This window comes from Orcinus orca, chromosome X, assembly GCF_937001465.1.
Source record: "Orcinus orca chromosome X, mOrcOrc1.1, whole genome shotgun sequence".
NCBI lineage: Eukaryota > Metazoa > Chordata > Mammalia > Artiodactyla > Delphinidae > Orcinus > Orcinus orca.
The window spans coordinates 107182824-107294364 of NC_064580.1; the positions used below are offsets into that span (position 1 = coordinate 107182824).

Sequence of the window (111541 nt, forward strand, 5' to 3'; positions counted from 1 at the left end):
TTCCCCACATTTGAAGGGGAAAACCAGAGCACTCATCGCCTTAGGCTATCAATTCTTGAATCTGGGATCTGGTTTGTATTTCAATGAATTTGCCTCAGATATCTGATCTTCTCTTCATATGGACTTGGTGAGGTGGTAATGATGATAGTTGAAGAATCAATTCTATATTTTAGTGTGTGCTGGAGGGGGTGCCTGACAGGTCCTTGGACCACCCTTTACAAAGTGGAGGTATATGTTGCCTATTGTCCTCAGCTTTGAGCTTTAGGCAAATTTCCAAAACATGGAAATTCTGATTCAAATTTTATACATGCATTATATATGTACACAGATATATTTATATATAATGTTGTTTACAAAAATGAAATCATGCTGTTTGTTTTACTTCCACAATTGCTTTTTAAAAACCTTACAATACATAGAATGTTCAACACTAAGAGTGAACCCAAAGCTATGGGCTTTGGGTGATAATGATGTGTCAGTGTAGGTTCATCAATTGTAACAAATATATCACTGTGGTATAGGATGTCAATCATGGAGGAGGTCGAGCTTCAGTGGGGAGGGGACAAGGGATATATGGGAATGCTCTGTGCTTTCTGCTCAGTTTTGCTGTGAATCTAAAACTGCTCTAAAAAATAAAATCTATTAATTTTTAAAAGGTAAACAACTTTACAATGGTGAGTTTCCTAATTATCTTAATAGTTATGTAGAATTCTAGTGCATGGATTACTATGACTTACTTATTTAACCAGCCCCCTATACTTAGGGTTTTTTCATCAATTTTTCATCTTCACAAATAATTCTACAATGATCATTACTATATAACCACCTGTAAGTATTTCTACATGATAGGTTCACCAAATTGCAGTTGCTAGGTCAAAGAGTCTGCAACTTTAAAAAAACTTATAAATATATAGTGCTTATAGATATACAAAATGCCCACCAATAATATTGACCCAATATATGATCCCACCACAGTGTTAAAAGAGCGGCTCTTTCTCCACACCCTTGCCAACTCTGAGAATTGTCAATATTTTAAATCTTTACCAATCTGGTAGGTCAAATGAAATATTTGATTTGGATTTCTTTGGTTATTAATGAAGCTGAGTATCTTGCATATGTTTATTAACCATTTCTTTATTTTCATACCCTTTTCCCATTCTTCTAATGTGTTGTTGGTCTTAGTGATTTGTAAGAATTCTTTTTCTGGTATTAAATAAATAAAGTCTTGTCCATCACATGCGTTGCAAATATTTCTCTCAATTTGTTTTTTATCTTTATTTATGGTGCTTATGCTTTTCAGGTTTTGTGGCATGCTTACAAAAGCCTCACCCACTTTTTTCTTATACTACTTTTATGGTTCTATTATATCTTGGATCCATTTTAATGTATTTTGGAATAAGGAATGAGGTAGTACATCATCTTTATTTTTCCAGCTGGCTAGCTAGTTTTCCAGACACCTTTATTGGACAATGTTAGCTTTTCTCTAGTGATATCAAAATGCTACCTTTACCAAAATCTAAATTGTCATATGCACTTAGTTTATTTCCAAACCTTCTATTGTTTCTTACTATTTTAATTACCATATTATGCTTTTTAAATTATTGTCACCTTAGAATTCTTTTAATTTATTTATTTTAATTTTTTTATTTTTGGCTGCGTTGGGTCTTCGTTGCTGTGTGCGGGCTTTTTCTAGTTGCGGCGAGCCGGGGCTACACTTTGTTGCGGAGCACAGGCTTTAGGCACACGGGCTTCAGTAGTTGTAGCACATGGGCTCAGTAGTTGTGGCTTGCGGGCTCTAGAGCGCAGGCTCAGTAGTTGTGGCACAGGGGCTTAGTTGCTCCGTGGCCTGTGGGATCTTCCCGGACCAGGGATCGAACCTGGGTCCCCTGCCCTGGCAGGCAGATTCTTAACCACTGCGCCACCAGGGAAGCCCCTGTCACCTTACAATTTTTTAATATCTAGTAGATCTAGACTTCTCTCTGTTAAATTTTTTATACACTTCCTAAATAGTCTTACATGTTTTTACTTACATGAAACTTTAAGATCTTTTTTTTAACTATCCAAAAAGTACTGTGGGATTTAAAAATCAGAATTGCTATAAATTCTCAAATCAACTTAGGAGTAATTATTACCTTTGCAAAATTCAGTCCTTTGATGTCTCTCTGGAAACAATTCAGTTTCCTTTATATAGGTTTTACACAATATCTTCATTAACATAGTATTTATTGGGCACCTATAATGTGCAAGACATTGTCTAAGATGTTGGACATAAAAAATAAATTTAAAAAGTCCCAGGACTTCCCTGGCGGTCAGGTGGTTAAGACTCTGTGCTTCCAGTGCAGGGGGCATGGGTTCAATCCCTGGTCAGGGAACTAAGATCCCGCATGCCACATGGGGCAGCCAAAAAATTAAAAAAAAAAAAGTTCCTGTTTTCATGGAGCTTACAATCTAGTGGGAGAAGAAAACAATGTTTTAAAAAACAAATAAACATATAACAAGTGCTAAAAGAAAATAAAGCTGGATAGGAAGATAGAGACTGAAGGGAGAGGAAAGCTATTTTATATGGAGTGGTCAGGGAGGGCCTTTCTGATAGATGAAACTTGAGCAGAACCGTAAAGAAGGTGAATGGACCAGCCATGTGAATATCAAGGTAAAGAGCTTTACAGGCAGTAAGTACAAAGCCCTAAGGCTCAAGCATGATTGGCTTGCTTAAGGAGCAGCAAGGAAGCTAGTGTGACTGAAGTGCAGGAGATAAGATCTGAGTGGTAACCAGGGGCCAGATTATGTAAATCCTTGTAGGTCATGGGAAGGACTTTGAATTTTATTCTGAGTGGGCTTCAAAGCCACTGGGAAGTTTTAAATAAAGAAGTGTCATGTCTGATTTATTTCTTTAAAGGATCACTGTCATTTCTCTGAGGGGACAAAAATGGAAGCAGGGAGACCAGTTAAGTATAGATGGACGATGGTTGGATGATGGTAGCTTGCGTCCGAGGTGGGGAGGTAGTGGTGAGGGTATTGTGTGGTCAGAACACAAGAAGTGAACCGGGGCCTCTTCTATTCATAGGCATTTGCCAATGTAGTAGAGGTGTGTTTTTGCTTTTTTTTTTGGTCGTGCGGCTTATGGGATCTTAGTTCCCCAACCAGGGATCGAACCCAGGCCCTCAGCGGTGAAAGCTCAGAGTCCTAACCACTGGACCACCAGGGAATTCCCGTAGAGGTGTTCCTTAAGTGAGGGGGCAGATGAGACAATGAGTTAGTGACCTGAAGCCACCAGGAAGATAGACCCCAGACTCTGGATAACTGCCCCCACACACACTTCTCTCTCACACACACACATACCACACCACTAGGATCCCACTGTAGTCTTTCCTCCAGGGCTCATTTGCCCAACCCAGGAAACACTTGATAGATAAACAATGCTTATGGGTGGACACTGGGAACTGAAGACTTGGAGCTCTGTTGAAGCTGAATTGGAGCTGAGTACCAGCCGAAGGGGGACTCCTAGTGCAACATACACCCTGTTCTGGAGCAGGAACTCAGAGGACTGCACGCTGGAAAGGGGAAAACAAAAAGTCCTCAAGCTTTGGTTCCAGACTGCTAATGCCTTCAGGTGAGCCATGACTGAGGTGAGATTTGAGAGAGGCAAGAAACCCAGAGAGGTTAGCAAAGCACACAGGGATGCTTTTATCTGAAGGGTGTTTGCCTATTCCAAAGAGGTACCTGAGGAGCTGAGTTGCTCTTTTGGCAGTCTCATGGAGCTAGGGGTACAAAAGTTGGAATCTGAGGTAAACTATTCCTTGCTTTGGGCTTGGAAACTAGAGGACTATATTCTAGGTATAAGGATGAACCAGAAGTAAATCAGTCTTCATGAAGTCTACATTTTGACTTTGTCATTTGAATGGCTCAGAAAACATCAAGGTTTAGGGACTTCCCTGGTGGTCCAGTGGCTAAGACTCCATGCTCCCAATGCAGGGGACCCAGGTTCAATACCTGGTCAGGGAACTAGATCCCACATGCCGCAACTAAGAGTTTGCATGCCACAACTAAAGATCCCGTGCAACCAAGTAAATAAATATTTTTTTTAATTTTAAAAAAAGAAAACATCAAGGTTTAAACTTGGATTAAGGTAATCTCATATTCTTAGTGCCCCCAGGCACCTGGAAAGGAACAAACAAGTCTCTTCTGGGAAAAAATAATATTATTCCAGACCTCAAATTATTTCTATAAATAATTCTTCAAATATTAAAACACAATTAAAAATAACCAGGTACACAGCGAGGAACAACACAGAATGAGCACGAATCATCAGAAGCAACAGGCAATAGAAACAGACTACAAGGTGCCAGATACTGATAAAAGCCTTATTTAAACGTTTCTGAAGGAGCTAGAAATTATAAAAGTGATAGTACAGATCTGAAAACAAACCAACTAGAAATTATAGAAGTGAAAAATATAACCAAAATTAAGATCTCCATAGGTAGGTTTCAGAACAGATTAAACATAGCTAAAGACAGAATCAATTAACCAGAAAAGAAACCAAAAGAAAATTGTTCAAATAAATCTTTTTTCTCGACTGCAGACAAAGGAGCCAGAAGATAATAGAAAGAGATCCAAAAGCTACAAAAAAAGTAATTCCCAACTAAGTTACGCCAATTCTATACAGGTGAAAACATCTTTCAAAACTGAATCAAAATATGAGAAACACAGAAAAAGAGAATGGAAGCTTTATTCCTAATTGTTAAAATTTGGAAGCAATAAAGATATTCTTCAAGAAGTGAATAGATAAATAAACTGTGGCACACCCAGACAATGGAATATTATTTAGTGCTAAAAAGAAATGAGCTATCAAGCCATAAAAAAAAGACCTGACCTGGGGGGCTTCCCTGGTGGTGCAGTGGTTGAGAGTCCACCTGCCGATGCAGGGGACACGGGTTCGTGCCCCAGTCCGGGAAGATCCCACATGCTGCAGAGTGGCTAGGCCCGTGAGCCATGGCCGCTGAGCCTGTGCAACAGGAGAGGCCACAACGGTGAGAGGCCTGCGTACCGCAAAAAAAAAAAAAAAAAAAAAAAAAGACATGGGGAAATCTTAAATGCATATTACTAAGTGAAGAAACCAATCTGAAAAGACTATGTACTGTATGAATCCAACTAAAAGACTAAAGCTATGGGGACAATAAAAAGATCAGTAGTTTCCAGGGATTTGGGGGAGGGCGGGATCAATAGGTGAAGTACAGAGGATTTTTAGGGCAGTGAACTATTCTGTATGAAACTATAATGGTGCCTATAGGGACTTCCCTGCAGGTCCAGTGGTTAAGGCTCTGTGCTTCCACTGCAGGGGACATGGGTTCTATCCCTGGTCGGGGAGCTAAGATACTGCATTCTGCGTGGCATGGCCAAAAAAAAGTTTAAATAAATGAAAAAAAACTTTTTAATTAAAAAAACATATTGGTAAAATAAAACAAATACAATTTTTTTAAACAGTGGATACATTTGTCAAAACCCATCAAATGCACAACGCAAAGAGTGATCCCTAACATAAATTATGGACTTTGGATGATAAATGATGTGTCAGTGTAGGTTCATCGTCTGTAACAAATGTACCCCTCTGGTGTGGGATGTTGATAGTGGGGGAGGCTGTGTGTGTGTTGGGGGAAGGGGTATATGGGAACTTAATGTGTTTTCTGCTTGATTTTGCTGTGCATCTAAAACTGCTCTAAAAAATAGAGTCTATTAAAAAAAAAGAGTGAGATACATACAGGATTTTGTGAGAAGGGCTAATACACACTTAATGGGAATTCAGAAGGAAAACAGAAAAAGAAAGGGTGAGGGAATATTTGAAGAGATAAAGACTGAGAATTTCTCAGAACTGATTAAAGAAATCAATCTACTAATTTAAAAAGGTGAATGAGGTTCATGCAGGAAAAATAAAAAGAAATTCATGCCTGACATATTAGAGGAAAACTTCAAAAAGTCAAAAGCAAAGAGAAAAGTCTTAAAAGTAGCTAGAAAAGCAAGATCTTTTACCCTAAAAGAAACAATAATTAGAATGATACCTGAATTCTCACACGCAACTTTGGAGCTAGTAGACAGTGAAAAGATATCTACAAGATGCTAAAAGGAAGTAACCGTCAACTTAGAATTCTAGAATTCTATATCAGTAAAAATGTATTTCAATAAAGAAAGTAAAATGAAGACATTTTCAGACCAACAAAACCTGAGAGAGTATACTATCAGCACACACCTACTAAAGGAAATTTTAAACACTGTTCTTCAGGCAAAAAGAAAGTGATCCCAGATAGAACCTCAGAAATGTAGCAAGGAATGAAGAACCAAAAAAAGCAGTAAATTATGGGTACTAAATAAACAGTGGATAAGATAACAATAATAAAGTCTCATGAAATTTATACATGTATAGTACTAAAATAAATGACAACATAGAGTTTCAATTTTGTAAGAGAAAAAGTTCTAGAGATCTGTTGCACAACAATGTAAATATAATTAACACTACTGAACTGTACACTTAAAAATGGTAAAGTAATGTTATGTGTTTAAATGTTAAATGTTATGTACACTTAAGATGGTAAAGTAATGTTATGGGTTTTTTTACCACAATAAAAAAATTAATCACAATGATACCACATAAGTTGGGAGGGAGTTAAATGGATTTAACTGTCCTAAGGTATTTGCATTGTCTGGGAGAAGGAGAAAGGTAAAGATTAATATTAGACTTTGATAGGTCAAGGTGCATGTTACAATTTCTAAGGTAACCACCAAAAGAATATTTTTTTAATGGTGTAACTTCGAAAATAGTGGGAGTGACAAGTAAATGATTTTTTAATGTAACTAATCCAAAAGAGGAAAAACAATATAAAGGAACACAGAAGAAGTGGTATTAAGAGACAGTACATTAAAAAGATTAATGCATGCACATTAAATTACATTAAATGCAAATTGACTAAATACTTCAGTTAAAAATGAAGATTGTTAGACTGAATTCACACACACACATACATACACTACATGCTTAAACAACAGACACATCTATTAGAAAAGGATACAGAAAGGTTGAAAGTTTAAAAATATGGGGAAAGATGCCATTCAAGCACTATCCAAAAGAAAGCTAATATAAGCTACATTAATATCAGACAAAATAGACTTTACATTTAAAAAATATTAAAGATGTAGTCACCCCATTCACCAGGAAGATGTAACATTTCTAAATATTTGTGCACTCAGTAATATGAACTCAAAATATATAAAGAAAAAATTGACAGAACTACAAGGAGAAATAGACTAATTATACAGGACAATTTTAACATACCTCTCTCAGTAACTGATTAAACAAGTAGACAAAAACAATTTAGTAAGGATATAAAACACTTGAACAACACAGTTAAGAAACTTGACCTATTAAGCATGTATACAACACTGTACCAGACAACTGCAGAATATATTTTTTTCTAGCATTCATGGAACATTTACAAATATCATAAACAAATCTCAACAAATTTCAAAGGATTGAAATTGTATAGATTATATTCTACAGATCATGTTCTCAGATCTCAGTGAAATTGTGCTAGAAATCAATAACAAAAATATTGCTAGGAAATGTCCATAAATTTAGAAACATTCTTCTACAAAGCTATGGGACAAAGAAGAAATCGTAATGGAAATTAGAAAATGTTTCAAACTGACTGATATCAAAAGCACTGAATATCAACACTTGTGGGATACAATAATTACAGGAAATTTTGTGGGTTTTTAATATTTATTTATTTTGGCTGCATCAGGTCTTAGTTGTGGTGCATGGGCTCTTCATTGCAGCGTGTGGGCTTCTCTCTAGTTGTGGCTTGCTGGTTTTCTCTTCTCTAGTTGTGGCGCATGGGCTCCAGGGCACATGGGCTCTGTAGTTGTAGCGCGCAGGCTCCAGAGCATGTGGGCTCTGTAGTTGTGGCACGTGGGCTTCTCTCTAGTTGTGGCTTGCGTGCTCAGTAGTTGCGGCGTGCGGGCTTAGCTACCCTGTGGCATGTGGGATCTTAGTTCCCCGACCAGGGATCCAACTGTGTCCCTGCACTGGAAGGTGGATTCTTAACTACTGGACCACCAAGGAAGTCCTGGAAATTTTGTTTTAAGTGTATATATTAGAAGGGAACAGAGGCTGAAATTTATTGAGGTAAGTATCCATGTCATGAAATTTTAAGAAGAACAGGAAAACATACCCAGATAGAGTAAAATGAGAGTCATAAAGTTAAAAGTAGAAATTAATGAAGTAGAAAACAAATATACATAGAGAAAATCAACAAAGCCAACGCCAAAAGTTAGGTTTTTAAAATTTTATTTATCAATATTTATTTATTGGCCACACTGCGCAGTATGTGGGACCTTAGTTCCCCAGCCAGGGATCGAACCTGTGCCCCCTGCAGTGGAAGCATGCAGTCTTAACCAGTGGACCACCAGGGAATTCCCAAGTTGGTTTTTTTTGAAATACTAATAAACATATGAAAATCTCACTCTTGGTGAGATTGATCTTAAAAAAAAGGACAAAAAGCCCAAGTGACTAATATTAAGAATGTAAGAGAAGACATAACTATGGGTGTGCACATATTAAAAAGATAAGAAAATATTATGAGGAACTTTTTACCAATGACTTCGAAGTTTTGCATGAAATTGATAATTTCCTAGAAAAAATAACTTGCCAAAACTAATTCAAGAAATAAATAGATAGGGCTTCTCTGGTGGCGCAGTGGTTGAGAATCTGCCTGCCAATGCAGTGGACACGGGTTCGAGCCCTGGTCTGGGAAGATCCCACATACTGCGGAGCAACTAAGCCCGTGAGCCACAACTACTGAGCCTGCGCGTCTGGAGCCTGTGCTCCGCAACAAGAGAGGCTGCGATAGTGAGAGGTCTGCGCACCGCGATGAAGAGTGGCCCCCGCTCGCCGCAACTAGAGAAAGCCCTCGCACAGAAACGAAGACCCAACACAGCCAAAATAAATAAATAAATAAATAGCGTTCCCTTAAAAAAAAAAAAAAAGAAAAGAAAAAAATAGATAAGTAAGTGGACCTATAAGTATGAAAGAAATAAAATCAGTAATTTAAAAAAAGCTTCTTGTAAATTTCAGGCCCAGATGGCATCATAAGTAATTTCTACCACGCATTCAATGAAGAAAACATTGCAATTTATGCAAAGTCTTCCAGAGAGTAGTTAACAGAGGGAGGGTGCCTTCTCCATTTAATTTTGATTCTAGCTAACCTTGATACCAAATCCAAAAAAAGACAGTTTAAGAAAGACAAGGTTCAGGTTAATTTGTATCATGAGCACTGTAGCAAAATCCTGGACAAAATATTAGCAAATTGAATCCTGTAATATAAAAAAGGAGTAATGAGTATATTGGGTTTATCCCAAGAATGTAAGCTTGATTTAACATTAAAAATCAGTCAGTGTAATCTGCCACACTATCTGATGAAAGAATAATTATATGATCATATCAGTAGATGCAGAAAAAGCATTTGACAAAATGATAAAGAAAAACTGTAAGCAAATAGTAATAGAATGGAACTTTAATCTTATGAGTAATAGAATGGAACTTCCTTAATCTTAAAAAAAATACCTACATGGACTTCCCTGGGGGTCCAGTGGTTAAGACCAGGCTTCCAATGCAGGGGGCACAGGTTCTCTATCGCTGGTGGTTGGGGAACTAAGATTCTGCATGCCATGCAGTGTGGCCAAAAAAACACCCCAAAACCCCAAGAAAACCCCTACAACAAGCATCGAACTTAAAAGAGAAATATTGAAAGCTTTCTCTTTATATATCAGGAATAAGACAATGATATCCATTATCACTATTTCTATTCAACATTATGCTGGGCAGAAAGCAACAATAAGAAATAAAAGACTGGAATAAAAAAATTAAAATTTTCATTATTTTCAAATGATATGTTCATGTACATAGAAGATCAAAAGGAAAATACAGTAAATTATTATAATTAGCAAGGTTGCTGGATACAAAATGAGTATTCAAAAACAAATTATAGAAGTATTATAAGAGTAAGTCTTTGTGACCTTGAGTTAGGCCATGGTTTCATAGATATCACATCAAAAGCACAAATGACAGAAAAAATAGATAAGTTGGACTTCATCAAAATTTTAAAATTTTGTACAACATAAGTCACCACCAAGAAAGTGAAAAGGCAACCTACAGAATGGGTGAAAATATTTGTAAATCATATATCTAACGAGGGACTTATATCCAGAATACATAAAGAATCTTAAAGCTCAACAATAAAGCAAAGGGCCTGAATACACATTTCTGCAAAGAAGATATACAAATGGCCAATAAGGACATGAAAAGATTCTCAACATCACTCATCATTAGGGAAATGCAAACTACAACCATGATGAGATATCACTTTACATCCACTAGGATGACCATAATAAAAAAAAAGACAGACAATAACAAGCTTTAGCAAGGATGTGCAGAAATGGAAACTCTCATACATTGCTGTTGGGAACGTAAAATAGTACAGCAATGGAAAACAATTTGACCATTTCTCAAAATGCTAAACAGAGTTCCCATAAGCTCCAGTAATTTCACTCCTAGGTATATATCCAAGAGGAATGAAATCATGTTCACACAAAAACTTGTACATGAGGGACTTCCCTCGTGGCGCAGTGGTTAAGAATCTGCCTGCCAGTGCAGGGGACATGGTTTCAATCTCAGGAAGATCCAGGGAGATCCAGGTTCAATCCAGGAAGATCCCACATGCCATGGAGCAACTAAGCCAGTGTGCCACAACTACTGAGCCCACATGCCACAACTACTGAAGCCCACGCGCCTAGAGCCTGTGCTCCACAATAAGAGAAGCCACTGCAATGAGAAGCCCATGCACTGCAACAAAGAGTAGCCCCCACTCGCCGCAACTAGAGAAAGCCTGCATGCAGCAACGAAGACCCAATGCAGCCAAAACTAACTAACTAACTAAATAAATAAATAAATAAATAAATTTATTAAAAAGAAAAAAACAAACTTGTACATGAATGTTCATAGCAACATTATTCATGATAGCCAAAAAGTAGAAACAACTCACATGTCCATCAACTGAATAATGGAAAAACGAATTACGGTATATCCATAAAATGGAATATTATTCACTGTGAAAAGCAATTAATTACTGATACCTGCTACAACATGGATGAAACTTGAAGACGTTCTGCCAAGTGAGAAAAGTCAGTCACAAAGGACCACATATTATATTATTCCATTAATATGAAATGTCAGGCACTTACATGAATTGTGAGGAAGAGAGAGGGCTGCTGCAGGGTACCAGCAGTGGTAAAACATGATTAACATCACTTAGAGTTCACATTCTGGAGAAAGTCCCACCCTAAGTAAATACTAAGAACAGGTTTGAGACCTGGTGATCAGAACACTAAGAGTCAAAAGGAAGGGGCCTGAAAATTGCACAGGACAAAAGGCTTGAGAAGGAAGAAGGCAGTAACTGAGAATGGAGAAGTATCCACTAGAGGAAGAGCATTACAGAATCGGAAATTCAAATGCTCCCCCACAGCACCATTTATTAAAGAAATTGTACTTTCCTGTATCAACAGAAGAGGGTGCTCTTGAACCAATAAATCAAATAAGGTATCCAAACGCTTTTTTCCATATAGCATCCGCTGTTATTGCTGAACCAGGAGCTGCCAGTACAGTTTATAATGATTAGCAAAAGGAACCCAACATCTGCACAAAGCTACTCTAAAAATAAAAGTGAGAATCAAAATTTTCAGCTGAAGGAATTCCCTGGCAGTCCAGTGGTTATGACCTTGCCCTTTCACTGCCATGGCCCGGGTTCAATCCCTGGTCAGGGAACTAAGATCTCATAAGCCGGTGGCATGGCTGAAAAAAAAAAACAAAAAACTTTTCAGCTGATAAAAATAATCACTCCCCAATAAAAACAATGGTAAAGCAGAGAAAACATGAATTAAATACATTAAACAAGCAATTACTGATATGAAAGAATATTATGAATCAGAAATTTTAAAACTCAGAAACAAACAAACAAGAAAATGTGGAGTGCTGACTGAACTCAGGAAAGAAGTTGAGGAAAAAGACAGAATCATCTCAGAAGACTAAATAACAAAATATCCAAGGGAGAATAGATATGATTGGAAAATACAATAAAGGAAAGAAAGAATGAGAATGAAAAAGAGTCATATGAACCAAAACAAAATAAAGAGATAAAGATGAAACTGATAGATATATCTGGAATCTCTTAAAAAGAAAAATCAAATAATAGAGCAGAACAAATATTTAACATGATAATCTTAAAACTTTATGGAAATAAAAGAACACCTGATTCTACATATTTCTAGAGCCCACTGTGTAACTGAGAAAACTGACCATCAACTCTGAGACATAGTCTAGTAAAACAGACATTAATGATAAAGAAAAAAAATCCTTCGTGTCTACAGGCAAAACAAAAAAATGAGTGACCTACAAAAAAAGAAAATCACATGGCAGCAAACTGCTTGCCAGGATTATAGAAAGGAAGTCAAGAGTAAAGAAACATTTTAAAGAAATTCAGGTAAACAAAGTGTGAGCCAAGGATCAGCTTTTTTTTATATTTATTTATTTATTTGGTTGCACTGGGTCTTAGTTGCAGCAGGCAGGCTCCTTAGTTGAGGCTTGTGGACTCCTTAGTTGTGGCATGTGAACTCTTAGTTGTGGCATGCATGTGGGATCTAGTTCCCTGACCAGGGATCGAACCCGGGCCCCCTGCATTGGGAGCATGGAGTCTTAACCACTGCACCACTAGGGAAGTCCCAAGGATCAGTTTTAAACTTTTAAGAACTCAAGAAAATTTTTATGCAGGAACTCTTTCTGAGGATTCTACTAGGGGTCATGTTCCATCCAAGAGATGATTGGAAAAGTTTGGCAGAAGAACAAATAAGGAGAATTGGATAGGTTTAATCATAAATCTAAGACAAATATGAGGATAAGAATTGAAGAACGTTCTCTGACAAAGTAGAAATACAACTCAAAATGTGAGCAAAGGAGAAATGTAGAATAAGCTCAATGATTGCTACATAGGTCATAGGTGGGAGTCAAAGAATATCATTGAAACTAGCAAACCCTATTAATATTAGAAACCCAGGCAGTAAGAAAAATGGTGACTAAGAGCTGAGATCCTTAGCCATTCCAGTATAGCTTCCTCATGCTCTGACTCTTGTGGTATCTTTTCAATATTTCAAGTATTAGATAGGCTCTTGTGCTCACCTCTCTCTCCCTCTCTCTCTCTCTCTCTCTCTCTCTCTCTCACACACACACACACACACACACGCACGCACGCACGCACACACACACACACGCACGCACTGCCACCAGCCCAGCCCATTCATTAAATAACACTTCTCTATTCTATGTTTTGTAATCTTATGGTGACGCTCTCTCTCACATTCTCAGCCCACACAAAAAGGAACACTTTACCTTCCTGCTCTGCCCGCTGCCCCACTTCTAGCCAGGGAATCCAGGTCCAATTCAGCCTGCCAAAGAGCTTCCAGGGCAGCTTTATTTACACGGTTTTACACAACACATTTGTCTGTAGCGGCCTCATTCCTGCCTCCCAGTCGGAGCCAGATATTGAAAGGTTATTCCCTATTCCAGGAGGTTGTTGAAATTTAAAGGCTTTTTAATTCTAAGCTGTAACAGTTTGCTTTAGGGCTTACTCAGTTGCTTGCTACTAAAACCATAAAAGAGCAGACAGGAGGTAGTTCAGAAAAAAAAATATGAAAGCTGATGTTGGCTCTTAGTTTGAGGTCAAAACATTTTTTATCATGTTAAGGCAATATCCATCTATTCCTGTTTCACTGAGTTTTTACCAAATATTACCATAAAGAAACACTGAATTCTCTCAGGTGCCTTTTTGGGCATATATCAAGAGGATCATATGTTTTCTACCTTTCACCTCTTAATAAAATAAATGTTATAACATTAATATATTTCATCATACTGAAGCATCTTCACATTTCTAGAATGAATTTCACTGGGTCGTGATTAATGCATGATGGTGTTCTCTTTGCTAGTATCCTATTAGAGTTTTTGCAGCAATATTTTTAAGTGATATTGCATCACATTTATTTTGAACAATCCCTTTTTCTTGACTGATTTTTTTCCTAACAAATCATCTCTTTCTATCAAGAGCAGAGCATATATGCATACCACAACCCAGCAACCATGCATGGTCCCTGCTCAGTCCAGGATTCCTTTATATACCGTGTCTGAACCCAACACAAAGGAGCCCTCATACAGCTCACATTCCTAACCACAATAGCCAGTGACCTGGGGGATGGCCCTCTGTCTAGTTCAGGACCCTTATGCAGATCTCCACTCCCAAAATCATTGAGCAGAAAATCTTCCAACACATACCAGATCAGTAGGATTTCTCCTGTCCAGATTAAGTTCTATATCCATACCATGATTCATCAAAGGATAGACCCTACACATAACAGGGCTCAAAATATACAAGTCTAAATGTACGCCATGATTCCCACCAGACTACAGTCATTCCAAAACCACAGTTAAGCACACTAGAACTCAAGTCTAAACTAAACCATGACCACACCACCATTTGTCAAACCAAGGTACAGAACAGGCCAGGAACAGGGTTCGTATAAGTATACAGCACTTCACTCAATCATTCACTCATTCTTTCATTCATTAAATCAATATTTATTGAACATCCACCATGTGTCAGGCACAGCGCTATAGTAACCACCACAGCACTCAGAGAGGTTATTGCCCCTAACAATACTGGTAACCAGATCTACCAACTCAAGAGTCAGCCCCATTTTGGACAAAGCCCATAGCCATACAACCTCTCAACATACTTTAAGTGCCTATAAGTACCTTCTCAGCAAACAGCCTAAATCCACCCTATGATTGCATGAGAGGAGGCAGCTTTCACCAAGGATGGGGGAGGGTCCATACCCATATACATATCAGGGCTTAGCACACCAGCCCTAGGCCAAAGCAAAGCCTAAATCTTTACCACTATTCAGCCTAAGTACTTGGCTTATAAGTATGTCAATACAAAACACAGCTTAGCCACATACCACCATTAAGCACAGTTGGAAAGACCTCTCAGACCGTGGCCGTAACTTTATCTCTGCCCCTGTAAGCCATGATACAAATCTCACTCATATAAGTGCCCAAGCAAGAACCAACAACTCAACTCTCCACACCATTTTTGCTTATATCTATAGTTTATTCATTTTTATTGATATATAGTATTCCGCTGGATGAATATGGTATGTTTTGTTTAACTATTCTACTCTTGAGGGACAGCTTCTATACACACACACACACACACACACACACACACACACACCCTGGGGTACATAAGAATGTATTTATGCTGGATATATACCTGTGTGGAACTGCTCAATCATAAAAATATGTATATCTTCAAATTCAGTAAATAGTAACATTCAATTTTCTAAAGTGGTTGCAATGATTTAAAAGACCCACTATTGCTCCATGTTCTTGTCAGCCATTATTAGTGTTAGGCTTTTAATTTTCACCAACTGAGTGAGTATGTAATAGTATTGCATTGTGGGTTTAATTTGCATTTCCTAATTACTAATTACTAACTACTAATGAGGTTAAACAGCTTTCATATGTTTTTTATCTATTTGGATGTACAATTTTGTGGAGTAACTATTCAAGTTTCTAGCCTTTTCTATTGCATTTTCTATCTTTTTTCTTATTGATTTGTAGAAGTTATTTATTCATTTTGGAAAATAGCCCTTTTTCTAGTAAATTTATTGCAGATATCTACTCCCACTCTGTGACTTATCTTTTCATCTTATGGTATTTTCTGATGAAGAGAATTTCTTAATTTTAAAGCATTCAAACTCATCAATACTTTATTTTATGGTTAGAGCTTCACGTGTCTTTTTTAAAATTAATTAATTCATTTTATTTTTGGTTGCATTGAGTCTTTGTTGCTGCACGCGGGCTTTCTCTAGTTGCAAAGAGTGGGGGCTACTCTTCGTTGCGGTGCGCATGCTTCTTATCGCGGTGGCTTCTCTTGTTGCGGAGCACAGGCTCTAGGCGTGTGGGCTTCAGTAGTTGTGGTGCCCAGGCTCAGTAGTTGTGGCTCGCAGGCTCTAGAATGCAGGCTCAGTAGTTGTGGTGCACGAGTTTAGCTGCACCGCAGCATGTGGGATCTTTCGGGATCAGGACTCGAACCCTTGTCCCCTGCATTGGCAAGCGGATTCCTAACGACTGCGCCACCAGGGAAGCCCCCCTCAAGCAGTTCTTGACTTTAGGTTTCAGGTGCATGTTTCATAACTCAGTCAGGCTAGTGGGCAAATCAGGAGTGGTGCCTTGGACACTCTGTATTTCCTAATTTGGTGCTTCCCAATCTTTTTCTTTTCATGGTACTCATAGAAACTGATATTTAGGGCACACTGTCATAAATGGATAGGCGGTTCACGGCCAAAGACAATCTGTCTCGAGGCTCTGCTGCACTAGTCTTTGCGTGGCCGTCCTGAGGGTTAAGGAGGGCAATACTTCAGGACCCATAGAACCCAGAAGGGGCACGCCTGTGTGCAGTGGCACATAATTTAGGAAACTGTTTCCTAACTCTTCCCTTCTTTTCCCTCCCTAGCTCGTAGCTCTCCCCTTTTAAGCTATTCCCCATTTGGGAGTCATTCCCGCAAACCTACCCCAACCCCTGTCCTTGGGATGTATGTCCTCTCCCCACAGGAAAATGGAGTCCCCACTCCCCCAGTTGCTTGAATCCTGCAAAACCAGCCATTCTGGCTTCCACTGATTATCAATGAATATCTCCTGGTTTCTCTTGGCAATGCAGGCTGGGAGGGGTGAGTTTTGTCCCACTGATGAACATAGGAAAAAACATTGTGTGCTTCTACCTGGTTTTAAAGCTGTTTCTTTTTTCCTTAAAAGTACCTAAAATCGGGAATTCCCTGGCGGTCCAGTGGTTAGGACTCCGTGCTTTCACTGACGAGGGCGCAGGTTCAATCCCTGGTCGGGGAACTAAGATCCCACAAGCCGCGTGGTGCAGCCAAAGGAAAAAAAAAAACAACTAAAATCACAGGCAACTCTCTCCTGCTTCACAGTGAGCCTTGGAGCAGAGCAGCCTTCAGCACGCTAAGAGAGGATCTCTCAAATGAGGGTTTATATCTATAAGCAGATATATTTATAGTAGCAAACTCCTATGCAGCTTCTGCCTATAATAGGATTCACGCACATATATACATCAGCCTGTGAGCCAGGAGACAGACCACACTCACACCTGAGCCCATGCCCACCGAATGGCTCAGAACACAAGGAGACACCACATGACCAGGCCAACTCCTATCCTTATCCCATGGCTCAGCAAACAGGAGGGAGCCATAGTCCACATGGTCTGCATCAGGGCCAACACAGGCACCACCAGAAGACAGTCTCTCACTAAGACTCGGCCTGTGCCTTCTATATGTATATGCCAAGCGTGCCATGGGAAAGCCAGGCCTGAGGCCCAAACACTCACCCTTGCTGTAACATGACAAACAACATGGTGGCCACTGCTGAGAACAGAGCCCATGCACGTCCACTGCGCAGCACATGCAAACCAAGCTGCTATTCTACAGAAGAACCATTCACAGGCCAAGAATCAGAACAGAATGTGATACCCCCAGGCAGACAGAATCATCATATCATGATTGATCATGCAACAAGGAATCCGCACGCATATCAGGGTTTCTGTAGTGTCCACTATTCAGCAGCAAAGGTTGCTTTTCCAGTCCTCACCTATTGTACCTGGTTGGGGGATTGGGCACTGCGTCCCAGCTTCCTCCGTGAAACTCTCTCTTCCCTCAGGTCCCTGGATTCTGCTCCTGCCTCTCCCCACTTCTCTGCACACCCCTTGTGCCATCCCATGCCCCCATGGATGCTGTCCTCTGGGCCCCTGAGGACCTCCCCCCTTCTTTGCACAACCCTCAGGTGTCCCTCCGCAAGAAGCTCTGGCAGATCCAGCCCGCAGCCCCTGGACTCGCCTCTCCAGCACAGTGTGACCAGCATTCAGGGCGAACATCTCTCCCCCTCTAGATCTTAGGTCCTCGCAGGCAGGAGCACCCTGTTTCTCACCTCTGGGTCCTCACCACAGGGCTTGGCGCCTGGCTCTGAGCCAGGGCTTGATAAAACCGGGCAGCTCTGGAGCTGGAGGCCTGTGTGTTTGGAAGCACGGGCAGTAGCGGGGGCCCTGCGCAGGATCCCTGGGCTCCCCGGAGCGGAGCCGGGGAGGGGAGGCGCCGCCAGCGAGTGGCAGCAAGGGCCGCCTCTAATAACCCCGGTAAGGGCTCAGTAATGTTTGCTGAATCAGCTGACAGGCGTCGGTGCAGACTTAGCCGTCATGAGAGGCCTGAAGGGCCCTTGAATTTCCGCTGTTAGTAGAGACAATTTGGCAGGCAGAAGAGCCAAGGCTGCATCAGCGGCTTGGAGGTAGGAGCGCCCAACTGCAGTGGAATGAGCAGGAGTGGCCCTACAGTCTCAGGTCAAGTGCAGGGCTCCAGTGACTGCTGGCCACTGAGGGGAGCCGGGCCCCTCCCTGCAGGCAGAGCCCGGGCCCTCTCCACAGGAGCGGGCGGTCCACATTCCATCACGGGGGTGAGGGGCGGCCTCCCAGCCTTTCCCGCCACTGGGGGTTTCCCCAGAAGCCAGACTTTCCATTTTCAAAGCGGGACAGAGCCCTGGGCAAACCGGGACAGGTGGTCACCCTCGGTGGCATTGGAAGGAGTGTCAGTCTCAAGCAGGGCTCCCTTCCCTTCTGCTGTTGGGAGTAGAGGACATTAAGGGGGCCTTGGTCAGAGTCGCAGCCCCACCAGGACGTGCCCAGTGGGACTGTGCATCTGCATCTGGCCTGCAGGGGCGGTGGTGAGGGCTGCCTGGAGGTGGCACGGGTTGGGCCCTCTTCTGGTGGGCTTATCCTAGAGGAGTTGGGTCTCAGCGCTGGTTTGGGGTCCCTGTGCTTGGTATACGTATTCAAAGGGGCCTGGAACTGAGTTGGGTCTGATCTCTGTTTTGGGGACCTTGTGTCCAGCAAGTGAACACATAAAGTCCTGGGAGTAAGCTGAGACCATTCTGCATGGTCTTGAGCTGGGGTCTGTGTATCTGGGTATGGCCCGAGTCTGTCTTGGATAATTCCTAATCTTGCACTATGGACTGGGTTAGGCAAGGGTGTGCTGAGTGGGGAGGTGTCTATATCTTGGTCTCAGCAAGGCCAGCCCCCTCAGGGGTATCTGATCATGTATCTGAGAGGCAGCTGTCTCACAGTATGTCTAGATGACAGTTGGCCATAAACCCTGGTCTGGGCACAAACCAGTTTGGGAAGTGCTGCCTGTGGGTATGTAAGCGGGTCCTGTCCTTGACAGTGATGTTGTGCCATATGTCATCCTGACTGATGATGTTTCCTGGAGTATGTGCTAGAGATAATGGTATGGACTATGGCTGTCCCCTGGCACACTGGGAAGTGGTAGTTTTCAAACTGGCCCTTTTTTAGACAGTGTCCTCCTTAGTGTGTGTCTGGTCCCTATGTAACTAATGGCTGACTCATGCTGTTATTTATGATAGAATTCTTGTGGACTGTGCACCCTGAACTCTGGGCAGGTTTTAAGTGTCCTAGTCAGAGATTTTCCATATTTCCTCAGTAAGGATGGAGAATTTTCTCAAGTAGCAATGGTGTGGCTGAAGTGAGACTGCTTTAAGCTTCTTGGTAGGGAGCAAGTCCTGAGTCTTGGGGTAATTAAACTGGAGGGTCACAGGCAGACTCTACTTTGGAAGGTGGAGATGTGGTCCCAACTTGTGTTAAGGAAACATACTTTTTCCTTTTTTGAAGGGAGGCACAGTACAGGTTTCGCAAGGGTCCAACCAGGGCATAGGAATGTGTGCCACTCTTCCCAAATAGCCTAGGGCATCCATCATTTTGAGAGATAAGTGGAGCATCCAAGCATTTAAAACATGCTACAGACATGGAAGAAACCTAAATGTCTATCAACAGAGGAATGGATAAAGAAGATGTGGTATATATATATATATATATATATATATATATATATATATATACAATGTAATACTACTCAGCCATAAAAAAGAATGAAATTTTGCCATCTGCAGCAACATGGATGTACTTGGAGGGCTTTATGCTAAGTGAAATAAGTCAGACAGAGAAAGAAAAATACTGTATGATCTCACTTGTATGTGGAATCTAAAAAATACAACAAGCTAGTAAACATAACAAAAAGGAAACAGACTCACAGATATAGAGAACAAACTAGTGGTTGCCAAGGGGGAAGAGGGGTGGGGGAAGGATGGATTGGGAGTTTGGGATTAGCAGATACGAACTAGTATATATAGGATGGATAAACAACAAGCTCTTACTGTATAGCACAGGGAACTATAGTCAGTATCCTGTAATAAACAATAATGGAAAAGAATACTAAAAAATAAAATAAAATATGCTACAGAAAGAGTTGACATACTACAGCTCATGAACCTACTGCATGTTTTTGTTTTGTTTTGCTTTGTTTTTCCACTGCCTGTTTTATGAGTAAAGTTTTATTGGAACACAGCCACACCCATTTGTTTATATATTGTCCATGGCTGCTTTCTCACTACAACACCAGAGTTGAGTAATTGGGACAGAGAGCAGATGGCCCATGAAGGCTCAAATGTTTACTATCTGGCCTTTTACAGAAAGAGTGTGCCAATCCTTGTGCTAGAGGATTGTTCCCATTAGTTCAGCTTGTCTGGGAGAATAATAGCATAAAAATAGCATAAAATTCAGTCTGTGGCCATACTCCTCTCAACAACCTCTTGACATGGGTTGACATTCTCATCACGTTTTACGGGTGAGGAAACAAATACAGAGGGGTAAAGTGACACAGCCAGGAAGTGCCCAAACCAAGATTTGAACCCCGGCAGGCTGGCTTTATCAGACTGGCCCCTAACTACTACACGGAACTACCTCCTTTGTAGAGCAGAGCTAGGTACAAAAACTTCATCAGGTCTACAAACTACTAGTGTCACCATGATTCCAGAGCCCCCATGAAGCCTCTGCCTGTAAGGCCAACTGGCCCGAGGCAGGGGAACGCAATCAGACTCACAGGTTGAAACTGACCTGGAGACTTTCCCGACCACCCAGTTCCAGAAACTGACCTGGGGACTTTCCACCCGGCCCAGCCTTCCCGCCTTTCGAGGGGCGGGACTAACGGTCCCCCACGATACCAGAAAAGACCACCAAATAAGGAATACCCTGCGCCCTCCCGGATTCACCACACCCCTTTCCCTTCTTCCCCTATAAATTCTGCCCAAACCCTCGCCCGGGCACGACTTCTCTGGCCCCCTTCTCTCGGACCAGTGAACCTCGCCCGGGAGCGTTCCCAAGTAAAGCTTGTTTAAGCTCTCCTCCGTTTTTGGTGCCGTTCCTTACACTGCCTGTGGCTGCACTGAAGTAACATACTCTCCGAGTACCACTGGGACCCTAGGAGACAGATAACTGCACTGTTCTTTCCATCCTGTCTGCTTTCCTTGGTCATGTCTGGGGTGCAGCCACCCCCATTCTCCTACTCAACTGTAATCTCCACATAGAGAAAAGTACAAAGAATTTCATAATTAGCACCCCACCATTCACTATGAAATTCTAGCATTTTCTTATACATGCTTCAGAATTTCAGTTATTAAGAAATAAAATATAGCCCCAGTTGGAGCTCCCTCTGCACTTCTGGATCTCTTTGCCTTCCCGCTCCAAAAGTAGCCACGACATGGAAATTGGAGTTTATTTTTCCCAGGCATGCCAGAACTCTTTACTAGCCTGCCTTTTTAAAAAATTTCATCATCCAACATGGACAAGAAATACCAGTTCTTCAAGTTCATATAGTCTCCCTAGTCACTCCTCATCTCACCTCTAATGAGGTATCTTTGAACTCCTTTGTTTGGAGTCCTAATCTACTAATCCACTCAGAGGTGTGGCTGCCAGGCAAGAGAGGGGGATGGAGGTAAACAGAACTGGAGTGATGACTGAGTTATTAGGCTGACACAAATAAGTGCTTCCCATCTCAGCTGTCACATCCAGTCACCACTCACAGGGCTGAAGCAAATATATCAGGGGCACTTGCTCTGAGGGCCTTTGTTCAAATAGTGTTCCAGAATGAACTGGGCAAGTTTACCCAGAGCAGAGGAAAACATCTTGGTCAAAGGGATGAGGGAGGAAGGGAAGCCAGAAATCACAAGTACGAAGCACTGACAGGGACTTCCCTGGTGGTGCAGTGGTTAAGAATCCGCCTGCCAATGCAGGGGGCACAAGTTCGATCCCTGGTCCAGGAAGATCCCACATGCCACGGAGCAACTAAGTCCGTGTGCCACAGCTACTGAGCCTGTGCTCGAGATCCTGTGCTCTGCAACAAGAGAAGCCACTGCAGTGAGAGGCCCAGGCACTGCAACGAAGAGTAGCCCCCGTTTGCCTCAACTAGAGAAAGCCCGCGTGCAGCAACGAAGACCCAACACAGCCAAAAATAAATAATTATTTTTTTAAAAAAAAGGAAGCAGTGACAAGCCTCAGCTTCCAAAGATGATCTTCAGTTTTACATAAGAAAAGGGGGTTATGAGATGGTAAGGTCAGAAACCCGTCAGAAAATAAAATGTAATGTAGATTGAGGCAAACAGTTCAAGGCCTGGGCTGTGATGAGAAAAGAGTAATAGGGACCTGTGCTGCATTCCCTTTAATGATTTGCTCCTCTAGATGAGCTCTCCGCTCTGCTCTGCACCGACCCATATATGTACGTCGGTAAGCTCCATTACCTCTAGCTTCCAGTTGGGCTTGGCCAATGGGAAGGACTGGCAAGAAATGGCAAGGATGGAGAAGAATGAAGTTGGGATATTATTTCTATGACTTTTTCCCTGAGAGGTTTCTGGAGGCGGGCTGGCTGTTTCCCTCACCTGAAAGTTGTAGCTTTTCCTGTCAGGTAACCCTAGCCACCTAGCTCTTGCTCTCCCCGCACCCAAGTTCAAGAAACCACTCCTTCCCTTTGCTGCTTCAGGTTTAAGAGTGTTAACAGCCTTACTAGCCTTGGGTTCTGGAATATCATTTGTGGATTCTCTATACCCTACCTAAATTTAGTAAATAGTTGCTTTATTAAATGATTCTTTCAAAAAATTTAAGTGTGCCATCTATTCCCACTGACACAGGCTCATTCATATACTACTGAGAAAATTCCTCAATAATTAATTCCATTACTTCTATTAATTGATAAGTTAACAGCACTAATTTTCAATTCAAGAAAGAGATATATAGACTCTCTAACTGATAATTTTGTGAAACCACTAAATGTATACACTCAAACTTCTAAAGAAATAATTTCCAGGAACATTGAGCCTTATGCCCAGGAATGTATTATATATTTTTTGAAATGTTGAGTTTTACAAGGGTAATCTCTGATGTGCTTACTTGCCTAATGTCTGTCTTCCCTACCGGATTGTAAAGTCCATGACACCAGGACACTCTTTTGTTCACTGCTATATCCTCAGTGACCAGGACAATACCCCTCAAATAGTAGATACTCAACAAATTTTTTTTTATTTAATGAATGGTTGAGTTATGGTTCCTTGACAGTCAAAAGCAGTACTAAAAACAATTAACCATCATGGAATACTGATGAGTCATTCTTTTAATTAGAGGCAGATGTAATGGAGCAGGCATTGGACAGTTACCTCTGTGAATGATGTGGCCTCTTCGGGGCTTACAATCATACCTTTTTGTGAAGATGGTATGGGAATGTTCACATATTTTTCAGGGTGTCTGATCAATTATAGAAATAACAGGAAATGGTAAATTTCAACACAGCCTGCACAACATTGTTTGGGCTTTACTTTAGGAAAGGCTTAAGTATTCAGAACTGAGGAATCCATATGTATCCTTTGCAGAAGTATGCCTGTAATATCAAGCCAACCCCTGAAGGCAAGAGGCGATAACATCAAGAAACCTATAAATGCTTTTGATATGAGCACCAGAAGAGATTTCTTAACTTGCTTGAACCTCTATGGAACACATCACCCAGGAGATAACCCTCATCAGTACACCATTTGCGGGGCATTCATTTGCTAACGCTTATGGTCAATCAACAAACATGCATAGCATACCTACTATTTGTCCTCCCTGGCAATGATGAATCATAGTTCATATCTGTGATTGCTCACAGACTAGTGGAGCCACAATCACAATATAATACTGTAAGTACTCTGATAAAGGTATTATTGTTTTTTTTTAACTTTTTATTTGGAGATAATTTCAAACTTACAGCAAGAGTGCTAGAATAAGAATAGTGTAAAGAACACTTATAAACCCTTTTGTTGATTCGAAACCTCAGGAGTTCCCCAGATGAAATCTGAAACCGGCCCCCTGTACTCAGAGGGCAAGGAGAGACCAAAGAAGAGGCAGACCACCCCAGACTGGTTGGTGGAAGTTTAATAAGCAAGGGAACTTACATAGGAGGCTTGTCTTGGGTGGTCGCAAGACAAGTCCATCTCCGCACCCGCTTGCCAGCATCTTCAAAGTTTACATAGAGGCCTAAATTGGGTTCAGTCACTTATTCAGTCCAGGTAGTCTCAACACCTAGCTCTCTCAGGGCTCTGGCCTTGAATCACCTCTGGCTATGGGAGTGGTGGGCGGAATGTACATTCCAAGCAAGGACAGGGGAGGGGTGAGGAGCCTCCCATTGCTGGGTCCAGCCCTAAGATCAACTGGCAGTCACATCCTCTTGATGACCTCCTCCAACACCTTTACCCCAGATTCACTTATTGTTAACTTTTAACCCCATGTGCTTTATCATGTGCATGTTCCACCTATCTATCTGTCTATCTATTTTTTCTCCTGAACTATTTGAGAGAATTATATATCATTGGCCTTCACCCCTAAATACTTCAGTGCATATTTCTGAAGAATATGGTAATATTCTCTTACTTTAACCATAATCCAGTTATGAACTTCAGAAATTTACATTGATACAATACTTGATTATTGTTATCATTATTTTTGGCTACTCCGTGCGGGTTGCGGGATTTTAGCTCCCTGACCAGCCAGGGATCGAACCTGTGCCCCCTGCCCTGGAAGCACGGAGTCCTAACCACTGGACCTCCAGGGAAGTCCCATGATAAAATACTTTAATCTATCATCCCATATTCCAATTTTAGCAGTTGACCTAATAATGTCTTTTACAGTATTCCCCCCCATCCCCACCCCACAAGTACAGGATCCTGTCTAGGGTCAGATATTGCCTTTAGTTGTCACATGGTGGAGGAGGTCATCAAGAAGATGTGACTGCCAGTTGACAGGCAAGCTGATCACGGGCTACCAGCATCAGGATTAAGGCATCTATGGTACAAAATTTAAGGAAACACTGAGTTCCACCTGGAGGAGTTTGACAAGTGAATAGGAATATACCTAGCAGAGAAGAGAGATGAGGTCATTTAGGACAAAGGAAACAGCGAGCACAAAGGCAAGGAAGCATGAAGAGCATGGTGAGAAGTGCAGTGTAATCACAGTATAGGGTATTTGTTAGAGATGGCCTGGAGATGAGGCTGATAAAGTAGGTTGAGACTAGGATACAAATTGCCTTAGCGCTAAGAGCCTGATCTGGACTTTACCCCATAGGCAGTAAAAAATGTTGAAGATTTTTTTCACACCCTGGATTGTTTAACTCACTCGGTCATCAAGTTGCATCAACTCTGCTTCTACACTGCTTCCCTTTAAGGGTTTTAATCACAGGAGTAACATGATTATAATTTTTTTTTAATGAGACAAACCTCGCAACATTGTATAAACTAGACTGGCAGGATGAGTGATAAGAAGGGTGGAACCTGAGTCAGGTGAGGAGGCTCGTCAAGCGAGAGAACTGAATTGAGAAAACAGTAACAGGAAGATAGAAGAGGAAGCGGAAAATGTTTATGAGATAGAATTAGCTAGGACTTGGGTACTGTGAAAGGATTTCAACATAAAATGGAACCGGAGGATAGGAAATGGAGAATCTCGCATGCGCCCTCAGAAGAACGAAATTTAACCAAGAGACTGATTTCCCATAAATGCCTGACTTACAGAAGACCGAGACTTATCTCCTGACCAATGAATATCTAGCCCCATCCTCAAGCCAGTGAACTTGCTGCTTGGTCTCTGTCTAGACCTCCCCCCCTTTGCACTCCTTGCTCATGAATGCAGCCCACCCCAAACCCTCAAGGGACTCACCTGTAGCTTGCTACAGTTTGCGTTTCTTGAATTGCGATTACTCTGTTATTCCCGAATAAACTCAATATCTGGTAATTCAATCTTGCCTCAGTTTACCTCTTTATTTAGGTTGGCCATACTGATTATATGTAGAATCTGGAGAAGCCCAGGATGACTTTTCAGTTTCTGGCTTGAAGGACTGGGTGAGCAGAGGTGCCATTCAAGAGGTAGGGAAAATGGTAGAAGTAAGTTTCAGAGGAAAAATAAGTTCAGTTTTAGACCTGTTGAGTTCGAGTTGGCAAAAAGATATCCAATTAGAAGTTTTCATGAAAAGGTTTTGAAATAACAGCACAGTGGAACTTGGGCAGCTTCCCTCTTCTGATTTCCTTTTGCCGTCACAATTAAGACAAAACCAGGAAATTTAGGTCAAATATTTGTTTCACCAAGTCATGTCTGGGAGTTCCCAAGAGGTATTTCTAACGTTCTCGTGAACCTATCCTTCAGCGCTATAGTTACTCTATGGCACCTGCCGTTCTCCTCATTTGCCTCAGCCCTCTCATTGATATCCACTGCTCAATTAAACACATAAAGAGTGTCTCACTTTTGTCATAGCTACCAGTGTCCACTGGCAAAGTAGAAAGTTAAAAATATGACTTGTACAAAATATAAAATAAGCCCCTATAAATATTTTATTTAACTCACTAATGAAACAGCAGTATGGTAAGTTGGTTCAAAGGAGAATTTGAAAGAAAGTGCATATAGGCACTCAAAGAAATAATTCTAAAATAAGACTACTAAGTTAGATTTAGATACAGTACTGGTTAATGTTCTATAGGGAAATACAACTGTTACCTTTGAGGCCATCTTTTCTACTTGACAGAAGCATTTGCATCTTTACAAACAGACCTCTGCAAGTTAACAGAGACTTCACAGAGACTTGGCTATAATCAATAGTAAATAGTAAGTCAAACAAAACACATTTCTGTAGAGAATTAAATAATCTTTAGGCAGGCCTCTTAGACAATGCTCCAATGTGACATGGAAAGAACATCCTTCTGCCTTATTTCCAAGTTTTGCATAATTTTTCACCACATAAGAACATCTGTGTCAAGAGTATAGGCTCTTTATATCGCTGAAATTGCAAATGATTGAAGTGTCAGGGGACTGCTCCCCTCCCATGCTATTACACCTCTGCTGGCAACCAGATCCATCAGCTTATGCCGTTAGCCTCTCTATAGGGCTCAAACATGTGTCTCTGAGGCTGGGCAGGGGAATCAGGACCTAAGCAAAACAAGGTACCATCTTCTTTATTTTCACGTCTCCCCAGGTGCCCATGCAAACCTCCTTTACACAGGTGCCCTGTGCAATTTGATACTGATGCAAAAAATATCTTTGTATTGCTTGCCCCTCCAGGTTATGAGACATGCTTAGACATGGTTGAATTCTGGGCATGGGAACAATTAACACAGGCCAGGAGACCCACAATAGTCATCTTCTTAAATGATTACTGTCATTCCAGGAGGTCATGAAGGATGCCATATAGCTGTCTTGGGAACAATGCAGGCAAAGGAAACACCCAGTAATCACCCTGCCCTACTAAGGACTAAAATGACATTTTTTTTTTTTTTTTTTTTTTGCAGTACGCGGGCCTCTCACTGTTGTGGCCTCTCCCGTTGCGGAGCACAGGCTCCGGACGCGCAGGCTTAGCGGCCATGGCTCACGGACCCAGCCGCTCCGCGGCATGTGGGATCTTCCTGGAACAGGGCACGAACCCACATCCCCTGCATCGGCAGGCGGACTCTCAACCACTGCGCCACCAGGGAAGCCCCTAAAATGACATCTTGATTCATCACTCTCTCTGATTCAGATATGATTGGTTATTGCCATGAAGACTGTGTTTGAGAGCACCAGAGCACCCCCCACCCTGGAGACAAGCCAGTGTGTCAGGGTAAGCAGGAGTAGATAGTGATTCTGTACCATCCTCTTTGTTTAGGGCCTGGTAGTCCTAGTAAAGCCTGGCCTTCTTACCTCACTTTTTCACAAAAATCCCTTGTAAGAAAGAATAAATGTCTTTTGCACCCCTACTTCAGATGTGTATTTGCCTATTTTTCTAGGACCCAAACCCATGGCTCTGACAAGTACTGTCACTTGATGGGGAGGAGAACCCCAGGCTCAATGTAAATGGCACTGTCCTGGCCCCAGTTCAAGGCAGCACCTTGCCCTGCAAGGAATTTCTTATCCTGGCAAAAGAACAGATGGCACACTCAAAGAATTTATCTGAGGTGAATTGAATGAAAATGTGGGCAAGAATAAGGGAAGCAATAAGGGATGCTAATGTGTTCATGGAGAAGCAACAGAGGGAAGTCATTATCACCCCTCGACCAGAAGAGGCAAGGAGAGGGAAGTAATACTAGAACCTGGTGAGAAATGGAGTGGGGCAAGAGGGCTGCCTAGTAGCAGTTGTGGCCAGTGAGGAATGCTTCCCTTCCAGCGCTGGGCAGGAAGGGGACAGAGAGAAGGGGGCCAATCCAAAGCTGAACCCAAGGAGCTGTGCGAACAAAGAAGAGAAAGGGAAATCTCTCCCAGTAGCCTCAGGAGCAGCGGATTAAATCTCCACAGTCAACTTGATGTACCCTGCATCTGTGGAATACCTGAATAGACAACAAATCATCCCAAAATTGAGGTGGCAGACTTTGGGAGCAACTATAGACTTGGGGTTAGCTTTTTGGGAGCAACTATAGACTTGGGGTTTGCTTTCTGCATCTAATTTGTTTCTAGTTTTATGTTTATCTTAGTTTAGTATTTAGACCTTATTATCATTGGTAGCTTTGTTAACTGATTTGGTTGCTCTCTTCTTTATTTTTTATATATATATATATTTTTTCCTTTTTCTCTTTTTGTGAGTGTGTATGTGCATGCTTCTTTGTGTGATTTTGTCTGTAGAGCTTTGCTTTTGCCATTTGTCCTAGGGTTCTGACTGCCTTTTTTTTTAGTATACTTTTTAGCGCTTATTATCATTGGTGCATTTGTTTCTTGGTTTGGTTGCTCTCCTCTTTCTTTCTCTCTTCCTTTTTTTTATTACTTTTTTGAATTTTTAATAATATTTTTCTATTTTAATAACTTTATTTTATTTTTCTTTCCTTCTTTCCTTTTTTTCCTCCCTTTTCTTCTGAGCCATGTGGCTGACAGGGTTTTGGTGCTCCGGCCAGGTGTCAGGCCTGAGCCTCTGAGGTGCGAGAGACAACTTCAGGACATTAGTCCACCAGAGACCTCCTGGCCCCACGTAATATCAAATGGCGTAAGCTCTCCCAGAGATCTTCATCTCAATGCTAAGACCCAACTCACTCAACGACCAGAAAGCTACAGTGCTGGACACCCTATGCCAAACAACTAGCAAGACAGGAACACAAACTCACCCATTAGCAGAGAGGCTGCCTAAAATCATAATAAGTTCACAGACACCCCAAAACACACGACCGGACGTGGTCCTGCCCACCAGAAAGACAAGATCAAGCCTCATCCACCAGAACACAGGCACTAGTCCCCTCTACCAGGAAGCCTACACAACTCACTGAACCCATGTTCCACAACTACTGAAGCCCGCACGCCTAGAGCCTGTGCTCCACAGCAAAGAGAAGCCACTACAATGAGAAGCCTGTGCACTACAAGGAAGAGTAGCCCCCGCTCGCCACAAGTAGAGAAAGCCCACGTGCAGCAATGAAGACGCAACACAGCCAAAAATAAGTAAGTAAATAAATAAATTTATTTAAAAAAATTCCTAGGGAAGTGTCTTGTATCAATCCTGCTTGCTCTGTTTTTCATCTTTTTAATTTTAATAGTATAGTTTTAATCCATTTTCTATGAATACATTCACTTCATATTTTAAAGAGTTACTGTGTTCTCATTTAGAATTAAATTTCTAGCAATTATTTACTTGGGTTCTAGGTACTATATTTGATGGAGAGAAAACAGATATATAACTTTTTTTCTATCTCCTTCCCTTCTTTTTTGTAGTTTTTCTGTTTCCTACAAAACACTGTCCCTCTTTTTGCTTCATCCCACTATGAAACACTCCAACAATATGCCTTCTGCTACCCTAAATTGCCCCATTCACATTTCCTTTTGCCAGTCCCCTGCCCTGTCCCAATTTCTCTACTCCTTCTTCCTACCTACTAAGTGTTATTAAAGAAACTCTCTAAATCATACTCTCTGGATTCTGTACAAAGTCAGGCTCTCAAGACACCCTAAGGGGTCATAATGAATGGGCTTTGAAATTCAACCCAGGAAAGGTATAACCTTTGGGTCTAAGGCGGCCCCCTGCCTAGCAAATGGTTTGCCAGGATCCGTGCTTCACTTAAAACTCACTGCTTAAGGTTATACAATGTGATGAATCCTCAGTTTATTCCTTGAGCTTTAGTAGCTTGCTGGTCTCTCCTTATTTGGATCCCAGCTCCTATCTGTTCACTAATCCATTGCTGAGTGCTGAACTTTGCCCAACACTCATCAATTGCTTTGACTACTGCCATTCCCAGCCAGGACTTTGACTTCTCAACAGGGAGCTTTTTAAAACTCCAGTTTATTGAGCTACACACTCTGCTAGATGCCTCACATCCACTATCTTGTTTAATGCTCACAACAACCGAATGAGGTATGAATTACCCCCCTCACCTTCAGCCAACAACCATGCCTTCCATTGTACAGAAAAGAATGAGGACTTCAACATAACCTTCCTCAATTTCCTTCTTCTTCACCTCAGAGTCTCTCTGGATCTTCAACTGCTCCTGTTCCTTTACTTTCATGATGAAAACATGCCAAATGGGCAGAGACAGAAACAGAGGGGCATTTGAGAGATAGACATGGTCGATCCATGGTCTCAAGGGGCACAGACCTTAATGGAGTCCATGAGGATCAACAAGAGATGTCTAAAAGGAAGGACCAAGAGCCTGCCAAGAAAGTTTAGAAAGCTGTCATCTAAGTAGATGCTGAAAACAGAAGACAAGGAAGGAGCCCAATAAGGTTTGGGGGGTTAAGAGCATAGCATTTCTTGTGGGGCACCTACTGATTTCTGAAAATACCCTTCTTATTCACTTGGGGTCAGCCAATGTGTAGAGCTTTCACTCTTCAGCCTTTTCAAGGCAATACGCACTTTCCTATCACTGCCTTTTCTACTTGCCAACTTAATCACTCAGATGGTTTTGCTTTTATCTCTGCAACCACCACTTCTACCTTGATAGATCCAGACCCCTCCCTGATAAGTTTCACAATAATGACTCCAAATGTCCCAGTTCCCCACCATAGCCAAGGGCCTCAGCCTGCTTTAGCTTTGAGGAAAGTTAATACCACCCTTCTTTACATCCTATCATATTTTGCCACCATCCAAGATGAAGCCCCTTGATCATCTCTTCCTTTCATTTCCACCCTGTTCTGTGCTTCCTCACCTACACAAATTCCCACTTTACCTCTCCCTCCCAGACCTTTCCACTTGGCCCTAGGGAATTCCCATTCAAAGATAGACTGGGGCTTCCCTGGTGGTCCAGGGGGTAAGACTCTGCACTCCCAATGCAGGGGGCCCGGGTTCGATCCCCGGTTGGGGAACTAGATCCTGCACGCATGCTGCAACTAAGAGTCCACATGCCACAACTAAAAGATCCCACATGCCTCAACTAAGACCCAGCACGGCCTAAATAAATAAATAAATATTAAAAAAAAAAAAAGATAGACTCTCTTCCATGGAAACTCTCTCACTTTCTGACCTTAAATGAAACATGGTTCTCTCCTCAAGATACCACTCCCCCTGCATCTCCCTCCAGAGAAGGCTGCTCGTTCATTCTCCACATATTACAGTTGGCATTCTCCTCCTACGTCATCACTACTTCTAAGCCATAACTCTTTCAATATTGCTTCCTTGAAGTTATTCCATCTATTTTCTCTTCTTCATTGTGATTGTCTAATAGCCTCCTGGCCAATCTCTCTCTCTTTCTCTCTCTCTCATTGGTTGAATATGTTGTCACTTGACTCACAGTCTTCCTCTCTAATACATTGGCCACTATCCTGGGCAACTTCAGTGTTCTTATCAGCAAGCATCCATCCTGGGCACCTAATGTTTCGCGGGGATTCTAAGAATGCAGCATTTGAACAGCCTCAGCTGACTAAACCTTGTGGTTTCTTAGTGGTTTCTCAACTTGAAATGTCTACATTTGGACAGAGACCCAGTCTCGTGGTGTCCAGGACAGAGGGTGTAGGATGATTGTAGTTGAGTAGAGTTTCAATAGATTTGAATATTTCTCGCAGCAGACTTGGTCTCCAAGTATCTGAGGTGGTGAGATTTCTGGGGAAAGGTATTTAAGCAAGAGTTGTAGCAGACTGAGACTAGGCTTATCTGGTGGGTGGCACAATATTCAAATCAACTCTATTACAAAGAGACTGCCCTCTGAATTAATGTTTCATGATGTTGATAAGTAAAAAATATTATTTCAATAAATATTTCCTGAGAATCTACTATGAGCCAGGTACTGTCCCAGGAGCTAAGAAAAGAAAAATGGAAAAAAACCCCTGACCCCATTGCTTAAATCAGTTCATAAATGCTTAGATAAATCATTCATGTGTCAAGCTGAAATCATGATACTCACTTCACAGGGTTGTTGTGAGTTTTAAATGAGATAATTCATATAAAGCAAATAGCTCAATAAATGGTAAGTAAATAGTAAAGGCGTGGGGCTATTATGAACTCTTCGGCACCTCCCACGTGTGACCACCAGGTGTCAGCCTCCCCTAGCTAAACCCTACCAGGCCAAAGGTGACCAGTCGTCTAACCTCTCCAACAGAAGAGGAAGGAGCAAAGGACTTCGCAACTATTTACTCCTCACCTATTCCTGATCAGAGCTACTTAGGTGCAGAAATTTCTTAGCACCGATTTCAGGTGAGAACTTGTGTGCCTACAGGGTAAGCCCAGTTGGAAGTGTTTTGCAGTCTCCCTAGGCACCACAATGTGGAAATGACCAAGATCTGGTCAAGGAGAAACAGAAAAAGGACATTAAAGGCAAAGAGGGGCAGGTGGGAATGTAAACTGGTACAGCCACTATGGAGAACAGTATGGAGGTTCCTTAAAAAACTACAAATAGAACTACCATAGGACCCAGCAATCCCACTACTGGGCATATACCCTGAGAAAACCATAATTCAAAAAGACACATGCAAAAAAAAAAAAAAAAAAAAAAAGACACATGCACCCCAATGTTCATTGCAGCACTATTTACAATAGCCAGGTCATGGAAGCAACCTAAGTGTCCATTAACAGATGAATGGATAAAGAAGATGTGGTACCTATATACAATGGAATATTACTCAGCCATAAAAAGGAACGAAATTGGGTCATTTGTAGAGACGTGTATGGACCTAGAGACTGTCATACAGAGTGAAGTAAGTCAGAAAGAGAAAAACAAATATCATATATTAAGGCATATATGTGGAACCTAGAAAAATGGTACAGATAAACCGGTTTGCAGGGCAGAAATTGAGACACAGATGTAGAGAACAAACGTATGGACACCAAGGGGGGAAAGTGGCAAGGGGAGTGGTGGTAGTGGTGGGATGGATTGGGAGATTGTGATTGACATGTATACAGTGATGTGTATAAAATGGATAATAAGAACCTGCTGTATAAAAAATAAATTTAATTTAATTTAAAAAAAAAGCAAAGAGGGGCAAAGCAAAGCCAATTCTGGAAAAGGCTAGGGAGAGAATGAAATAGGAGGAGGAAAGGAGAGACTGAGAGAGAGGGAAAGGTAAAACTTTTCTTACTCAACCACCTCGCCAGGGCCTCACCCAAAGCCCTCTCATTTAAGCCACCAGCAACCTGAAACCTCCACCTCCCAGGCTCCTACCACACATCAAATCCCTTTTAAATCCTTGTAATCCCACTGATTCTCTAGCTGGCTTTCTCCTGGATGTATTTCAGAGAAGAGCTTTAGAGTCCCTGGCAAAGAACCCGCCATTCTTCTTGAGGCCATGTAATTTGTACTTTGTATCTGAGCTGCCATATTTTCTAGACTTCCTGGTTCTCCTCATTAGAAACTATATTTCCATTTTTTGAAAGACGCCTTTTTCCCCCTTACAATAGCCTCTTTGACTTTGCCAGTTAACCAAGTTGCATATTTCATTTCCCAGGTGCCTAGTATTTTTGACCATTGGCATACATTTTCTCAGGCTTCCAATAAGGTATTTTTTAAATAGTCCACAGGCTTCCTGCAGCTTATTGACTTTTTGAATGTTAGTCTTAATTTTCCTAATGTCCTGTAACATGTGGCATACCCAGACAGGAATAGGCCTTGTTCAGACACCATCCTGAAGAACTGTTGACTTAGTGTGCTCTCTGTGGACAGAAACTGGCCTGCAACTGTTTTTCAGGCTCAACCACCAGTTAAGAGCTTTTTCCTTCACACAAAAAGAGATCTTTGCTCAGGAATTTCTAAAAAAAAAAAAAAAAAAAAACACCTAAAGAATGAATTGAGAAAAAGGAACCTACACTCTGTGTAAAGAAGAAAGAAAGAACAGTACAATAAAATGCAAAGCATATTGCAATTAATATAAAGGCTAAACTTGTGAACTGCCACTAATTCTTTCTCTCCCTTAGCCAAGTATTGGCAAAGGGAAGTGATTCATATTCTAGGGCAACACAAGGATTCTAGGAACTAACATATCCAGTTACCTGAAAAATCTGAACTTGGATTTCCTCCAAATCATGATCAATCCAGGTCAATGCCAGATCACTCAAAAGAGGCCTGAGGGCTTCCCTGGTGGCGCAGTGGTTGAGAGTCCGCCTGCCGATGCAGGGGACACGGGTTCGTGCCCCAGTCCAGAGGATCCTGCATGCCGCGGAGCGGCTGGGCCCGTGAGCCATGGCCGCTGGGCCAGCGCATCCGGAGCCTGTGCTCTGCGACGGAGGAGGCCACAACAGTGAGAGGCCCGCGTACTGAAAAAAAAAAAAAAAAAAAAAGAGGCCTGAGCCCTTCCACTCATCCAGCTGCTACTGTTTCAATCCATTGTCAATAGAGAAATAGCCTTATTAGGGAGATGGTTCTGCCATGGCAACATTGCACATAACCACAGAGGCAAAGGCTTGGACTATCTGAGTTTTGGCAGAATGCCTTTTGATCCTCCTGGAACACGCAAGGACAGGAGGCCCATAGGGAGCTATTATGAGGCCATCTCCCACTGGCCTCCGTACCCACACTGGGAGGCTGTCATGAGATAGTTTTGCATCCCCTCCCTGGTTCTGATTAGGTGTGGAGCTTTCCAACGTACTCCTTCAGAGCAGAGCTGCAGAACATAAAACCTGTAGTGGCAGCTCAGCTCCTCAGGACAACTTGTTTCGATGTTATCCTTTTAGTGTGTGGGACAAGGATCACAGGGGCTGGCACCTTTAGGCTTATTTTTCTTTTTGCTGTCTACTTAAGTAGTAAAATGTCTAAATCTAGAAGTGACTCACTCTATCTTACTGGCCAAATCAGTCAGGCCTTGGCCTTGTCTTGTCTCATGTGTGAGCTTGACAAGCCTTGAGCCATTTGACACAACTAAGATGTGATTGCATCCAAAGCATGATGGGTTGAGGCCACAGCTGATTCCACTGACAAGGCCTAAGTCCTCCTACAGGCTGGAGGCTCTTGCTGTTTCTAACACTAAGTGAGGGGCCTAGAAACTGATTTGTTCCCCTTCTGTACATCTCAGCATTTCTATATTGCAATATATAAACGTATCAAATGACACATTGTACACCTTAAACTTACATAATATTATATGACAACTATATCTCAATTTTTAAAAAAGCTCCCAATTGCCCCTTTCCAGTCAATTACTACCACTATCCCCCAAGGGACAACCACTGTTCTGATTTCCATTTATAAATGCTTCATATATTGGAGTAATGATAATAAAAGCATTTAATAATAAATAAATAAATACTTCATATAAATGGACTCATAATGTATGAACTCTTCTGTATGGTTCCTTTTGCTCAACTTTATGTTTCTGAGATTCTTACAGGTTGTTGTATATATCAGTGGTTTCTTTTTTTTTAATTGCTGAGTAGTATTTCATTGAATGGATATACCACAGTTTGTTTATCCATTCACCTGATGATGGACAGTTGAGTTGTTTATAGTTTATTAATAAAACTGCTATGAACATTTGCATATAATTCAACATTGTTTTGAATCCTGAAGAAATGCCTGTATGCAAGCATCTTCTTTTCCTTTTATTATAGAATACTTCAAACATACAAACAAGTATAGAGAATAATAAAATAATAATAAAATACCTGTATAACCCGCCATTCATTTTTTTCCCTTTTATATAGACTTTATTTTTTAGAGCAGTTGCAGGTTCCCAACAAAACTAAGCAGAAAGTACAGAGTTCTCATATACCCCTTGCCCCACGGATACATAGCCTCCCCTATTATCAACATCTCTCACCAGCATTGTACATCTGTTACAACTGATGAATCTACACTGACATAGCATAATCACCCAAAGTCCATAGTTTACGTTAGGGTTCACTCCTGGTGTTATACATTGTATAGGTTTGAACAAATGTATAATGACATATATCTACCACTGTAGTATACAGAGTAATTTTGCTGCCCTAAAAATCCTTTGTTCTCTGCTGTTGGAGGTCATTGAGGGGATGTGACTGCCAGTTGACCCCACAAGCTGGACCTGGGCAATCAGATGCTCCTCACCCCTCCCCTTTCCTTGGAATGTACATTCTGCCCACCATTCCCACAGTGGGAGCCATTTTCAAGGACATACCCTTGAGAGAGTAATGTGTTGCTGAGACCATGTGGACAGTATACATGACTGAACCCAGTTAAAACCTCTATGTAAACTTGTAACGTTCTGGCCAGTGGGTGCAGAGATCTACTCATCTTGTAGCCATCCAAGACAAGCCTCATGTTTAAGCTCCCTTGCTTATTAAAACCACCACCTACCAATCTGGGGTGGTCTGCCTCTTTCTTTGGTCTCTCCTTGCTCTCCATGTACAAGGGCCAATTTTCAAACCAACATCTGCCTATTCATCCCTCTCTCCCAACTCCTGAACCACTGACCTTTTTTATTGTCTCCATAGTTTTGCCTTCCTGTCATATAGTTGGAATCACACAGTATGCAGCCTTTTCAGATTGGCTTCTTTTGCTTAACTATATGCCTTTAAGATTCATCCATACTGTTGTGTGGATTGATAGTATATTCCTTTTTATTGCAAAAGAAGATTCCATTGTAGGCATGTACCACAGTTTATCTATTCACCTATTGAAGGGTATCTTCGCTGCTTCCAGCTTTGGGCTATTATTTGTCAAAACCCCTAGGATCTTAGAGTACAAAGAGTGAAACGGTGTATGCAAATTAAGAAAAAATCATTTAGGAGATCAGGGGAATCCCAGAATGGGGTGCAGACTATGACAAAAAATATATATAGCTGTATTTCAAATGTATGACATAACCTCGCTAAAGAGGATGAAGGAAAGGTGCTAACCTAAGTGCCTTTGGAAATGAATGAAGTCTGTAAGACTAAAGGCAAAATGAACTGTTCATAAGCACAGAACTCTGGTTGGAAAAGTTGTTTCCCATGGGGATATGGATTAACAATTCTGAAACCACTGTACATGTATACTGGGATTGAACAATAAGTAAATGGAAAGTGGATAGTAGGAGACATGTTTCTTGCTGTTGGAGTGAGAGATTACAGATAAGCAAGAGGAAGAGGCTAGAATGATCCATGTGGTGATGGATTAGAGTTGGAGACATCAGTATGAACTTATCTTTAGCTTAATACAGATACTGATGGTTATATATAGAAATATTTATAAATATGTGCATACACATGGGTTAGTATACATACATATAGCTACTTGACCTGTCAGTTGAGAGAGTCTAGGAGCAATGACAATCCAGTAGCAACAAGCACACCTAGCACCCAGATCTTGGTTTCTAATACCAATAAAAGGAATGAGGGTTCCTTGGAGAAATGGCTAATTCTAGGAATGGGCCAAGAAATATACACGATGAACCTGGACTATCTTGTATTGCCAGAAAGTAAGGAAGTGCTAAAAAACAAAGAAACAAAAAACCAATGCAGTGATGATGGAGGTATATCAAAGGGACACAGGAGGCAGCTGAATGAACTCCCTTTAGCCAAATCTAGAACAATTTGAGCAACCAAATAAAGAAGTATTTATCCATTAGTCTATACTGATATAAATAAATGATTGAATAAATAAATGGAAGAGAAGGGATAAATATCCCATGCAGAAGAATTCCAAATAATTTATGTGTATATTCCACCCTCATGGAGGTAGAGCATGACTACCCACTCCTTAGTGTGGGCTAAGCATAGTGACAGCCTTCCAAACAGTATAGTATGGAAAGGGTCACAAACAAGTAACTTTACAGTGGAGAAATCTGAAAAATACTACCTAAGCCAGGTGATCAAGATCAACATCAACATGGTAAGTCATGTTGCTAACATGTACCTTTCATATGGTGTGATGAGAATGAGATTTTACCTCTATGTCCTTCCTCCCTAAAACACATAACCCCGGTTTAATCATGAGAAAAAAATATCAGACAAATCTCAGTTGAGGAACATTCTACAAAATACCTGACCAGTACTCCTCAAAACAGTACTGTACCAGTACTCCTCAAAAGTAAGGAAAGTTCAGGAAAATATCACAGCCAAGAAGAGTGTAAGGAGACATGACAACTAAATGTAATGTGGTAACCTGGATGGGTTCCTGGAATAGTAAAAGGACGTTAGGTAAAAACTAAGGAAATCTGAACGAGATATGTACTTTAGTTAATAATAATGTGCCAGTATTGATTCATTAATTGTGACAAATGTACCATCCTACTTACAAGAACTTAATAAAAGGGAAAACTGTGTATGTTACCTCTCTGTATTAAGCTTGCAATTTTTCTTTAAATCTAAAATAATTCTAAAATAAAATGTTTACTCTTTAAAAATGTTGCAAATCCAAATGTAGGAATATTCTTCAAAAACAATTTGCCTATTGTACAGCACAGGGAATATAGCCAATATTTTATAGTAACTTTAAATGGAGTATAATCTATAAAAATATTGAATCACTATGCTGTACACCTGAAACTAATATTGTAAATCAACTATACTTCAATACAAATAAATAGATAAATAAATAAATGAAATCTCTAAAATCTAAAAACAAACAGACAAACCCCAATTTGCCTAGACTCTTCAAAAAAGTCAATGTCATGGGGCTTCCCTGGTGGCGCAGTGGTTGAGAATCTGCCTGCTAATGCAGGGGACACGGATTCGAGCCCTGGTCTGGGAGGATCCCACATGCCGCAGAGCAACTAGGCCCGTGAGCCACAAGTACTGAGCCTGCGCGTCTGGAGCCTGTGGTCCCCAACAAGAGAGGCCGCGATAGTGAGAGGCCCGCACACTGCGATGAAGAGTAGCCCCCACTTGCCACAACTAGAGGAAGCCCTCGCACAGAAACGAAGACCCAACACAGCAAAAACAAATAAATAAATAAATAATAATTTTTTAAAAAAAGAATAAGGTCTTAAAAAAAAAAAGTCAATGTCATGAAAGGCACAAAAAAGGCAGTGGAACTTTACTAGATTACAGACTAAATGAAATGACAACTAAATACAATGTGTGATGTTTGAGTGGATTCTAGATGGCGTTTAAAACAACACTAAAGCAGATTACTACAATAATTGGAGAAATGTGAATATGGATTGTAAATTAGGTAATAGTAAAACAATAAACATTAAAATGCTCTGAATGTGATCAATGTATTGTGGTTATGTAGAAGAATGCCTTTGCTTTAGGAAATACATGCTGAAGTATTTAGGAATTAAGTGCAATTTGCTCTCAAATGATTCAGGGAAAAAAATGTATATTTACACATAGATAAAGCAAATGTGACAACATGCTTACAATTGATAAGGGGTGTGCTGATATCCATTGCCCTGTTCTTGCAACTTAGTTTTTTTTGTTTTTTTTGTTTTTTTTTTTGCGGTACACGCGCCTCTCACAGTTGTGGCCTCTCCCGTTGCAGAGCACAGGCTCTGGACGCGCAGGCTCAGCGGCCATGGCTCACGGGCCCAGCCTCTCCGCGGCATGTGGGATCTTCCTGGACCGGGGCACGAACCCGTGTCCCCTGCATCGGCAGGCGGACTTTCAACCACTGCGCCACCAGGGAAGCCCCACAACTTAGTATTTTAAATGTTTCAAAACATGATAATCATGTTGCAAAGAACATTTTTGCACATATCTTCTTGGGCACATGAAACTCTAGGTTATATACTCAGAAGTAGGATTTCTGAGTCATAAAGATGAGCATCTGTAGCTTTACTAAATTTTGCTAAATTACTCTCTGAAGTGGTTGTATCAGTTTATACTTCCACTACATTTCACCACATCTTCACACAACACTGTCAGTTGTCATTTATGCCAATCTGATGGGTGTAAGTGTCACATTATTGCTTTTTCCCCCACATTTTATTATGAAAAAAATTTAAACACATAGTAAAGTTTTTTTAAGTATGTAGTGAATTCAGGTGGTGGCTATATGAGCATTTTGTCCTATTTGCTTTATCATATATCTATCCATCCCTCTAGCCATAATTCAATCCATAATATTTTGTAATGTATTTAAAAGTAAATTGAATCCATCAGTATACTTTACTCCTAAACACTTCAGCACGCATATTATTAATGAGTTTGACATTTGCTTACAGATTTTTAAGGTAAAATTTATTTACAGTGGAATGTTCAAACCATAATTATATACTCACTGAGTTCTAACAAATGCATATACACCTGTGTAACCCAAACCTCCATCAAATATAGAACATTACCATTGCCCGTAGAAAGTTCCCTAATCCCCCTCCAAGTCAATCCCTGGTCCCACTCCCATCAGGTAACACTATTCTGTTTTGGTTTTTGCTTTCATGACAGATTAGTTTTTATCTGTTCTAGATATAATATGTACTCTTTTGTGGAAAATCTCCTTCACTCAGCATGTTTGTCAGATTCACCCAGGTTGCTGCATCTATCACTGGTTTGTTTCTTTTTATTGCTGAGTAGAATTCCATTGTATGCCACAGCTTGTTTACCCATTTTTCTGGTGATGGACACTGTGTCTTTTCTGTATTTGGCTTTATAAATGAGGCTGCTAAGAACATTCTTGCCAAGTCTTTTGTAGACATATCTTTTCATCCCTCTTGGGTTCTTATTGTTTAATCTGCATGTCTCTGATTACTAATGAAATTGAACATATTTTCATATTAACCATATTTCATTTTATATATTGTCTACTTGTATCTTTTGTTCATTTTTCTGTTGAGCTATTTGTCTTTAATTTTTTTAAAATAAATTTATTTATTTATTTTGGCTGCATTGGCTCTTCGTTGTTGCTCGCGGGCTATCTCTAGTTGCGGCGAGCGGGGGCTTCTCTTGTTGCGGAGCACAGGCCCTAGGTGCGCAGCCTTCGGTACTTGTGGCACACAGGCTCAGTAGCTGTGGCTTGTGGGCTCTAGAGTGCAAGATCAGTAGTTGCGGCGTAAGGGCTTAGTTGCCCCGCGGCATGTGGAATCTTCCCGGACCAGGGCTTGAACCTGTGTCCCCTGCACTGGGAGGAGGCTTCTTAACCACTGCGCCACGAGGGAAGTCCCTGTCTTTACTTTTCTTAAGAAGCTCTTTATCTGGATGCTAATCATGTATCTCTTACAAGTTGCAAATATCTTGTCTTTCCATTTTGTTTATGGGATGTATTCTTACGCAGAAGTTTTAAATTTTAATACAGTCAAATTTAATCATTTTTCCTTCACATTCTTTTCACATCTTTATTGGCGTATAACTGCTTTGCAATGTTGTGTTAGTTTCTGCTGTACAACAGAGGGAATCAAGCAATATGTATACATATACCCCCATATCCCCTCCCTCTTGAGCCTCCCTCCTACACTCCCTATCCCACCCCTCTAGGTCGTCACAAAGCATCGAGTTGATCTCCCTGTGCTATGCAGCAGCTTCCCACTAGCCATCCATTTTACATTTGGTTGTGTATATATGTCAATGCTACTCTCTCACTTCGTCCCAGCTTCCCCTTCCCCTCGTGCCCTCAAGTCTGTTCTCTACGTCTGCATCTTTATTCCTGCCTTGCCCCTAGGTTCATCTGTACTGTTTTTTTTAGATTCCATATATATGCGTTAGCATACGGTATTTGTTTTACTCTTTCTGACTTACTTCACTCTGTATGACAGTCTCTAGATCCATCCACCTCACTACAAATAACTCAATTTCGTTTCTTTTTATGGCTGAATAATATTCCATTGCATATATGTGCCACATCTTCTTTATCCATTCATCTGTGATGGACGTTTAGGTTGCTTCCATGTCCTGGCTATTGTAAATAGTGATGCAATGAACATTGTGGTACATGACTCTTTTTGAATTATGGTTTTCTCAGGGTATATGCCCAGTAGTGGGATTGCTGGGTTGTATGGTAGTTCTATTTTTAGTTTTTTAAGGAACCTCCATACTGTTCTCCATAGTGGCTGTATCAATTCACATTCCCACCAACAGTGCAAGAGGGTTCCCTTTTCTCCACACCCTCTCCAGCATTTAGTGTTTGTAGATTTTTTGATGATGGCCATTCTGACTGGTGTGAGGTGATATCTCATTGTGGTTTTGATTTGCATTTCTCTAATGATTAGTGATGTTAAGCATCTTTTCATGTGTTTGTTGGCCATCTGTATATCTTCTTCGGAGAAATGTCTATTTAGGTCTTCTGCCCATTTTTGGATTGGGTTGTTTGTTTTTTGATATTGAGCTGCATGAGCTGTTTGTATATTTTGGAGATTAATCCTTTGTCAGTTGCTTCGTTTGCAAATATTTTCTCCCATTCTGAGGGTTGTCTTTTCATCTTGTTTATGGTTTCCTTTGCTGTGCAAAAGCTTTTAAGTTTCATTAAGTCCCATTTGTTTATTTTTGTTTTTATTTCCATTTCTCTAGGAGGTGGGTCAAAAAGGATCTTGCTGTGATTTATGACATGGAGTGTTCTGCCTATGGTTTCCTCTAAGAGTTTGATAGTGTCTGGCCTTACATTTAGGTTTTTAATCCATTTTGAGTTTATTTTTGTGTATGGTGTTAGAGAGTGTTCTAATTTCATTCTTTTACATGTAGCTGTCCAGTTTTCCCAGCACCACTTATTGAAGAGGCTGTCTTTTCTCCATTATGTATTCTTGCCTCCTTTGGTAAAGATAAGGTGACCATATGTGCATGGGTTTGTCTCTGGATTTTCTATCCTGTTCCATTGATCTATATTTCTGTTTTTGTACCAGTACCATACTGTCTTGATTACTGTAACTTTGTGGTATTTTCTGAAGTCAGGGAGCCTGATTCCTCCAGCTCCGTTTTTCTTTCTCAAGCTTGCTTTGGCTATTCGGGGTTTCCATACAAATTGTAAAATTTTTTGTTCTAGTTCTGTGAAAAATGCCATTGGTAATTTGATAGTGATTGCATTGAACCTGTAGATTGCTTTGGGTAGTATACTCATTTTCACAATATTGACTCTTCCAATCCAAGAACATGCTATGTCTCTCCATGTGTTTGTATCATCTTTGATTTCTTTCATCAGTGTCTTATAGTTTTCTGCATACAGGTCTTTTGTCTCCTTAGGTAGGTTTATTCCTAGGTATTTTATTCTTTTTGTTGCAGTGATAAATGGGAGTGTTTCCTTAATTTCTCTTTCTGACTTTTTGTTGTTAGTGTATAGGAATGCAAGAGATTTCTGTGCATTAATTTTGTATCCTTCCTTTACATTTTGTACTTTATCCATCTTGTCTATTGTAGCGATCTTTGGTCTAAGGTACACATTCCCTAGGGGTATGTGAAAACTTTTTAAGGTGTTTAAGAGTATGGATGGCTTTGAAGGAATCGATTTTTATTTGTTTTTGTTTCTTTGCGGTACACGGGCCTCTCACTGTTGTGGCCTCTCCCGCTGTGGAGCACAGGCTCCGGACGCGCAGGCTCAGCAGCCATGGCTCACGGGCCCAGCCACTCCGCGGCATGTGGGATCTTCCCAGACCGGGGCACGAACCCTTGTCCCCTGCATCGGCAGAAGGACTGTCAACCACTGCGCCACCAGGGAAGCCCGGAATCGATTTTTAGATCCTCATCTTCCGTAGCTATTCTTTCTTAAAATGAAGTATTTCAGAATGCCTCAGAATGAGGTGTGGTGGCCTCATTCTGGGTCTCTTTTTCCATCTTTCTTTTCACAAATGCCTGTATCCTTTTTCCCCAACCTGAATCTTAGTATTGTTCATTGTCCCAAGTATACAACCTCTGGTGAGCCAAACAAAGGGGCAAATCAAAATATTGATGTTAAAAGTGTACATTCTGTTTATATACGAAATTATAGAACAGGGAAGATGAATTCACAGTAAAAATCAGAACAGTGGTTGCTTCTGGGGTGGGAATGAAGATTGACTGCCTCAAACAAACAAACAAAAAAAACCCACAAGAGCAAATAATATGCATGTTGAAGTATTTAGGAGTGAAGTGTAATAATGCCTGAAACTTACTTTGAAATGCATTAAAAACATAAAATGGGTTAATGGATGGATAGAAGGCTTGGTAGATGGAAAGACAGGTAATAAAGTAAACATAGCAACATGCTAATTACAGAATCTGGGTGCCGAGGATATGGACATTTGTGTACAATTCTATCAACTTCTCTATTTGTTTTTAAATTTCCATAATAACATGTTAGGGGAAAGGAATAACATGTAGAAAACTACTGATGCTGAGGAAGTCTCCTCTAATCAAACTCTTGTGTCTTTCTCTGCTCCTGAGAGGTCCATGAGAACAAAGCAATAAGAGCCTGGGTAAGAAAGAAATACTGAAGATGGCAATGCCTTATTTCATCTAGGAAACATCTATCTTAGAATTCAGAAATGAGATAACTTGTTACAAGGAATGCATCAACACATTTTTTTTTTTTTTTTTTTTTTTTGCGATACGCGGGCCTCTCACTGTTGTGGCCTCTCCTGTTGCAGAGCACAGGCTCCGGACGCACAGGCTCAGAGGCCATGGCTCACGGGCCCAGCTGCTCAGTGGCATGTGGGATCTTCCTGGACTGGGGCACGAACTCGTGTCCCCTGCATTGGCAGGTGGACTCTCAACCACTGCGCCACCAGGGAAGCCCCCATCAACACATTTTTATTTGAGTTTCAAACTCAGACTTTTTAAAACGAAGTAAGTCTAATTTGACTTTTTTTTTATGAATAGAACTGACACTGCCAATTAGAATATATGGTGGGCATTTTACATAAACTGACTAAACTTAAATCAGCAGCTCCCCAAAGTTTTGAAGATAATATATTTAAAACACAAGATAAAACGGAAGCATTTTATTTTAAAATACTGTATTGGCAAAAATTCATTCAAATTAACAGTATTTTTATTTTTCCAACCCTTTCTGAACATATTGGGTTAAATAAGTTACCTCTAAGAGAAAAAGTAAATAGGTATAGTTACTAGTCACCTAAAAAGCCTTTTTGGTATAGTTCCTAGAGACTGAGAAAAAGTAAATGACTCTAGAGAAAGAGTAACAAATCTTTTTGCAATTCAGGTGGTTGCCAATCCTTTGCTTTCAACAAATTTGAAGGAAAATCTAATCAGGTAGTCAGACAAAAGATCACAAAAAGACATTTCTTTTTTTTTTAGCCGTGCCACGCAGCATGCAGGATCTTAGTTCCCTCACCAGGGATCCAACCTGTGCCCCGTGCAGTGGAAGCTCGGAGTCTTAACCACTGGACCACCAGGGAAGTCCCTAAAAAGACATTTCTGATAGATCACTATGTGATTTTGGCAAACAACTCAGAAAGTGTTCAAATAATCAAATTACATGGCTATTACACTACTACTTATACTCCTATATTCTTATATGTTTGAACAAGTTTCTCAGTGTGTATATCTATAAAAATAAAAACAGAAATAGAATTGAAACTGAGTTCTCATTCTAGCAACAAGTAGTATTCATCCATAGCCATATGGGAGGAAAAAAAATCCAGCTCATTCAAGAGTGCATTTCCAATAAAATTGGACTATTTATGCTTTCAATTCATTTATCAAAATGTATAAAAAATTTATGTTTTGAGCAATTTTATACCAATAATAATTGTTACAATAACTCAATCCAGAGAAAAAAAATTTTTTGGCCACACCACGTGGCTTGCAGCATTTTAGTTCCATGACCAGGGATTGACCCCAGTGGCCCCTGCAGTGGAAGCGCAGAGTCCTAGCCACTGGACCGCCAGGGAAGTCCCTCAGAGAAATTTTTAATAGCTGAAAACTTCTATTTACAGGACATTTGCTAAAATTTTATTTTATATTCACATTTTTGCTGCAAAGAACTATGAAAAGGTGATAAATAAAAGACTTTTAAGAATAAAATATATCATGGGGCTTCCCTGGTGGTGCAATGGTTAAGAATCCACCTGCCAATGCAGGGGACACGGGTTCAAGCCCTGGTCCAGGAAGATCCCACATGCTGCAGAGCAACTGAGCCTGTGTGCCACAACTACTGAGCCTGTGCCCTAGAGCCTGCAAGCCACAACTACTGAGCCTGCGTGCCACAACTACTGAGGCCCATGTGCCTAGAGCCCGTGCTGTGCAACAAGAGAAGCCATTGCAATGAGAAGCCCATGCACCACAACGAAGAGTAGCCTCTGCTCACTCCAACTAGAGAAAGCCCACACGCAGCAGTGAAGACCCAACGCAGCCAAAAATAAAATAAAAATTAATTAATTAGGGCTTCCCTGGTGGCGCAGTGGTTGAGAATCTGCCTGCCAATGCAGGGGACAAGGGTTTGGGCCCTGGTCCAGGAAGATCCCACATGCCACGGAGCAACTAAGTCCGTGCACCACAACTACTGAGCCTGCGCGTCTGGAGCTTGTGCTCCACAACAAGAGAGGCCGCGACAGTGAGAGGCCCGTACACCGCGATGAGGAGTGGCCCCCACTCGCTGCAACTAGAGAAAGCCCTTGCACAGAAACGAAGACCCAGCACAGCCAAAAATTAATTATTTTTTTAAAAAAGATCTAGGTTTTCCTTTCAAAAAATTAATTAATTTTTAAAAAAGCAATAAAATATATCACATTAAGATAAAATTCTATGAGGGAAGTGGAATGGAAAAAAGAAGTAAAGACAAAAATAGATATAAATATTCTGGCTGTTATAGAAGAGCTTATTGTTTTAAATTTCAAATGGATGACATGAGTATCAAATCACTATAGTATTTTGATTTCATTTGAAATAACCATGGAGGGCTTCCCTGGTGGCGCAGTGGTTAAGAATCCACCTGCCAATGCAGGGGACACAGGTTCAAGTCCTGGTCTGGGAAGATCCCACATGCCGCGGAGCAACTAAGCCTGTGCACCACAACTACTGAGCCTGAGCTCTAGAACCTGTGAGCCACAACTACTGACGCCCATGTGCCTAGAGCCTGTGCTCTGCAACAAGAGAAGCCACCGCAATGAGAAGCCCGTGCACCACCAAGAAGAGTAGCCCCTGCTCAGTGCAACTAGAGAAAGCCCGCGTGCAGCAACGAAGACCCAACGCAGCCAAAAATAAATAAATAAAATAAAATAATTTTTTAAAATATATAAATTAAATAACCATGGATTTGGTTTTTATGTCAACATTTACAATACATTGGAAATTATATCCTTTGTAATTATTTTAATGTATAATGAAAACATTTTTATGTCATATTAAACACGTGAAAGAGGATGCACAATTTTTCAAAATTCTTTTAGAGATATGAGAGCAAAAAACATGAAAACTACTAGCCTAAGAAATCTTTTTCTACCCTATGATGAAATTATATTCTCTTAAATTTTCTTTAAAAATATAAAAGTTTTGCTTCTTACATTTATATCTCTAATCAACCTGGAATTGATTTTGTTTTATAGAATGTGAAGTAGAGAAATATATTTTCCCCCAAAACATAGCCCAGAAACCACAGCATCATTTCTTTTTTTTTTTCTTTTTTTAATTTATTTGGCTGCGCGGAGTCTTAGTTGCAGCACATGGGATCTTCATTGCCACATGCAGGATCTTCTTTGTGGCGTGTGGCATCTTTAGTTGCGGCATGTGGGGTTTTTAGTTGCAGTACGTGATCTCTTGGTTGTGGCATGTGGGATCTAGTTCTCCTACCAGGGATCAAACCCGGACTCGCTGCATTGGGAGTGCAGAGTCTTAGCCACAGGAAAGTAACTGACACAGCATCATTTCTTTTTTCGTAAATTTATTTATTTTATTTACATTTATTTTTGGCTGCATTGGGTCTTCGTTGCTGCGCGTGGGCTTCCTCTAGTTGCGGCGAGTGGGGACTGCTCTTCGTTGCGGTGCACGGGCTTCTCATTGCGGTGGCTTCTCTTGGTGCCGAGCACGGGCTCTAGGCACACGGCCTTCCATAGTTGCGGCTCGCGGGCTCTAGAGCACAGGCTCTGTAGTTGTGGCGCACGGGCTTAGCTGCTCTGCAGCATGTGGGATCTTCCCGGACCAGGGCTCGAACCCGTGTCCCCTGCATTGGCAGGTGGATTCTTAACCACTGCGCCACCAGGGAAGCCCAGCATCATTTCTTGACTGGCCCATCCATTCTTTCCTCACCGATTTGTAATGCCACCTCGGTCATACATCGAGTTTCCATATGGAAACGTGTGGGTCTATTTTGGGCATTCCTCTCTATTTAATTGGCCTCCTTGCCTCTGTATGGACCATCACATTGTCTAAATCACTATAGCCTTTACAATAAGTCTTGATATCTAGAAGGGCAAGTCCCCACACCTTGTTCCTCTTCCTCAAAATTGTCTTGGCTATTCTTGCTTGTTTGATCTTCCATATGAATTTCAGAATTAGTTTGCCATATTCCATTAAAATTTCTGTTGGGATTTTTATTGGAAATGCACAGGATCTAAAGTTAGATTCACTTGGGGAAAATAATTTTATGATACTGAGTTTTCCAATCCATGAATATTGTGGAGGCAAAGACAGCTAGTTGTCTACTCAGTATTCACTCTCTTTTCCTTCCTAACAGAACCCTGATTTATTTTGGGTGGAAATGTACCCAGATAAAAGAATACACTGTTTGCTCTCCCTTGCAGCTAGGAATAGTCAACGAGGTGTAAGTGCAAGCTCCATAAGGCTTCTGTGAAGGGTCTTTAAAGGAACCTGTCTTAGATGGGAAGACATGACTCATACTCAGCTTCCCCCTTCTTCCTCTCACAAATATCCCCTTTTCACAGCTCTTGAAATCATGCCTTTACACTCCGTTCATACTGCCACTGCCTCTGCTGGGACCTTCCTCATTTCCTGGTTACTGCACTCACTTGTCTCCTAAGTCATCTCACCACCACTTCCCTCCAATCCATTCTCTACATTACTACACCAGGGTGATTTTTCTAAAACCCAACTCTCATCATTTCACTACCCTACTTAAAACCTTCTGATGGTTCTGTTGCTTCCAGAAGTGGTTCTCAAACCGGGCTGGAAAGCAGGTTTGGAAAGCACCAAAATCAACTGGAAAGCATGGGGAAGCTTTACATCTTCCCCAAACATAGCCCACATTCACTGACTCTGAATCACAGGAAGAGGGAGTGTCCCCAAATCAGTAGGTTCCAAAAGCTCTTCAGGTGATTCCAATTCATCACCCCATTTGGGAACCACTGACTTATATGATAGAAGCCAAATTATTTAATGTGCCATGCAAGGTGTTACGGACTGAATTCTATTCCTCCAAAATTCATATGCTGAAGTCCTAACCCCCAGTACCTCAGAATGTGACTGTATTTGGAGACAGGGCCTTTGAAGAGGTAATTAAGTTAAAATGAGGTGGTCAGGGTGGGCCCTAATCAAATATGACTGACATCTGTATAAGAGGAGATTAGGATACAGACAGACCAAGAGAGAAGACCATGTAGAGATACAGGGAGAAGACGGCCATCTGCAAGCCAAGAGGAGAGACCTCAGAAGAAAGTGAACCTGCCAACAACTTGATCTCAGACTTCCAGCCTCCAGAACTGTGAGAAAATGCAGTTCTAGTGTGTAAGCCACCCAGTCTGTGGTATTTTGTTATGGCAGCCCAAGCAACCAAATACACAAGGATTGAATCCAGGCCCTGGCTACCTCTCTGGAGCCTCAGTTCTATCAGGCTCCAGCCATCCCCCCATAATCACCCACCCACACCTCCACCACTTAATAGTTTTGAGACCTTGAGCAACCTAACCTCTCTGTACCCAGTTTTCTTATCTGTAAAATGATCATCTCTGTAATGCATATAACACAGTGTGAACGTATAAAACATTCAATAAATGTTAGCAGCTACACTCCAGCCAAAAGGCATTAACTGTCATTCTCTAAATGCATGCTGTCTGGTTTCACTTGCGTGACTTAGCACATGCTGATATGTTTGCTTAGAATGCCTTTCTCTCACTGCTTCACCTAGCTATCTCTTGGTTGTCCTTCAAGACTGAATTCCTGGTGCAGCCTGCTCTTCCCCCAGTCCAGAGCCCCACCCTGGGCTCCCACAGCACCCTGTGCTTGCCTCTACCAAGTGAGAAGCCATTGCAGGGTTTTAGGTGGAGGACCGACCTGATCTGGCTTAAGTACCCTTTATATGCCAAGCACCATTCTAGGGTCTGAGTCAAAATGAGAATAAAAAAAACCACTTAGCTCATAGGGTTACTGAGAGTATTACGAGAGATAAAGTGTGCCAAGCACTTAAGACAGTGCCTGGCATACGGCAAACTCTCAGCAAATGCTATTATTATCTGTCTATATTCAGTACACTACCTCACATCCACTGACGTCTTTGGCCTCTTGCTCAGTCTTCCACTCTAAACACAAATCCCACAACCGCTCTGGGTGATGACCCCTCCAACATGCTAGCCTCTCTCCTGGATCTCAACTCTGGTAGCTTTCACTTCTACCCCACTCCAGACACACTGTGACAACATCCTGACCTTGACTTTGTTGTTGGATTGTTGGATTTCTGCAGACTGAATAGACAAACATACGAATAGATTCATAAATAGAAAGCCCAGGTGGAATTTTCCATTAGCTTGAGACAAGACTGTGCTCTTCTGTCCTCACCCCAGACAAGCAACAGGTCTCTTCTCTATGACTGGGTCCCTGGCAGATAAAGGCAGAGAAGGGAAAGGGAAGACTGGTTGGAGATGCTAATTTTGCTGGAACAAGATAAGACTGCTCAAAGAGAGGAAATTACAGTCACAGTCTTAGTGGAAACAAGGAGGGAACGAGAGGTTAGCAATCAAGACACCCGAGCAAAAGTCAGGAGACTGAGGGGCAGGTGCTGCCAATAGGTGCTGTTCAACATGAATGACCTTCACAAAAGCTGTTTCCTGAGGATGAGTCAAGAGTAATCCTATGCAGATGTACCCCTTCCTGCCAGAAGAAGGTACATAAAACTGATGGCTCCAAGGGTAAGGCCTGGAAGTCAGGGCTCACTCCACCTCCCTTCACTCAAGGCAATTCTCTTCTACATTTATTTATTTGGACTTTCACTTATAACTTCTTTTGCAAAAAGTGTTACAGTGCTAAACCTTTGCTGTTTCCCTCAGCAGATAACTACATATTTTACTTCCCATAGAAGCCAGCCACCATTGAGGTGTGGTAACCACTCAACATTCCTCTCTCCTTACCTACATCTCATGCCCTTGAGCCTCTGAGTATGAGTCCTTTATCCTGTTCAAGGCTAATGCCACTACTCATGCTTGATCCCATCTCTTTCTCATTTCCTCTGAGTCTTTATGCCATCAAATTTCCTTTCTCCTACTAGGTTGAACCATATTAAATTGCTGTTTGGGACATTTAGCAATGGTGGAACATTGGCAGTTTCATATGGTTCAGACTAATATAGCTTTGTTCTTTCCCTCTTTAAATTTTCCTTCTCCTCAACCAACAACAATTACAAAAAAAGTCCTTCGACAGGTTAGAGTAACCTCTCCATAGATTGTGTTTTTTCTAACCTCAGAGCTCTATGTGTCCCTAAATATAAAATCTAGACACCATACCTCAGATATATCTGCATTTGGTGTTCATATCTCCCAAATGACAATTCACCGAACAAGTATCTACCAAGGGTCTGGCATGTTTATGAAATTTTTGTTCACTCATTCAACAAATATCTCTGAGTACCTACACTGTGCCAGACACTGTTCTAAGCACTTGGAATATCAGTGAACAAAACAAAGATCTCTGTCCTCTTGGAGCCTATACTCTAGCAGGGGTGGGAGGAAGGAGACATACAATAAACATAATAAATAAGATAACCATATAGCATGTTAGAAAGTGAAAGATACCATGGGAAAAATACAAAGTAGAGCAGGGAAGGGAGGCAGGGAGTGGTAAGAGGAGAAGTTGTAATTTAATTTAATTTAATTTATTAAAGTATAGTTGATTTATAATATTGTGTTAGTTTCAGGTGTACGGCATAGTGATTCATTGTTTTGTTTTTTGCAGATTATATCCCATTATGGGTTATTACAAGATATTGGGTCAAAAATTCCCTGTGCTATATAGTAAATCCTTGTTGCTTATCTATTTTATGTATAGTAGTTTGTATCTGTTAATCCCTTGCCCCTAACTTGTTCCTCCTCCCCTTCCTCTCCCCTTTGGTAACCATAAGTTTGTGAGTCTGTTTCTGTTTTGTATATAGATTCATTTGTATTATTGTTTAGATTCCACATGTAAGTCCTATCACATAGTATTTGTCTTTCTCTTACTTATTTCACTGAGCAGAATATTTTCTAGGTCCATCCGTGTTGCTGCAAATGGCAATATTTCAATCTCTTTTATGGCTGAGTAATATTCCATTGTATGTATACCACATCTTCTTAATCCAATTACCTGTTGATGGGCATTTGGGTTGCTTCCAAGTCCTGGCTACTGTATTGGGATGGCCAAAAAGTGCCTTCAGTTTTTTTTTTAATTTATTTTATTTATTTATTTATTTATTATTATTATTTTTTTCATCGAGGTAATCTTGGTTGTAGGTTTTTCCCTTTAATCACTTTAAATATATCCTGCCACTCCCTTCTGGCTTGCAGAGTTTCTGCTGAAAGATCAGCTGTTAACCTTATGGGGATTCCCTTGTATGTTATTTGTTGTTTTTCCCTTGCTGCTTTTAATATGCTTTCTTTGTATTTAATTTTTGATAGTTTGATTAGTATGTGTCTTGGCGTGTTTCTCCTTAGATTTATCCTGTAATGGACTCTCTGCGCTTCCTGGACTTGACTATTTCCTTTCCCATATTAGAGAAGTTTTCAACTATAATCTCTTCAAATATTTTCTCAGTCCCTTTCTTTTTCCCTTCTTCTTCTGGGACCCCTATAATTCGAATGTTGGTGCATTTAACGTTGTCCCAGAGGTCTCTGAGACTGTCCTCAATTCTTTTCATTCTTTTTTCTTTATTCTGCTCTGCAGTAATTATTTCCACTATTTTATCTTCCAGGTCACTTATCTGTTCTTCTGCCTCAGTTATCCTGCCATTGATTCCTTCCAGAGAATTTTTAATTTCATTTATTGTGTTGTTCATCATTGTTTGTTTGCTCTTTAGTTCTTCTAAGTCCTTGTTAAATGTTTCTTGTATTTTCTCCATTCTATTTCCAAGATTTTGGATCATCTTTACTGTCATTACTCTGCATTATTTTTTCAGGTAGACTGCCTATTTCCTCTTCATTTGTTTGGTCTGGTGGGTTTTTACCTTGCTCCTTCATCTGCTGTGTATTTCTCTGTCTTCTCATTTTGCTTAACTTACTGTGTTTCGGGTCTCCTTTCCACAGGCTGCAGGTTCGTAGTTCCCGTTGTTTTTGGTGTCTGCCCCCAGTGGCTAAGGTTGGTTCAGTGGGTTGTGTAGGCTTCCTGGTGGAGGGGACTAGTGCCTGTGTTGTGGTGGATGAGGCTGGATCTTGTCTTTCTGGGGGGCAGGACCACATCCAGTGCTGTGTTTTTGGGTGTCTGTGACCTTATTATGATTTTAGGTAGCCTCTCTGCTAATGGTTGGGGTTGTGTTCCTGTCTTGCTAGTTGTTTGGCATAGGGTGTCCAGCACTGGAGCTTGCTGGTCGTTGAGTGGACTGGGTCTTAGCGTTGAGATGGAGATCTCTGGGAGAGCTTTCGCCATTTGATATTACGTGGGGCCGGGAGGCCTCTGGTGGACCAATGTCCTGAACTCAGCTCTCCCACCTCAGAGGCACAGGCCTGATATCCGGCCAGAGCACCAAGACCGTGTCAGCCACAGGGCGTTTGGGAGGTCTGAGGTCTTCTGCCAGTGTTCAGTAGGTGTTCTGTAGGAGTTGTTCCATTTGTAAATGTATTTCTGATGTATTTGTGGGGAGGAAGGCAATCTCCATGTCTCACTCCTCCACCATCCTGAAGCTCCTCCTCTATTTCACCTTAGAGATCACGTTATCTAGGTCTCCAGCATTCTTGCGCTCTGCATTCTCTAAGTAATGTAATTTCCCAGTCCAGCAGAGGTTCATAGCCTTTCTACTGTGGAAACACTAAAGATCTGCTAGTGTTGGAGGGTCTCCTGCAGAGGCAGGGGTGGCTGTGGCTCACCGTGGGGACAAGGACACTGGCAGCAGAAGTTCTGGGAAGTACTCCTTGGCATGAGCCCTCCAGGAATCCGCCATTAGTCCCAGCAAAGAGCCTCTATTTTATTTATTTATTTTTGGCTGCATTGGGTCTTCGTTGCTGCATGCGGGCTTTCTCTAGTTGCAGCGAGTGGGGGCTACTCTTTGTTGCAGTGCGCAGGCTTCTCATTGCGGTGGCTTCTCTTCTTGTGGAGCATGGGCTTTAGGTGTGCGGGCTTCAGTAGTTGTGGCACGTGGGCTTCAGTAGTTGCGGCAAACGGGCTTAGTTGCAGAATGTGGGATCTTTCCAGACCAGGGTTCAAACCTGTGTCCCCTGCATTGGCAGGTGGATTCTTAACCATTGCGCCACCAGGGAAGTCCCACCTTTGGTTTTTAAGTAAAAACACATTTTTCATTTTCACCAAGAACTTTATTGGACAACATATTCACCCTTTTGTTCCACTACCTTCTGCCATTTTGGGGGGAACTTCATAATTCCATCTTCCCAAAACTTTTTATTTTTTTGAGCAAAGAACTGTTCCAGGTGCCTTTTACAGTCTTCCAGGGAATTGAAATTTTTTCCTTTAAGAGAATTTTGTAAAGACCTAAATAAATGGAAATCCAAAGGTGCAATGTCTGGTGAATACGGTGGATGAATCAGAACTTCCCAGACAAGCTGTAACTGTTTTTTGCCTGGTCATCAAAGAAACATGTGGTCTTGCATTATCCTGATGGCAGATTATGTGTTTTCTGTTGACTAATTCTGGACACTTTTCGTCGAGTGCCACTTTCAGTTGGTCTACTTGGGAGCAGTACTTGTTGGAATTAATCGTTTGGTTTTTCAGAAGGAGATCATATAGAGGACTCCCTTCCAATCCCTCCATATACACAACATCATCTTCTTTGGATGAAGACTGGCCTTTGGTGTGGTTGGTGGTGGTTCATTTCTCTTGCCCCATGATCTCTTCTGTTCCACATTATTGTACAGTACCCACTTTTCATCACCCGTCACAATTTGTTTTAAAAATGGAACATTTCCATTAGGTTTAAGTAGAGAATCACATGCGGAAATACAGTCAGGAAGGTTTTTCTCAATTAACTTATGTGGAACCTGAACATCAAAGCTATGAACATAACCAAGCTGGTCCAAATGATTTACAACGCTTGATTTGGATATTTTGAGCATGTCGGCTATCTCCCGCATGGTATAACGTTGATTGTTCTCAGTTAATGTCTCGATTTGGCCGCTATCAACTTCATCTGGTCTACCTGACCGTGGAGCATTGTCCAGAAATAAATCTCCAGTACGATACTTTGCAAACCACTTTTGACATGTTCGATCAATCACAGCACCTTCTCCATACACTGCACAAATCTTTTTTTGCATTTCAGTTGTGTTTTTACCTTTCTTGAAACAATAGAGCATAATATGCCAAAAATGTTGCTTTTTTCTTCCATCTTCAATATTAAAATGCCTACACAAAAATTCACCAATTTTGATGTCTTTTTTAAAATGTACGCTGATATGACAGCTGTCACAATCTAACAAAATTGTTTCCAATGAAGTTAAAAACAACTAAGTGCTACTGGAGCCATCTTACGGGAAAAAAGAACAAACCTTTTGGCCAATCCAATAAATAATACTGCTATAAACACAGGGGTGCATGTATCTTTTCAAATTAGTGGTTTTGTTTCTTCTGGATATATCTCCAGGAGTGGAATTGCTGGATTATATGGTAGTTGTGTTTTTCAGGTTTTTATTTTCTTTGTTTTTCTGGGGGGGGTTGTTTTTTTTTGGGGGGGCGGGTTTGGCCACACCTGCAGCTTGCAGGATATTAGTTCCCTTACCAGGAAGTGAACCCAGGCCACCACAGTGAAAGTGCTGAGTCCTAACCACTGGACTGCCAGGGAGTTCCTTATTTTTAGTTTTTTAAGGAGACTCCATACTATTTTCCATAGTGGCTGCACCAGTATACATTCTCAACAACAGTGTACAAGGGTTCCCTTTTCTCTACATCCTCTCCAAAATTTGTTATTTGTAGATTTTTTGATCATAATCATTCTGACCAGTGTGAGGTGATAACTCATTGTGGTTTTGATTTGTGTTTCTCTAATAATTAGCAATGCTGAGTATCTTTTCAGGTGCCTGTTAGCCATCTGTATGTCAAGAAATTGTAAATTAAAAAAAAATTTTTAATAAATGAATTTATTTATTTATTTATGGCTGAGTTGGGTCTTCATTGCTGTGCGTGGGCTTTCTCTAGTTGCGGCAAGTGGAGGCTACTATTCATTATGGTGTGCGGGCTTCTCATTGTGGTGGCTTCTCTTTGTTGCGGAGCACAGGCTCTAGGCGTGTGGGCTTCAGTTGTGGCACGTGGGCTCTAGAGCACAGGCTCACTAGTTGTGGCACACAGGCTTAATTGCTCCACAGCATGTGGGAATCTTCCCGGACCAGGGCACGAACCTGTGTCCTCTGCATTGGCAGGCAGATTCTTTTTTTTTTTTTTTTTTGCGGTACGCAGGCCTCTCACCTTTGTGGCCTCTCCCACTGTGGAGCACAGGCTCTGGATGCGCAGGCCCAGCGGCCATGGCTCACGGGCCCAGCGGCTCCGCGGCATACGGGATCCTCCCAGACCGGGGCACGAACCCATGTCCCCTGCATTGGCAGGCGGACTCTCAACCACTGCGCTACCAGGGAAGCCCTGGCAGGCAGATTCTTAACCACTGCACCACCAGGGAAGTCCCTTAAAAAATTTTTTAATATTTATTTATTTATTTTATTCTTGGCTGCGTTGGTCTTCATTGCAGCATGCAGGATCTTCATTGCGGTGTGTGGGCTCCAGAGTGCGTGGGTTCTGTAGTTGTGGCAGTCTCTCTAGTTGTGGTTTGCATGCTCAGTAGTTGTGGCACGTGGGCTTAGTTGCCCTGCAACATGTGGGATCCTTGGTTCCCTGACCAAGGATTGAACCCACGTCCCCTGCAATGGAAGGCAGATTCTTAAACACTGGACCACCAGGGAGGTCCTGAGAAATTGTAATTTTAAATGTGGTGGTTATGATAGGTCTTACTGAGAAAGTGACAACTAAACAAAGACTTGAAGGGGGTGAAGGACAGCCATGGAGATATCTGGGGGAAGTGTTTCAGGCAGAATAAAGAGCAAGTACAAAGACCCTGAGGCAGGAAAGCTAAAAGGACAAGGGAATAGAGCAGTAGGAATATGAGGACATAAAGGTAAGAAGGATCCTGATTGCATAGGGCTTTTGTATTTGTTATCTACTGTCTGATAACAAATTGCCCTAAAATTTAGCTTTTTAAAACAATACACAGGGGCTTCCCTCCTGCCGTTGTGGTTAAGAATCCACCTGCCAATGCAGGGGACATGGGTTTGAGCCCTGGTCTGGGAAGATCCCACATGCCACGGAGCAACTAAGCCCATGCGCCACAACTACAGAGCCTGCATTCTAGAGCCCACATGCCACAACTACTGAAGCCCATGTGCCTAGAGCCCATGCTCCGCAACAAGAAGCCTGCACACCGCAACGAAGAGTAGCCCCCGCTCGCTGCAACTAGAGAAAGCCCGCACGCAGCAACGAAGACCCAACGCAGCCAAAAATAAATAAATATATATATTAAATAAATAATAAAACAATACACAGGAATTCAAGTGGCTTGGCTGGGAGGCTGTGGCTCTGAAGTCTTATCCTGAAGAATCCTCTTACAAGGTGGCTCACTCACATTGTTGGCAAGTTGGTGTTTGTTTTGGGTGGGGGAGGAGGAGATGAGAAGAAAGGGAGGACTCAGTCTTTTGCCACGTGCTCTCCAAATGCTGTTTGAGTATCCTTATGACATGACAGCTGGCTTCCTCCAGAGCAACCAGTCCAAGAGACAGCAAGGCAGAAACCACAATGCCTTTTATGACCTAGCCTTCATGACACACTGTCACTCCCACCATATTTTCTTGGTTAAACAGATCAGCCCTGGTTCATTGTATAAGAGAAGTACCCAAGGGTGTGAAGAGCAAGAGATAAGGATTGTTGGAAATCATCTTGGTGGCTGGCTACCACAGCCTTTGTAAGCCATTATAAGTCTGTGGCTTTTACTTTGAGGGGATTTGAGCAGAGAAATGGCAATGATCTGACTTATCAGGATAATAATTTCATGAAGGTCAGCATCATTTGAGGATCCAGGTGATACTTGATCTTCCCCTCGACCTGAAACATTTTCATTCAGAACCTCTCAATTCACTACACTAGCCTGTAAGGGAGCCCAAGTTTCTGAAACACAATTCATCTGTCAGTCTGATTCATCTGTCGGTTCCTACAGCATATTTGAAATAAATCCAGGATATGATCAGCATTTTATGTACACAGATTTCCTTTGTTTTCCTTCCTTCTGCTTTCTTTCTTCCCTATTCATTTTCCCTTCATCTCCCAATCCCTTTCCCGCTCCCACTGACTGTCTTCCTTTTTCCTTTCACCTTCCCTCCTTGGATACAGGTCATATTCTAATCTCAGTTCTCTCGTTTATTAGCTGCGTGCTATTGGGGCAGTTAGCCTCTCTGGGCCTCAAATTTCCTCTGTTAAAATGGGTTTCATATGAGAGTGCCTACCTTAGAGGGTTGTCAAAATTACAACAAAGAACACGCCGACCACAGTGCCTGGTCTCTAGCAAGAACTCAACATGTTCGCTCTCTTCTCTGTCTTTTCATCCTTTTACTTCTATTCCCCGACTCCTCCACCACGGAGCTCAGCAGGTAAAAACCGTGGGAAAAATCACCTCAAGGCTGAAAGAGGAAACGTTTGAGCTGGGGTCGGGGACTGCGAGGTGCCCACTGCGCATGCGCACCCGCTCCGTCAGGTTCTGGTTTCCAGCTAGGGGGGTGGGGTGCAGGGGCAAACAGGGCTTCGTTTGTCCCGGTTACCCGTTTCCGGCCCGGGGAAGTGGCCGGACCTCGGCGGAGTCCCGGGCGGGCTCAGCGCTAAGCGAGGGCTGGAGGGGTAAGTTCGAAAATGGCGGGGGGGGAAGAAGGAGGGGCTTTACTGGGCGGGAGGCTGGCCTAGCGGCCGGGCGGAGGCCAGGAGGCCGTGAGGGGCCCAGCGGCGCGGCGGGGGCCGGAGACAGACGGGCCGCCCAGCGTGCCTTGTCTCTTCGAGGCCTTGGCGTGGACGCACTTCGGATTCCCCAACTCGGGGTTCCTCCGGGGAGTGGGCGGGCTGGTGGGTGCGAGTGAGGGAGACGAAGGGACTTCCGTTTCCTTCCAGGCTGGGGCCTGGCCGCCGAGAGGAGTTGGCATTTCCATATTGGGGCTCGGGCCGCCCCTCCTCCAGGACCCTCCCCTCAGCACTGCTCCGGGCGCCGCGGGCGATCCAGGCCGGCTCTCCAGGCGAGGTGGGTACTGCCCGTACGGGCTTCCTCCTCCTCCCCTTTCCTTCTCTCCTCTCCCCTGCCTCCCCTCGGGCCCCGCGCTGCGGGGGAGGGCGGGAAGGCAGCCCCTACCCTGCGCAGGTGGCCGGCCCGGGTTCCGGGGCCCAGATTCCCGGGACTGCGGAGGAAAGGCATGGGTGGCTTCAGGCCGCCCGGGTGCCTCCGTAAACCCCGTGACGCCTAAGGTAAATCGAGTCAAAGAACTTTTTTTTTTTTTTAAATGATCAAAGGGGACTTCCCCCCCCCCCCATTCTGACGCCTGTGGCAGGTACGGAGCTGGGTGGAGTGTGTCTGGCGAGGGCGTGTGAACCGAAAGAATAGGAGCCAAAGACCTTCCGGAAGAGGAAATTAGCTAGTAATTTTTTCCAACCTTTGCTGCCCTTGTCACCTCCCCAGCATATTCTGTGAGTACAACAAAATTCATTCTAACTTTCAGTTTCATTATTTTAACTCCATAATACCCTTGTTTTCTAATCGGGAGGAGGGGGAGTGGTTATTGCTGACACTAAGCAACAGCCCTCTCCACCTCCAAAAAAAGAAAAACGTCAAATCAAAACTTCATAAAAACGTATCAGATTTTCATAATCTACTACTTTGCTTTCAAATATAACTACGTCACTACTTATGTCACAGATGTACTACCTTGATAGTTAATGACACATAGAAATTTACTCTTGTAAGATTGGAGGTTGCTATTAGTGTTTCTTTCTTCTCCTTTTTTACTTAACATTTGTTATATCCAGTTCAAGAGAACACTGTTACAGACGGCCATCTTAGAATTACAGCATTTTAGAGTTGGAAGGGATCTTAGTCCAAACATGATATTTTACAAAAGCAGAAACCAAGGCACAGGAATATTTCATGGCTTGCCTAAGGCTACTCCATTACTTAGATTAGAACCCAGGTTGCCTGGCTCCTTGCTCACTGCTCTTTCTGCACAACTGCTCCACGTAGCCTCCAAGCAAGAAAATTAAATGTATTCAGTGCACATTTGTGAAGCATGTACAGCTTTGTGCCATACAACTGTTCTTCCTTCTTTCAGTATATTTAACATGCTTATGAAGCCAGAAGAAAGTGGCAGTAGTTTAGGTTAAAAAGATTTATACGTGCACACACATCTACTTGTATATGCTCAGATAACTTCTTGAAGGATGCACAAAAAAAATGTTAACAGTGGTTATTTATGGAGGGTGGGGGGGCGTGGGAAGCTTTTTACTTTGCACCTCAGATGTGACCTAATGTACTGTTTGAATTTCTTACCGTAAACAAAGTATTGATTTTATAACTAAAAACAAGTGTTAAAGTTTGCACACATATGTATATCAGTATAAGCAAGTATCAGTGGTATGTGTATATATATTTATATACACATATGTATTTATGTATCAGTGATTTGTACTGTAAAATCCAGAGTGGTTCACGTCAGCCCAACTGGCAAAGCAGGCCTGATTATTGGATGCTCATATTTCCTCTGTGGTTTGCTCCTATTGCCCCTAATGTGAGAAGGTAACAATATTATATTAGTCTTTATATATGTTTAGAAAATGTGCTAAGCTTTTAATTATTGAATTATGTAGCAGATTATAACATTCAGGATATCAAATTTGGCACAATGAAAAAATTCTGAATGTAGAATCTTTGTGGGTAAGAATCATTAAAAATAAATTTAAGATCGTAAAGGTCCCTGGTGATTAGTAGTTCAGCTCTTTTGTTTTTATGAACAGGTTAAGACACAAAAAGTGAATTGCCCAAGGTTATATATCTGATTATTAACAGAGCTTGGACTAGAGTCTAGGTCCTAGTCCGGTGCCCATTGTACTACACCTGTCATTTTATTGCTTTCTGGTGCATTCGATGACTCCAACGAGGGGGACAAAGTAATGCTGACTAAAGGTTAGTTAGGCCCATTTCAATAGATAAGAATTATTGTAATTAATGTCTCAGTTAACTTGTATAGTGCTTGAAATATTTTAGTAACGTAAATGTTCTCCTTATATTTGGTTGTAAGCATTAACTTGTTTAGTAAATCGTTTGTTTATATTATAAAGTCTTAGAGACTCCAAATATGAACTAATGATATTTCACTGTTTTTGTTTGGCCTCATATTTAAGTCTGGTAGCTGATGCTTACAGACAAAAAAAAAAAGTGCTATGATTTATTTAAAAAATAAGAAACTACTTACTGAGCACCTACTATATCTGCCAGGTATTGTACTATGTGGTAGAATTCAAAAGATGAATAAGGCAAAATAGATGCCCTTGTTTTTTTGAGGATGGGAGATTATCATGAGCTGTCAGTTCTCAAGGTTTGTCTCTGTGGTCTAATCTGGTAATAGTATTACATATTACAGAATGTAATCTGTAGCACTGTTTAAGGTCATTGTGTGAGTAGATCTGAGGAGATAAACACAGTAGTGGTAAAATAAGTTGACATTGAATTGAATAAATATTATTTTCATGTCTTAGAGGTCATGTGGTACAGTGGAAAGAACACTAGGTTGAAAGCCTGAGTTCTTGTGTTGGCTTTGTTTCCGATTAGCTGTGGGATTGTGAGCAAATCACTCAACCTCGTTGCCTCCATGTTTCTTTTTTCTTTTTCATAAATTTTTAAGTATATTTATTCCACTTAATTCAAAACATGAAAAGAGCATTTGGAATATTATATATTATAAATGTATCTACCATAAGAATTTGAGGCCAAACTTAAGAGTTATATGTTTTATCTACTTTGTGTATACTTAATAGGTTGTCCTTTGTGTGATAAAAGCATATTTATGTCCATTTTGTATGACTTGGTGTGGACTTTTATTATTTTTAATTATGGTATAGTTGTAGTTCTGCTATTTAATACGTTTTGAGATTTGATTTGGTGTGATTGGTACCCAGTCTTTGTTATGGATACATGTGATTCACTATTACGATCTGCTTCTATAATGTATTTTCAAGGATATGGGTTGTGGTGAAAAGTGAGGTTTACCTGCGTAGACTGGGAGTAGCTTGAACTCAGATGGTCAGACAGAAGTTGAACTGAGTAAGTTAAGGCTGATTTCTTAAACTGGGCAAAGGTGGTGCCGTTGTGTATTCCCTGGCATATCTATAAATACTTATATATGGTTTGAACTTTTATGCTTATTCCTGTAATAATTTTGTTGACCTCAAAACACAGGCTTCTCAGCATATATTGCTATGTGATATACTTTTGTATGGCTCCACCTAATTTTTTAAGCCTTGAAAGGGCACAGAGCCTAACATTTTCTACCTCACTGGACTACCCTTTCTGCCGGTAATAATTTCCTATACTTATATTGGTCAGAATCACGGGGTTTGCTTTTTTTACTGTCATTTACAGGCCACATGATCTTCGATGAGTAACAACCAGTCAGAAAACCAGTTTCCTCATATTTCAAATAGGGGTATGATGTGTTGTGTAGGTTGAATTAGCTACCATATATGAAAAAATTCTAAATTGTGAAGCACATTACATATTTTAGTTATTATCAGAGGTAACATGGTAAAAGAGGATGGGCTGTGGAATCACACAAGCTCATGTTTAAATTTTGACCTTGTTAAAACAAATAGGATTAGAAACTTAGTTTCAATTCAGCATGTTTTAGTAGATTAGAGAAAATACATGTAGCTAAAATGATGGGGTGAAAGGAAATGAAAATTAGTTTATAGATAGTGTTTAGAACACGTGAGCATTCATTAAATATGTTGTACTGTTTTAATTTGCCTTATAGTCACTTGTGGCAGTTTCCTTTACTTTGTTGTCATTTTTTAACTTAAGCCCAATGGAAGACAAACCTACTAAATGTTTGCTTATAGACAACAGAGTGTCTTTTAGATAGGACAAAATATTTTTACTGGGGAAAAAGAAAAGATGTTGGCTTTTATCAAGCACTTGTTTCAGCACTTGCTTGAGATCCCAACATGATCATGGAAGAGAATACTTAATTCTGAGAAAGATCTACAGTAGGTAGTACCCATTCACCAAATCATCCATCAAAAGAACCTCAGAATAGCACTTGTGGAACCATCTGATTTTTTTCAGTACTGCATCCTAATCACTCTGTCAGAATAAGTTATCTGGATGAGTATCAAACAGAATAAGTTCCAGATTCTATGGCCTTAGTCAATTCATTTAACTTCCTTATGCTTTAGTTTTCTTATCTTTAAATGAAAGAGTGATTTCTATTATCCTGTTCATTACAAATATAAGTAAATTATGTTGAACAAGTTTTGCTTGTGTATGTCTACAAAATATAATGATTTTACTTTTCTGTGTACTTGATTCTGAGCTGCCCTTTTGTAAAACTTATTTTAGGGAAATTTTTTTTGGCCAAGGATAAGGGGAGACTCCTTTCTTACCAGTCCCCCAGATTAATTTATTATTATTATTATTTTATAAATTTATTTATTTATTTTTGGCTGCGTTGGGTCTTCATTGCTATGCGCGGGCATTCTCTAGTTGTGGCTAGAGGGGGCTACTCCTCATTGTGGTGTGTGACCTTCTCATTGCAGTGGCTTCTCTTGTTGCGGAGCACAGGCTCTAGGCACATGGGCTTCAGTAGTTGTGACACGCGGGCTCTAGAGCACAGGCTCAGTAGTTGTGCACGGGCTTAGTTGCTCTGCGGCATGTGGGATCTTCCTGGAACAGGGATTGAACCCATGTCACCTGCATTGGCAAGCGGATTCTTAACTACTGCGCCACCAGGGAAGTCCAGTTTATTTATTTATTTATTTATTTATTTATTTATTTATTTATTTTGCGGTACGCGGGCCTCTCACTGTTGTGGCCTCTCCCGTTGCAGAGCACAGGCTCCGGACGCGCAGGCTCAGTGGCCATGGCTCACCGGCGCAGCCGCTCTGGGGCATGTGGGATCCTCCCGGACCGGGGCACGAACCCGTGTCCCCTGCATCGGTAGGCGGACTCTCAACCACTGTGCCACCAGGGAAGCCCCTATTTTTTTTTAAGGCATTGAGTGAACAAGTTTAGAACTCTAGCGATAGGCATCGCTCAGAACATTTTTCAATGAAATCTTTTATTTTCAACTCAAGTTAACAATAAGCAGTCAGGTATTATTATTACCTGTGTTTCTCAGCCCTCTCTGCTAATGATTTACTGCCACCCAGGCAGTGAACCAGAAGACATGTGTTCATGGCCAACCACTGTGGACATGACCTGGTTACTGCTTTTATCTCTGGGAGTTGACCTGTATCCTCTTTTTTTTTTTTTTTTTTCTTTTTTTGCGGTATGTGGGCCTCTCACTGTCGTGGCCTCTCCCGTTGTGGAGCACAGGCTCCGGACACGCAGGCTCAACGGCCATGGCTCACGGGCCTAGCCGCTCCGCAGCATGTGGGATCCTCCCAGACCGGGGCACGAATCCGTGTCCCCTGCATCGGCAGGCGGACTCTCAACCACTGCACCACCAGGGAAGCCCTCTTTTTTTTATTTTTAACCTGATGTTTGACAGTAATATGACAAAGTATCAAGTTGGCATAAATTCTCAGGATAGGCAAAAAGATAAGGACCTAAGAGTATATTCTTCCCTCTCCTTGTAATAAGTTATAAAAATTATCTTCTGTGAAGGAAGAGCAAAAACCTTGCAATAGCAGGCCCCACTATTGATAGCTTACTGGGCCAGTTTATTCACAGATGAAGGAAGCATTGTCACATGGCAAATAGCCAAATAACACCCCCAGCCTGCTGGGCAGAATTATATAAGACACCTTGACTAATCAAGAGTCCAACTGCTTTTTTCTTTTGATTAGAATCTAATATATTTGCTGGATAAAATTTAGAAAATTAAGAAAACCACAACAAAGAAAATGAAAACCAATAATCCCAGTGCACAGAGATAATAACCACAGTAGAATTTTGATGTGTAATTTAGCCTAAGTCTTTCTGTATCGGTATTTTTTATAATTGGCATCATACTGACCAATACTGGTTTATAACCAGCTCATTTCACCTAATACAACATCATGAACACGTATCTGTGTTCTTTAGTATTCTTCTACAACCTGTAGTATACACATTACCAAAGTGGTGTTCTCTTTTGTTAGAATTGAGTTTTGTTTTATAAATAGCACTGTATTGAACATCCTTATATATACTGATCATTTCCTTAGTGTTAATGCTTAGTACTAGAATGGCTGGTTCAGAAACTAATCATATATTTTAAGACTTTTAGAATATGTTGTCAGATTGCTTTCTAGAAAAGGTGTACCACTTTTTAGTTCCACCAGCAAGAGTGCCTATTGTCCCATACCTTCACTGCTGGATTTTTATTGTTGGTAGTGATGGCAGTCTCTGCCAAACAGGACAAAAATGGTATCTTTTAAAGTGTTTATTTCTTTGATTACTAATGATATTTAACATTTTTGCATACGTTTGTTGGCCATTAGTATTTGCCATTTGTAAATTTGTCTATTTTCTATAGAGATGTTCATCATAGATTAATAAGTGCTTTCAAGCTTTTTCTTAAAACTATTCTCAGTCAGAAACAAGATAGATTAAAAATAGATGGTGACAGGATACACTCCTGTTTGAGACCACTTAATATTGATGTTAAAAGCAAATAAACAGAAGGATATTCATTCCAACATTCTTTATAATAGCAAAAAATTGTTAGCTTTATAAATGTCCAGCAATGAAGGTGCATAACTGTATATATATATAGAATATGTTAACATTTGTGGGGTTTTTAAAATTTGTTTTATTTTTCGCTGCATTCGGTCTTCGTTGCTGCACACGGACTTTCTCTAGTTGCAGCGAGCGGGTGGCTTCTCTTGTTGCAGAGCACGGACTCTAGGCACGCGGGCTTCAGTAGTTGTGGCTCGCAGGCTCTACAGCACAGGCTCAGTAGTTGTGGCGCACGGGCTTAGTTGCTCCGTGGCATGCGGGATCTTCCTGGGCCAGGGCTAGAACCCATGTTCCCTGCATTGGCAGGCTGATTCTTAACCACTGTACCACCAGGGAAGTCCAACATTTGTGTTTTTTAAAACCTATCTCTGGAGGAATGCAGAGGAAACTGGTAAGAGTGACTGTTTCTAGGAAGGGAACCAGAGGTTTAAGGGGTGGAATGGATGCAGCTTTTGTACCTCTTGAATTATTTGATCATGTGTGTATTTTCTCTTTTTAAAAATATACATCTGCTTCCCTGGTGGCACAGTGGTTAAGAATCTGCCTGCCAATGCAGGGGACACGGGTTCGATCCTTGGTGCGGGAAGATCCCACATGCCGCGGAGCAACTAAGCCCGTGTGCCACAACTTCTGAGCCTGTGCTCTAGAGCTCATGAGCCACAGCTACTGAGCCCACGTGCCACAACTACTGAAGCCCGCACGCCTAGAGCCCGTGCTCCACAACAAGAGAAGCCACTGCAATGAGAAGGCCACACACCACAACGAAGCGTAGCCCCCACTCACCACAACCAGAGAACAGCCCGTGTGCAGTGAAGGCCCAACACAGCCAAAAATAAAATAAAATAATGTAAATAAATTTATAAAAATATACATCTAAAATTAATGTTCAGCAATATGGAATTGGTGAGGTTACGATAAATACATTCATACAGTCAGGTACTAGTGATCCATTTAAAGTAATGTTCTAATCTAGATAAAAATTGATGTGGAGAGATGCTTATGATATATTATTAAATAGAAAAAAGCAAATTATAAAAATACCATATACTATAAATCCCCTTTAGAAATATTTATAACGTGCATGTGTTACATGCACACAGAAAAGGTTCTTAAAGGATAAACATATTAAAGTATTCACAGCCTGGATAGTAGGATTCTTTTTTCCTCTCTCTTTTAAAAAGGAAAACAGTTGTTTGTATTAAATATTGGGTTGATATCCATCATGAGATTTTGTTTTTCTGCCTGTTCTGATTTTAGCAAAGGTTTTAATCTAGACTCTGAATAGGCATAAATAGTATTAATCTGTGTTATGGATCTACAGTTTGGGTTATATAGATGGTTTGTTTTTAAATCAAAGACTTGATTAACGAGCACTGTAAATTGTCTTTAAGTTCTGAACAGTTTTCAGTAAAATAGAGGAGGGGATACTAGTGATCTTGAGCCTTTTTATTATCTTGAGTGAATTCTTGAGCCCAAACCCGTGTATTCTTCATGCAAAACATTCTTTTGGGGAACACATTCCCGCAATTTGTGGAAAAAGATGAGAGAAAAAAAAAAACGAAGAAAAAGATGAGGGAATACCTTACTGTAGGTCCATTCTGAGAGAACTGTACCTGTGGAGTTAATTATTATAAATAATTTGGCAGATATTGGAGGTCTGGGCTCAAATTTAAGTGTTACTATGACTTTCTAATTTAAGTATAGAACATGTAATTGATACTCCCTTTGTGGATTCTCAGTATGGCCTTTCAGGTGTTTACAGAAGTAGGCTTCATGATCAAGCATATATTGTAGGCAGCAGTATTAATAAGTTGATGTTATTGACTGAGCTTATGGGCTAAGTGCTCATTAATGCCATTCAGTTATTTGAATGGCTCTAGTGCTTAATTTTAGGGAGAGAACTTTTGATTTGATTGAATGTAATTAACCTCAAAAATGTTTTATTGACCATTTAACTTAAGGTTAAATGAAAATATGCTTCATAGTTTGAAGAACCTAGTAGTATAAATGAACAATTTGACTAAAAGTTGAATTTTTAATTTTATTTATTTATTTATTTAGGCTGCATTGGGTCTTTGTTGCTGTGCACGGGCTTCTTATTGCGGTGGCTTCTCTTGTTGCGGAGCACAGGCTCTAGGCGCAATTGCTTCAGTAGTTGTGGCTCGTGGGCTCTAGAGCTCAGGCTCAGGAGTTGTGGCACACGGGCTTAGTTGCTCCGCTGCATGTGGGATCTTCCCGGACCAGGGATCGAACCCGTGTCCCCTGCATTGGCAGGCGGATTCTTAACCACTGCACCACCAGGGAAGTCCTAAAAGTTGAATTTTTATGTAAATATATCATAGTATAAAAGCTGAATTTAAAAAATCATATATATACACATATATATGTATATACCCTTTTTGTTTAGGGCATGTCTTTTTTTTTTTTTTGCAGTACGCGGGCCTCTCACTGTTGTGGCCTCTCCCGTTCTCAGTGGCCATGGCTCATGGGCCCAGCCGCTCCACGGCATGTGGGATCTTCCCGGACCGGGGCACAAACCCATGTCCCCTGCATCGGCAGCCAGACTCTCAACCACTGCGCCACCAGGGAAGCCCAAGGGCATGTCATTTTTAAAATACAGCTTTTTTATACTATGTCACATCTACGTAGATACATTTCTTAGATACTACAGCTTTGTAAATCAAAATGCTATTTCTAAGCAGGGAGCTAACACTTTAAGATCATTAAAAGAGGGATTGAGGGACTACCCTGGTGGTCCAGTGATAAAGAATCTGCCCTCCAATGCATGGGACGTGGGTTTGATCCCTAGTCAGGTAGCTAAGATCCCACATGCCACAGAGCAACTAAGCTCGCCACGCCACAACTACTGAGCTCGTGCATCTCAACTAAGAGAGCCTGCGTGCCACAAGCTACAGAGCCCATGCGCTCTGGAACCCCCACGCTACAACTACAGAGCCCACGCGCCCTGGAGCCTGTGTGCCACAACTAGTGAAAAGAAAACCCGCACGCCACAACTAGAGAAAGCCATGCACCGCAACAAAGAGCCCATGCACCGCAATGAAAGATCCCACGTGCCACAACTAAGACCCAACACAGCCAAAAATAAATTTAAAAAATAATAAGTAAATTTTTTTTTTAAAAAAAAAAGAGGGATTGACCTCCACTGCACTGGGTCAAGGAGAATGTTGCTTGTTTGACAAGATCTCTATGCTGGATCCTCTATAGGGGAAAAAAGCAACTGATGAGAAAAATCTTACAATATTTCTACGTATAATGAGCAAAGAGAGAATATTAAGATGAATTTTAAATTATGATGGTGTTTTGGGTTAGCACATATAAGATTTTTATGATGTTACTATGAAAAGTTTTACAAATCTTATATTTTTGAAATGTGATTTTAGTATAGGTTTTTATCACTGAGTTGTACTGTTTGCTTGGTATGCATATATTTCTAGTTCGGTCACATTTTCTGGGCACAATGGCATATTACCAATTTTTAGTCCTCACAGTGATCTCAAGAGTCCAGTAGAGGTGGTGGGTGGGATGTGGGATAGTGACAGCAGTGACCTAATAGAGGTGCTCCAACATTCATTCTTTTGCCCAATGTTGATGAAGCACTACTGTGTGTCACGCATTGCTTTAGGCATTGGGAATACAAATGTGATAAGACAGAGCCCTTGCTATAAAGGACCTTCCTTCAAACAATGTACATATAGGTATACCTACAAACATACACACATGCAGAAATTATTCAGTCTTGTTCTAGTACAGCTTGGCTCCTCAGCTATTTTTCTTCATTTCTTTCTTCCTTTCTTTCTTTCTTCCTTTTTCTCTCTCTCTTTCTTTCTTTCTTTCTCTTTCTTTCTTTCTTTCTTTCTCTCTTCCTTTCCCTCTTCCTTTCTTTTACCCTCTCTCTCTTTCTCTTTCCGCGCTGTGCAGCATGCGGGATCTTAGTTCCCCGACCAGGGATTGAACCCGTGCCCCCTGCAGTGGAAGCATGGAGTCTTAACCACTGGACCACCAGGGAAGCCCCCTCAGCAGATTATTTAGAGGATATAGTGAGGGCACAAAGAGTAGTCATTCTACTAGGGTTTTGAATGGACGAATCAGGAAAGACGTCATAGATGAGATTCTAAAAACATGTTTTCTGAGTTTTCAACAGATGCCCTTATTTAATTACATAATGTGTTTCAGTTAGCATGGTAGTACTGCAGTGGGAGCTAATAGGGTTATATTGTTTGCTTAATTTTTGTCATATTTCTAACATCGTTGTATTGGGTTGGCCAAAAAGTTCTTTCAGGTTTTTCCGTATGCTGTTACGGAAAAACCCAAATGAACTTTTTGGCCAACCCAATATTAGTTTCTTAGGGCTGCCATAATAAAGTACCGCAAACTGAGTGACTTAAAACAACAGAAATTCAGGGACTTCCCTGGTGGTCCAGTGGTTAAAACCATGCTTCCACTGCAGGAGGCCTGGGTTTGATGCCTGGTCAGGGAACTAAGATCCCACATGCCACACGGCACAGCCAAAAAAAGAAAAAAAATAAGAAATTAATTTTCTCACAGTTCTGGTAGCTAGACATCCAAAATCAAGGTGTTGGCAGGGCCATGCTGTCTCTGAAGATGCTGGGGAGAACCTGTTCCATGGCTTTCTCTTAGCTTCTGGTGTTGCCATTGATCCTTGGTGTTCCTTGGTTCATCAATACATCATCACTGCAGTCCCTGCCTCTGTCTTCACATGGCCATCTTCCCTGTGTTTCTTCTCCTTTTCCTACAAGAATATCAGTCATATTGGATTAGGGCATTCTAATGACCTTGTCTGAACTTGATTATATCTGCAAGGACCCTATATCCAAATAAGGTCACATTCCTAACCAGTGTTGGACTTCAACATAGTTTTGAGGGGGCACAGTTCAACCCATAACAATCATTTAATTCCCTTTTAATGTGCCACGTCAATATAGTTACTTAAGAAATGCTTTTTCATGATGAGAAATTAGCAAAGCCCTTGGTTGCAGGGATGAAAAGTATTTTTAGTTCATTAAATGAGTCTATAGTGACTGAATGAATTTCTTCCAGAGACCATAAGGGTGAAACACAGACAGGTTGTAGAGATCTATGAGCTCAATAGAAAAAGACTAGAGGTTTCGCTGCTTATTTGTTAAGAACAGTGATTTGTTATTCAGGTGCTACTTTGACTTAAAAAGATTTAATAAGTATTTGTAATTGTTAACTTTCAGTCATCAGAGATAGTTCCCTAGTATACCATCTTAAATAATTAAATTTATATTAATCTTCAAAATTACTTTCTTCAGTGTCTTGTACACATGTAAAACTGCTTGCTTACTTTGTTCTAAGGTGCTGTGATAACTGAAACTTATGATATTATGGGATAGATTGGTTTTTTAAATTACTTACACTGTAATAGTTGACTACCAAATAGTAGTCACTTTAAGAAATTACTGTTAATTTTCATTTCAAGTAAGATTTTTATTAGAAAGCTTAATACTTAAATACATTTCTGAGTAGTGTTCTGATATTAAATCTCACAAAAATATTTCCCTGCATGGGATTTTTTTTTTCTATTGCTTTAACATTAGAGGTTTTTTTTCAATTAATCCAGAATTTATTTCTTCATATTTTTTTAACCATTTAGAGAAGCTATCCTTTAAAAGGGAATCATTTGATCCTTCATTGTTTTAATAGCACACAACTGTTACAAAGGCATCCATACTAGCCCTATTATAAGATGATTTTAATAATTTTGGGGGGAATTATCTATAAACCACAGGGAACTTCATAATATTCTTAATTTCTATGTACATGCATACTGTAGTGCTTATGCACATTGTACAATGATAAATGCCAAAGAAATCAGGTAAAGAATGAAAGTTCGCAGCCTCACACTTACTTGTTCTAAGTGGATGTGTGGGAAATAAATAGCCTAATGAAAATAATATAGATAAACTTTACTTGTCAGTGGTAAATACCACAGCTTTCTCTTAAAGTGTAGGCAGTGTTCCCAGAATAATCCCACTGAAGAAAATCCAGAATCTTTGCACAAAAAAGTGCACAGGTTTGTCCTGTGTGTAAAAACCTTTTAATCTAAGTGCATTTTATATCCAAAACAATTTGCACTACTTGAATACAGATCTTCCTCAACTTACTATGAGGTTACATCCCAATAAAACCATCCTAAGTTGAAAGTATCATAAGCTGAAGATTCATTTAATACACCTAACCTACCAAACATCATAGCTTAGCCTAGCCTACTTTAAATGTGCTCAGAACACTTACATTAGCTTACGGTTGGGCAAAATCATGTAACGCAAAGCCTATTTTATAATAAAGTGTGGAATGTCTCATGTAATTTATCAAATACTGTACTGAAAGTGAAAATGGAATGGTTGTAGGGTACAGAAAAGTTATGAGTATATCAGTTATTGACCCTCGTGATCTGAGCTGACTGGGAGCTGTGGCTCGACATGCTGCCCAGCATCACTACAGAGTATCAAATTGTGCTAGCCCAGGAAAAGATCAAAATTCGAAGTAAGGTTTCTACTGAATGCGTATCACTTTCGCACCATTATAAACTGGAAAAATCATAAGTCAAACCACTGTAAGTTGGGGACCATATGTACATTAAAAAAGTTCAAAAGCCTACCAATATAATATGTAGATATACACACCCAAAACAAAAGGAATGCTTTCCAATGAGATTAGGAATGAGGATAAGAATTAAAGGAGAGTGTCTTCTATATTACCAGAGTCAATGAAATTAACTGCATTTTAAAACATAAATTATACCTATTTGGAATTATTTTATAAATATATAATCTATAGGCTGGACAAACATCAATGTGAAAAACTGTCACAGAATTTCATAATTTAGGAACATAGCTTCAGTGCTTCATAATGTGGAAAGAAACTCCTAAGAACAGCCAATTGGTTTGATTTCTTAGAAGTTAGAAAATAATGCATTTCAGAAAATGATTTGTAACAATTAGTGACAAAAGAACAACATTAAGAAATAAAATACTGGGTACACAAGAACTGAGGTCCTCAGAGTACCAAAAGAGAATCAGACTTCACATTAAAATTTAAAGAATGTGGTTAAAGGAAAAACTAACTGGAATCTTTGTAACAGGTTAAATATTTAACCACTTCAAACAAATAATTTAGTCCTCTCACATAGTTCTGAAAATGTACTGTAGCATCTAGTTTTCCATATCAAAAGCATATAATTTGATTAGCAGAGCTCCCTTTGTTTTAGACTTAAAATCACCTCTGATCCACCAAAATTTGTACTAACAATTACCAAACTACTATTTGAAAAGCATTTAAACAGCTTTATTGAGATATAATTCACATACCATAAAATTAATTTTAAGGTGTACAGTTCAGTGATTTTAGTATATTCAGAGTTGTACAACCACCATTACAATCCAATTTAGAATATTTTCATTACTCCAAAAAGAAACCCAGTCAGTAACCATTTGCAGTTATTCCCCATTCCCCTCCTCTCCCAGCTGTAAGCAACCACTAATCTATTTTCTGTTTCTATTTATTTTAAGAACATTTTAAACTTACAACATTATTGTTCTCATGCCTATTCCAGGTCATTGGCTCGGAGGTTTGAAAGATCTTAAACTACCCAAATTTGCAAGTCCTGTGACATCCTCACTCAGAAAACATTCAAACAATGGTTTCATGATTGTTCAGTCTTCTAAGAGTTTTTGATCTGGAACATGTGTTTCAAATTCTGTTTGTACCATTTGCTAGGGGTGCTAAACTCATTTAATTAGACGGAATAAAACTATTCTTTCCAGACTCAAAACTGAGCTTGTTCTATTTGGGTTAACCATTTCCAGTCTTTTGATAGTAGGAACAGCTTTAGGAATCTAGTGTGGCACACCGCTGTCTTCAGTAATAATGTCATCTTCATCCTTTGGCTCAATGTTTGGTTCAATCTGCTGTGGATAGCCAAGAAAGCTGTTATCAGTAGATTGGCTAGAGCTGCCAGAAGTCCTACTGTTCCTAACGTTATTCTCCTGTTTACTTGCCTTCTATTATGATGAGGTTGTAGCTGTTTGCAGTCATCCTATTACTTGATCAAAACTTCCCTGAAACTTCTATACCATTAACATCTAAAACGTCATCATTAACAGCCAATATAGTCCTGTGCTGCGAGCCAGACCTCCTGGAATAAGCCAGGATATAAAGCTCCCTGGCGGGGGGTGGGTGGGGGGAGGAAGGGACTTCCTTGGCGGTCCAGCGGTTAAGACTCTGTGCTTCCAATGCAGGTTCAATCCCTGGTCAGGGAACTATGATCCCACATGCCACACAGCATGGCCAAAAATTAAAAAAACAAAAATAGCACACACACACACACACACACACACACACACCATCCCTGGGACCTTCTCTGAGCCATGTAGTGTCTCCGTTAGAATGAAACCATCCCAGCTATAGAGTCCCTAGGGAATGTTCAGTGTTGTGTTTGTAAAGATGAACTAATCCTATGGTGTGTTTCTGGGGGAGTGTCAACATCTGTAATAGAAGACACACATCTGAAGTCTTGGTGCATACCAATTACTAGATCTGGCATTTTTCTGTGGTTGACATTGAACATTGGTTAAAACATTTTCCTTCTTCATTAGCATGTCTGTACCAAAGGCACTGTTTGTTTCTTCCTTTTTTTCTGTGTAAAAATCTTAAGCAGCAGGTTGGTTGTTGAAGCAGTTATGTGATAATTATCATCTTTATTTATAGATAGTAAGTATCCCTGGATGTCTGTATAGCCTAATAAAATGTCATCATTAGGTATCTTATGAACATGTTGCAGTAATCCATAAAACTCCTCAAAAATGTCCAAGTTTTGCTCTTTCTATCAAAAACTGATGAAATTCAGTGCCAAACCTGCTCTTCTCCAGGATGCCCTGGCAGCCGCAGTCACGCTGAGTGCAGGGGCTGCAGCCCAGGAGCCTGCAACTCACCAAACGCACCTGCAGAGGTGGCTTGGGTCTCAATGCTGAGCTCCACAGGGTGGCTGGGCAGCCTGTCTGTGGTGCAAGTGGAGACACAACTCCATCCTGTCTCCCTCTGCTTTGGTGACTGCAGAACCCTGGTGGAGGAGGATAAGGGGGCAACTAGCCCATCCACCTCTTTGCTCTTGGCTGCCTTCCCCATGACCAGGCTCCTGACCCAGGCCAGTGGTGCTAACCGCAGAGACTTTAAGTAAAAATATTATTAAAGACATTTTGGAGAAAAAGGTCACCTATAATCCTGTCCCCTTAACTAACATATTTTACCCATATATTAAAAATTACCTCCAGGTTTGTCCATGAGTATATATTTTCACACAGTTGCAGTCAGATGTACATCCTACTTTATATCCTTTTCCTATTTAAAATAACCTTTGTTCTATATATTTGACAACTTTAATAATAAAAACCTGAAGGAAACAGAAACTTTTGTATTGTGTGCAGATACCAGGTAAGTGGGTTTTCTGTGTGTTTTTTTCTCCCCTCCAACTCCCCATATTCCCGCATTATTGCTAGAGAAGCAGTCAGTCTCCTCTCCTTGGCACATGCCCATGGCTATCTTTACCCAGCTGACTAGGCTAAATAAATACACACACACACACGTATACTGTGTGTATGTATATGTACAGGTATATGTATGTTTTATTTTTTTCATTGAAGCTTATTAAGCCTTCTTTTATTTTTTTTAACATTTTTGAAAAATTTATTTTATTTTTGGCTGCATTGGGTCTTCATTGCTGCGTGTGGGCTTTCTCTAGTTGTGGCAAGGAGGGGCTACACTTCGTTGCGATGCATGGGATTCTCATTGCGGTGGCTTCTCTTGTTGTGGAGCACGGGCTCTAGGCGCGCGGGCTTCAGTAGTTGTGGCTCACAGGCTCTAGAGCACAGGCTCAGTAGTTGTGGTGCACGGGCTTAGTTGCTCCGCAGCATGTGGGATCTTCCCGGACCAGGGCTCGAACCCATGTCCCCTGCCTTGGCAGGCAGATTCTTAACCACTGCGCCACCAGGGAAGCCCCTCCCCAGGAATTTTTAAATCTTTCCCTCTTAGAATAAAAGGTTTTCTGTGCTTTAAAACAGTCATAAATTTTAAAATTAACTTGTTATGCTATAAAAGTTAATTTCAGTCCTATTTTAAATAGGTACTACTTGGCTAACATGCACTGGTAATATATTAGCAATCCCAGTTGCTTGACAGATGTAGATGTTAGATGAAAGCCAGTTGGTTAAATTATACTCACTTGTCCAAAGAGGAACGTTAACTAGAGAAATTAAAAGAAATCCTCGGGCTTCCCCGGGGGCGCAATTGTTGAGAGTCCGCCTGCCGATGCAGGGGACGCGGGTTCGTGCCCCGGTCCATGAAGATCCCACATGCCGCAGAGCGGCTGGGCCCGTGAGCCATGGCCGCTGAGCCTGCGCATCCAGAGCCTGCGCCTCTGGAGCCTGTGCTCCGCAACGGGAGAGGCCACAACAGTGAGAGCCCTGTATACCGCAAAAAAAAAAAAAAAAAAAAAAGAAATCCTCAACATTTAGGCAGTGTCTAACCAAAAAGAAATAGAAACAACGTGAGTTAGTTTCCTATAGCTGCTGTAACTGTTTTGCTTTTCTTTTTAACATCTTTATTGGAGTATAATTGCTTTACAATGTTGTATTAGTTTCTGTTGTATAACAAAGTGAATCAGTTATATGTGTATATATATCCCCATATCCCCTCCCTCTTGCATCTCCCTCCCACCCTCCCTATCCCACCCCTCTAGGTGGTCACAAAGCACAAGCTGATCTCCCTGTACTGTGCAGCTGCTTCCCACTAGCTATCTGTTTTACATTTGGTAGTGTATATATGTCAGTGCTACTCTTTCACTTCGTCCCAGCTTACCCTTCCCCCTCCCCGTGTCCTCAGGTCCAATCTCTACCTCGGGGTCTTTATTCCTGTCCTGCCCCTAGGTTCGTTAAAACCATTTTTTTTTTTAGATTCTGTATGTATGTGTTAGCATACGGTATTTGTTTTACTCTTTCTGACTTCACTCTGTATGACAGACTCTAGCTACATCCACCTCACTACAAATAACTCAATTTCGTTTCTTTTTATGGCTGAGTAATATTCCATTGTATATACGTGCCACATCTTCTTTATCCATTCATCTGTCGATGGACACTTAGGTTGTTTCCATGTCCTGGCTATTGTAAATAGTGCTGCAATGAACGTTCTGGTACATGACTCTTTTTGAATTACAGTTTTCTTAGGATATATGCCCAGTAGTGGGATTGCTGGGTCATGTGGCAGTTCTGTTTTTAGCTTTTTAAGGAACCTCCATACTGTTCTTCATAGTGGCTGTATCACTTTACATTCCCACCAACAGTGCAAGAGGGTTCCCTTTTCTCCACACCCTTTCCATGATTTGTTTGTGGATTGTTTGATGATGGCCATTCTGACCGGTGTGAGGTGGTACCTCTTTGTGGTTTTGATTTGCATTTCTCTAATGATTAGTGATGTTGAGCATCCTTTAATGTGTTTCTTGGCAATCTGTATATCTTCTTTGGAGAAATGTCTATTTAGGTCTTCCGCCCATTTTTGGATTGGGTTGTTTGTGTTTTTGATATTGAGTCGCATGAGCTGTTTGTATATTTTGGAGATTAATCCTTTGTCAGTTGCTTCGTTTGCAAATATTTTCTCCCATTCTGAGGGTTGTCTTTTCATCTTGTTTATGGTTTCCTTTGCCGTGCAAAAGCTTTTAAGTTTCATTAGGTCCCATTTGATTATTTATTTATTTATTAAAACAAATTTATTTATTTTTTAATTTTTGGCTGTGTTGGGGCTTCGTTGCTGCATGCGGGCTTTCTCTAGTTGCAGTGAGTGGGGGCTACTCTTCATTGTGGTGCACGGACTTCTCATTGCAATGGCTTCTCTTGTGGCAGAGCACGGGCTCTAGGCACACGGGCTTCAGTAGTTGTGGCACGTGGGCTCCAGTAGTTGTGGCTCACGGGCTCTAGAGCGCAGGCTCAGTAGTTGTGGTGCACGGGCTTAGTTGCTCCGCGGCATGTGGGATCTTCATGGACCAGGGATCGAACCCATGTCACCTGCATTGGCAGGCGGATTCTTAATCACTGCACCACCAGGGAAGCCCCCATTTGTTTATTTTTTGTTTTTATTTCCATTGCTCTAGGAAGTGGGTCAAAAAGGATGTTGCTGTGATTTATGTCACAGAGTGTTCTGCCTATGGTTTCCTCTAAGAGTTTTATAGTGTCTGGCCTTACATTTCGGTCTTTAATCCATTTTGAGTTTATTTTTGTGTATGGTGTTAGAAAGTGTTCTAGTTTCATTCTTTTACATGTAGCTGTCCAGTTTTCCCAGCACCACTTATTGAAGATGCTGTCTCTTCGCCATTGTATATTCTTGCCTCCGTTGTCAAAGAAAAGGTGGCCATGTGTGCGTGGGTTTGTCTCTGGGCTTTCTATCCTGTTACAGTGATCTATATTTCTGTTTTTGTGCCAGTACCATACTGTTTTGATTACTGTAGCTTTGTGGTATTGTCTGAAGTCAGGGAGCCTGATTCCTCCAGCTCTGTTTTTCTTTCTCAAGATTGCTTTGGCTATTCGGGGTCTTTTGTGTTTCCATACAAATTTTGAAATTTTTGTTCTAGTTCTGTGAAAAATGCCATTGGTAGTTTGATAGGGATTGCATTGAATCTGTAGATTGCTTTGCGTAGTATAGTCATTTTCACAGTGTTGATTCTTCCAATCCAAGAACATGGTATATCCCTCCATCTGTTTGTATCATCTTTAATTTCTTTCATCAGTGTCTTATTTTCTCTTTCAGATTTTTTGTTAGTGTATAGGAATGCAAGAGATTTCTCTGCATTTTGTATCCTGCTACTTTACCAAATTCATTGATTAGCTCTAGTAGTTTTCTGGTAGCATCTTTAGGATTCTCTATGTATAGTGTCATGTCATCTGCAAACAGTGACAGTTTTACTTCTTCTTTTCTGATTTGGATTCCTTTTATTTCTTTTTCTTCTCTGATTGCTGTGGCTAAAACTTCCAAAACTATGTTGGATAGTAGCGGTGAGAGTGGGCAACCTTGTCTTGTTCCTGATCTTAGAGGGAATGCTTTCAGTTTTTCACCATTGAGAACGATGTTGGCTGTGGGTTTGTCATATATGGCCTTTATTATGTTGAGGAAAGTTCCCTCTGTGCCTACTTTCTGGAGGGTTTTAATCATAAATGGGTGTTGAACTTTGTCAAAAGCTTTTTCTGCATCTATTGAGATTATCATACGGTTTTTATCCTTCAGCTTGTTAATATGGTGTATCACATTGATTGATTTGCATATATTGACGAATCCTTGCATTCCTGGGATAAACCCCACTTGATCATGGTGTATGATCCTTTTAATGTGCTGTTGGATTCTGTTTGCTAGTATTTTGTTGAGGATTTTTGCATCTGTGTTCATCAGTGATATTGGCCTTAGTTTTCTTTTTTGTGGCATCTTTTTCTGGTTTTGGTATCAGGGTGATGGTGGCCTCATAGAATGAGTTTGGGAGTGTTCCTCCTTCTGCTATATTTTGGAAGAGTTTGAGAAGGATAAGTGTTAGCTCTTCTGTAAATATTTGATAGAATTCGCCTGTGAAGCCATCTGCTTCTGGGCTTTTGTTTGTTGGAATATTTTTAACCACAGTTTCAATTTCAGTGCTTGTGATTGGTGTGTTCATATTTTCTATTTCTTCCTGGTTCAGTCTTGGAAGGTTGTACTTTTCTAAGAATTTGTCCATTTCTTCCAGGTTGTCCATTTTATTGGCATAGAGTCGCTTGTCGTAGTCTCTCATGATCCTTTGTATTTCTGCAGTGTCAGTTGTTACTTCTCCTTTTTCATTTCTAATTCTGTTGATTTGAGTCTTCTCCCCTTTTTCTTGATGAGTCTGGCTAATGGTTTATCAATTTTGTTTATCTTCTCAAAGAACCAGCTTTTAGTTTTTATTGATCTTTGCTATTATTTCCTTCATTTCTTTTTCATTTATTTGTGATTTGATCTTTATGGTTTCTTTCCTTCTGCTACCTTTGGGATTTTTTGTTCTTCTTTCTCTAATTGCTTTAGGTGTAAGGTTAGGTTGTTTATTTGAGATGTTTCTTGTTTCTTGAGGTAGGACTGTATTGTTATAAACTTCCCTCTTAGAACTGCTTTTGCTGCATCCCATAGGTTTTGGGTCATCATTATATGTATATTTTAAACACAACATCTCAGCATCTTGAAATCTTCCATACCCCTCGTATAAACATGTACCACCGCTTGCTGATTCTTTTTATACCAGTGTTGGCTTTCAGAGTGCCATTTTTCCCAACCACTGTTCCCTCACGATTTCTGACTGCCTGGCCCCTTTATGTCAAAGCTTTCTTGGACATCTTTCTCTCTGTGTGCCTTCTTGCCTTTCTCCTTACCCGGTACAAAGCCTGAATGTGCTTTCACAAAGAGGCCTTAAGTTACCTCAGCATACTTTATTCCACTCTGACTTGTTCACATCCAAAACCTTCTCCAGTATTCATACCTCATTTTCTTCTGTATTCCTGTGCCCCACATATACTTATTTTCTAAATATCATCTTCCCCACCTGCATTTCACTTAAATACTTTTTTTTTTTAATCATCTCCCATCCCTTTCTTTTGGTGCTTCCCTCCAGTCCTAAGGTTTCTGTCTTTTGTCAATCGGTTTTCTCTCTTTTAGTCTTAACCTTTCTGGTAGTTCTGTTTTCTCACCCTTCTCCAAAAGCTCACACTCTGATAATATATATGTAGTTTTCAGTTGAATGCTTCTGAATAAATATCTGCTTTTCAAAACAGTGAAATCTAAACTATTCGTATGGAAATAACCCCTGGGAAGATGAGGTCTCCGCCTGAAAGTTTCAAATAGAGATTCTCCTGCTAGTGTTGAATGATGGAGCTTTATCTTATATTATCTGAAATGGGATGACTACTTGAACCATGCAAAATATTCACTATTATGAAATGAGAATAGATCATTGATTTTACACTTTTATTTTGATTGACCTGAGAAACAAAACTTAGCCATCTCAGAGAAGGTAACTTTCATATGTTTTAGATTATATTCAGCGTTTATTCTTCAGGATAATTATAGACTTAGAAATGTTTAATACTGTCTCCTAGTCCATGCCAAAGTCCCTTCCAGTAATGAGAGGAATTCATAAGCTACAAGACAACCCAGTCCATTTTATACTGATATTGATTGTTGTAGCTGTTCATCCCTGTATTGGGTTAAAATCTACTGGCTTTAATTATATTCATTAATTCTGCCCTCAAGCTAAACAGAATTTGGATCCCTTTTCTACATGACTGCCTTTTAGATAGTTATTCTATCCTCTACACCCCTCTCCCTACAATTTTCTTTTCCCTTTGAGATAAATACTTGACTCTTCCAACTCTTCTTCATAGAATACCATTTTCATTATCCTGATTGCTCTCTATGGAAGTTACACTTTGTTAATGTCCCTTCTAAAATGTGTTCAGAATTAAAAATAATATTCAGTATGTAGCAGAATTGAATCTGGATGTTGCACACCTGTACGTTAATGCGGACTGAAGTTACTTCAAGTATTTTAGCTGCCATGTAATGTTGGCTTATGATGAGTTTGTAATTAACTCAAATCCCACGATTTTAATCTGGAGGTTTCCCTTCACATGACTTCTTTCCAAACCAAGATTCTATCTTCCTTTAGTTGTACCACAGATTTTTAAAGTCAGAATATAAGACTTTACACATATCCCTATTTTATCTCATTAGCCTATCAGCCAGCCTTGGTTTCTTTGAATCTTGGTTTTTGTCATCTACCTTATGCTGATTCAACAAAGAGTCTTGAAGCTAGTGCTAGAACTTTTTCAGACATCTGGGAAACAATAATCAAAAATCATGGAGACTGTCTTCCAAAAATTGTTGTATGCAGATATAACTCAGCTCTTGAGGTGTATATGAATTAATACCATTGTAAATTGGGCCCAGGAAAGACTGAAGTCCATTGCCAGCCTGCAAGACAGAAGCCTTTTGTTGAACATTAACTCCAAGAGAGATGATGTTCCAAGACATATTGTGCCAACATAATGCCAAAAGAGCTGCTAATTCTTCCCAAGAAATCAGTTACTATACGTATGAAGTAGAGACAGAGTCATTGTGACCGTTCTTTTATTTTGCATTTGGCAAGCATGTACTGAGCACAGTGTCAGGAACAGTGTGAGGTTCTAAAGAACCAGGTTTGCCTGGGGCAACCCTTATTTGTGCCTCTTGTCCCAATGAAATTATTAGTAGCATCATTTTTCAGTTTCAAAAGAGTTCAGGTTTGGAGGATAAATTATCTTGGCCACTCTTCTCATAATCCAGCCAGTTCCTTTTAGTGTTTTATCTTGGTTAAATATTACACAGCTGTAATTTGGCAGCTCTAATGAGGCTGCAATAGTACTTCTCTTCCATTTGAACAGTTTGTTTCTTGACCGTGGGCAGTTGATAGCAAAAGTAACTGCAGTTAAGGTCTACAAGTACTTAGTATTTTTCCTGAGCCACCCTCTAGAGGGCAGTATTATATACATTTGAAATGATCCAATTCTAACAAAAATGGACTCTGTTTATACGTGAAAATCATAAACATTTGATGCTCTTAAAGAATACATTGGAACCAACATTGTGAATAAAACTTATCTTTTGCTAATCAATAAAGAAATATTAAAAATTCATTAACATTCTGAACATTCTTTTAATTGTAAAAACTAAACTTAGATGCCTTGAATATACAATGATCCATTATAACAATTATGCATAGACTTCAAGAATCTGCATATTTTATGCTTCTTTCGTGCTTTTCCTAATTAATGATTTTACATGGTTAATAATTTTAATATATTCTGCATCACATAGTTTTCATATTTATGTAAAATAGGCACTTAAAAATGAATAGTTCTGATCTACCTGCTTAAATATTACTTTCCTCTGAAAGAGAAAACAAAAATGCTAGTTTTTACTTTATAACCTGAATCATGTGGTAATGTAGGATTCTAGTATTTAGAATTAGAATGTTTCTTTAAAATTGTGTCATCAGTGGGTAATTTGTTAACTCCTAATATCAAAAGTATATTGCTTGTGTTTGACATTTTTGGATTTCCTAATGTAATGTTCTCTTTTTAGAAAAGGTGGACCAGTCCTATTTTCAAGAGGAGATGACTTTTAACAGTTTTGAAGGATCTAAAACTTGTGTACCTGCAGACATCAGTAAGGATGAAGAATTTGTAGAAGAGTTTAATAGATTAAAAACTTTTGCTAATTTTCCAAGTAGTAGTCCTGTTTCAGCATCAACACTAGCACGAGCTGGTTTTCTATACACTGGTGAAGGAGACACCGTGCGGTGCTTTAGTTGTCATGCAGCAGTAGATAGATGGCAGTATGGAGACTCAGCAGTTGGAAGACACAGGAAAGTATCCCCAAATTGCAGATTTATCAATGGCTTTTATTTCGAAAGTAATGCTGCACAGCCTACAAATCCTGGTGTCCAAAATGGTCAGTACAAAGCTGAAAACTGTCTGGGAAACAGAAATCATTTTGTTTTAGAAAGGCCATCTGAGACTCATGCAGACTATCTTTTGAGAACTGGACAGGTTGTAGATTTATCAGACACCATATACCCAAGGAACCCTGCCATGTGTAGTGAAGAAGCTAGATTAAAGTCATTTCAAAACTGGCCAGACTATGCCCACTTAACCCCAAGAGAGTTAGCTAGTGCTGGACTCTACTACACGGGCATTGATGATCAAGTACAATGCTTTTGTTGTGGCGGGAAACTGAAAAATTGGGAACCTTGTGATCGTGCATGGTCAGAACACAGGCGACACTTTCCTAATTGCTTCTTTGTATTGGGCCGGAATTTTAATATTCAAAGTGAATCTGATGTCGTGAGTTCTGATAGGAATTTCCCAAATTCAACAAATCCTCCAAGAAATCCAGCCATGGCAGATTACGAAGCACGGATCATTACATTTGGGACGTGGATATACTCAGTTAACAAGGAGCAGCTTGCAAGAGCTGGATTTTATGCTTTAGGTAAACTTTATTATAAAAGTAGGCTAATAAATAACTTTCCAACTATCCCAGGGCTCCTAAAAAGTAAATAGATGCCATTTGCCCCCGGAACTGGTAAATATTTAGGTGTAGGCCGACATCATTATTTATATTAGTATTATTCTGTGAACCCTTATGTTGAATCTGTAATATAACCACTGAATTTACGTGGAAAAGATTACCATATTATGAGTCATATTTATCTTTATGTAATTGTGTTTTGGAGAAGAATGACATGCAAAAGATGATAGATATCCCTGATAGAAGAATAGGTCTGATAGTAATACTAACTATAATTTATTACACACCTACTATATGTGCTCAATACGTATATTACATGCATTTTCTCTATGCTTCACAACAACCCTATAAGAAGAGTTAACATTAGGGAGTTTACTTTGGCTGATGTTAAAATTGATACCTGCCTTTTGTACATAGACTGTATATTTGAAAGCTGCCCTGTATATTCAAAAGATACCTTATTGCTTAAAATGAGCACTTTTCAAATGGACTGCTGTAGACATGTCAGTAGGGAAGGAAGGGCCATTAGTGTGATGGCTTCCAGGAATATTCAGAAAAATTATACCGTTATATATCTGACCCAGTTACTTTAAGATTGAATAGTGCCAAAATACAAAATATAAGTTATTTCAATATTTTATTTACTTAGTATCATATAGCAATCTTGAAAGTTTGTTTAGTGTCATATAGCTATAACCTTAGAGAAACTTATATATATGCTGAACTTTATTGTTAAAGTTTCACAGTTTGAAAAAGTAAATGTAGCATTGATGGCCCCAAATGACATATGTTAAAACAATTGTGATTTTTCACATAAAAATTGGGAAATTTTATTTGTGTCTTCTGTAAAATACCTCAAATTGAATCAGTGAATTTAGTGTGTATTTCCTCCTCAAATGATCTTATCTGTTACTTAGATGTGAATTCAGATATCTTCTTTTAAGCTATGAGACTTTCATGTAATTTAGAAATGCTTAATTTTATAGTATTTAAAAGGATATTTTGGGGTAAGCTTGTAATTGCACAAATACATGTATTTTTACTTGTGTGTTTCTTAGGTGAAGGTGATAAAGTAAAGTGCTTTCACTGTGGAGGAGGGCTAACTGATTGGAAGCCCAGTGAAGACCCTTGGGAACAACATGCTATGTGGTATCCAGGGTAAGGTATTTAAATGTTCCTTCAGTGACAGGCAAGTTGGACAGCACACAAGCAGTGGGAAGACTTGAATAACTTTTCACGTCAGCTATTTTTGCCTTCACCAATTGAAATTTGAAATTCACACCAGGTTTATAAAAATGGGGTCACCTACTATATATACATTTGAACAAAACACCTAAGCCAGGCTTCCCTGGTGGCGCAGTGGTTGAGAGTCCGCCTGCCGATGCAGGGGACACGGGTTCGTGCCCCGGTCCAGGAAGATCCCACATGCCGCGGAGCGGCTGGGCCCGTGAGCCGTGGCCGTTGAGCCTGCGCGTCCGGAGCCTGTGCTCCGCAACGGGAGAGGCCACAACGGTGAGAGGCCCGCGTACCGCAAAAAAAAAAAAAAACAAAAAAAAAACACCTAAGCCTTCTCCAGTGACCAAACCATTCATTACTTACGTATCACATCTATGACGTTCAGATGATTCTATTTCTAAACACCAAATTAGGAACGTATGGGACTTCCCTGGTGGCGCAGTGGTTAAGAATCCGCCTGCCAAAGCAGGGGACACAGGTTTGAGCCCTGGTCCAGAAAGATCCCACGTGCCACAGAGCAACTAAGCCCATGCGCCACAACTACTGAGCCTGCGCTCTGGAGCCCGCCAGCCACAACTACTGAGCCTGTGAGCCACAACTACTGAGCCCGTGTGCCACAACTACTGAAGCCCATGCACCTAGAGCCCATGCTCCACAACAAGAGAAGCCACCGCAATGAGAAGCCCGCGCACCGCAATGAAGAGTAGCACCCGCTCGCTGCAACTAGAGAAAGCCCCCGTGCAGTAACGATGACCCAACGCAGCCAAATTAATTAATTACTTTTTTAAAAAAAAAAGGAATGTATGCTTTTGTTGTTGTTTGGAAGTAGGCTCTTTATTTTTTTTATTTTTAAAATTAAAAAAAAAATTTTTGTCCTTGTTGGTCTTTGTTGCTGTGCGGCTTTCTCTAGTTGTGGTGAGCGGGGGCTACTCTTCATTGTGGTGCATGGGCTTCTCATCGTGGTAGTTGCAGCACGCGGGCTCAGTTGTGGCGCATGGGCTTAGTTGCTCTGCAGCATGTGGGATCTTCCTGGACCAGCGGTCGAACCCGTGTCCCCTGCATTGGCAGGCAGATTCTTATCCACTGTGGGAAGTAGGCTCTTTAATGATGGGCATGAGAGCCCATGTTGCCAAGGAGATTCCTTAAGAATCCATCATGCCCTCTAACAAATACTACTGAATCTCGCGGATTCTAAGGCACACAGTTGGTCACATTTTCAGATCTCTGAAACCAGGACACATCTGGTGGTGGGTCATAATTTAATTGGCAGTGGTAGTACATAATATAATCATGCTGCTTACACTCAGTGGCATCTTAGAAAGATGACATATTCTAAACATCTCTTTGCCGTCTTGCCTCTTTAAAATAAAGTACACAGATGTGTACAGTGTACAGTGATGTGGATTTTTGGCCTACAAAATAGTACAACTTAAAACTTCAGAATGATCATTTGAAAATAAATTTTAACCTTAAACAGCCTTAAAAGGAAAAGCTGAAAGCCTAAAGAATTCCTTTAAAATGTACAATTGGTTAATCTCTAAATAAAACTCGTTAAGATTACTTAAAACTTGTTTTTAAATGTCAAGGTGCTAATTTAATAATTTGTGTAAAAGCTGAAAGTTCTCAAGTTGATATTTTTGTTGTACTGACATTAGCATATTAGGATAACAAAGAGAACATTTTTTTAACCTTAAAATGATAGTTTAATAAGGAATTGAGTAACATTTTATTTTGTGGCTCCTTAGAAATATCGAAAAGCAAGTTAATGGAATTAAGATGATGGAGGTTATATCTTTAATTATACTTTACTAATTTATGAGCTACTAAAGTTTAACGTTTTATTTGTTTAGGTGTAGATTTCTGTTAGAAGAGAAGGGACAAGAATACATAAACAATATTCATTTAACCCATTCAATTGAGGAGTCTCTGGTAAGTCACATATTGTAGAATATATATTTTCAGATATTACATAATTTGTTTTGCAATGATTTCTTAGTATAAAATTCATAGTATAGTATTTTAGATTAATAATGTATGGTGATAGAATGTAAAACAAGGGTGAACCCTAATGTAAACTATAGACTTTGGGTGATTATGACATATCAGTGTAGGTTCACTGATTTTAACAAGTGTGCCACTCTGGGAAGGATGTTGATAATGAGGGAGGGAACGCATGTGTTGGGGCAAGGGGTACATGGGAAATCTCTGTATCTTCCCCTCAATTTTACTGTGTACCTAAACAGTCTTTAAAAAGTAGTTGTCAAAAAATATTAACTCTGCTACATTGCTAAACAAAATATAATGGTTCAGAAGAGAGTTATGCAAAATCACCTAAAGAAACAGAATCGCTCCCAGGGCAGAAGGCTTGATGGAGGTGTTAAGACACCAAAAGAAGGTATGTGTGACCAAAAGGAAGTCAGTGAGCAAAAATGATACAAATGAACTTATTTAACAAAACAGAAACAGACTCACAGAAAACAAACTTATGGTTACCAAAGGGAAAAGGTGGGGAGGGGGATAAATTAGGAGTTTGGGTTTAACATACACAAACTACTATATTTAAAATAGATAACCGGGACTTCCCTGGTGGCGCAGTGGTTAAGAATCCGCCTGCCAATGCAGGGGACATGGGTTCGAGCCCTGGTCTGGGAAGATCCCACATGCCGCGGAGCAACTAAGCCCGTGCGCCACAACTACTGAGCCTGTGCTCTAGAGCCCGTGCCACAACTACTGAGCCTGCGTGCCACAACTACTGAGCCCTTGTACCACAACTACTGAGCCCTTGTACCACAACTACTGAGCCCTTGTGCCATAACTACTGAAGCCCGCGCCCCTAGAGCCTGTGCTCCACAACAAAGAGAAGCCACTGCAATGAGAAGTCCACGCACCCCAGTGAAGAGTAGCCCCAGCTCGCCACCAACTAGAGCAAGCCTGTGTGCAGCAATGAAGACCCAACACAGCCAAAAATAAATAAATTTATTAAAATAAATAAATAAAATAAAATAGATAACCAACAAGGACCCTACTGTATAGCACAGGGAACTCTGCTCAATATTCTGTAATAAGCTAAATGGGAAAAGAATTTGAAAAAGAATAGATATATGTATAACTGAATCACCTTGCTGTACACATGAAACTAACACAACATTGTAAATCAACTATACTCCAATATAAAATAAAAATTTTAAAAGTAAAACAGTAATGTATGGTGAGCTTAAAGGGGAGATCTTGAAGAGTGCTCGTTTTTCCTAAGCTAAAGCAAATTTGTGAAAAGGGAATCAGGATGAACTGATTTAAGTATCACTGTAGGCGAAAATGGGCTTGAAGAACTAAAACACTTAAATCCCTTAGCCTTCTGAACTTAGACTTGTATAATGTGTTTTGTACTACTAGTCTTTAACTTTTCACAGACAATATTTAAAATCTCAAAAAGGTATCTATATTGATAGTGTGGCCTGGGGTGGCCAAGGCATCAGTACTTTGTGGAAAGAGCCCTGGACTAGAATGAGACAGAAGAGTTGCCATTATGGCCCTGCCATGAACTGTATTGCCTCAATCAAGTTGTTTAATCTCCCTGAGCCTCAGCTTCTTGTCTGTAAAGTGAATGGATTGGGTTAGATGATCTTTTAACTTCTAGCTTCATCAGGCTATATGCCTCTTGTGAATATTCATATGTTGAACTGGAATAAAGCTAATTTATAAACTCATGATTAACATAACTTCTCAAATTGAAGTAATTGTCTTCTACCAAAAGGAATTCTAACTTATAATTCATATTTCTATTTTAGACGAGAACTGCTGAAAAAACACCATCATTAACTAAAAGAATTGGTAAATATTCTTATTAAAATAAATACTTTAATTTCATTGCCAGTTTATTATACTTGTTATTTATAAGGTGGAAAGGTAAACTGATTCTTTCAAGGTATATATCTTTGAGATGAGATTGCTGTAGACTTAAGAATTAATGAAGTGCCTATAAATTTAAGTTGGATATTTATATACTGGGAACATTAGTTCAGAGGTTGGACAGTTTTTCCAAGTTCCAGAGGAACAGCTGTAGGCTCTCCATTGTTATTTCTGTTAAAATCACAAAAAGCGTTAAGTGTATTTTTTTTTCGTTAAGTGTATTTTTGTCAATGGGGTTTCTTTAGTTAGCCAGGATTGTGAATCTAGTGCTCTACTAATGTGCCATCACCATGATCAGCCCTAACCTTCCTGCTTCCTTATTCCATGCCATCTTTTTGCCTTCCCCAGCTTCTTCACAAAGGGGTATGGTTTGGTTTGTTTACCTCCTATTACCTTTTAGAGAGGTAGAGGATTTTTATCACAAAGATTATTTACTCATGATAGGCATCTTTAAAAACTAAAGTGTGCAGAGAAAGATATTATGTGAAACAAAGAAGATATCGTTATCCCACTTTTCAGATGAAGAAACAGAGAGGTTAAGTGACCTGCCCACGGTTACATTACAAAGCGTTAGTGGAACTAGGACTGTAAATAAGGTCTTCTGAATCCTACATCACACTACAGATCTCATTCTCAACGTAGGCATCATGTTTCAAAAATAGTAAAGTTTAATTTAGAATATGTCTGGTGATTCCCCACTCCCTATACTCATAACATCATCTATTTAGTATCTTAAGGATTAGAAGGCAAGAGAATACTATATATATTCATACGTATGCTAGAGAAGGAGAGCCAATTTGATACTATTTGATTAAGGTTTTGTAATGTGCATAAATGATACAGTTTAAGAAATCATTTATTCCAGCCTGTATTTTTGAAATTATCCAGAAACAAAGATTCTATAACATTTCTTGATAATAATCATCCTTATACTGCATACTATTCCTTTTATGACTAGTAAGACTCTTGCTCTGGTTTAGGATTAGTGTTTTTAAATGAAGATATAATTCATACAGCAAAAATTGCACCCGTATAAAGTATACACTTTAGTGGGTTTTGATACATTCACAGGGTTGTACAACCATAACTACTATTTAATTGCAAAACATTATCATAACCCCAGAAAGAAACCCCATACTCCTTAGCAGTCATTCACCATTGCAGCCCCTCGACCCCCAAGCACAAACAACCACTTATCTACTTCTGTTTCTATAGATTTGCCTATTCTGGACGTATCATATAAGTGGAGTAATAATGTGTGGTTTCACGGTTCATCCAGTCATATAAGTTCAACCCTTATCATATATGAGTACTTCATTATTTTTTATGGTGGAAAATATTCCTTTATATGGATAATACCACATTTTGTTTATCCATTCATTAGTCAGTGGACATTTGGGGTGTTTCCACTCTTTGGCTATTATGAATGATGCTGATGCTGCTATGAATGTTTGTGTTCAAGTTGTTGTGTGGGCATATGTTTTTAGTTCTCTTGGGTATATGTTTAGGGATGGCATTTCTGGGTCATGTGGTAACTCTATGTTTAAACTTTTGATAAACTGCCAGACGGTTTTCCAAAGTGGCTGCACCATTTTATATTCCCACCAGCAGTGTATGAGGGTTTCAGTTAGTTTTTCTACATCCTTGTTAACACTTGTCTGTCTCCTTATTACAGCCCTCCTAGTGGGTGTGAAGCATGTCTCATTGTGGTTTTGATTTGCATTTCCCTGATAGCTAATGATGTTGGGCATTTTTTTATGTGCTTATGGGCCATTTGTATGTCTTCTTTGGAGAAATGTGTGTTCATCTCCTTTGCCCTTTGTTTAGTTGGGTTACTTTTTTTTTATTATGGAGTTGTAATAGTTCTTTATATATTTTAGTTCTTTATACATTATACATATAAGTCCCTTGTCAAATATATGATTTGCAAATATTTTCTCCCATTCTGTGGGTTGTCTTTTCACTTTCTTGTTGGTGTCCTTTGAATCATATTACTTTTTAATTTTGATGAAGTTCAACTTGTCTGTTTTTTGTTGCTTATACTTTTGGTGTCATGTCTAAGAAATCATTGCCTAATCCAAGGTCACCTGTGTTTTCTTCTAAGAGTTTTATGGTTTTAGCTCTTGCATTCAGGTCTTTCATCCATTTTGAGTTAATTTTTGTATATGGTATGAGGTAGAGGTCCATCTAACCATCACCCAGATCAAGATATAGAACATTTCCACCACCCTGGAAAGCTCCTTCAGGCCCCTTCCCAATCAATATCCACCCTCAAGTTATATTCTGACTTCTATTACCATAGATTAGATTTGAACATCTTAAAAATGTAATCATACAGTATGCACTCTTTTGTCTCTGGTTCATCATTATGATGATGTTTTGTTTATCGTATCTATGTGATTGATCCATGTTGTCTGTGGCAGTAGTTCATTTTTCTTTCTTGCTGTGTAATATTTGAATATACCAGAATTTACTTATCCATTCACCTGATGATGGGCATTTGAGTTGTTTCCAGTTTGGCCCTGTTATAAATACACTGCTGTGAATATTCTTGTGTATGTCTTTGGTGGATATATGTACTCATTTTTAATACCCAAGAGTGGGGAAGTTCCTGGCGGTCCAGTGGTCAGGACTCAGCGCTTTCACTGCCGGGGCGCAGGTTCAGTCCCTGGTCGGGGAACTAAGATCCTGCAAGCTGTGTGGCGTGGAAAAGAAAAAGAAAAATACTGAAGAGTGGAATTGATGAGTCAGAGGAGAAGTCTCCTCTTTTAGCACATCACTACACAATCTGTATTCCTACTTTGAGTGTCATTAAAGTGACTTTCTATTTGCTTTCTTGCCTTATCTAGTCCACCCTCCCCCCAGCTGCAGAAACTAAGTCAGAGAGATAGGAAGCTGATACATTCAAGGTTACAGACTGCGTCTTCCTCTATTTCCCATGATTTTTTCAAAATAATTGCTGGTGATTCACTAAAGGCATCCACGCTTTTCAGAATTTTGAAGCGCTTAACCCTTTTCTTATCTGTTTTACCTTATCTTGTACTGTTCATGTAGTCTTTAAAGCACCTAATCTCAATTCATAATGCTACAAAATACATACTCATTGCATTTTCAACTGTTGTAAGATTCTGAAAGTGATTCTTCAATGCCCAAGTATTTCTAAGTCCTCTTCCCAAAGCAGCTTTGGTTTGGTGGTTTGGTTTTGATTTGTTGTTGTTGTTGTTTATTTATTTGGCTGCGTTGGGTCTTAGTTGCGGCACTCGGGATTTTTAAATTTTTTTTTGAGGCATGTGGGATCTAGTTCCCTGACCAAGGATCAAACCTGGGCCCCCTGCATTGGGAGCGCAGAGTCTTAGCTGCTAGACCACCAGGGGAGTCCCTGGTTTTGATTTTTTGCTTGTTGCTTAAATTTTTCTTTTCAGTTATACTTTGCTGTTGAGTTGTGTTCATGAAAATAATTAAACTCTATGATCTTTTCCTCACCAGTTTTCATTTCAGATGATACCATATTCCAAAATCCTATGGTACAAGAAGCTATACGAATGGGATTCAGTTTCAAGGACATTAAGAAAATAATGGAGGAAAAAATTCAGACATCTGGGAGCAACTATAAATCACTTGAAGTTCTGGTTGCAGATCTAGTGAGTGCTCAGAAAGACAATGCACAAGATGAATCAGGTCAGACTTCGTTACAGAAAGGTACGCATGCCTGTTTTTAAAAAGCAAGACACACCTAACATCACTTCATTATGGATAGTATCTTACATGACTTGGTGGCCCATTCATTTCCCTCCTCTCATATTCCCCTTAGGATAAATGTTTTTCAAAACTTTTTATTATGAAAACTGTCAAACATACTCAAAAGTGGAGAGAATAGTATAATGAACCCTCACGTACGCATCGACCATCTTCAATAATTATTGACACTTTTCTAATCTTGTTTCACTTCTTCCCCCACCTTTTTTTCTTTGCTGTAGTATTTCAAAGTAAATCCCAGACATCCTATATATCATTTACCTATAAATACTTTGATAAATATCTAACAGATAGGGACTTCTTTTAACATCACCTTAATACTGTGTGTTAATCTGCTCAGACTGTTATAACAGTACTGTAAACTGGGTGGCTTAAACAACAGACATTTGTTTCTCATAGTTCTGGAGGCTGGGAAGTGCAAGACCAAGGTGCAGGCAGATTTGGTTCCTGATGAAGACTCTCTTCCAGGCTTGCTGATGGCTGCCTTCTCTAAGTCCTCACATGGCCAAGAGAGAGAGCACTCTGCTTTCTGTTCTTCTTATAAGGACCTTGATCCCATCATGGAGTCCCATCCTCATTACCTCATCTAAACCTAATTATCTCCCAAAGGCACCACCTCCAAGTACCATCACACAGTGGGTTAGGGGTTCAACGTATGAATTTTGGGAAGACAGACATTTAGCCCATAACATACTATTGTCACACTTAACAAAATTAACAGTAATTCCATATCATCTGAAATTCAGTTGGTTTTAATTTTCCTCATTGTCTTAAAATGTTTTTTCAGTTCATTTGTTCTACTCAGGGTCCAAGTAAGATCCAGTGATCCATTCATTTTAAAAGTGTGAGTTTATGCTTTATTTTAGATAAAGAACAACAAAGACTAACTTTTATCGTTGTGTGTAGACTATAAGTTTTGTAGTTGAAACTCTTTGGATTTAGAGTGTTCTGCAACTTTTCATATGATGTAAATATATAAAGGGGTCATATTGCTAAATAGAGCTCGAATTAATGGCATCTTAATACTATGAATCATGTATAGAAAGTGTATTAAATAATGTAGAAGAGAAGTATATAACCTCCTTTTAGGAAAAAGAAAGATAAAAAATACAAGTTTCTCCTTTAAGGATGACAGCTACTCTAGAGCTTGCCAGCAACATTGGAGGTTAAAGAAAAGGTTTCAAACTGAATACATTCTTGGGGTACTTTATTATAATCGTTCTCTAAGCTTTTGACCACCTGTATCAAAAGATGAGAACTCTCCAAGGGCTAATGAACCTAAAAGTTCACTTTTTTTTTTTTTTTACCTTAAAGACCCTTTTGATCTTTAGGTTATTTCAGATGTTTTTGAAACATTATTCAGATAATTACATAAGTCATAAAACAGTATAACATTAATGATGTTTTAAATTACATTAGTTGATGTAAAAGATTCAGCAGAAAAAAAAAAAATGTCATGAAAAACCTAGGGGTGAAACAGGAATAAAGACACAGACTTCCTAGAGAATGGACTTGAGGCTATGGGGAGGGGGAAGGGTAAACGGTGACAAAGCGATAAAGAGGCACGGACATATATACACTACCAAACGTAAGGTAGATAGCTAGTGGGAAGCAGCCGCATAGCACAGGGAGATCAGCTCGGTGCTTTGTGACCGCCTGGAGGGGTGGGATAGGGAGGGTGGGAGGGAGGGAGATGCAGAGGGGAGGAAATATGGGAATATATGTATATATATAGCTGATTCATTTTGTTGTGAAGCTGAAGCTAACATACCATTGTGGAGCAATTATACTCCAATAAAGATGTTAAAAAAAAAAAAAGATTCAGCAGAAAGCATCTTTTCCTTAAAGATGCATGTATTTTAAACCTATAATAGCTCCACGTGTCTTGGTGATAGTGAAACAAACCATTTACTTCGTGATACCAGTGATTGTGCCATTCTCCCCTTAACCACAACTCAAGCTTAATTAAGTTTGACAATAACGTGTTAGTTTTTATACCTGAAGGTGTTTACAACAGAAAGATTTAGTGGGTTGCAGTAGAAAGAGAACAGGGGACAGAGTGCATTGGGGCATGTTTGTCCTCTATCCAACAGGAGTTGGTGGGGAGTTCTTATTACTGAGACTACAAGCCAGGGTAGTGTGGGAAGGAGGGCCTAAACAAATGCCAGCTCTCAGGGGCACGGGTTAGAATTCAGCAGATGATTTCTCCTTAGTCTCACAAAATTGAGAGGCAAGTAATTGTTACAGGCTGTCTTCTCATGGAGGACTGCTGTCTATTTCTCTTCCCCAAAGCTGATGAGGAAAGACTGGCACTAAGAATCTTTTAATTCTATACAAAATAGAGGGTGGGCCTAATTGAAGTAAAACAGATGGAAGTTATTAGAAAAAAGTACAATGTTATTGTTACTCATTGAGAAATCCTAGATTCAATACTAGTTTTTATCCCATTGGCTCTGTGACAGAGAATACCCCAGTCTTCTAAAGATAGTACCAAATTAGTATCTTTTTTTCTTTCTTTTTAGAAACAACATAGTATGATACAAAGCCCTTTATTTCATGTGTGTGCTAAGGCACTTGCTTTAATCCTTATGTGTATATTACAGAACATAATGTAAAAATCAAATAACCCATACACATTTTTTATCAGTCTGTCTTTCCACATGAATCTGCTCTGATAGGAACATTAACAACATCAGTTTATTCTAGAAGTGGTTTAAAATAATGTAGTAAAAATATTAGCAAATAACATCAAAGATGATCTAGCTGTTGCCTTTATTGCTATGTGCCAGAACCTCCCGACCTAGAAGGGGGCCTTGTAGAAAGTAGAAGGGGAAAGGTACCTCAGGAAAGGAAAGAACCTAGTAGTTACTCTAAAGGCTAGAGTGAAGTAATTGCCAGAGGTAAACTATTAGTCTGGAAAGAATGCCCAGACCATCACCATCTCAAGTAAGTGTCTGTATGCAAGCCTGAAATAAGGTAGGAAAAGTGGAGTTAATGATATCTGTGTTTGGTAGGCATGACATTTCATCCATTGTGGTCTGCAAACATGGAATCACAAATAATCGGAATGAAAGGAACCTTAAAGATCATACAAAATTTTCATTACTTCAGAGAAAACTGAACTGCAGATATGCTGTTACTCAAGGTCACTCAGATAGTTGGGAGTAAAATTCAGGTTTCCTGACTTCTGGTCCGGTGTTCCTGTTTTTTCTTGTTTTTTTTTTTACTTTTTAAAAAATTGTGGGGAATTCCCTGGCGGTCCAGTGGTTAGGACTCGGCGCTTTCACTGCTGAGGGCCTGGGTCCCATCCCTGGTCAGGGAACTAAGATCCAGCAAGCCACGCGGCGCAGCCAAAAACAAAACAGTTGTGGTAAATACACATAAAATTTACCTTCCGAACCATTTTTAAGTGTACAGTTCAGTAGTTTTAAGTACATTCACACTGTAGTGCAGTCAATCTCCAGAACTCTTTTCATCTACAAAACTGAAACTCTTTACCTATTAAACAACTCCCATTTCCCCCTCCCCTGGCAACCACCATTCTGCTTTCTGTCTCTGTAAATTTGACTACTGGAGGTATCTGATCCAGTGTCCTTTTTTATTCATTGTGGCATTACATCCAAAAGTAATGTGTAAATTACTTAATTGTCTTCCTTTTTTTGATTTTTCTTGGAATTACAAAGCTACCTTTTTTTTTTTTTTTTTCCTGCGGTACGCGGGCCTCTCACTGTTGTGGCCTCTCCCGTTGCGGAGCACAGGCTCCGGACGCGCAGGCTCAGTGGCCATGGCTCACGGGCCCAGCCACTCCGCAGCATGTGGGATCCTTCCAGACCGGGGCACGAACCCGTGTCCCCTGCATCGGCAGGCGGACTCTCAACCACTGCGCCACCAGGGAAGCCCTACAAAGCTACTTTTTAAAAAACACTGGGAAGGGGTCGTCCCCTGACCCCCAGGACTGGCCCAGGTGTAGAGAGACTACCTGAAGGGAAGGAAACACAAAAGAGACCTGCTGTAGACTCAGGGCAAAGGGAATGCCAGGCTGGGACCTGTGAGCACTACAGGAGGAAACTCTAGCATGGTGGGACTAGCTCCAGGCACACAGGAGAAGTGCAAGAGGATTGGACATGAAGTTACTTGGATTCTTCGTTCTCATTTGCCTTTTTCTGCTTCTGCTGCATGATCTCCGAGTCCCTCTGCTTGTGGACGGCAGCAGAAAGCCTGTTATCTCAAATGCTTTCCCTTCACCAAGTCACTCTGCTTTTCCATATTCCTCTGGCAGGCTAGCTCGCACTGGTTACCACAGTCTTGGAGATGGCATGAATATATACTTTATTCTGACTTTTTTGGTCAGATGCTTCCATATAATATAAATCAGTTTATAATGCCATCCCTTTGCTTCTGTTGTTTCCTATGCCCCGAATGCCTTTTTCCTGTTTGTATACCTCATCTGATGCCCCACTCCACCCCCAGTTCCTTAAATCCATTTCTTGAACTCATCCTTCAAGGCTCAGCTTAAAGGTCACTTCTTTGAAGTTTTCTCCAATACCCATAGCAGAGTTTGCAGCTCCCTCTACTCTCTGCTGTTAAAGCAATTGTAACATCATTTTGGAACTGTCTTCTTTTCTCTCCTGCCCATTAGACAAGCTTCTTGGGGGCAGGCAGTTTATCTTCTTATCTCTATGTTCCATCTTTGAGTTTTGATTATGCCCAGGAAGTTGCCTTTTAAGAAAAAAGAGATTATATAATCCTTTTCTCCACCGCTAATCAAAAAAACCTTTCTGAAGCAATTCTGATATCTTTTTCCAGGTTAAAACCCTTCACTGGCTCCTGGGGTCCTCGGTGTCAAGTCCAAACTCCTTTACATGGGTTGCCAAATCCTTCATGATCAGGCTCCTGCTAACCTGTAGCCTCATGTCATGCTATTTCCCCCTCAGATTCTCTTCCCAAGCCTTACCCGTGCACTTGCAGGCCTGGTTCTGTCTCTCTCCTTGGAGCCTGCTTATGTCATTTCCTCTGCCCAGAACCCTCTTCTCCCATTGCTCCTGTCCCCCAAGGCCGTCTCCCTCTCCTACTTTACTCCTACTCATCCTTTAGGACCCAGTTTAGGTATAATTTTTTCTGGGAAGCCTTCCCTTTATGTGTGTGTGCACGGACACACACCCTTCCTGTGTTCTTCATAACACGTTATAATTCCTTTTTATCATCACACTGTATTATAATTTCCTATCTGCTTGTGTTCCTTACTTGTCTATGAATGATTGGGAGCCCAGGGTCTATGTATTTGTTAATTGTTCTTTCTCTAATGCCTAGAACCTAGCTAAGTGTTCAGTAAGTATTTGTTGCATAAAATTAGACCACTGTTTCCCAAACCTGTTTTCAGAATAGTGTTCCCCAGAATGTTAAAAGAGATGCCATGAAAAATGAACTCTGTAGTTAAATAGGGAAATGCATTTTGAATTTCTAAGAGGGCATATATGCTTTATCATACTGCCCTGAACTTGATAGTCATGGTTCCCAAATGCCAGTGTGCTCAACCCCATTATTTTAGATTCAGTGAATGGGGCCAAGGAATATATTGTTAAAAAAATGCCCCAAGTGATTCTCATGTGAGGCTGAATTTGGTATACACTGGTATACAGTGATTACAAAGGTTGTTATAATATGTAATGCATTTGGAATACTGCGTAGTACATAGTAGAAGTGCTATATTACTGTTAATTGCTGCTGTTGTTGATGTTGTTGTCATTATAGTTATATATGACAGTGAAACACATTTCTATGACATTTGTTAACATTTCACAAAACTTAGTTTGACAAAGGCTGAATTAAGCAAGAACTTCAGTGCCACCTGTATATTGATGACACCCAAATCTCTATCCTTAGCCCTAACTTCTTCTGATCTCAAGACTTGACTCTCCGATTGCCTGTTGGACATTTTTATATGGATGCTGTGCAAGCACCTCAAAAAATCTTGAAAATCCCAAACCTGTACCTCCTTGTATATTTCCTATTGGCATTACCATCCCCTTGTCAGCCATGCTAGAAATCTTGAAATCAACTTTATTTCCTTTCTTCCTCATCCCTCACATCTAGTCACCAAATCCTACTTGTCCCACTTCAGAAGTAGCCCTCAAATCCATCCCTCCATTTCTGGAATAAGCCATGCCTTTTCTATATGCTACTTCTTTTACCTAAGCCTTGCTTCTCTGCTTAGCAAATTGCTATTTTTAAATGTCACTCTTCCACTTCCCCCTCCCCCATCCCACAGCCGCCAACCCGTGAAGCCTTCCCCAGCTAATCTGAACAGAAGAACTTGTTCTGTGGTCTTGTCCCAGAGACTTTGTATGTAACTTTATTATAGCACTTATCACTTTGTGCTTACCTCCGTAGCCTCAGCTCATGTCTTTCTCTCCCACTAGCATATGAACTACTTAAGAGCAGATGCCATATGTGAGTCATCCTATCTCCCAACACTTGATTAGTGTCTGGCACATAGTAGGGGTTCACATTATTTCAGTGAATTTAAACAACTAAGAAAGTCTAAAATTAACACTTTTTTTTCTCTCTTTGTACAGAGATTAGTACTGAAGAGCAGCTAAGGCTACTGCAAGAGGAGAAGCTTTGCAAAATCTGTATGGATAGAAATATTGCTGTAGTTTTTATTCCTTGTGGACATCTGGTCACTTGTAAACAGTGTGCGGAAGCAGTGGACAAATGTCCCATGTGCTACACAGTCATTACTTTCAAGCAAAAAATTTTTATGTCTTAATCTAACTACAGTAGGCGTGTTATATTCTTATTACCCTGATTGAATGTGTGATGTGAACCAACTTTAAGAAATCAGCATTGAATTCCATTAGCATTTGCTACCAAGTAGGGAAAAAATGTAAACTGTGATGTTATAGTTAGCAATCTAAAATTTGAATTTCTGGATTTTTCAGGATTTTAGCTGTATTATCTGTCCTATTTTTTCACTGTTATTTAATTGAAACCCTAGACTAAGAAGCATCATATTATTATAACTGATCACAATTTGTATATGTAGTACACTGACTTAGATTTCTAAATGTAAGTGAATTAATCAACTGACTTTTTCATCCTTTTTAGATAGGCTTAACAAATGGAGCCTTCTTTGTAAACTTACAGATTAGAGTTAATCTCCCCAATCACATAATTTGTTTTGTGTGAAAAAGGAATGAACTATTCTACACTGGTAGAAAGATAGAGATTATCTTTAGATGTTTGTGTTTTAGGATTTTGTCCACTTTCTTTTAAAATTATACACATGTACTTGGGTGGATGATTTTTAAAAATGATTTTGCCATCGTTAAAAGGGTATTTAATGATTGAATACCATCTAGCCTACACGTACTGACGTGGAAAGATGTCAGAGGTATATTAAGTTTAAAATCAAGTGGCAAAACACTGTGTACAGAATGAGCCAAGTGAGGTGTGTGTGTTTTATATACGTATAGAACAGAAGATTTGGAAAGATAGGCACTAAACTGTTAAATGTGGTTTCTTTGCGGGGGGATGGGTCCCAGAGGGGCTTTACAGGGAGGGACCTTTCACTTTCTACTTTTTTTATTTTGTTCTGTTTGAATTTTTTATAAGTCTGTATTACTTTTGTAATCAGAATTTTTAGAAAGTATTTTACTGATTTAAAGGCTTAGGCATGTTCAAACGCCTGCAAAACTACTTACTGCTCAGCTTCAGTTTTTCTAATCCAAGAAGGCAGGGCAGTTAACCTTTTTGGTGCCAATGTGAAATTTAAATGTTTATATGTTTTTCCTGCTTTGTGGATGAAAAATATTTCTGAGTGGTAGTTTTCTGACAGGTAGACCATGTCTTCTTCTCTTGTTTCAAAATAAATATTCCTGATTTTGTAAAATGAAATATAAAATATGTCTCAGATCTTCCAATTAATTAGTAAGGATTCATCCTTAATCCTTGCTAGTTTAAGCCTGCCTAAGTCACTTTACTAAAAGATCTTCGTTAACCCAGTATTTTAAACATCTGTCAGCTTATGTAGGTAAGAGTAGAAGCATGTTTGTACACTGCTCGTAGTTATAGTGACAGCTTTCCATGTTGAGATTCTCATATCGTCTTGTATCTTAAAGTTTCATGTGAGTTTTTACCTTTAGGATGATTAAGATGTATATAGGACAAAATGTCAAGCCTTTACCTAAGTTTTTTGTTTTCTTGTCTAGTGATAGTAGTAGATACTTCTGAAATAAATGTTCTCTCAAGATCCTTAAAAACCTCTTGGAAATTATAAAATATTGACAAGAAAAGAAGAGTTGTTTGAATATTAAAGAAAAAATAAAACTTGAATAAGAATCAGTATATATTAAAAAAAGAAAATGAAAGTTTAAAAATGCTTCATAGAACACCCAGACAAAGATTCTCACAACAACCTGTTGTAGAGGTGAGTGAGGCATTTTACTGTAGAGAAAAGTTTGAGAGTGGAACTGTTAAAAGTTATATTTTTGTTGTATTTTGTAAGAGAAAGAGTATTATGGTCTCTTAACCTCTGTTGATTACTACTTTGATATTCATTTAAAGCACTGCAAATTTAAATGAGAATTTTAAAAATCAAATAATGACTGCCCTGTTTTTGTTTTACTATGTAAATCCTCAGTTCTTTACCTTTGCACATTCTTCTACTTAGGTTTAGTTATATATTCATTAAGTTAAATTTTACATGTATAGTCTAAGCTTTAAATTTAAACTTAAATTACAAGGGGAGAAAAGTGTTAAAGTTTTAAAAATGTGTTTTCCAGGACACATCAGCTCCAAGTCAGGTAGTTAGTTCAGTCTAGTTGTTGGCCGAGGACTGAACTGTTTTAACATAAGGCTTTTCCAGTTCTGGAAGCCTCAGTTCATTAAAACTCTTTTAAAACTTGTATGTTTAGAGTTAAGCAAGACCTTTTTTCTCCCCATGAGTTGTGAAATTTAATGCATGAAGCTGATGTGGCTAACAAGTTTATTTTAAGAATTGTTTAGAAGTGCTGTTGCTTCAGGTTGTTAAATCACTCAACACTCCAACTTCTAATCAAATTTTTAAAGACTTACCAATGTTTGCCTTTGTTTGCACTATGAAAAGCCCTGGATCCTTCCCATCTAATTGTGCAAAGAATGATCACTTGCAAGGTCAAAAATATAGCCAGATCCAAATCTCTGCCTCCCCCTTCCCAAAATAGTTCTCACTATCTACATGTAGACATTCTTTTCTATATAAAGTTCACTCTAAGATTTCAAAAGGCACCACCTATTTTACTACATTTTAGTCATGCAAAGAGTCAAGTTGTTTTGTAATAAATAATTATCTTTATTCGTAATAATCTGGTGTGCTGATCAAAAGCTTTGTCTTAATTTTTGAGAAACGGGTTTAGTGTTTATAAAATAAATTCCAGTTTATTAATTAGTAGCTTTGTATTGCCTTTCCTACTAGATTTTTTGTTTGTTTTTATTTTTTTTCCCCTTTGGTTTGGGGCTAAGATGGGGTAGGATGGGTGTAGTGAATGTATATGATGTGATTTGGCCCTGTGTATTATGATCTTTTGTTGTTATATTATTTAAATGTTGGTAGTTTTTTTCCTGTTTTCATTTTAGTGGATAAAATTGGTATTTTGAACTCTGAATGGAGACTACCACCACAGCATTAGTTCCACATATCGTACCCTTTAGATCAAAATCATTGTTTTATTTCCTGCTCACCCAGTTGTTGAATATGGGGAAAAGGGGTGGAGGGGTGGGAGAAGTAGGATAGGTTGTGTATCATTTCCATTAGAGAAATAAGAAAACAGGAGGGAATATTTGACAAATATGGTTATTTTTAGCCAAATCTGCTTTAAAAAAGAGGTAACCATTTCTTCATCTGTGAAATGAGAATAGTACGTGTCTTACAAAGTTATGAGTTCAAGGAGGCCATATATGTAAAATACCTGTTATAAATGTTAATTCCCTACCTAACACTCTTTCACCTTCCGTGGATATGCCTTGACTCTGGAAATGTGGGCTAAAACTTAGATGATATCTTTCAGTGACTCTTACTCATTTTTTTTGTTTGTCATAGTCAAGATGCAAATTACAATGAACAAGTAGGTCAAGTCCTTAAAAATATTTAAATTCCTGTTTTAATAACTTGAAAAAAATATTCTTACCAAATTTAGTTGAGCTTTCCTAATAGAAACAGTTGGCTTATTCCCACTTTCATAATCAGTTTCAGTTTGACTCTTGTACACTTAGCACAGTGTGAATTTCATTTGCAGCATTATAGGATCATAGGGTGTCAGAGCTAGAAGAGACCTTAGAGAGTATCTAAATTCATCCCTCTTGTTTTACAGATAAGGGAACTGAGGCTGAAAGGTGAAATGATTTGTTCAAAGCTGTATAGCTAATTAGTGATAGCTCAGACTGGGTCATAGTTTGACGGTGAAAAACTTCAAGCTACCTCTCCAGGGAGGTCTCAAATGTTTATTTTTTCTTGTATACCATACCATAACCTTCACTACATATTAAATGATACTTTATAACTAATACAATAGGACAATCTTAAATACATAGAGCTTCAAATTGTACAATACTACATTAATGTTTGGGTGGTAAGATTCTATTTTGAAGTCTAAAGTTTGCAGAAATGCATATAGATTTTTTGGCATTTATTACATTCTTGTGTATCATTGATGTAACATTTAAAATTACTATATATTTTGTCATTCTGTCTATACTTAGCAACAAATTTGCATTTTTTATTTGATGTAACAAAGGCTTTAATGTAATTTTTGTTAGAAGAGTTTGCATTTTTTTCATTACTGTTATACTTTATCTAACCTGACAAAATGACTGATTCTTATGTCATTGTATTAGTGTTGTGAATAATCATGTGAAATGTGTGAGAAAGAGTACTATATTTGTGAATATAATTTTATGGCTCTTTTCATTTAGTAGAAACCTTTCCATCAGTATGGAAAACTAAGAAAATTGCTTTCTACTGTAAAATCTGGCAGTCATCATAGATTAAAGCTTATTTTTCTGTGAATAAAACTTATTCAATAAAGCACTATTCTTTAAAATGATATCTTATTACTTAGTTTCATTTTCTCAGAAGAAAATAAAATACTTAAAAATACTAAAATGTAACCTCCTAAATATACCCTATGCCATTGGGCCAGGCAGTAAGGTACACATCAAGTCAGATCATATTTAAAAAAAAAAAAAGACATCTGCTTTCAAATTAATTTATAGAATTCTATAAGTGCATAAAAAGTTAATTTTTAACATGTGTAAAAATATGAACCCCCACCTCCCCACAAAGATTGGCCTGGTTGACTCAAGAGATAGTATAGTCACCATAACAAGGCTTGAACAAGCAAGAGACCTAAGAAGCCACTGCCCCTTTGAGGCAGGCAGCAGAGAAGGATTTTTGTGAGTCTGTATTGGCAGCTGCCCAGAGAGTTTCAGAAGCTACAAGCAAATCTGGTGGAATAAAAAGTGAGGGAATAAAGGATCTTTAAAGGGAGACAGAAATTTAGAAGAGGGCTATTTCCCCTACCCCTGCCTGCCCACAATGGAAGTTCCTAAATTGAGATTTGTATTTCAGGCCTAGTCTGTATAGTGACTGATTATTGAATCCTTGACTATGTTATCACTCTTAGCCGAGATATACCATTAAGACCTTGTTTTAAATGCAGTCCACATTTTGTACATGTTAACTACACTTTCAATGAATATTGATGAAGATGTGAATTTTCAAAGCTTTCTCTTAACAGAAATTTTCAAACTTACATAAAAGTAGAAAGGGAAATATAATGAGTCCCATGGTAATCATCATTCAGCTTCAACAAATAACATTTTGCCAGTCTTGTTTCATCTAGGACTCTCCCTCCCTTTATTTATTTTTAGATTTTATTTATTTATTTATTGCTGATATATTCTAGAGTAAATCCTAGACATTATGTTATTTCTCCTGTAATTACCTTGTTATATACCTATACCAGATTAGAACATTTTTTAAATTGTGAATTTTTAACACCGCTATTACTGCTAAATATTAATGGACATCTAAACAAGAATTAAAGGCAACTTTATTCCCCCTTTCACCCTATTTGAAGATTAAGGTAAATAAACCCCCTCAAAACTGATATTTAAAAAATACTTTTAGGGAGTTCCCTGGGCGTCCAGTGGTTAAGACTCAGTGCTTTCACTGCCGTGGCCCGGGGTTCAGTCCCTGGTCGGGGAGCTAAAGATCCCACATGCCACGTGGCGCAGCCAAAAAGAAAAAAAAATTTTTAAATGATCTTCTCACTATTTCATTTGTAGTTTGCTTATAGATTGTAGAATAAATGTGGTGCCTATTAAAAGTTGGTAGGCTAACTTGCAACAACATGGATGGACCTAGAGAGTATTATACTTAGTGAAATAAGTCAGAGAAAGACAAATACTGTATGATATCACTTATTTGTAGAATCTAAAAAGTAAAAATATAACAAACATTCACAGATACAGAGAACAAACTAGGGGTGAGGGAGCAGGTAAGGGACAAGATAGGGGTATGGGATTAAGAGATACAAACTACTATGTATAAAATAAGCAACAAGGATATATTATACACCACAGGGACATATAGCCATTATTTTGTAATAACTTTAAGTGGAGTATAATCTAAAAATATTGAATCACGGTGTTGTACACCTGAAACTAATAAAATACTGTAAATCCACTAAACTTCTATTTAAAATTTTTTTAATAAAAAAACTAAAGGTAGGCTAACTGCATGGTGTATGGATACCTAGTGGTTCTCAAAGTGTGGTCTGGAGACCAGCAGCACCTGCATCACCTGGGAACTTGTTAGAAATACAAATTGTTGGGCCCCAACCTAAACCTAGTGAATCAGAAATTCTGGGGTGTAACACAGCAGTCGGTGTTTTAACAAACCCTCTAGGTGGTTCTGATACAGGCTAAAGTTTGAAAACCACTGGCATATGGTATGGGGTCCGAATCCAGAAATAACTAAGTGACTGAAACCTGTAAGTTAAATTGATGTAGCTCTCTGCAGGTGACTGTCATCCTTAACCTTTCTTCTCCTTGTAACTCATTGCTGATCCAGTCCTGTATTTTCTCCTGCTACCAAAATGCGAAGACTTAAAATGCAACATCCTGAAAATCCCTTCTGATTCCACTTTTCAACAAAATTTTCTTGCATACAGTACTCTTTGAATTTGATAATGCAAATCATTCTTCAGCCCCTACACTGCCAAGTTCAGAATAGCCTCACATTGCTCATTGCCATTAAACTGTCCTCCAATCAAGCAGTGAAAGGGTTAAGTATTTGAAGTCTCTCTTATAAGCACTAGTGTGACAGCAATTAGTTGAAATTGTACAGAACAGACCTGCACTTCTAGAAAGAGCCAAAGCTTCAGTGAAATGTGAGCAGTTAATCTACAAATGATAGAGTTGGAAGTGGTCAGCCTCTCTAATTCATAATAAGTCGCAGTTCTGGATTCTTTTTTTAGGTCTGAAATTTTAAAGTGTGGCACAAAAGAAAATTCTTGTAGTGGTTTTAGGTCTCTAAAGGTCTTCATAGTTGCATAAATCCACACTAAGGTCAATATTGGTCTCTAACTGTATCCAAAATAAAAATTTTAAGGTAGATAAAGGCTAGATGAAAGTCAGACTTAGTTTTCTTTTCCTGCAAACTACTAATTTGCTTATAACAAACACTTCCATAACCTAGCCATTTGGCTTTGTATAGATTTGGTCTGTTTAGAGTTTTTTTTCCCAATCTTATTCTGTTTAATTTGATATTTCCAAGACCCTATATGCGCCATAACTAGTAACTACAGCATAAGAAATCTTTTGCACGGGCCTATGCTTGTTAACTTTAGGCTTATGAATAAATAGTAGAAGAATACTGGTTCAAAACAAATAAGGAATAAGAACCCAAGAGAAACCAAACTTTATTTCCCCCTTTTATTTTCCCAGAAGAATTTAAATATTCAAAAAAAGAGTAGGGTATAATTAATTGAGGTAATAGTATTTAAACAATGATCTTGCTTCAAAATCTAATTCTTGTTTCAGACAATTTTATGTTTCAAAAATATTTTTTACATGCAAAATTATAAATGTCCATTTCTTACAAAAACTTTTGAGCTTTCTTTTAAGTCTGTGTGTTGTGTTTTAACTTTATTTCGTTACTAGGTACTAGGGATTTCTTTTGAATTCCATTAGCTTAAATAAGGGGCTTTGCATTTTTGGCTAAAGCATCAAAAATGTATTTTCTCATTAAATATTGGAATTTTGTTTGGCAGTGATTAGGCTCTCCTTCTGCCAGATTACTGACAATTGGATTGAGGAAGGAAAAAAGAACACACAAGTATGTTCATGAACAATTACTGATGTTTCAGAGGAACTTAAATTGAAAACAAAGACCCCAAATTTCCCCCATAAAATTAATCTGGAGTGGAGAAAAACTTGCTAAAAATTATTTTATTTTTCATTAAATAAACATTGTGCAGGGATTTCCTAGCAGAAATTTAACAAAGGCCTGTGTTAATCATTAAGAGAATGACCTGACTCACCTGGAAAAACTTGTTTTTCTTTCAACCAGATTTTTGTTTGTTATTTGACTACTAAAAAGAACGTACTGTACTTATGCCTTTCTTGGTTTTCTACTGTAAATATTTCAGATACATTATGTTCTTATAGCTCATATAAGAATTAAGTAAAGGACTTCCCTGGTGGCATAGTGGTTAAGAATCCGCCTGCCAATGCAGGGGACATGGGTGTGATCCCGGGCCTGGGAAGATCCCACATGCTGCGGAGCAACTAAGCCCGTGTGCCACAACTACTGAGCCTGCGCTCTAGAGCCCACGAGCCCCAACTACTGAGCCTGCATGCCACAACTACTGAAGCCTGCGTGCCTAGAGCCCATGCTCCGCAATGAGAGAAGCCACCGCAATGAGAAGCCTGTGCACCGCAACGAAGAGTAGCCCCCACTCGCCGCAACGAAGACCCAATGCAGCCAAAAAAATTTTTTTTAATAAATAAATTTTAAAATAAGAATTAAGTAAAAAGACCTATACTTAGTATGAGTTATAAATCAATATATGGTCATTTACATGTAATGAAATGTAACAAAAATATTAACACATAGGGATAAGTATCCCTGCTCCACCTACCTCAGAGGAGTGTTGAAAGGATCGTATGAGTAAATGTACATGAAAGAGCTTCAAAAAGTATAAACTATATAAGCCCAAGGAATCATTCCTCTAATTAGAGTTTACTGGACTAATTATGGGTTAGTTTCATACAAAATTAAACAGTTGTGGACCAGTATCTGATTAATCAAGGATGTATAGTGATGAAATTCATTTATACAGTTTCTTGGCCATTTCCGTGGCTCTCAAAATCCTTTACATGCATTATCTCTTTGCCTTCCACTCTCTACATGGTTACTCCTGTGTTTAAATCAGAAGTGTATGGGTAATGGCACAGAGATAATTGGGGAAATTGTTGCTGTACAATTTTGGAAATTGTGTTCATAAACCCTGCCATTCAAGTGGCCCTTAAATAGATTTACTTGGGCAGTCAGGCCAGCTCTGTTTTCTAACGTATGAAAATAAGACTATATAAAACGGATAAATTCAGGGAGGATAAAATAATTGGTCTGGTATTCTTGCACTATGCCGTTGTGTCTCTCATTCATTATAGTCACAGCACCTCTATAATTTATAGCTGAAGAACCCCAGACATAGAGGTTACCTGACTCACCTAAATCATATGGTGAATCACGAGTCGAGCTGTTCTTATAGGCAGTGAATATGTTTCTGGCTAATTTTCGGCATGAATTAGCTAAATTGGCTGCCTCACTGTCTGAACTTTTGAGTGTATACGTTCAAATCCAGGCTTTTTTTTGTACAGCAAGACCTGGCTGGCCATATGATACCAAACCACAAAGCCAAATAGAATAAATAGGTATATGTGGTCCTTACCATGTCTACTCAACTAGAATTGAAAAATTAAAGTAATTCTAAAAAACAAAATTGATTAACTATGTTTCTGATCTTAAGAATTTGGAAATGAGGAAGAGAATGTTTCACTACGTTGCCAAGGCAAACCTTGGAGGTCAGGAACCATATCTTCCTAATCACTATGTTCCCAATGACTAGCATGCTGTCTAGTCCATTAATAAGCAGAGTTAATTTTTTCAATACATAGATGTATGAGTGAAGGAATGAAAGAACAAATTAGTTAAGTGAATGGAGTGGGAAAGCCTCCTCATCTAAAAGTTGTGCATTGACAAATGTAATACAATTTGGAATCAATACTGACTTTCTACAAATTTCATTTTAGTTTTTTTAATGCACCAACATTAAACACCTACTATGTGCCAGGCTCTGTGCTAGATGCTAGGGAGTCAATTCTATCACTGAAGGGCAATAGGAACTGTATCTAATTCAAACTTTGGGGAGGGTGTTGGGGGGCAGTATTCTGGAGTATGGGGCCCTTGCAGTAGTCAAGGAGGTGGCGGAAGGGATTTCTGCCTGGGAGGGAAGCATGTGCAGAGCTCAGAATCAAGAAAGTCTGACATATCTGAAGACTAAAAATGGAGGTTTTGAATGAGAGGTCTAAAGCCATTTGCTGGGAATCCTCATGGCCATTTTGTGTGCGCTAGGTCTCCTTGGGTACACATTTTGGATCAGTTTGGTTTTCTTTCTCCCTACAGATTAGAGAAATTCAAGATGGTATGATGGGTTTTGAATTTCTGAGCACGAAACAGGTGAGTTTTTTCTAAAGCAGGTTATGTGAGGTATGTTGGGGTATAAAGGAAAGGATATTCACTCACCAGGCAACCATCACCTTTTCTAAGCCTTTGCTGGGGCTGGACGGTATATACAAGGCTCACACAAGTTTCTTTTTATTTGAAATATATATTCAAATTAAGGCACCTTGTTTAATACGTTTAATGAAATCTTGTTTCACTTCATCATTGACCTCCACCAGTGTCTCTTAATCCTATTTAATCGTACCAACAGTGTGTAATAATTGCTTGCAGCGTACACAGAAATTCTGGGACATAGTGATAGAAGAAAGTAACACCCAGGCTGGGTCCTCCTGCAGTTTATAGTCTTGGTAGTAGAAAGAGATTTACATTCATCATTCACAAGGTATTCCCCCATTCCAAACATAATGCAGCGACCATTGGTAACCACGGTGTTGTTTAACTCAAAACAAATCAAAGGAACAAAAGAGTGTAAATATAGTGTGATACAGAGCTAGATTGTGTGGTATAGACTAACATTATTACAGGAACAAAGAAGGACAAGTGAGGTTGTGGCCCAATAATTGGAGCAGGTTTCATCAGAGTGGTGTGACCAAAGTTACAGACCCTGAGATTGTTGAAGGCTGTTCAGATACTAAAATTTTATG

The 111541-nt window shown here is 39.9% G+C and overlaps 2 protein-coding genes, 2 long non-coding RNA genes and 2 pseudogenes across 8 annotated transcripts; 2 read left to right on the forward strand and 4 right to left on the reverse strand.

Moving 5' to 3' along the window:
• The first annotated feature begins 18393 nt into the window (after nt 1–18393).
• LOC125963045 (uncharacterized) lies at nt 18394–28354 on the forward strand. Its single transcript, XR_007474799.1, has 2 exons — nt 18394–18502; nt 27911–28354. It is a non-coding gene; the product is annotated as an uncharacterized LOC125963045 (long non-coding RNA).
• A 28815-nt stretch (nt 28355–57169) lies between these two features.
• LOC125963042 (uncharacterized) lies at nt 57170–59788 on the reverse strand. Its single transcript, XR_007474795.1, has 2 exons — nt 59580–59788; nt 57170–57947 (listed from the first exon to the last, which is right to left on the reverse strand). It is a non-coding gene; the product is annotated as an uncharacterized LOC125963042 (long non-coding RNA).
• A 23-nt stretch (nt 59789–59811) lies between these two features.
• Nucleotides 59812–105189, forward strand: XIAP (X-linked inhibitor of apoptosis). Of its 5 annotated transcripts, XM_049704686.1 has the most exons (9): nt 59812–59967; nt 60232–60358; nt 65205–65314; nt 84260–85168; nt 86266–86365; nt 88294–88372; nt 90232–90274; nt 93839–94051; nt 100684–105189. In XM_049704686.1, the coding sequence occupies exons 4-9, from the start codon at nt 84292–84294 to the stop codon at nt 100875–100877; spliced, it is 1506 nt and encodes a 501-aa protein (XP_049560643.1). In that variant the 5' UTR covers nt 59812–59967; nt 60232–60358; nt 65205–65314; nt 84260–84291; the 3' UTR covers nt 100878–105189. The 5 variants fall into 5 exon arrangements, with proteins under 5 accessions (XP_049560643.1, XP_033270879.1, XP_033270885.1 ...); XM_033414988.2 differs by lacking the exons at nt 59812–59967; nt 65205–65314 and adding an exon at nt 60663–60798 and having other exon boundaries at nt 60029–60358; XM_033414994.2 differs by lacking the exons at nt 59812–59967; nt 65205–65314 and having other exon boundaries at nt 60029–60358.
• Nucleotides 60027–74662, reverse strand: LOC125962951 (basic salivary proline-rich protein 1-like). Its single transcript, XM_049704535.1, has 3 exons — nt 74630–74662; nt 70198–70258; nt 60027–60574 (listed from the first exon to the last, which is right to left on the reverse strand). The coding sequence occupies exons 1-3, from the start codon at nt 74660–74662 to the stop codon at nt 60027–60029; spliced, it is 642 nt and encodes a 213-aa protein (XP_049560492.1).
• LOC101270431 (partitioning defective 6 homolog beta-like) lies at nt 74657–75246 on the reverse strand (annotated as a pseudogene).
• Nucleotides 75248–76384, reverse strand: LOC125962952 (partitioning defective 6 homolog beta-like; annotated as a pseudogene).
• Nucleotides 105190–111541: the final 6352 nt, after the last annotated feature.

What these genes read in the sequence shown, in the direction of transcription:
- LOC125962951 (XM_049704535.1), bottom strand. Translation starts at nt 74,662, where the DNA reads ATGACCTGGAATAGGCATGAGAACAATAATGTT. An exon ending in GGCATGAGAACAATAATGTT is followed by an intron (nt 70,259 to 74,629) that starts GTAAGTTTAAAA and finishes TTTCCCCTATAG; the next exon opens with AGGATCCAGCATAGAGATCT. An exon ending in CTTGACCCAGTGCAGTGGAG is followed by an intron (nt 60,575 to 70,197) that starts GTCAATCCCTCT and finishes GATTTACCTTAG; the next exon opens with GCGTCACGGGGTTTACGGAG.
- XIAP (XM_049704686.1), top strand. Translation starts at nt 84,292, where the DNA reads ATGACTTTTAACAGTTTTGAAGGATCTAAAACTTGTGTACCTGCAGAC. An exon ending in AGCTGGATTTTATGCTTTAG is followed by an intron (nt 85,169 to 86,265) that starts GTAAACTTTATT and finishes TGTGTTTCTTAG; the next exon opens with GTGAAGGTGATAAAGTAAAG. An exon ending in ATCATTAACTAAAAGAATTG is followed by an intron (nt 90,275 to 93,838) that starts GTAAATATTCTT and finishes TTTCCTCACCAG; the next exon opens with TTTTCATTTCAGATGATACC.